Genomic DNA, 144,179 nt, shown 5'->3' with positions numbered 1-144,179 from the left:
TGCTGCTATGAGAGGGGGCCCACACCTTTCCTGCCTCAGAATGCCTACAGTGGCCACCATGGGAGCTCTCCATGGTGTCGACAACCTTTCCTGATTCAGCCTGCTGCCTTCACAATGGACTCTGTAAATACTGAACACTTCGTAAACTTTATAACTCCTCAAAGCAGAAAAGTGGCCAGGCCTCTGCCTGACAAAGCTCCAGCAGCCCAGCTCCTCCCCCACAAGACCTCTGTAACTGCCATCTCCAGCCCCTCAGTAGGACACATCCTAGATTATGAGAATTTGGGATGAAAAGCCTGGAAAAAAACCCAACAATGTCTGAGCAGAAAAACTGACCAATCCCTGGAGCTTCCCACTAAAACTCCCAAAATCCCTGAGCAAGAGAGCTGACCAATCCCTGTATAGGAAAGCCCACCAATCCCTGAGCTCCCCAAACTCAGGACTATTAATCCCACCAATCCACACTCTGGAAATCCCTGCCTTAGAAAGCTCCACCCCCTAAGAAAACCTGTATAAAGGCTGTGTCTGCCCAGTTCCCTGCTGTCTTCTCCCAGGAGCAGAATCTTTCGGGGTATATGCTTAGAAACTGAGTCACTATCCTGTAGGAAGTTTGTTGCCAACTTCTTGAGGAGACGTAGCCTGATTCTCAGCAGCTGTTCTTATAATCCTGGAATGTGTCCTTTCAACACTAATCTAGTGTAGGCTTTGATATTTTTTAAACCTACTTTATTTGTGGTTCCTTAATGCCTCTACCTCCCTTTTCAACCCACTGACCCTAGGTAGGAGAGAAAGATGGTTAGTAGAGACAGGGGATGTAGACCTTTTTTAGACTCAGTTACTTGAAACAATTCCACTCTTCATCGTCAGGATTTCCAGAAGAGCAAAACAGCAGCAACAACTGCAGAACAAATCAGCAACTGCCTTCTTGAAAGTCTCTTCAGTGTTTCTCTATGGGAGCATCCTGAAACAATCTCTCCTCTCTCTCTCTCTCTCTCTCTCTCTCTCTCTCTCTCTCTCTCTCTCTCTCTCTCTCTCTCTCTCTCTCTCTCTCCCCTCTCAGAGTCCACACAAGGGTGTTTTCCATCTGGCAAAGACCACACTGTCTAACCAAGGCAGTTTCCAATTGACAAAAACCATACACCCTCTCCTGAGGCTGTTACCAGCTGTGGATAAGCTAAGGGCAGTTTCACATCCCACACTTAGGATCAAAACAAAAATGTATTTACATAACATAACCAAAACTTCCACTCCATTCTAGGGATTAATACTTTAATTAATTCTCAAGGATAATCCCACCTGAGGGCTATATGCATCATGTGGCAATAAGAATAAATAGGAAACCTCACCCAGTGGGCAGTATATCAGCCCTTCTCTATTGTCTAGCCATAAATGATCCACCCAAGACTTCACCTTCAAGGCCAATGCTGACCACAAGCCATTCTCTTGACCTCTGGTCTATGTTGCTCTAGAAGCCAATGTCCTGTTGTTGATCTTCCTGTGGAGATATAAGCAACCATCCATCCATTGTAGTCAGAACACCATTGACAGAACAGTCTATTCCATCCAACTAGTGGCACCATTCCCTACCTAGACTATGTAAGTAAGAAAGAGAGCTGAGTCCATGGGTTTGTTGGGCTTACTTGCATGAACAAGAGGCTACATACAGGAGCATGGACAAATGAAAGAAAGCTGTACCTCTGAGAAAAACCATCAAAGCAGAGATGATGACTCACAAAAACACACATCCCTGAAACTCCATACATGACTTCCAGGCAGTTCTGATGACAAGAGCATCTTCCTAGCCATTGTTACTGTTTATAGAATCTTACGGAGAAGCTTTGAGAAACTCATAAGTTTCCAGAACTTGTTGAGACTTGTAAGTTGCATCGTATTTCTGAGCCTTAAGTTTCCTCCATCCAGGAAGGAAAGTTTCAGTTTGGAGGAGAGAATTACACAACCCCCTTCAGTCCAAAATGTCTAATCCAGATCCAGTATTAGTGACACAGCACTGAAGACCAAATGGTGATTCCTCAAGCAGATGTTGGGGAAGGGGCTGTGATTCTTAGTGTGAACGGTCACCTTGACAGAGTCTAGAGTCATCTGGTAGATGAGCCTCTGGGCATACCCCTGAGGGTTACCTTAGTCGTATGAACTGAGGTGGGAAGACCGTCATGGGTGGCACCGTTCCATGGCTGGACTATGCAAGCGAGAAAGCGAGCTGGAAAAGCTGTGTGCATCCACACCCCTCTGCGTCCTGGCTATGGATGTGGTGCCACCCATTGCTTCAAGAAACGGCTGCCTTGAGTTAGTTCTCTGCCATGATGAAGTGAACCCTTGAGCCATGAGCCAAAATGAACCGTTTCTCCCTCAAGTTGCTTTTCTTGGGGTACTTTATCTCAGCAACAGAAAAGGAAACTAAGACAACCCCTTCCCACCCACCAGCCCTCGGTGGGAAAGCAGAACAGGTTGACGGTTTGAGGATTCAGAGTGAGAACTAGAGAGGGTCCAACTTGGAAGAGGAAGACTTAGAGTGAGATGAGATGATGAAAGGAAAAAGGAGGAGACACAGCCAGAATGACAGACGCTGTCAGTTGGGAAAGATGAATATGCATCAGAATGTTAGGGGGGGAGGCGCTCCAAACTCCAAGACACTGGGTCTTTATAGGGAGTCAGTTCCCTGAAGTGAGGTATGTGGGAGAAGTCAACACAGCCTTTGTCAGAGCCAAAAAGGAAAAAAAAAAAAACCACATTCAAGCTTGAACTACACACACACACACACACACACACACACACACACACACACACACCTGCACCTCATTCTGACTAAATTGTGTTAGTGACTCTAGGAAAGTTCCAACTCCGGTCACTCTTTGAAATTGAAAATAAAAGGAGTAATATGTTTCTGTCAGGAGAAAAAATATTCAGGAGCATTTCTCACATTAGATATACAAGCGTTTGGGGCATAGATCTTTGCCTTTTGCAGCCCTGAAGAAGCAGGGAAAGGGTGTTGAAATTTAGGAAAGGTTACCCGCATTTATGTGTTATCTCAAAGTGGTAGAAAATGAAAACTCCAAAGTTTCCTCTTCTTTTGGTTTCCAAGGAGACGAGCGGGTTCATATTCCGGGATTCTATTTCTCTCTAAATAAGAGAAGCAGATGCACACTTCCCAGTGCGATGTAAAGAAATGCAGCTTGCCGCTCAGACAAGAAGCTCATGGCTGTGACCAAACACCTCACAGAAGCAATTTAAAGGAGGATTTACTTAGCTCATGGTTTCAGAGAATTACAGAGTAGCAGTAAAGACAGCTTTGTCCGTGGCAATGGGACTGTGTCAGGCAGAGATCTTTCACACCACAGTGGACCAGGAAGTAGAGATGGAGGGAGTAACCAGGGGCCCTGCTCAGATCTTGGTTGCCTATTTCTTTTTTTTTTTTTCTCTTAATCACAGCAGCTTGATCGAGAGCTCAGTGGTTAATGGAGTCACTGCTCTTGCAGCGGATTAGAGCTCAGAATCAGCATCTCACATTAAGTAACTCACAACTCACAACCTCCAGCTTCAGGGGATCTGGCGCCCTCCTCTGGCCTCCAAAGGTACCTGCATCTACCCACACAGACATATACACACACATGCATGTAATTCTTTTCAAGCCTTTTTTTTTTTTTAAGCCACAGGCAGATTTGAGAGATGGTTCATGGGGGAAGTGCATTCCACGAGAGCATAAGGTCCTGAGATCGTGCTCCAGAATACATGCTTAAAAAGGTGAGCGTGGTGGTCTACACTCAGAACCAGCCTCAGCACTAGAAGAAGGTATCAGAGAACCCTCAAAACACCCCGTAAGAACTCACTACCCGCTTTCTGCAGACATCTCCCTTTCGCCCTAGTGCTCCTTTGTTCATTTTCTCTCCCTCACAGCCTGCAGCCTCTTACTCACTGCTGGAGTCCTCACATCTGTACACTGTTTATACAGTAAGAGATTAATAAGTATTAATGGAAATAGCGAATGGGGTCTAAGAGAAATGGGTGAGAATGTCTGGCCGGCAAAACATCTCTCCCCTCAGGGGGGATAAGCGTGCTGTGGAGTCTGGAGAGCTGGCTCAGCTGAAAGAGCAGGTGGAGCTCCTTCACACAGCCCAGCTTTAGTTCTCAGCACCCATATCAGATGACCCATACCTGCCTGCGTCTCCAGCTCCAGGGCCTTTGATGCCCTCTTCTGGCCTCTACGGGTATCTATGCTCACATGTGCATGTGTGCACACAGACACAGAGAGAGAGAGAGAGAGAGAGAGAGAGAGAGAGAGAGAGAGAGAGAGAACAACGAACTAATTATAAGCATATGCCTTTGGCCAGGTATAGTGATGCACACATTTAATCCCAGCACTCGGAAGGTAGAGGCAGGTGGATCTTTGTGAGTTTGAGGCCAGCCTGGTCTACAAAGCAAGTCCAGGACAACCAAGGCTACACAGAGAAACCCTGTCTGGGAAAAAATGCCTTTAATGGAGCACACCTTTAATCTCCTGGCACGTGGGAGGCAGAGACAGATGGATCTCTAAGTTTGGGGCCAGCCTGGTCTACAAAGTGAATTCTAGGCTAAGCTGGGTTACACTGTGATGCCTTGTCTCAAAATAACAACCACAATAGCATGTCAATCATCAAAATACATTACGTTCACTATAGAATTGTCCGAATGAAAACCGTTCTTTTACACAAGTGATATACGTGAATTTAACAGTGGGCAAGAAGTGCGGCTACGCCTCAGCCCCAGGATTACTCACCTTTTTCTCATTACTATGACCAAAAAGAAAAAAGAAACTGACAAAAATACCCTCTGTAATGTTTATGCTTCTTCCTGAAATGGTTCTGCCTTCCAGAGTCTCACAATACATCTTTCACAGGACTCAACCTGTCCAGCATCCCGGCTCTTCTCAGACAATCTCATCACTAAAGGCAGCTGCATCGATTCAACGGCTTTTACGAAACAGAGTTGAAAATAAGAACGTCAGTGTCAGACTGATCCCCACACGTGACACCTGAGGAGTCTCTCTTTCCCAAACGAGCAAGAACGTTGCGGAGTTGAGGCTGTGACTAGTGAGACCCATTGTCCTGCTCAAAGCCGGAGTCTTTGGCGCCTCTGAGAGGACCCACTGTCCACCAGGCAGTGACGCGTGCTCAAAAGTACTAATTACTTTTCTGGACAAGACGCGATTTCAAGAAGAAGGGGTGTTTTGGCTTACAGTTTGAGAGTCCAATCCATCACGGTGGGAAGGCTTGGCAACCACGCAGGAGTCAGCTGGTCACACTGTAGCCATGGTGAGGAGGCACAGAGCAAAGTGAAAACTAGAGACGGGCTATGGAATCTTAAGTCTCCCCCCTTAGTGACCCCCTTTCTCCGGTGAGGGGCCACCTCTCAAGACTCCAAGACTTGCTCAAAACAGCACTACTTGGCTGGAAAGGTGGTTCGGTTCGTAAAGTGTTTGTTCTGCTCTGATGAAGGCCTGAGTTTGAATGCACAGCACCTGTGTAGAAGGCGGGGGGTGATAGCAGCGGTCTGTGATTCCAGCTCTGGGGGATGGGAATGGAGCTGTCAAGAGAGTCCAGCCTGTTAAGTGGCCTACAAATCCTGGAGAGGGCTGGACGGACACAGCTTTCGTGAGTCACCACCCATGCCTGGTGGAGTAAGCTTCACAGCAACACAGCTGCCTCTCAGCCAGCCCTGCTCCTGTAAGTAACCCCTCACACACTTCTGTTAGTAACCCAAATCAAGTCTCACCACAGTGGGCTTTGGTCAGAGGGATACTTTGGCCTTGGGATGCCTATCTCATATGAGTAGGGCGTGTGTGTGTGTGTGTGTGTGTGTGTGTGTGTGTATTCTCTCCCCAGAAAAAGTCTCACAACACATATGCACGTGTACACAGCTGCATTCACCACTTCCACCTGCCAAGGACCAAGTATTCAAACATGAGCCCATGGGTTACATTTTACATTCAAACCAAGCCGCACCATCTCTCTCCTTTTGTTTGTTTGTTGGTTGGTTGGTTGGTTGTTGTTGTTGCCCCTCTGGCTCCTCTTGTCCATTTCAACAGGTTTCTTACAGAAAAATAATGCCGCCTTCCCCTTTGCCCATTCCACAGAAGCAACTAAGGGCTGCTTTGGTTTGCTCGCTGTTATCTCAACTTCCTCTGAGGAAAAGAATTGTTCCATCACCAGGTCTTAGCCACACCAGGGTTCCTACTGAGGCCATAAAACGAAACGTTCAGTTCTCTGAGGTCCGCTGTGAACTTGGCCTGGGGATCACAGTCGTCAATCAAGTTGTCCCTAGGATTTGAGATCAGTGCTCATAAACATTGCACGATAAATACGTTCAATGATTCCGCCACAAAGAAAGAAGGAGAGGTTTGCGGGAACAACGACAGGGAAATGTTCTAGAAGTCAGGTGGCTACAGACGAGGCAGAAGCATGATGTGGCAAACAACGGGGTTGGGGGGGTAGAAAAGAACTTTTTTCACTTGCTTATTTATGGGGTGTGTGTGGGGTGTGTGTGTGTGTGTGTGTGTGTGTGTGTGTGTGTGTGGTCTGTGTGGTCTGTGTGCGTGTGTGCACGCGCGCGCGCATGTGTGTGTGTGTGTGTGTGTGCGCGTGTATGTGTGCGTGTGTATGTGTATGAGCACATACCACCCATGCTTGTGGGTTTGGGAGGCCCAAACTCAGCTCATCAGGCTTAAGGACAAGTGCTCTGACTCACTGAGCCATCTCACCAGCTGTTTCTTTCTCTGCTTTGGAGATAAATGTTCATGCTGGGATAGAAGGCACGCATCTCAATGCCCGGTTTATGCAGCGTTGGGGGAATTGAACCCAGGGATTTGTGCACGCTGGACGAGCACTCTATGAACTGCGCCAACCTCCCCAATTCTAGAATCTGTTTGCTCGCTTCTGGTTGTTACTCCTTTGGTGAGAATTCATCTGGGTTTCAGATCTAGAGTTCTGAGCACCCAAGACAAACCAGTTTCCCTCCCTGTCACTCTTCCTTACCCAGAGCAGGACATGGGAGGCTTCTCCATCCAAGGTGTCCTGAAGAGACTGGAGAGATGGCTCGGTGCTTCAGAGAGCCTCCTGCTCTTGCAGAGGAATATGGAAATCAGTCCCCAGTCCCCAGCACCCACATCAGTGGTGCCACATGTAACCACTCGTAACTGGAGCTCCAGGGGCTCCCACATTCTCTTCTCGCCTCCCCAGCCACTCACACATACGTGCACACACCCCGCCCCCACACACAGACACACATGCTTATTTTAATCAATAAAATAAATCTTTTAAAAATTAAATTAAAATGTTTTCTAGTCTCCTTGACTAATAAATTTGAGGTGAAAGGAATCTACGTTATTACGCTGAGTGATCAGACTTGGGAACAGCATCTCTTTTGGTGTTCCCTTCCTTCGGTCCATTTTTTTTTTTTTTTCAAGGCAAAAGCAAGCACGAGATAAATCTCCCAGCCCTTCTCCCAATGCCCACGTAACAAATCTCACTTAAGGCGGATTTAAAATGCAGTATTGTGGAGCGGTTACCTATTACTTGCGACAGCACGACGCTCTGCCCCACAAGTCTGGTCACCATTATATATAATTTATGGATTCAGCCCAGAGACAAGATACAGAGAAGAGACGAACGCGGACTCCAGCATCTGCGGTAATGAAATCGCTTTCCGGTTTCATGTCCCTTTGAGTTCATGCTCTCCGTTCCATTTCTCCATTTCTTCCCAAATTTGTTACCAAAGTGACGGACGCTCCCATTACAATGTCGTTCCCTCGTCTCTCCCCCTGCCCTCCTCCCCTGCCGTCCAGTAAGTGCTGTGGCCTTTTGCTTGGGCCGTGCACTTATTTTCCAATTACCGTGGGTAAACAGGGATGAGCCCGCAATTGAACGGAAGCTCTCAGCTCTTTGGGTCAGACCTTCTGCAAATTCTCCACAATTGAAACATAAACATCAAAGCTGTCGTCTATGGAAATGACAAGTGTTGGGAGGCGGGGGAGGGAAATAATAATAATCTGTTCCCGCAGAGAGCGACTTCTGCGGAGACACCTTCACCCCAGTGTTTTGGACTTGGCGGTCCAAAACGACACATTTCCAGGTCTATCGGAGCGGCGCTGCCATTTGTTTTCTGGGAGAGCGGCTGCCCATCAAATCTCCATTAGCAGGTTGGAGATGTATTTAGGAAACCGACAGGTAGTATTTAGGGGGTTAATGACCGCTGATTTATGAATACTGAGTGGCATTTCGTCAATTGGAGTCTCGGTGATGGCTGGGGGCTGCAGCCAGCTCTCCTCGCCGTTCAAGCTGGAGCAACCATTCAAAGGCAGTAAAACGGTTCTGATTTATGACCTTCCCCTCCCAGGGTCCACTCGATTTGCTCTCTCAGTGTGTAAATTCCAAAGCTGCAATTCCCCTGCACCACCACCACCACCACCACCACCCCAGGAGAGTCCTTTTAAGTCAGCATTATGCATGCACGGGGAACGGAGGGGAAACTCTCCCATCTCTTATTTCACTCATTAAGTTTGCTCAGCACATCCTGCGATTAAAATTTCATATAGATTTCTTCTTATGATTGACATTTTGGCCTTGATGAAACAAGTTCAGATTTGGCCTCTCTGAAGATTTAGAAGGAAGGGAGGGAGGGAGGTCGGGGGTCTGGACAGTGTTGCCATGGAGGTGAGGGGGGTACTAATATTCTCATTAGCATCTTGAGCAGGCTAAACTGTGAAGGGCTTGCTCTACCTCCTCCCCCAAAATGAAAGACGCTGGGGACCCAGGCCAAGAACAAGATATGAACCCAATCAGCTTTGAACACCATGCTTCTTTAGTTCAACGCTATTGAAGGAAGGCGCTGGCCGGCTCTCAGAGCAGACAGAAGTCCTTTGTGTTTCAGCTACTGACCTGGTAACCCAGAGGAAACAGGTCTTCCCCCCAACACGGCAGAGACATGGCCATTCAGAAATGTCTTCCTTCTAAATGTTGCATAGGAGCTTTGCCAGGCACCCTCGTGATCAGATCCTGGCGTGCGAAGCATTAAAGAAAGGGAGAGCTGGGAGTTGGAGGAGGCTCAGCATGAGGACCTGTGTTAAGCTCCAGGATCAATATAAAAATAAAAGGCCAAGTGTGGTGAAATGTATGCGTATCCCAGTGCTGGGGCAGCAGAGGGAGGGAGGCAGGTCCCTGGGGCTCACTGACTAGACAGCCTAGGCTACATGGCAAGGGCCAGGCCAGTGAGAGACTCTGTCTCAATAAAAGAAAGGGACGATGCACCTAGGAACCATAGCTGAGATTCTTGCCTGACCTCCACACACACATACACATGTGTATGTACTCGTACACACACACACACACACACACACACACACACACACACACACACACTTTCCTACACACAATACTTCATAGGAGCTTCCTATCCAACTGAACCAACAGCTCTGTGAGGGAGAATCAAAAGTTTAAGTTAGCCTCTTTAGCAAACTGCTTTGGCACATACAACTAAGGGCACATTGGGGTCAGCAAGCCTCCATTCAAACCATTTACCCCAAAAGCCATAGTTGGTCTAATGTGCCCAGAAGCATATATTAAGTACTTGGACAGTACTTGACATCCTAGAATTATACACAAGGGCAACCACCTAGCAGACTAATATTACCCAAGGGCACACTGGAGCACACAATAGGGTCAGTTGGTTCATCCTTGAGTAGCACGCTGAATAGCACATAGTGGGTCTAATACATCCCAAATTGCACAGTGAGTGGTTGTCTTACTCTTTCTGAAAACATCCAGTAGCATACAGTAGTTCTAACAGAGATTTAGGATTGAGAGATCCTGGATATATGTTATCTGCTATTTTCCACGGTGTAAAACTTCCAATGAAAATTGGATATGGCCAAGACTAAGTAGGAGGCTCAGCAGTTATGAGTATGCACTGCTTTTACATAGGACACAAGTTCAGATCCCAGCACCCACACTAGATGGTGTACAACCACCTGTAACTCCAGCTCCAATGAGTGTGATGCCCTCTTCTGGCATCCTTAGGCACCTGCACCCACATGCGCACATACCCATCCACAGACACACATACATATAAGCATAATTTAAAATAAAATAAGTCTTTAAAACTAAATATAGCTCAGAGCTATATTCATATATATGCTTCAAATTGCCCAGTAAGATGCTGGAAGTGTGGCTCAGTGGTGGAGCCTCTGACTAGAATCCCCCAGTGAGGGGCTGGGATGTGGCTCAGTGGTAGAGCCCCTGCCTAGAATCCCCCAGTGAGGGGCTAGGGTGTGGCTCAGTGGTAGAGCACCTGCCTAGAATTCCCCAGTGAGGAGCTGGGGGTGTAGCTCAGTGGTAGAACCCCTGCCTAGAATACCCCAGTGAGGGGCTGGGGTGTGTCTCAGTGGTAGAGCACCTGCCTAGACTCCCCCAGTGATGGGCTGGGGGTGTAGCTCAGTGGTAGAGCCCTGGATTCCAACCCAGCACTGCAAAACAATAAAAGGGGAAAAGATAAAGACAATGCTGATGGTTGGGACATGAGGTTTTCCCTGTCTGGATTTCTCTAATGTCTGCCAGATCTTTGGGAAAAGAAAAAGGAATAAAGAAAGACTGCGGGAGTGAGAGGAAGGAGAGGGAAGGTGAAGGGAAGGGAAGGGAAGGGAAGGGAAGGGAAGAGAAGGAAGGAAGGAAGGAAGGAAGGAAGGAAGGAAGGAAGGAAGGAAGGAAGGACATCAACAGAATGTATTCTCAGACTTGTGTGATGTTCCCTGGAGAGCCATGGTCGTCTCTCCTCTCCACTGCAGGCTGGCCTAAAATGGCTCTCCTAACTTCAGAGCCAAGTTGGAGACAAAACGGCATCTGACGTGCCCATTTTCTCCTGATTGGGCCAGGCCCAATCAAAAGCCTCCTTTGGCAAGCATTCCATGCCACAGTTAGCCAATAGGCTTCGGTTACTGGTGGACAACTGTTGTTTATCATGTAGATTCCAAACGGCAGGCGGAACTGCACAGAGGACATGTGCAAATTTTCAACAGACAAAAACCCACTGGGCAGGCAAGCATGTTAAGGCTCTCTAGAACTGCAGGTGGAGACGCACGGTTGCCCGGAGAGTGAGTTCTGTGCCTGGCACAGGAACCCTGAGCAAAGCCAGGCCCAGGCAAGGAAAGGCAATGCATTCTCCTGGGACATCTTGTCTCTGTGTCTGTTGCCTCTCGGGACCTCAGCTCGCCTTCCGCATCACCAAGCGAGAGTGGGCATCGCCCTAGGCTGACGGGTTCGTTTTCACCGTTGACTGGTTAGAAGAGTGGCAAGCACTCAGAGAAAAGTGGAAGTGACATTTACTGGCACACGCATTTCATCTCTCTGAACAGACAGGAGCCCTAAATCTGGGAGCCACTGTCTCTGAAAGGGCCTTGATTTCTCTAGGATTCAGGTAGCCCACTCCTAGTGGTTCCTCCTCCTCCTCCTCTTCCTCCTCCTCTTCAATTTTTGGTCTCCGGTGTCCAGTGATCCTTTGCGTTACAGATACTGGGTTCATGTTTCTGTTCACAGACACAGACTATAGGACCCCCTACCTTGGACACGGGTTTAGAAAAGGTTGTTGGTTGGGTGGGATAAAAGTGCCACCCTCCAGCCTCGTCTTCGTTTTGTGTTGTAACCAGGGAAAGAAACTGCAGGTGAGGGGAAATGATGGAAGAGATGCCAACTACTACTAAAGACAGAAGTGCAGATTTGGGCCCAGGGGTTCTGCTCAAACTATGGCACCAGCCAACGGCAATATGTGTAGTAAACTTCAATCCCCTACCCAGATCTAGCCAATGGACAGGACATTCTCCACAGTTGAGTGGAGAGTGGGGTCTGACTTTCACACGTACTCTGGTGCCCCATATTTGACCACGTCCCCTGGATGGGGAGACCTGGTGGCACCCAGAGGAAGGATAACAGGCTACCAAGAAGAGACTTGATACCCTATGAGCATATACAGGGGGAGGTAATCCCCCTCAGTCACAGTCATAGGGGAGGGGAGTAGGGGAAAATGGGAGGGAGGGAGGAATGGGAGGATACAAGGGATGGGATAACCATTGAGATATAATATGAATGAATTAATAAAATTAAATTAAAAAAAATAAAGACAGAAGTGAAGAACGAGGCTGCTCCCTTTCCTCCTAGGGGCCCAGGGCCTCAACACCAGAGTAGAATAGGGCTGACAAACGTGAGGTGTAACACGCCACTCAGCATCCATAATTCATTTCCCTCCCTTGGTCCTTTAGAAAGGGAACCTTTGCAATGCGCTTGATCCTGGTGATGATGCTAGGAGCATTTGGAGGTAACTGGAACATAAAGCATTGTTGTGAGTCTTTGCCAGGTGGAATACATTAATTCACACTAGACAGGGAGGCGAATGGTAGACTGACAGGTCCTTTCAAGGCTACAGAGAGGAGCCTGACTGGGGACAAACAGGGATGGTAGAAGTAACGGATGGTCTGACAGATGGGCACACAGAAATGCTGGGGTTGGGTAGACTGGGCTCTCTGATGGAGAAACCACAGCATCCCCAGAATCTTAGTGTTTATTATTTGTAGTGTTGAACAGAGAGGTGGGCTATTGCATACAGCTGAAGAAGGAATTGAGGTTATTCCAGGTAAATAAGGAGTCAGGGTCTGTGGTATCCTACTGGATCAAGGAGGCTGGTTTAGCTAATCTCAGAGCAGTAGGAACAGCTCTCTGTAGGGGAGCAGTCTTCAGGCCTTAAATAGAAAGAGGAAGAAGACCCTGCATTCACACTCAGTCCAGGAAGGGTCTGTCATTTCCCTGAGCCTAGCCTGGGGAAGGCATTGCTGTTTCCCTGTCAGCCTGAGGCTTTGAGGCCCTTGGCATGGGCATGCCAGTGTCACCAGCCCACACTGACCCAGAGCTTCCTGTGCTCCCAACAACAGGCCGGAGAAATAATTCCATCCATGTATCTCTTGGTGCACCAGTGGCTTTATTGGGGATACTTACAAGGGCACAGGTAACCTGAGCATCTTCACTACCAAAAAGCCGCATACACCAGCGTGGGTGATTACTGGAAATCCACCGTACTGAAGATCCCTGAACAACATGCAGGCAGCTACACCACTCAAGAGTCTCCCTTCCCCCACCAATTGTTTGTTTCTTGGGTAACTTTGGGGAAGAGCTTAACAAGTTGCATAAGTTTCCTGAGCCTCTGTTCTTGTACATTGCTTGGGAGTTTCAGAAGCTTCCCTCATTCCATGAAAGAATGTTTCAATCCACAGAAACATGGGCATGTTAATTAGGAGAGCCAAAACGGGCTTTAGATTGGTGGACTTCAATACTTCGATACCTGGACCTTGGTAGTCAAATGCGGGAGGAGGAAGTGGCCAAATCAGGGAATGGACCTCGAGGGCCAGCTTTAGGAATGTGATCTAACTTTTAGCAAGGTGGAAGGAATGAGGGAGAAGGCAAGGCCTAGCAGAGCCATGTTGGCCATGCCTGAGCTGGCTAGCATCCCCTCAATGTTCCTCTAACCAAAAAGCGGCACATCATCCACAAGCTAAAGAAACAGAGTAATGCATCTCAGTAAACACCAGCATAGAAAAGGCATGACAGACATGGGATCAGGAGAACATGTCAGTGTGTGTGTGTGTGTGTGTGTGTGTGTGTGTGTGTGTGTGTGTGTGTAACTCACTTATAGAGAGAAGAGACACAGATATAATCCAAGTAGCAGAAGTCAATCATCTAGACCTCACCACTGTCTGGAAATAATAATAAGTAGGGGGCTTGGGAGATGGCTCAGAGGTGAAGAGCATTGGCTGCTCTTCCAAAGGTCCTGAGTTCAATTCCCAGCAACCGCATGGTGGCTCACAACCTTCTATAATGAGATCTGGTGTCCTCTTCTGACCTACATGTAGGCAGAATGCTGCATAAGTAATAAATAAATAAACATTTTAATAATAATAATAATAATAATAATAATAATAGCAAATAGGTCCTGGGATGTACCTACAGCGTTACTATCACAGCCATTTAGCACCCATCAGAGCTACTCATAAACAAACCTCAGTAGTGGTTTTAGTCCTCTGAAGATAGCCATTGCTACTTTATTTGATGAACTTTAGGAACAAGCTTGACCCATCAAGCTCTATGGTACCAAATATGCTATATTCCCTACACAGATGAGATAAAGAGAATAAAATACAATGGTAGGGTAGGAGAGATGGTTCGGGCAGTAAAGAGATTGCTGTGTAAGCCTAAGGACCTTGGATTAGAACCTTGGCACCCAAAAGTCTGGTGCGCTGATGTGTGTCGGTAATCCTAGCACTGGGTAGGTGGAGGCAAGAAAATGTTTGGAGCTTGCTAGCCGGACGGTCTCGCCAAAGTAGTGAGCTCCAGATTCATTGAGAGACTCTGTCTCCTAAAATAAAGTGGATAGAGACAAAGGATGGTAGCCAGCATCAACCTCTACCTTCAAATGCATGTAAACAAATATGCACCCACACACATACATGTGAATACACATGAACACAAATACATCACACACAAGTGTGTGTGTGTGCATGCATGCGTGTGTGCGTGTGTGTGTGTGTGTGTGTGTGTGTGTGTGTGTGTGTGTTTCTCTGAAGTCTGCCTCTGGCCTATGTGTGTGTGTGTGTGTGTGTGTGTGTGTGTGTGTGTGTGTGTGTTTCTCTGAAGTCTGCCCCTGGCCTGAGCTCTTAAAGCATTCTATGAACATTCCCCCAATGCTCTGGATTGTGGGGTACCAAACGCTTTTAAACATTCTAGAATGAAAATGGAGAAGCAGAAAGACAGGCTTTGTGACGGCAGCATCATTTGCTGCGTAAGGGGCAATGACAATGTTAGGATGGACCACATGAGTCATGCCTTGGAGCATAGGCTTGTCTAGCTCAGAGGATGAGGAAGGAAGATTTCAAGCTAAAAGCCTAGCCTGGGCATCTTGGACACGTCCTGCCTTAGAATAAAATAAAAACCAAAGAGGGGCGGAGAGTGTAGCTCAGTGCTAGAGCACTTACCTACAATTCAGTAGAAGAAATCTTATCTAGAATCCCCCAGTGAGGAGCTGGTATGTGGCTCAGTGAGAGAGCTCTTCTCTAGAATTCCCCAGTCAGAGGTTGGGAGAGATTGGGGATGTGGTCCAATGGTAGAGCACCTGCCTAGAATCCCCCAGTAAGGGGCTAGGGTATGGCCCAGTGGTAGAGCACTGCCTAGAATCCCCCAGTGAGGGGCTGGGGTGTGACTCAGTGGTAGAGCACTTGCCTAGAAGCCCCCAGTGAGGGGCTGGGGTGTGACTCAGTGGTAGAGCCCCTGCCTAGAATCCCCCAGTGAGGGGCTGGGGTGTGACTCAGTGGTAGAGCAACTGCCTAGAATCCCCCAGTGAGGGGCTGGGGTGTGGCTCAGTGGTAGAGCAACTGCCTAGAATCCCCCAGTGAGGGGCTGGGTGTGGCTCAGTGGTAGAGCACCTGCCTAGAATCCCCCAGTGAGGGGCTGGGGTGTGGCTCAGTGGTAGAGCAACTGCCTAGAATCCCCCAGTGAGGGGCTGGGGTGTGGTTCAGTGGTAGAGCAACTGCCTAGAATCCCCTAGTGAGGGGCTGGGGTGTGGCTCAGTGGTAGAGCACCTGCCTAGAATCCCCTAGTGAGGGGCTGGGGGTGTGGCTCAGTAGTAGAGCATTTGCCTAGAATCCTCCAGTGAGGGGCTAGGGTGTGACTCAGTGGTAGAGCATCTGCCTAGAATCCTTCAGTGAGGGCTTAGGAGCATAGTTCAACAGTAAAGCACTTGCCTAGTGTGCACAAGGCCCTAGATTCAATTCTCAGAACAGCAGCAAGAACAAAAGAAACCAAAGAAAAGACTCCATCCAATATCTTTCCACTCAAATTCACAGGAGCATTATTCACAAGAGCCAAAAGATGGAAGCAACCCAAGTGCCGCATGGATGAATGAATGAATGCATTTGCAAGAGGTAGGCTACCCGCACACAGGAATGGCATTCACTCATGCAAATGAATGAAATTCTGATGCACTGTGCAACATGGACAAGGCTTGCACGGATGCTCAATGAGACAAGTCAGTCACAAAAGAACTGCCTCCTACTTCTATTTATAGAGCCATCTAGAAAATAAAATCCATACAGATTGAAAGCTGACACTCCCAGGGGCTGAGGGAGAACTGGAAGCCATTGCCAAGTGGATGCCAAGTTTCCGTTTAGGGTGATGAAGAAATTTGGAACTGGGTAACGGTTTTAGTTGTACAACATTATACGTGTATTAAGTATCCGTGGATCATATTTTAAAGTGGCGTGTTTGACAAATGTTATCTATATTTTACCACAATTTTTAAAAGCCAGGGGGGAAATGGATGATCAGGAATTGATGGACGGTGGCTGTTTGTTTCTTTTCTCATTGCTGTGGCAAAATTCACGACACAAAGAGATGGATGCTGGCGCATGGCTCACTTTCCCCTTTTCCAATCTAAGAGCCAGCCTAAGGGATGGTGCTGCCTACAGTGGCAGGTCTTTTCATCTCAGTTTCATCTCTCAGGAGACACCTCAAAGAAGTGTCTGCCTGGACTGGAAAGAAAGCTTAGTAGTAAAGAACACTGGCTGCTCTCCCAGAGATCCTGAGTACCCACTTAGCGGCTCACGATAGCAGTCTCATGGGAGCCAATGCCCTCTTATGGTGTACATACATTCAGATGAAACACCCGTATGCATCAATAAATACATCTTTATTTTGAAGGTGTATCTCCTGTGTGATACTAAGTGCAGCCAAGCTGACAATGGAGACTTACCATCACAGTGCTATTGACAATAATAGACTCCAAGCACTGGGTGGTAAGAATAAATGAACAAAACCAGGCATGATGCCCCATGCCTATAATCCCAGAATTGGAAAAGCTAAAGCAAAGCAAGAGGATAGTGCATTGAAGGGCAGCCTACACAGTATGATCCTGCCTCAAAAAATATATATATAGTTACATGTATGCATTATGCAATATATACATACATATAAAGACCATGTCTCAACATAATATGTAGATATACAGATATAATGAACCTTCCTTCAAAATATAGACTTTCTCCCAAAGGGATGGAGAAATGTCTCAGAGTACTTGCTGCTCTTCCAGAGGACCTGAATTTGGTTCGAGCATCCACACTGAGTGGCTTCTTACCACGTTATCTCTAGCTCCTGGAGATCTGATGCCCTCTTCTAGCCTTCTTAGGTGCCCCACACAATTGCACGTACAGAAAGAGAGAGAGAGAGAGACAGGCAGAGACAGAGACAGAGACAGAGACAAAGACAGAGACAGAGACAGAGACAAGAAGGCCTTCTAGAAGGAGGCAGTAACCGGGTGTGCTGTTAAAGGCACTAATTTATGCAAACAGGAGAAGGTAATCCTGAAGCAAGGAGATCCCAGAACAGTCTTCCCTTCTCTAACTCTTGGTAGAATTCAGTGAGATGCTGTCAGGGTTTTAAAATGTCTCCGGTGAGCCTCCTACCTTGTACGCTTGGTCTCCAGGTTGTAGAGCAGCTTTGATGGCTGTGGAACCCTTAGGAAATGGAGCCTCTCTGGTGGAAGTAGGGTCACCAACAGTCTGAAGGTTATATAGGCTCTGGTTCCAGGAACCCTTTCTGTTCCTCGTCTACCGCCATACAGTGAGTCTTTCTGTATGCTGCACGCCCCCTGCCAGGAATTATATGCTTTCTCTACCGTGTTGGGGCTGGGTAATGAACTCCAGTCCTGTGGGGGGAAAAAAACAGAATCCACTAATACAGACACACACAAACATAAGCTACCCATCCATAAGCATTATTTTAGTGCTCTGACATGAAATTCTTCTCCCTGGCCCTTCCTTCCTTTCTCTCTCCTTTCCTCCCTCCCTCCTTCTCATAGGAAGAACCAGCCCGCCCTATAAAGAGTGACTCTTCCACTCTCACCACCCAGTCAAAATCGGGAAGGCACCACTCTGCGCCTTCTCCCAGAGCCACTCCCTCCTCGCCTGTGCACACTCGCTTCTCTGAGCCGGTAGCGACGTTGATGACTGAATCCCACTGCACTCTTGAGCTTCCCCACCATTCTAAGAATGCAGTTGTTCACTGCTTTGAAACATGCCCCACTTTAGGATCCTAAAGAACACTCTGTGGTCCCCTAATCTTCTGTAATACCCTGTGCACAAGAGGTTTCTGTAAGGGCGTATGTGTGTGCCTGTTTTTGTGGGCATGCAGATGTGTGTGTGTGTGTGTGTGTGTGTGTGTGTGTGTGTGTGTGTGTGTGAATGTGTGCACATGTGCTGGGGAGGCCAGGGCACAACCTCAACCGCCATTCCTCAGGTGCCATCCACTTTGTTTTGTTTGTTTTGAAACAAGTTCTCTCACTGGCCCAGAACTTGCTAAGTAAGCTGTACTGCTTGACCAACAAGCCCCAGGGATCTGCCTCATGGGTTGTTTTTGTTTGTTTGTTTGTTTGTTTGTTTGTTTTGCATAGGCCCTGGGGGTTGAACTCAGTTCCTCACACTTGCAAAGCAAATGCTTTACCGACTGAGCTATCTCACCAGCCCCATAAGAGTCCTGTAATCAAATAATTCAGGGAAATGAGGCGTTGACTCTCACAGTACACCGAAGCTCATTGAAGACACAGAGAAGCCCAGCAATGTTTAACTTTATTTTACCCAGTGTGCTTTGCGAAATTATCTGTCCTGATGCACCTGCTGCCTCTGATTAACACTAGTTAATATCTGCCTACACCTGTGCCCTTGTGCTCCTTGGTTAAGAATATGTGGCCGTAATAGATTCACAAGCAAACCCTTGTCCTCCCCCAGAATGTAGGCTCATGGAGGGCAAAGTCTACATTTGCAATTTCTTTCAGCCCATCCCTCCACAATGCCAAGCACACAGCACCTGACAGTACCTCCTGATGGATCCTGTTGCCTTGACAACCAGCTCAGAGTTGCTATTTCAGGACATTCTCTCCATCCTTGGAGCCCCAGGAAAGCAACGAATGCCATAAGGCATTAGTCTGAGTGTGCAGCCTCTTCCGCAAAGTGGCGTTAATAACGTCCCGAGCCTCTCGTCAACCGGGGCTCCCTGAGACGGGAAGGAGAGAGAGGCTGCTGGTGACAGATCACCAAAAGCCAATCTCCTCCGGAGCAGGATGCTAACAGCAACTGCTCAATTCTCTTTTATTTTTCCAGCTAATTTGGTAGGTGGGAAGTGACACGGAATTGTTTACAGCCTCCCTTCTTAGAGGTAATATGACCCCTCAGGTCTCTGTCACGCTGCCTCTTTTGTCATTGTCAACAGCTCCTCTGTGCTGAAGAGCTCTTTATGGAGATGCCAAAGCCCAAGGGTGTCCTGTCTGAAGGCCTCTAATTATAAGGAGAGCGCCATTTCCACCTGGTCCCGGAAAGAGTGATGAGGGGTGAGGATTCCTCCCTCCTCAACTAAGTACCAACGGCTGCTTCCTATTCCGGTCCCTGAAATGTCTCCTTTTTGGTCCATAGCGAGCCCAGGCGTCCTGCTAGGGATAAAGAGGTGCCTTCAAAACACCAGCTTATGGGTGGGCAGGAGAGGTGGCTCAGCAGTTAAAAGCGTGTACTGCTCTTTCAAGGGACCTGAATTTGTTCCCCCCCGCAACTGCATAGTGGCTCACAGCCACCTAGAACTCCAGATCCATGGAATCCGACGCCCTCTTCTGGACTCTTCGGGCAGCAGCAGGCACACGGGCGTATACCAGCATGGTGATACACATAGTTTTATATAAATAAATAAATGACTGGAGAAAGGCTTGGAGGTTAAGTGTACTTCCTGATGTTCCAGTCCCCAGCTCCCATGTTAGGTATCTCAAAGCTGCTTCTACCTTCAGCCCCTGCTTGTAACTCCAGCTCCAGGCGAACCTAACGCCTCTAGCCACCACAGGCACCTGCACGTGCACACACACACACACACACACACACACACACACACACACACAATTTTAAAATAGCAAAAAATAAATGTTTAAATAAGAAAGATTTTTTAATGAATGCCAATCTACTTTATTGCCTATAAGTAAGAAAGGTATTGAGTGCCAATTTGAGGCAGGCAAGGATAAGAACTAGTTTAGGAAACTGGGACTTTATTTGGCAGGAGCTATGCTCAAACCTTGCATCTGCTAACGCACTCGGCATTCGGTAGCCCCAGACCCTTACCCACACGTGCTATGCAAACATACCTCTTTCGGAGCCATGCACCTGTTGGCAACCTAGGATTGCCCACCCACATCAAGCCATAGTCACACCCCTCTTGAGACAATGTTTCTCTTCGCCTTAGCAACCATCAAACTTAAATAGACTCTGTTTAGTGTTATTCCTCTTCACCAGGTACAGAGGCTGCGGGCCGGCCTCATCCAGCCTAGACTGGTTTGGGGGGGGGTGCATGTCCAGTAAGGCAAACTGTGTCCTCTAAGTGAACATTTAGAGAGAACATCCTATTTGCCATCCTAAGCCTATTCATAATTAGGCATGCCTGTGATTAAAAGCAGATGCATCATGGGAAAATATGTACACGTGCACAGTGAGCAAAGACTTATGTAAGCCAAGCCTGTCAATCAGAGCACAGACTCAGGCCCTAGGGCAGAGCAGGCTCTGGTTATTTTGTTAAACGGCCATGCTGTCAAGTGCTTTCTAAATATTTATGTTTAAATATTTATTTTTAAATATAAACATAAGTATAATATTTATGTTGAAATATAAATATTTATGTTACCCATAGACGTTGGCGGCTCTAGCCTCCATCTGAGCTCCTTTTTCTGCATCGAGCAGCAGTCACCAGAAAACTACATAACTCATCAGAGTGCTGGATGTAAAAGATTGAGTGTCAACCCTAAATGGAAGATCTATATCATCCCCACACACCCCACCCCAGCAAGGCTCAGGGAACATCATGGAAAAACGTGTGCAAAGGAATATAGTAAGAACCGGAGGGTGGGGAGGAGAGCTTGGAATTGCTCTCCGGGACATGACACGGCTATCCCAGTCTTCCGCACGCAGCAACGGTCGTTACCTGTACAGATCAAGTCAGCCAACATGCCGGCATATGTGGGGAGGCGATAAGGCCCCGCCCCTTTCTGAGGAGCTATTGGCAATAGTAGCTTCTGGAGAAGGACCCTTGCGCACCCTCACTCGGGTGTCCCACTAAAATCACTCCGTCTTTGTTTTTAATGTGCACGAGTGTTTTGCTTGTATGTGTACACCACACTCATGCTGTGCCCACAGAGGCCCAAAGAGGGCATCAGATCCCCTGAGACTGGAGTTAGAGATGGATGTGAGCTGCCTTGTGCCTGTGGTTGCCCCCTCTGGAGGGACAACTGGTAGGCTTCCCCCACTGAGCCATCTCCAGTCCTTACTCTACTACATCAGCAGATCTGTCTGAGTCTCTCTCAACTCCTTGGAAACACATAACTCAGGCCCCCAACTTGACCACCCATAACAGGTTGGCTAGAAACGGTGGAAGGGCGGTGCCCGGAAATAGATATACAATGTTAGAGACTGACACCTATCACTGCTTGTACTTACATCCTTACACTGTGATGCCACAAGATGCACATGTTCCTGTTAGCCGCTGCTCAGAAACAGACTCTCCGAGACATGAAGACTTGCTGTGCTTTTAAATATAACTCGTGTCTCTCCGTCAGATGAACCTCATGTCCCAGGGGCTTCCTCAAATTGTAGAAATTGTAAGAAGTGGGGTATAGCCAGGCTGGGCGGTGAACGCCTGTAACCCCAGCACCTGGAAGTCTGAGGAGAAAGATTAAGAGTTCAGGATAGCTTCTCGTTTGAGGATAGCCTGGGCTATATAGGACATTTTCTTCCAGCCTGAGCTACACAGAGAGATTTTATTTTCAGTGTTATCCTCTAACTTCCCCATGTGTGCCATAGCACTAATGAGACCCACACATATAGAGAGAAATTAATTAATTAATTAAACAAGTAAATAAAAAAATTAAAATGTTGTTATTGTTAGATTACAGTCCAGAGAGAGTTTTTATCTAAGCGCCTTAACTCCTTTGCACACGGACCTCTACACAAGGCTGTTTGGGTTTCTTCATAGCCTGTAGGCTCCAGGCATACCAAGTACCTTGTGAGCAAGAAGTGAAAACTGAAATTCTCTAAAGACCTGAGCCCAGACACAGATACAGGAGCCCTTTTACGTTTCCATTGCTCCATCAGTCACTGTACCCTCTTTTTTTTTTTTTTTTTTTTTTTTTTTTTTTGGTTGGTTGATTGGTTGGTTGGTTGAGTTGGGCTGGGTTGGTTTTGCTTTGCTTCGCTTTGCTTTTTGTTTTTCAAGTCAGGGTTTCTCTTGTAGCCCTGGATGTCCTGGACTCTTTTTAGACCAGGCTGGCCTCGAACTCACAGAGATCCACCTGCCTCTGCCTCCTGAGTGCTGGGATAAAAGGCGTGCACCACCATGCCCAGCCTCACTGCACCCCCTTGATACAGGAAGACCTGCCACACTTCCCATCTTTCAGTGAGAAAAACTTCAAAGAATATGAAGTCACCTTTCGTCTATGAATTCCCAACCCGCCAACAAAGGAAGAGAGGGGGTATCATTTATGAAGAACCCACTACAGAGCACGCCCCACGGTCACTCCAAACATGCCATCTATTTCTCACAATGCCTGTAGATGGTTTGGTTTGGTTTTTTTGGGTTTTTTTTTCCCCTCCCTCATCTCAAAATGAAGCTTAGCTCAGAGACGTTAATGAATCCTGTTCTTCCATGCTGCTGCCATTGAATTTTCTGAGACAGAGTCTCTGATGGGGTCCTAAGGTTCACCAAATAAATTAGTCTGGCTGGCTAGCACACCCCCAGGGATCCATCCACCTGCCTCTGCCTCCCTCCCAGCGCCGGCGTCACAAGCTCCTGCTCCTACACTGGCTTTTTATATGGGCCTCGGGGATCCAGCTCAGGTCCTCATGCTTGAGCAAGAAGCTCCTTACCAAGTGAGCCGTTTCCCCGACCATCACTTGTGAATCAAAAGCCAAAAACAAGGAAGTGAAAACAAAACGTTCCCAAGAATATCTATGAGATTGCATTCACAGTTTGAGAGTTAAAGCCATTCTCCTAATCTAGTCTTAAAAAAACAAAAAACAAAAAAAACAAAAAAAAAAAAAACCCAAAACTGTAAACTAAAGTTAAACACGAGGATTCTGTGAATTTTAAGCAAGAAAAAATTGTCAATAAAGACATGAATGAGAAAGATGAAGCATTTGTCCAAGCTAGTTAACTTGATGCAGCCTAGCGTCAACTCGAGAAGGAAGTCCCAGTAGAGGATATCAAATTGGGCGTGGCTTTGGACGTGGCTTTGGGGGTGCAGAGCCTTTATCGTTAACTGATGTAGAAGAGCCCAGCCCACTGTGAGCAGCACCATTCCCTAGGCAGATGGTCCCGAGCTATTGTAAGAAAGAGAGGTGAGCTTGAGCCTGTGAGCAAGCCAGGCAGCAACATTCCTCCACGGTTCCTGCCTCGAGTTCCTGCCCTGACTCCTCTCGCGAATGGACTGCAACCCCTAGTGTGTGTGAGCTGGAAAACCCTTGCCTCTCTTAAGCTGCTTTAGTCACAGTGTTACCACAGCAACAGAAAGAAACTAGAGTAGCAGTTATGGTGCAAATGTGAACATCTGCAATAAATAAAGAGCTCCTGGGAATTAACAAGAAATGATATATGCCACAGTGGAAAACAGAGTCAACAATATATGTCAAGAGCAAAGCCACAGGACTGCTCTGTGTCTGAGAAGATGCTTGCACTGGCTGCTAGTCAGAGAGATGCAAATTGAAACTGCAGACACCACTCACACCTGGCATGAGTTCCTGGTAAGGGAGAGAGTCCAACATGAGGTGTTTCTGCCTTTGGGAAAAGCAAGCTGGTAGCATTGATCACAAAATTAAAACTGGATCTCCTGTGACCCAAATTTCTACTCTACAAAGCAATGGCATAGAAATGAAACTTGCCATCTGTGAACAGCAGTAGTCACCCTGGAGCAAAAAATCTGGACACAGAATAAATAGCTGAATAAGTAGCCAAATACTTAATGGTCCACCCATACCACGGAGAGAATACACAGCCATTAAAAGGAGAAGGCCGGGCGCAGACAGATGGCTCCGTGGGTAAACACCCGGTGACCTGAGTTCCATCCCTGGGATGCACGTGGCAGAAGAAGAAAACCGACTCCTGCAAATTGTCCTCCGACCTCCACAAGCAAGTGTGCATGTACACTCACATGCATGCACGCCCACATGCACACAAAAACAAAGATGTCAGTCTGCCCAGATGGTTGACAATAATGGTGTCTCTCAAGCTTTGTGTCATGATCACCCCCTATACGTACCCTGAGCACATGTATGTAGCATCCCATAGAACCAACGTCACATCCGGAATGCCACAGGCCATTAACAGTTCAGTGAGGTTTCCTTAGCCTCCCTAGAACCAAAAGAATGCTCTCTTTTGAGACGGCTCAGCGGGTAAGGCTTCGGTCAAGCAAGCACGGGGCATGAGAGAATGAGAAACAGAGTTCCCAACCCATGTAAATGCCAAGTGGGCATAGTGACCCATCTATGATCTCAGGATAGGAAGCAGAGAGGCGGGATCCCCGAGAAACTGGATAGTGAGGCTCACCAAAAATGATGAGCTCTAGGTGCAGAGGGTGGAGAGAGAGTGGAGAGAGGTGCATAACGGCATCTGAGATATATATATATATATATATATATATATATATATATATATATATATATATGAATATGAGAGAGGTGGATAAAGGCATCTGATGTTGACCTCAGGTGTCCACATGGACACACTCATACATGCACTCACACACATGCACACCACACAGGAACACATAAACCACTAAATACTCTCTTGAGGCTGGAGAGATGGTTCAGTGGTTAAGAGCACCTGCTGCTCTCCGGGAGGACCTCAGTTCTGTTCCCAGCACCCATGTCAGACATCTCGCAGCAGCCTGTAACTCTAGTGTCCTGAGATCTGACACCCTCTTCTGACCACCAAGGACACCAGCACACATGTGGCATGCACCTGCACAGACACGTGCACATACACATAGAAATAATAAAAAAAAAAAATTAAGGGCATAATGCTCTCTATTGGGCACATTGTGTGAAGGCATGTCTCTGTATAGTCAGTTGTCAATTGCTAAACCGGCAGAGAGCTAAGTTCTAGCCGGATCCCGGTATTGTCGTTTCTATGGCCATCGCTGGTCTTATATTTTGTAAATGTTTGTCTGTCCTCATTTGCCTCATTTGTAATAAAGAGTTGATGACCAAAAGCCAGGCAGGAGGTAGAAGGTGGAAGTTACAGGAGAGACAGAAACAGAGAGGGAGAGAGAGAGACAGAGACAGAGAGAGAGAGAGAGAGAGAGAGAGAGAGAGAGAGAGAGGAGATAGAGACGGAGACAGAGGGAGATGCAGGAGAAAGGAGATGCAGGAGATTCACCAGCAGACACGGAGGCTAATGGACAGTCCAGAGCAGGGCAGAGAGTTAGAGCTAGCCATGTGGCAGGACATAGTGTCAGGACTAGTCAAGTTAAGTTTGGTAGCTGGCTGGGAGACTGCCCTAGCTAAAAGGCCTAAGCTTTAAAAATCTTTTAAGAGCCTCTGTGACATTATTATTTTTAAGATTTATTTATCATTTATACAATATTCTGCCCGAATGCCAGAAGAGGACACCAGATCTCATTATAGGTGGTTGTGAGCCACCATGTGGTTGCTGGGAATTGAACTCAGGACCTTTGGAAGAGGAGACAGTGCTCTTAACCTCTGAGCTATCTCTCCAGCCCCCTGTACCATTATTTATATGACTAGTGTGTCTGAAAGTCCCTCTATAGCGTCCTCTCTCCTTCTTTCCTCCCTTCTCTCTGTCTTTCTCATTCCTTCTTCAGCTCCTTTTCCTTCTCCCTCCTCCTTCGCCTCTTCTTCCTCAATGCAATGAAATAAGCAATTTCCTTCCACCTCGTGCCACGATGCTCTGCCTCATCACAGACCCAACGCAATGGTATCAAACAACCATAGACCAAAATCTCGGAAACCTGGGCCAAAGCACATCTCTCTTCCTTTAAGCAGTATCTTCTCCAGTGTTTTGTCGCAGCAGCTGAAAGCCAACTAGCACAGCCTCTAGCTGGCAAACATCTTATGCATCCTGGAAGGTCTAATTTAAATTTTCACTTCATCTATAAAGAGTTCCCGATTCATCACCTCATCCTCCCCTATGCCTCAGTAGCATTTGGGGCACACCCAACTGTAGAGCTTGCCCATCTGATAGAATTTATTCATTTTCTAATGTTCTATTGTGACCCCCTAAAGGGAGAGACTACACCTGATTTGCCTCTTGTTGTCCTTTGGATACCTGGCGTCTCCCCCAAAAGGCTCACGTGTTAAAGGCTTAGTCCCCAGCTGATGGTTCTGCTGAGAGTGATTGGCTCATAAGGGGTTTTTCCTTCCTCAGCAGATTAATCCATTAATGAGGCCAAAACCTGAAGGCCGTACTGGGAGGGGAAAGAGTATCATAAGGCAGAGCCTCAGTGACGGAAGTAGATCATTTTGAAAAGTATCTTATTCCTGACCACTTCCTGTCTCTCCTTTCTACTTCCTGTCGGCCACGAGGTGAGCAGCTCCCACCACACAACTTTTACCACCATGACGGTTAGCCTCACGTTAGGCTCGAACCAACAGAGCTTGTCAAAGAAGGGCTCTCCTTGACATCATGGTCTGAAATAAATCTATACTTCTACATGTTTTTCCTCAGACGTTTCTCACAGCGACAGAAAGATTTAAAATATTAAAGCTTTTAATATTAGAGCTATTAAGGGTCACCTTTGTGACCTCTGTAATCTAATGCTGAGTGACTCACGAATGGTTACTAAATGAGGGATTTGAATCTGAAACAAACCTAAATGCAGAAAGAGAGCACGCTGGCAGCAGGGAGCTCCTAGGACAATTATTCTTCCGTCTTGCGCAGCTCTTCGGTACTGACAAATTGATTTCATAACGAAGATGTCTTTAATGGGGGCAATATGGCAAAAGGTGATTAACTCGGTAACTGAAATCTAGAACTTTACAAGAATTAATGGCAGAGCCAAGTTGTACTTCTCGGCGAGGGTTGCTGGAATACCAACAGGCAGTAGATCGGCCATTGAAGAGCTGAGGGCGCTGTCCCATAAACAGACAGCATACATGGGGCCATCTCATCTCTGTGGGGTGAGCAGTCTTAACCAGTGTGGAGGTGCCAATCTACACTGGCAGAGGACACTTTCCACTATAAGAAGTGTGTGTGTGTGTGTGTGTGTGTGTGTGTGTGTGTGTGTGTTACATATGGGATGTGCACGCATACCCATTTGTGTAAACCAGAAGCCAAACTTGTGGCATTCCTCGGGTACCGTCCACCTTAGTTATTTTATTTTGAGGCAGGGTCTCTCACTGGCCTGGAACTTGCCAAGATTGAATAGCCAATGAGTCCCGTGAATCCCCCTTCTCCCAGGCCCCAAATATGTGCCACCATATCTGGCTTTTTTTTTTTTTTTTTTAGCCTAGCCTTTAATGGCTGAGTCATCTCTCCAGCCTATACCTTTTTCATTTGGGTTGGGACTGAAACTCAGGTCCTCATGCTTGTACAGCAAGCATTTTGCAAACCAAACTGTCTCCGTGGCCCTATTTTGTGTGTTTGTTTTATGAGCAGAAACTTCCACCGCTATTTGTGCTCATGTGCAGCTCGGGAGGGAAGAGAAAGAGCCTGTCAGTTCCGGTTCCTATCGCTGTGATGAAGCATCATGACCAAAGCAAGTTGGGGAGGAAAGGGTTTATTTGGCTTCTGCTTCCACATCACTGTTCATCACCGAAGGAAGCCAGGACAGGAACTCAAGCAGGCCGGGAACCTGGAGGCAGCAGCTGATGCAGAAGCCATGGAGGGGTGCTGCTCACTGGCTTGCTCAACCTGATTCCTTATAGAACCCAGGACTACCAGCCCAGGGATGACACGACCAACAGTGGGCAGGGGCCCTCCCCCAGCAATAACTAAGACAATGCTCTACCAGCTTGCCTATGGTGGCATTTTCTCAATTAGGATCCCTCCTGTCAGCCGACTCTAGCCTATGTCTAGTTGACATAAAATTAGCCAGCACGGAGCTCCCATCTCTATGTCAATGAGCAAAACGCAAATATCAAAGAGTCAATAATAGTAGAATCTTTGTAAATAGTTATTTTCTTTTCATTTATGTAATTGGCATGTCCGGGGGCGGGGGATATGACACGTGAATGTGGTACCACAGGAGCCAGAGGCAGCAGATGCTCTGGTACTATAGTTACAGGCCGTCATGAACCATCAAACATGGATACTGGGAACTGAACTCAGGTCCCCAGCGAGAAAAGTCTGAGCTCTTAAGTGCTGAACCATCTCTCCAGCCCATAATGGCAGGGTGTTGGAGTCTGGGCATTTGTCCACCTTCTTGGAAGCTCTAGAGTCTCACTTGACTACAGGCTTTTTCTGCGGATCCTTGCTGACTTAAGAGCCTCATGGAGGACACGCCTTCCCTGGGATCCCACAGCTTTTCCTCCTCTGTGCGTGTAAGGAAGCAATTGGTGAGTGGGTGATCAGTGATAACCACACTGCCTGGCAGCAGATGGTATCTATATTTAGAGGCCCTTCAGAGGAAGAATTAATGCCATTAAGAACACATCACGGGCCAAGAAAATGAGCATGGCAAAGCGTTCCAAACCGCTCATAAAACGGAAAAAAAAAAAAAAAAGAAAGAGAAACCTGCATTTGTGCCCTCTGAGGTAGCTATAACTAACCTCAAATTCATACACTAAAATGACAGCCCCCCAGATTTGGGTATATTGAATATACAAAACTCAGGTCATTAAAGAGGTGATTTAGGTAAAATGAGGTCATATGGGTGGGATCCAGGCCAACCTTACTGGTGTCCTTTAGGGAATTATTACACAAATACACATGGAAAAGGGACAGATGGGACACCGGGAGCAGCCAGCCACCTGGAGGCTGGGAGACAGATAAGTGGACAGAGAGCTGACTTCACAAGTGTGAGACCTGGGTTCAATCCTAGGAATTGGCATTAAAGATAAAAGGCTGAGCATGGTGGCATGCTGGGAAACAGAGAGTTGGCTCCCTAGGGCTCCCTGGGGCTCCCTGGCTAGCCAGCATAATCAATTTGGCCAGTTCCAGGCCAGCAAGAACCCTGTCAAAAGAACAAAGTGAATAGCATTCCTGAGTAACAAAAGCTAAGTGTACTCTAGCCTCTACATCACACACACACACACACACACACACACACACACACACACACGCCGCTATATACACATGTGTACCTACATACATAAAATATGCACATATATACACACACAAAAAGAAGACAGCCAACGATAAGCAATGGAGAATGGTCTTCAAGGAAACTAACCAGCCATCATCTTGACATTGGGCCTCCAACCTCCAGAAAAGGTCCATTTCTGTTAGTTTTGTTATAGCAGCAGGAGCAAACTAATACAGCCTACTATAGCAGGAAGCACAGAAATGAACGCTAGTATTCGGCTCTCTTCTTCTTCTTACCCAGTCCAGGACAGCAGCCTATGGGATGGTGCCACTTCACACTTAAGGAAGGTCTTCCCACCTCAGTTAACTCAAGCGAGAAACTCTGATGGGCACGCCCAGAGTTTTGATTCTTAGGGGACTCTAGGTCCTATCAAATTAACAGTGGAGATCAACTGCCGCAGACCTACCACACAGGCATTCACCCATGCACTGGTTCGCTGCACATCTATGAAGCACCTCCACTTTCCAGGAGAGGTAGCAACTTCCTGAAAATGTCACAGCCTAGCAGAGTCTTGCAGAACACAGCAGTGAGAAGACAGTGTTTCCACAGAAAGCAAATCTTCCAACTTCAAAGAATCTTTCCAAAACATTTTTTTTTTAATCTGTGCTCTGCCAATCTGGAAAGGCGGTGCTTCTTTTAATAGCAGAAGGAAGAGGAAATACATCATCCCAGCAGTGGGACTTGTATAGACAAGGGATTAATGATATTTATTCTCTATTATCAATTTAACGGGGTCTAGAACCGCTAGGCAACAGCCTACTAAGACATGCCTGTTAGGAATGATCTAGGTTAGGTCAGTGGCAGTAACGTGTTGGTTGACTGTCACTGTCAACTTGACACAACCTAGAATCACCCAGGAAGAGGATTATCTAGATCTGGTTGGCCCGTGAGCACATCTGCAGGGGGTTGGCTTAACTGTTGGCTGTGGTAGGGAGGCCCACCCTGATTATGGGTAGCACTGTTTCATGGGCTGTACCATGGACCACGTAAGAGTAAAGAAAGCTAGCAGAGCAAAGGAAACAGGCAAACAGGCAGCATGGATACCTCTCTCTCTCTCTCTCTCTCTCTCTCTCTCTCTCTCTCTCTCTCACTCTCTCTCTTTCTCTCTCTCTCTCTCTCTCTCTCCTCTTGCCTGCCTGCAGATATGATGCTTTGAATTCTTGCCTTGACCTGCCTTTAATGAAGAACTGTAACGTTAGGATGAAAGGGGAGGAAAAAAATCAAGGCAAGAACTCAAAGGAGCTATAGTCAAAAGCAGGGAAAAACAAATGCACCCATGCTGCCTGCATGCTCTCAGGCATTACTCATCCTCCATTCTTACACAGCCCAGAACCACCGGCCTATGGAATGGTGCTGCCCACAGTGGGCTCAGTCAGTTAACAGTCAAGACAGTCTCTCAATCTGAAAGATCAGTCAATAAAACTCTTCCAGGTGATTTTAGGTTGTGTCAGGTCGACAGTTAAAACTAACCAGCACAACCTCCATGATGGACTGTATCTCCTGAAACCTTGAGCCAAAATAAACCTCCCCCTGTTGCAGAACATTTGATCACACTGTGAGCCTCAAGATTGTGTTGTTTACTGGGAAGACCTCTGTCTAGTTGTGGTGTGGCTCAGCCTTAGCACACACGTTTAATCCAAGAGCTTTTTGCTTCAATATTGTAAACAGGATTGAAAAAAGTCAACCATAGGTCAAGAGGTGGAACAAGCAACCAGTTAACAGAAGAAAAAACCATAGAGAGTAAGAGGAAGTCAGGAGGATGGATAGAGAGATGCACAGGAAGTAGAAGAGAGGGACACTCAGTTTGAAGGGTTTTTTGAGGCAGCATGGGAAAGGGCCTTCCTTTTGGGACATCAGCTGAGGAGGAAGGTCAAGTGGGTGCTTTCTCTGCCTCTCTTGGACAGCATTCCTTCACCCAGCATCTGGCTCCCAAGTCTTTATTGGTAAAATCCAACATTAGAAATTTTCTTAAAAATCAACATCTCTTTCTAAGGCTGCTTCTGTCAGGTGTTTTGGACATAGTAACATATAAGTTAGTAACATACGCATACATATATACATATGCACATATACATATGAGTACATGTACATATGAACACATATGCACACAGGCATGAGCATGTACACACACACACACATGCATATTCTTGCATTTGCACATACATAAAAACACACAAACACACATCCACGTATAAACAGATGCACATGCCTGCACACAAATACATATACATACACAGCAAACAAATATATGTACATAAAAGCATACACATATAAAGAGACAAAAATATACACATGCACATAAATGCACATAGATGCACAACATACACATACATGTGCATACAAATGCATACACACCCACAATATACACATAGGTCTGCAATATAAACACACGCACATGCTTGCACACAAATCCATATACTTCCACAATACACAAACACAAGTGTGCATGTATAAACACAGATACAGGCACATGCATACAAATGCATATCCACATACCTGTACTCACTCACACAACCTCTATCTTTTCATGGGAAGGCAGGAGGTTGTGTAGTCTATTATTTAGAGCGGATCTGTTGCTTTAAATTGGGGGATTTGGATAAATCACATTTGAAATTGAAAGGCAATGGAAGTAGCTGGGCGCATCCTCTATTTAGGGAAAATAATGCATGTATTTGATTGCTACCATCCCTGTTTAATCCCACTGTGGTTTAAAATAAAAGACCGCAAGCTGGGCAACACTAAAGTTCTCCAATTTCTGAGCCTTTGCTAGGAGGCTGTGAGGCTCATCTGTAGAATTCTTGATTTTCCATTAACATCCAAGCCTTTTCTTTCCCGTCAATGAGTGAAAATCGTGTGCCTGAATAACAGCTGCGTCTCAATCTCTTCCTGCCCATTCATTCAAGAGTCCATTTGGAGAGCAGGCTGGCTAATAAGGTTTAGACTGGAAAGAAATGAAAGGCTGCATTCACAAGACTGGCCAACGCAATGGTTCGTTTGAAAGGTCAACTTACAACCTAGAAAGACTCACCCGAGAAGAGAGCCTTAATTGGGGATCTGCCTAGACCACCACGTTGGCCTCTGTACATGTGGGGGGGGGGCGGTTGTCTTGATTGCTAATTGCTGTAGGCAGACTCAGCCCATTGTAAGTGGCACCATGATTGAGGCAGATGGCCCTAATCTGTATGAGGCAGGAGAAGGCTGGATGAACGCTAGCTAGCAAGAAGCAGCAGGCAGCATGGGTGCGGCCCTTTCTTTCTGCTCATGTCTGTGGATGCAATGTGACTGGCTGCTTGAGTTCCCGCCACAACTTCCCTGAAAAAATGGACTATGACCTAGAAGCCAAGCCAACCCTTTTCTGTTTCTACGTAGCTTTTGGTCAGGGAGTTTTATCACAGCAATAAATATGATATCACAGCCACGGGTATAAAAGAATTCGGGAGAGAGGCCTGTCTGCCTGGAAAGGGGCACAGTGGACAGTCTGGGTGTTCAGGAAAGTGCTAGCTTCAGGGATCCTGGAGCAGCGACTTGCCTCTTAGTAGGAGGGAGAGGCAAGAAGAAAACATTTTCTCTGTCTCTCTTTCTCTGTCTCCCTGTCTCTGTCTCTGTGTGTGTGTGTGTGTGTGAGAGAGAGAGAGAGAGAGAGAGAGAGAGAGAGAGAGAGAGAGAGAGAGAGAGACTTAGAAATCTGCCAGCATGAGTGATGAACGCTGACAGCAAAGTGTTGGGATCCTTGTTGAAACTCTTAGGCGCCACATGACATTGGAGTGAGGAAGCTGCATTTTTTGGAAATCTGCATTCCTTCTTTGTAAATGGGCTGCTAATGGCACTGACACTCTCACACAGTTGTTTTGATAGTTAAAGGAGATGATGCATGTAAAATGTTGGGCACAGAGCCCAGCGTATATAACTGCTCAATAAATCATGGGCAGTGGGCCAGTCAGCTGGCTCAGCGGAAAAAGGTTGCTTGCCACCAAGCTTGAGTATCTGAATTTGACACCCTCCTCCAAAGGCACACATAATAGAAGAAAATGAACAATCCCTCTAAGTTATCCTTTGACTTCCACATGTGCCCTGTGGCACAGACATACACTCAGGTACAGATAAATAAATGCCACTCATGAGGAAGACTGATGTAGATACCCTGCTTTGGTTAACCTTAGAAAGACCAGGGGATGGGGAGATGGCTCAGTGGCTGAGAGCACTTGCTGCTCTTGTAGAGGACCCATTAGAATCCAAGCACCCATGTCAGGAAGCTCACATAACCTTCTGTAATGCCACTTCCAGGGGATCTGAGCCTTCATTTAGCCTCTGAGGGCACCTTTATACATATGGAGCATGTACACATGCACACACACACACACATACACACACACACACACACACACACACACACACACACACACGATTAAAAAAATGAATACATCTAAAAATAATTACAATGAAATAGATTTGGAGAAGCAAATTGTAGTTTCACTCTCATCTCTATTTAAAAGGAGGAGGAGAAAGAACAGGGGGAGGAGGAGGAGGAGGAGGAGGAGGAGAAGTAGGTAGGATACTAGAGGTGGCCATGCTTTTCCTGTTCTAAGTGTTTGAAAATATTTCAAACGAAAAGCGGGCTCGTTGGAGAGGAGGAGGGAGGGCCCCAGTCTCTGGGAAGGGAAGACATCACAGATGGGCCATCAGGAACTTCACAGAGTGTCACATCCATAGGTACCTGCCAGCTCAACCAGGGATGCATCTCCTGTGAGGACCAGATGCTTCTAATTGGCGAGGAATCCCGTAGCTGTTGCCCAAAGGAGAGAACAAATTCTCTGTCACCACATGGTTGGGTTGTATTTTTTTTTTCTTTCTTTCTTTCTTCCAAATGGGATGTGTTAACTCTTTCAAATAGATACAAGATTCAGCCTCTCAAAAACCATGTCCACTATAAGGGGATTCTTAAGAAACAGGTGGGGTGGGGGTGGGCAACAGAGAGAAGGTTGAGTTGGTGTTCTAGTTTCTTTTCTGCTGCTATGATAAAACACAAGCTAATGGTAATTTAGGGGAGGACAGGGTTCATTCAGCTTAAAATTCCAAGTCATACTCCAACTTGAAGCAGCACCTATAAATGAATGTTCATGGGCTTGTGCTTAGATGTATTCCTTACACACCCCAGGACCACATGCCTAGGAAATGGTACCGCCCACAGTGGGCTGGACCCTCCTGCACCAATTAACAATCAAGACAAATCCCAAAAGACACTCACCCAGACCCGCCTGACCTGGTGACTCTAGGCTGTGTTAAGCTGACAGTTAACACTAACTAGGACATCTTATATGCACAAGGATATGAGTTTAGTTTTCTTTAAAGCCACACATGGTGCATGTTTGTAATTCTAGTACTTGAGGGGCAAAGAGGCAGATCCTTGGTGCTTGCTGATTTGTCCTTGGTGAGTTCCAGGTTCATCGAGAGGCACTGTCTCAAAAAAAAAAAAAAAAAACCATGGTGGACAGTGTCTGAGGAACGGCATCCAATATTGGCCTCTGGCCTCCCCAGTCAGATACACACACACATATGCACATTGTGTGAGACTTTTCCCAGGGAGATGTGAATATCCACTCACCCCCAGATACAGATCCCATGACAAACCAAAGTAATGATTCTACCCAAATCCAAATCCAACTTGGTAAACCAATACATTTCTCTGACTTACTAACAGAGGCATGGGTGAGGAGCTACTTACAGGAGCAGAGATGACTCAAAGGCAGATACATTACCAAGAGCCCACCCTAGCATGTCTCACAACTCATGAAATCTGCATCCTTGAAGCTACTTGTGCGATTTCAGTCGCTGTGGTAGAATCTTAGCCCCAAGCAGTTGTTTGCTATTCCACAGCCTTCGGGAGAGGCCCTGTGTGTCTTGTTAGCTTTAGCTTTCTGTGAACTTTGTTTACTTCCTGAGGTTTATGAGCCTTTATCCTCCTTCCAAGAGGGAATGTTTCGATTTGGAGGAAATACAACAACCAAAAAAGAATAACTATAGTAGGGTAGGATGGGAAATGCTTGTTTCATTCTGATTCTTTGCTCAAGAAGCAACCATTGGTCTTATCCCTCCTTGGGGCTCTGAGAAGGGAAAAATCTTTGATAACACTCTCCCACTTAATGTCTTAAGTCATCTTTTCAGCACTGTGATGGAATGCATGAGACAATCACTTTTTTAAAAAGAGAAGAAGAAGAAAGGTTTGATTGGCTCCTGGCTTCAGGTGTTTACCTCTACCATGATATGAAATTCATGGTTAAACAAGGAAGCTTGTGTCTCCTGGGCCCTTCTCAGTCCAAATGAGTTAATAACCAAAAGTTAGCAATCACTTCTGTTTGCTACAGACACCATTACAGGAAACCACTGTAATGACTAAGATAACGCCATGTTGTCCCAACCTTTATTTTGGGTTGGCTTTGATCAACATGGTTGTCAATAACTATTTCACATTAGTCATTTCACCACAACTGGCCAAAATGCCGAGAACAACTTATTTGATGCTGTGTAGCCATAATGAAGACATCTACAACATAATTCTGTTCCGACAGCTCAGGTAGTATTTCAGAAGAAAGACTGCAAGATCCAGAAGACCAGAAAATACATGGGACTGTGCCTTCTAAGAGTCACAGGCAAGCTTCAGCCATGACGCTTCAACAATATGGCTGCTTCAACATGATACGAACAAGGACCACAGCAGTAGACATGTTAGCTTGCAAAGGGTAAATATCACAGGGGCCCGCCCCTAAACAAAGAACTACAGGCAACTAAAAGATGCTGAGAGTAGAAAAAAGGAGTCTTCCTCCAGGAAGGACAACCCCCTCCCCCACCTTTTGTTACTTATTACTAAGTGGACATCTCTGAAATCATATACATACACAGAACAGACTCAGTAGAATGTATGTATGTGTGTATGTATATACACACACACACACACACACACACACACACACACACACACACACAGAAGAGGAGTACAGGAATTTGAGGAAATAAAGGGAATGGAAGTAAATGATGTAATTATATATGATTTTTTTTTTAAGTTTATCCAACATGCATACACATAAGAGAGAAACTTTCACAAATCCTTGAAAAAGAGAAAAGGTGGTTGGGTGGCTCAGTGGCTAAACACTTGCTGAGCATTAAAACTAGAATTCAGATCACCAACATCCAAGTGAATGCTGGGTGGTCATGGCAACTCATCTGTAAGTCCAGCCTCAGAAAGCAGAAACAGGGAATCCCCAGAAGAAGCCAGCCAACAAGACTACACATATCTGCCTTTGATTGGAAGATAAGTCACAGTATCAGCCTTGGACCTACACACACACACACACACAACACACACACACACACACACACACACACACACACACACACACACATGCTTGAAAATGGAAAATCAGAGGATGAAGAGATTTATTTTAGCTCACAGCTATGGAGGTTTCAGTCCATGATCAGTTGGACTCCAATGCTCCTAAAGCCTGTGGCATGGGAGGACATAGCTCTTAAAGGCACACCCCCAGCCCTGGCTGTCCTGGAACTCACTCTGTAGACAAGGCTGGCCTGGAACTCAGAGATCTGACTGTCTCTGCCTCCCAAGTCCTGGGATTAAAGGCATGAACCACCACTGCCTGGCCATACTCCAAATTCTTAAATGTCCTACCACCTCCCAAAACCATCTGTGATGATTAATCTTGTTGACCTGGTTGGATCTGGAAACAGCTAAAAGGCATGCCTCCAGTAGGGTCTGGAAGAAATTTTCCAAGAAGGATTAACTGAGGGGAAAGGCAGACCCTTTCCAAGAGGGGGTGGGAGCTTTTGGAACCCCAAGATAGAAATAGTAAAGCCTTGGAAACCCCCATCTTCCTTTTGTACCATTTGTATATTTCCTTCCAGAGCTCTGTCTCTTTCAAATTTCTACCTGTTTTGAAGACAAGAAGTGGTTTGTTTGTTTGTTTGTTTTGTTTTTAGTATTTTATTTGTTTATTCATTTGTCAGGGCTGGGGCTGGGGTTGAACCCAGGGCCTTGTGCTTGGGAGGTGAGCACTCTCTATCACTGAAAAAAAACTGCTTTTATTTACTCCTCCACTGAATGTCAGAGCCACATGGTAGACCTTTACTTAACAACCAGATCTATGTGACTGAATCCCCATCACATTTCCATTTACCTGGCCTTCAATTCCCACACCTCACAGGAACACCATCTGCTCCTGCCTCCTGAAATTGCCTTCCACCTCTCAAAGCCATCGTGTACGAGGCACATCCATCTCTCCCTACACTTTCTTCTACCTAGACTCATTCCCACAAATGGACAACAGGGAGAAAGCAGAGACTGTCAGGTCCTCAGCCTGTGACTACAGTTCCCTGCCTCTGGGGGCAAATAATACTTTTAGAGAAGATGTCCATACATATTTGTTTATGTATCACTTACAGCTGCTTCTGCACTGCTAGGGCAGCACTGAGCAGGAGCTGCTGGGACCATAGCAACTAAAGGATTCGCTTCAGGGCTCTTTATGGAAAATTGCTGCTAACCCTGTGTTGGAGCAAAAGCACCAACCAGGGATGAGGCAGACCTCAGTGTGAACCCTGCTCAGCCCAGCAGAGTGCATGTGTGGACATTAGTAAGACAGGTGTGTGGATAGGTAGACAAATGATGAGTGCGTGCATACATGTAAGATCGTTATAGATGAGAGATGGCTGGCGATAATAGAGATGATAGATGTTACATAATAGATGAAAAACTGAAATCAGACAGACACTAGATAGGCAGGAGAGAGAGAGAGAGAGAGAGAGAGAGAGAGAGAGAGAGAGAGAGAGAGAGAGAGAGAGAGAGAAAGATATGAGATGATAGGCAAATAGGCAGCAAGTGTCCTTCCTTAACCTTATCACTGAAGGGCCAGTTGTCAATGGTGGATGCATATTGGAAGCAAACAAGTGTGTCTTTTATTAGCTCATATTATTTTATAAGCTCATTATTATACATAATAATGGTTTCGTGTTTTCACATATGTGTGTGCTTTATTTTGGTCATATTCACCACCATCACCTTCTTTTTTCCCCCCTTATCACCGCCCACCCGTCCCTTTCCTTTTCCCAACTGGTCTCCTGTCTATTTTCATGTTCTTTTCTTTTCTGTGGGTGACTCAGTCTGTTTTGTTAAAGGAACAGGGGTGAAGGGTTATTTATAGGTAAAATGGGCGTCTTACCAGGGGCTACATGTCTAAATAAAATGTCTCTCCCTCCCCCAGTGTGGTGGTTTGAATGAAAATGGTCCCAAAGGTTCATAGGGTGTAGCATGATGAGGAGGTGTGGCCTCGCTGGAGTGGGTGTGGCTCTGTTGGAGGAAGTGGGTGACTGGAGGAAAATGAACAAATGTCTATTCACACCAGCAAGAGACCAAATGAGAGATCATTGTTGTAATAAATATGAAAATAGCTAATAATGCAGCCGTGCGTGGTGGCGCATGCCTTTAATCGCAACACTCGGGAGGCAGAGGCAGGTGGATTGCTTTGAGTTTGAGGCCAGCCTGGTCTACAAAGGGAGTCTAGGATGCCAAGGCTAACACGGAGAAACCCTGTCTTGAAAAAAATGTAAATAATGTTTATTATTAAAAGCCTATAATCATTACAGCGGTTTTATTTAACCCGCTATCAAACAATAAAAGACACAGACACTTGATAGATTTTTCTTTTTTTAGATACGCCTTATTTTACCTGGGGCTGGGCTAGCTCGTTACCACCCAGCCCCACATCCCATGCCGTTTGCCTTGCTCACGTCTATCTGGGCTACTTCCCATCCCTCAATAGCCCCATAAATACTTGCACGTGCTTTCCATCTGAACGCGTTCCTCTCCGCGCCAGAGTTCATTCCTCCCGGCCCGTGTGGTTCTTTACCTACCCCATGGCAGATCTCTGTCTTTCTCCTCCACCTATCTCTCTGTCTCCCTCCTTCCCCATGACCCTAAAGGCTTACCCGTCGGGCCCATCGTATAAAGACATTCTCCCAATTCGGACTTCCCTCTTCCCAGATAGGGTTTCTGTCAGGTTGACAAAATCCAGCCATGGGGCTTCTGAGGGAGTATTTTGTTGCTGCTGTTGTGGTAATGGTGGTGGTATCTTGTTTTGTTTTATTTGAGACAAGTACCACTATGTCACCCGAATTGACTCAAATTCACGATCTTCCTGCCTCAGCCTCCTTGGTCCTTGGATTATAGGTGAGAGTTACTATGCTTAGCATGTTTGGTTTTGGTGGTGGTGGTGGTGGTGGTGACGGTGGTGGTTGTAGTGGTAGCGGTGGTATCAGTGATAGTGGTGATGTTGTTAGTGGTGGTGGTGGTGGTGATGCTGGTGATGGTGATAGTGATCATGGTGGTAACAATGATAGTGGTGGTGGTGGTAGTGCTGATGGTGGTGGTGTTTGTGGTGCTGATAGTTGAGGTGGTGGTGGTGGTTGTGGTGATGGTTGTGGTGGTGGTGGTGGTGATGATGATGGTGATGGTGATGGTGGTACTATTGCTGTTTCAATACAGGGTTTCATGTAGACCACACTAACCTGAAACTTGCTATGCAGCCACAAACAACCTTAAACTCCTGATCCTCCTGCCTCTATATTCACAGTGCTAGGGCGACACCCCTGTGGCCTCAAACCTCACCTGCTTCTCTTCTTAATGAGCATGAGCGTCTTCTTACACGTGGAGTGACGTAAGAGCACTTGATAGACACAGTGGGTAATGATCACACTGAAGCGATCCGCTTCTCCACGACGTGAACATCTAAACACTCCCCGTCTCGTTATTTTGAAATCCATAATACATGGTTACGGGCTGCGGGTACCAAAACTGGAGTTGGATGAGAGGAACCGGGTCTAATGCACCAGAGAATGAGTTCACTTTTATTGACTTGGGGTAGAACATAAATCCAGACCTGTGGAAGCAATAAAGTTAGTGAATGACAGGAGGGAATTAGCCCAAGCCTTTCAAAGGGAAGGGAGGGAAGGGAGGGAAGATCCAAGAAGTGACTAGGATCCAAAACAAAGAGCCAGCTCCAAGTTCACGCCTTTCATCCTCAATCTTCCGTGCTTTAATCATTTACCGCCCCGGACACGGTTCTTCCTTGAAGACAAGGTCTCCAAACGAACGTGAGGATAATGAATGAGTAAGACCATTATATTTAATATTCTAATATCATTAATGCAGCCTCAGCCAGAGACCAAAGACTTTCCAAATTCATTACGTCTCGTTCCAACACACACCATGAAATGGGCTTTCTAAATCACAGGGGCACGTCCCAACATCGCCTTTATTAAAATAATTCTATTTTATTTCTTGGCGCTGTGCAGCCTAAGCAAGCGTTCTAAATATTCAAGACATTAGGGGTTGAGAATGCTAGTGCATGTGTGACTAGCAACTGCTGCCTGACATCCAGTTACCCTGAGAACTGGCTTCGAGGGCTTCTTGTGTTGGGGGACTGAGGAGATGGCTCAGCACTTAAGGGCACTCGGCGTTCTTGCAGACGACCTAGGCTCAGGTCTCAGCCTTTACGTGTTGGCTCACAACCATCCACAACTTCAATCTGAGGGGGATCCAAAGTCCTTTTCTGACCTTGGTGGGCACCAGGCACCCACAAGATGCACATACTTACATGCAGGCAAAACACGCATTCACATAAAATAAAATACATCTTTTCAAATTTTTTTTAAAGAATTGTCATGGCTTTGGTCTGCACACTGAATTCCTATGAATTCTGTGTGTGTGTGTGTGTGTGTGTGTGTGTGTGTGTGTGTGTGTGTGTGTGTGTTTCTCTTTGAGGTACATGTGTGTATGTAAGTGTGGGTACATGTGTGGGCTGTGTGTGTTTCTCTTTGCGATGCATGCATGTATGCAAGTATGTGTCCCTGTGGAAACCAGAAGTCAGAGGTCAACCCACCTTTAATTTTTAGACAGGGTCTCCCACTGGGATCTGGGGCTTGCCCATTAGGTGAGGTTTATGAACAATAAATACCCAGGAATTCTGTCTCCATCTCTCCAGTCACAGGATTACAAGTGTGCACCACCAGCCCAGGTGTTTACGTGGATTCGGGGCCTTGAACTCAGGCCCTCAATCTTGCACAGCAAGCGCTTTGCCGACCAAGCATCTCCCCAGCCCTCCAGCCTAGATGTCCTCCTTGATTTGTGTTTTCCCTCTTATCTGGAGATGGAAAAGGGGAAAGCGGTGGATAGATTCCTGCTCATTCTGCACTCTCTGTGTTGGATCCTTATGGTCAACAGCAACATTTAGGGGAAATGTTAACTTGGTTTTTTTTTAATAGAGTCTGCTTGCTTGCGTGACTGATCATCTGCAGACCGCACACTCTCACCCTTCCTTTTGGACTGGAAAGAAATCGAAGAGTGAATGAAGACCATTCTAGCTCCATTCTGTTGCTCTGGCAAAAGGAACTCAGGGGAGGAGAGGGTTTATTTGGCTTAAAATTCCAGCCAATGTCCATCATCGAGGGACATCAGGGCAAGAATTCAAGAAGAACCTGAAGCAGAAATCTTGGAGGAGCGTGCGTGGCTGGCACACGAGCAGGTTTAGGCTCAGCCCAGGACCACTGGCCTAGGGAATGGTGGCACCCACAGTGAGCTGGGACCTCATACATCAATTCTCCACAAACATGCTTACAGGCGAATACAATCTAGGCAATTCCTCAATCTACACTTCCGTTTTGTAAGTGACTCAAGGCTTGCAAAGTTTTCCCGTGTACATTTGCTGTATTCCAGGAAGCTTTCGTGACAGAGGTTTTTCTGGTCCTGGTGTGGTCAGACAGCATCTTCAAGGAGGTGGGGCAGAGAGGCACTTGCTGTAATATCCTCCCTGGTGGAGTGCTGCTGGCTGGCAACACAAGTAGGCTCAGCCTTAGGCAGCTTTCTTCTACAGCCCAGGACCTCACTATTGACTAATTGCCTAGACATACTGTCCTGAGTATTTATCCCACGAGCGTATCATTCTTGACTGCATCATCTAATTCTCAAGCTGCCTTCGATTGGATAGGAAAGCCATTTGACTCGCAAAGCTGATTACAAATTATTTTCTGATTACAGATTTATTTTGTTTGTGGCAAAAACGCTTCCCGCTAATTGCTAAAATAATCTCGGAGGCACTTGCCTCCGAGAACACCTCATTTATTAACCCGCTGTAGTTACCTCCCTCATCCGTGTTTTCATCTCTTTATATTTATTTTAAACACCTATTTACAAGATCATTAATCTTCATCAATATCTCTAGGGCCCTTGAGAAACAACTGGTCTGGGCTTAAAGAAAATAAGGAAGGTTGGGGTGGGGATAGGGGCTGTCAGCAGAGGGAAGATGAGACACACACTGATCTAAAGAGGGAAGGGGAATCGTGGAAGAGACTAGTTTAAATGGAGGAGGGGAGGAGAAGAGTAAAGGAAGAAATGCATCAGACTGGATAACAAACACTAAAGACCTTTGAAGAAGTCAGAGGTCAACACCTCAGGTGCCACCCACCTTTAATTTTTAGACACTGGGATCTGGGGCTTGTCCATTAGATGAGGCTGGTGAACAACAAATACCCAGGAATTCTGTCTCCATCTCTCCAGTCATAGGATTACAAGTGCACACCACCAGCCCAGATTTTTATGTGGATGTGGGGCCTTGAACTCAGGTTCTCAAAGCTTGCAGCAAGCGCTTTGCCAACTGAGCATCTCCCCAGCCTAGATGTCCTCCTTGGGGACCTACTACTATAGAAGTTTCCTAAAGTGTGTGTGTGTGTGTGTGTGTGTGTGTGTGTGTGTGTGTGTGTGTGTGTACATATAAAAAGAGTTTAAGTTGAATTTCCCTATAAAAGGGGTGACAGTGGCTCTACTAGACACCACAGGTGAACATATAAAAAGCCCAGGATTGGGAATGGGTTACTTCTATTGGACTTGTTGGCCAGTGGAGTTGCATAGGTACCCAACTAGGCTATTATTGATGCTATCGGCTATCCTCCAGAATGTTACAGTAAGACCCTATTGATGAGGATGATACTTTATAAATAGGCAAAATAGCTTATAAGTAGGCAAGAATGATGAAGCGACATTAAATATAACCCTGGAAAAACAGGCAATGTTAGAAAAGATGAGACTCAGCATAAACTAAAAGCCAGAAAATGCTATTTTAGTTATATTTTAATACAAGGAACTACTCCATAATCTTTTGTTTTGAAAAACTGAATCATATTTAAAATGTTACTAAGAATATAATTCTCTTTTTAATTGAAAATAGCTTTTTTCCGTACAATATGTTATAACTTCCCTTCTTCCCTGTTCCTCCCAATCTCCCCTCCTGTCTGTATCCAAACCCTTTCTGTCTTTCTTTAGAAAACAAATAGACGTCTAAGGAATAATTATAAAATAAAATAAATAATTAGATAGGGCAAAACAAACAAACAGAAGAAAAAGAGACAAAGGAAAAGCATAAGAAACACATATAGATGCAGAAACACACACACACATACACACACACACACACACACACACACACACACACACACGAAGCCCATGAAAACACAAAAATGGAAGACATAATAGATGCACAAAGGACCTGTAAGGTAGGTAGGTAGGTAGGCAGATGGGTTGAGGGGTCGATGGATGGATGGACAGACAGATGATAGATAGATGGATAGATAGATGAATAGATAGATAGATAGATAGATAGATAGACAGACAGATAGACAGACAGACATATAGATAATAGATAAAATGCCCTGACTCAACATTATGAGACAAAGAACCTCCGAAGATGCTGTTGAGTTCATTTTGTATTGGCATCTATTCCTGAGCATAGGGACTACCCTTAAGAGTTGTTGGTCCTTCCAGTGAGACTCCCTTGGAGAAAACTAATTTTTCATTTGTAAATGGCTATCCGTTGGAGATACCGTCTGGGTTAATGAAAATATATGGGCCACTTCATGAATTTGAGTATCACTCTTGCACAGTGGCCATGTTAATCTTCTTTGTGTTGTTCCAATTTTAGTATTTGAGCTGCCAAAGGAATCTCTAACTGGTACATTTACATCATATCCTCCTCCTCCTCCCAAGGTTCAGGAGTCATTGTCATAGAGGAGGGGACAGAAGGACTGTAAGGACCAGAGGTAGAGAATGACTGCACTGAAGCAGTGTTCTCTAGACACAAGAAGGTGGTTGTTCATATGAACTCACAGTGATTTGGGACAGCATGCACAAGACCCGTGCAAGCCCATGGCCAACAAGAACTCAACATGGAGTGGGCAGATGGGTATAAAGTTCCACCCCTAACTGAGGAGCTATTGGCAATTGATAGCTCCTAGGAGAGGGAGTTTTCCTTAAGGGTGAGACTCTCACTAGATCAGCCACACTCTAGGGGATGATGGCCCCATGTCCAAGAGTATTTGGGCAGCACAAGTTGGACCCAGTGGGTTTTTAAAACAAAGCAAGAGGCCGTGAGGTTAAGTAGGTAAGAAAGTGGAGGTAGATCTGGGAGGAGTTGAAGGAGAGTGTAAATACGATCAAAATACATTGTATGGATTTCTCAAAGAATTAATGAGAAGATTGCTTAAAAGATACGGAATGAGTGTGCTGGCCCACACCTTATTAAATCCCAGCAATCAGGTAGGTGAAGCAGGAAGATTCCAGTTTGGGGCTAACCCTGGCTACACGTGAGATCCTATCTTGAGTGGGGGTGATTCCCAGTTAACAACGGACCCTTCATCTTGCTTACTAAGTCGTTGGTCAGGGAATAATGAAATGTTCTCCTAGTTTGAACTACAATGGGAGATGAAAAAATAATGGAGGTGAATCACTGATGGTCAGTGGAGAAATCCATTCTTTATTTGTCACTGGCCATCAAGAAAATTAATACTGAACATATTGTAAAGGGCAGTGAGACAGTGTTTAGAAAATATCCACTGTTTCAGCAATATTGATACCTGAGTAGTACGGGTGTGTGTGTGTGTGTGTGTGTGTGTGTGTGTGTGTGTGTGTGTGTGTGTGTGTTGTAGTGTCAGATAGATCCCAGGGTATTATGCATGCTGGGCAAGTAATCTTCCACTGAGCCATGCATACCCAAAATCCTTCACTGGGCTGTTCTAAAAAATCTGAGTCACATCCTCAGAACCCCACCTGAAGGATTCTAAGCAGGTTCTCTACCTCTGAACCATACCCCTAGCATCTTATTGGGGGATTCTAGCAAACGCTTTACTGGTAGCACATACCCAGAACTCACGAAATAGAAGCGAAAAGATCCGGAGCTTATCCTTGGCTACCTAGTGAATTGGAAGCCAGCCTAGACTACTGGAGACTCTGTCTCAAGAATATCGGGGGAGGAGGTGGGGGCACTGGAGAGATGGCTCTGTAGTTAAAAAGCATTTGATCTTCTAAAAGACACAAGTTTGGTTCCCAGCATCCACTTTGGGTAGCTAACAACCGCCTAGATCTCCAGATTCAGGGGGTACAACATCCTATTCTGGCTTCTTGGGCACCACAGTCATGCATACACACACAGAGAGAGAAATGGGGGATTTTAAATTTTTAAGAAAATGACAGGACTTTTATCTCACTCCTATCTCTAGCTCTACTTGGCCAAAGTTCACGTCAAATTGACCTTCCTTCATTTTCCATTTGGGATCTAGTTCAAGCTCAGTTCTGTTAGGACTTCCTTCCTGGTGGGCTGCTGTGCTCATCGCAGAGGCCTTTCCTGGATCTGGCAGGGAACTGCCTATAATTACCCTTAATGTACTCCTGGAGCAAAGATACGCACATTAAAAGCCAAAATAGAAGGTTAACTACAAACTGTGTAGTAATGCAATTACCTCCCAATTATCCTTTCCAACACTTAGGGAATGAACAGGAGACATTAAGCCCAATTCTGCAGGAGAGTCTCTGGTTTTTGCCAGTGGAGTGGAGGTTGGGAGGGGAAGAGGGTAGAGCATCAATCAATGAATGCTGGTGGTAATGAACGTGGGGTGATGGTGGTACCTCAGTGCAATTATCCCGACGGGTCTCTAATCACCTTTTTTTCTAGTTTAGGTTTTGTTTTGTTGCTATTGTTTTTCTTTTTTCTTTTTTTTTTTCTTTTTTTTTTTTTTTTAATCAAGGTATCAGTTTGTAACCCAAGCTGTTCTCAGCCTTGTAGCAATCCTCCAGCCACTGCCTCTTCAGTGATAGGATAACAGACGTGAGCCACTCTGCCCTATGACCATTGGGCTTCATTTACAGTCTTCCATCTGTAACCTGGACTGACGTCCAAATGGGTAAAGAGCCTTTGGAACAACCATGGGGCGCTGAGTTCAACACTCAGAACTCACATAAAGCCAGATACAGTAGTGCCCATGTCAGTAATGCCAGCACTCCCGTTTGGAGGTGGGAGGCAGAGGCAAAATCCCCAGAAGTTTATGGACCAGCTATCCTGGCATATGAAACTCGGAGACTGTCTTCTGATCTCCAATATATATCCATGACACATGTACACTTACACCCAAACACACACACACACACACACACACACACACACACAGAGGGGGGGGGAGTTTTTTTTTTTTATTCTTCCAGTGCTAGTCCTATGGCCCAGCAAATAAAGGTGCTCCTCAGAGGGGGAGAGAGCAACTTGGCCAAGTGGTCCTCTGACTTCCACATGCATGTCATGACACGTGTGTGCCCACACACCTATACACACAGAGGCAATTTTAAAAATGTAAAAGAGATTCTTCAGATTGCATTCCACTAAAGGTAGGCTAGGTTAGCAGCTATCACAGATCTGTGTAAGACTCCGCTAAGCACTGATCTATTGCAAAGTTCTGTAAAAATGAGCATTTCCCTAAAAGCCTGTATCAAAAAACTTAGCCAAGACTTCAGAGGCGAGTCTAACATTCGCCAGTCACCTGGGGGCTGGCATGAATCCATTTCCTGTCCACGATGGTGGTGTGAGACTCTCCCAGGGAAGATGCTCGGAAACATCTATTCATCCCAAAGACGGAGGACATGGGCACAACCACAGTAAGGTCTCATCCTAGTCTAGCTGGTCAACCAATGAGTTTATTGAGGTTCCTTACATTAAGACTCTCTTCTCAGGTTGTATCTAGAGTCTAGGTTATGTCAAGTTGGCAGAGTTAACCATCGCACACAGTGAGCACTTAATTGATAGATCTGTCTCCTCGGCTCCTGCAGACATCATTATTGTCTTCTATAATAATATTGGCTGATGTGGATACCAACCAGTGTAAAAAAAAAACAAAAAAACAAAAACCAAGGCATTGCAAAATGCAAATTTTGGGGCATAGAGACATGTCTCAGTGGTTAAGAGCATACAGTGCTATTGCAAAGTTCAGTTCCTGGCACATGTGTGTCATAAACACCTAGACAGCCATCTGTAAGTCCAGCTCCAAGGAACCCAATGTCCTCTATAGGCAACTGCACTCAGGGCCATATACCTACACACACACACACACACACACACACACTTAAAAATATTTAAGAACAAGTTTCTATTGTATTTCATGGTGGAATCTCCTGCCTAGGTCTTGCTCAGGTGTGTCTAAGTGATGCCCAGTACCTCCATACCGGGACCTTGGAGACATGACTCAGTGGATACAATCCCAGCATCCCTTGCTATGTAATACTCAGAAGTGATGGCCATTAAATATGGAACAGGAAAATGGTCAGCCTCGTTAAGGGACAGATTCTACAATTGGAAGAGAAGAAACTCATGATCAGGGCCTGCATAAGGAGCAGCGAGGAGCTTAGTCCAAATAGGTCTCAAGTAACACAAAAGAGTGGGGCAGCCAAGCAACCACATTCCCACTCCAAATGGAAAGACGCCCGGGCTCCACTGACTGCTTCTCCAAATGTCCTGGGAAACTCCAGCTGTTGCTTATAACAAAGCCAGATATGACCCTAACACACACACACACACACACACACACACACACACACACACACACACACACCATTTACAAGGCCAGTTGCCCCATTTTGCTTGGTGTAATTTATCGCTCAGTACGTACCAACACTTACAGTTGTCAGCCCTGCAGACATTTTCCATTTTAATAGTTCACATGAAGTACCACGTTATTGATCCTACACCACTAAATAAAAAACTCGTTTGTCAGGGGAACATGAAGCAGCTTTTAATGGATACAACCAAACACCTGCTACTAGTTACGGAAGAAAAATAACCACCTCACCACAGGGGCATTTGGACATGGCCTTGCTGTGTGACTTTCCCCTGGGGACAAGTGAAGAACTGTCTATCCAAGATAGAACACGCAGACTAAAGGAAATATTCCATCTGAGTTCTACTGGATTAACCAATGAATTCATTGGGGTTACTCACAAGTGCATTTGAGGGGGTCACTCTAAGGATCACGTACTGGAAGGCACCAGTGTCCCCAAAAATAATGGCATCCTAACCGGGGTGATAACCTCACAGAAGCTTATCAAAGGTTCACTCTGACCCTCACCTAAATATTCCAACATACACACCACCCCCGCCCCAAGACCTGAAAAGCAAGAAATGGCTATAATTCCAGGAAGGATCCTGTTACTTCCCAACTCTCGCTTCTACACTGGGGACTATGATTCTGTTTATTTTGTTGCCATGACTACAGAGCCAAGCATTCTGGAGGTCCTCGAAGCAATTTCTTCTCAAGATGGCAAAGGTCATATGATGCACAGAGGTACAAGCCAGACTCCCACAAACCCTGAAATGCTCTGACTTAAGAATTATTGGGCTTCTTGGAAAACAGGAAGTAACTTCTAGAAACATCAGAAGGTTAAGATTCTCACTGAGAATAAAAAGCAGCACTATTGTCCAGGTATCTTAGTTAGGGTTACTATTGCTGTGATGAAACACCATGACCAAAGCAAGCCTGGAAGGGAAGGGTTTATTTGGCTTACATTTCTATATTGTAGTTCATCACTGAAGGAAGTCCCGACAGGAACTCAAGTAGGGCAGGAACCTGGAGGCAGGAACTAAAGCAAAAGCCACGGAGGGGTGCTGCTTACTGGGCTTGTTTCACATGGCTTGCTCATCCTGCTTTCTTATAGAACCCGGAACCACCAGCCTAGGGTTGGAACTACTCACACAAAGGGTTGGGCCCTTCTCCATCAATGACTAATTAATAAAATGCTCTATAGGCTTTACCTATAGCCCAATTTTACGTAGGCACTTTCTTAATTGAGGGAATCTCAGATGACTGTAGCTTGTGTCAAATTCATATAAAACTATCTAGCACACCAGGTATCAGGTATGTGTGAGTCATCTTTATTATCTTACATCCTCCTGCCAATCCTAAAATGTATAGATTGTACTCAAGGAAGCAAAGTGCAAAATCCATAAGCTAATGTAGGCACTTGCTGTTCGTTGAGTTTAGGACTCTGGGCCCTTACCATCCTCTTGATCTCCTATCTCACTCTTCCTAGTAATGTGATACAATATACTCTGACAAAAGCAACTGGAGGGAGAGAGGACTTGTTTTAGCTCATGATTGTGTATTCTGTCTTGGTGGCAGAAGTCAGGGCAGCATGAGCTTGAAGCAGGTACTCATAACACATCCACCATCAGAATAGAGCAAAGGAAACATGTGCTCGGCTTTGCTCTCTCCATCTATACAGTCAAATGTCCTAGTCAGGGGACCTAAGAAATAAAACTCACGGTCTCGTCTGCCTGGAAAACGGCAGAATACTTGGTCTCCATCTTTGGCCCAGATAAAGACAAAGTCAACTGTTCATTTTATTTCAAAATCAGAGCACACCATCAGGGAGAGAGACGTTCTTGGTTGCACAATAAACTGACCTTTAGCCAGACCATCTCGATTCAAAGCATCTATCGTAATCCCCAAAACAATGCACAGATGGCTGACGGCTCACACTGAGTGACTTGGTGACGCAGGAGCGCTATGATGAGTTCTTTGAGGAAATCCTCACTGAGATGGAAGAAATGTAAGGGGAGGCTGAAGAGATGAGCATCTGTGACCACCTGGGGGGAAACATGAATGTCAAGTTTAGACATGAGGAGGATGTGGAAAAGCTGTGGTTGACTTGAATAATCTGTGGTGTAATGGGCAGCCCATCCATGCTGAGCTGTCCCCAGTGATTGACTTCAGGGAAGCCCGCTGCTGCCAATACAAACTGGGAGAGAGCACAAGAGCGGGCTTCTGCAACTTCATGCGTCTGAAAGCCCACCTCAAGAGAGCTGCAACGGGAGCTTCTATGGGCGCCTGGGCAAGAAGCATAGATTCAGGTCCCGATCCCGGGAGTGGCGTTCCAGGTCCTGAGACCGTGGGCATAGGTGGCAGTGGTGGAGGTGGTAGAGGATGAAAGTGTGACAGGAGGCAGTCGAGACACAGGGAACAATCTGGGAGATTCTGAGCCAAGCTGTTTTTTTACTGTGTGTCTGCTAGACAGTGTTGTAGTTGGTTGACAAGCCAGTTCATAATGGGATTTAAAAACAAAAACAAAAACAAAAACAAAAACAAAAACAAAAAAAACAAAGATGGGTTTCTGAATAAAATTTGTAGTGATACAGTAAAAGAAAGAAAAGAAAGAAAGAAAACTCACAAAGGAGAAAAGAATGAGAGGATACAAGGGATGGGATAACCATTGAGATGTAACAAGAATAAATTAATTTAAAAATTTTTTAAAAAAAGAAAACTCACAAGGCTCAAGAAGCTCCTGAAACTTACATCCCCTCCCCAAGGTTGTACAAGCAATATCAATTGGTAATAAAAGGAGAGTCTGTCCCGTGAGAATGCCTGTAAGTTATACAAGGAGCTCCAGGGATGCAAGTTTCATGAGATCTCGCCCATGTTGAGGTGGTCTTTTGCTGATGGCACTACCTTTAAACCATCCATGTTCCTGTAAACAGCCCCTCACCTATACTTCAGTAAGTAATCTTTAATAAACTCACTGTTTGACCTAAGCTAGACTTGGGTGGGATACTTCCTTTGATGTCTTTGGTGACCAATGCCGGGATATTCTTTCTTGACTCAGACCCAAAGCAAAGGAGCCTTAGAGTCGCGGACAGAAATCTCCAAAACCACAAACCAAAATAAATATTTCTCTCTAAGTTGCTCTTTTTGACACAGCAATAAAATGTTAACTGAGACAGTGCCTATGTGGGAAAGTATTGGGAGACCACGGGTTTTTGAAGAATAACCATCCTGGTTGCCTCTCTAGGATCTTGGAAGGAATAACAAACTGCCCCCCCCCCAGGCAATTCAAGGAATAAATAAATGTAACTCACTAGGTAACTATATATTGCTGACTCCAAAGAGGTAGACCAGATGACTAGTTCAGGCTAATGGGTAAGTAGAGGCTGGGATTATTTGAATGAGACATGTGAGTAACCTTGACATACAGCATACATGGTACACAGACAAGCCTTGGCAAAGGAGGAACTCATCTCATTTTATTAAATCATTTGACATGCAGTTAGAGGCTGTAATGTTCCTCTAACTGTGATATCTGCCACTCTACCGATGGCCAAGGTCAATTCAACTGATTGGCTGGCTAAATGAATGTCCTTGTTACCAGAGTTTTAGCATCAAAGCCCGGAGTCTGGTGACCCTAACACCCTGGTCTGTTACTCATTCTCAATAGATCAACTTTCAAGACAAATGAGAAAAAGCAAAGAAAGGAAAATTAGTCATTGTGGCACATTAAGAAGGTCCAAGTGATTCCCCAAGTCCATCTTTGAGGTCATGGCATGAGGCTTAAGTTTAAATAGAGGGTAAGAGGTATGTGTAGCTAAGTAGCCCTGGTCAAGGTGTAGCCTGGTCATCACTGATCCACATATGACAAGCTGTCAGAACTGTGTTGAATCTCTTCCCAAGAGACAAATGCCCTCTCTGACTTCAGATACTCCCTTCTCAAGCTTAATATTCCTGGAGAAAGCCCAAAGCCTTTGTCCATTGTCTCAACAGTCACACAGCTGAAAGGAGAGAAACAAATGACTCCTTAGAATATCTCCGTTCCTGCCAAGATGGTCATAACTTCTCTCTCACCACTACATGCACATCTTTCCCAAAGCTATGTGGTCCATCAAAAAGAACACCCTTCCCCAACAGAAACAACCTTCATCACCTGAGGGTATACAGGCAGCTGTATTATGCCAGACATAACTGCCAACCAGGATTTCAATGTCCTTCTGATAATAATAATAATAATAATATAATTATAATAATAATAACAATAATAAAAAGTAGCCAAGCTTCCCAGATCCACACAGATTCAAATTAAGATTTTTGGTGTATGTGTATGTGTGTGTGTGCATGTGTGTGTGTGTGTGTGTGTGTGTGTGTGTGTGTGTGTGTGTTTCCACAGAAGTGAGAAGAGGGCTGGTCTCTGTAAAAGCAGCAGGCACTTCTAACTACTAGGTTGTCTCTCCAGCTCCATAGCATAATGGGTTTGTTTGGTTTCTTTTTATGATTATGGGTATTTGGCCTGCGTGTACATGTACATATGAGTCCTAAGGGGGGGGGCTCAGAACTCCCTAGGACTGGAATCACAGACAGCTGTGAACCACCACGTGGGTGCTGGAAATTGAATCTGGTCCTCTGGGAAAACGTCCAGTGCTCTTAACCACTGAGCCACCTCTCCAAGCCTCCAGCAAATAAAATTTTAAAACACTATTTGATAAGGTTCATCCTGCCACTAGAGAATGAAGTTCTGCCTCTAGGTGCACGTCTGAGCTCATGACCATGATAAAATGTTCAACCTAAGAGAAATTACTTCAATGCTGAGCACTTAATTACTTAAACACTCTGCGTGCATGCCTGGCAGAGAAATATATATGTTTCATTAGAGCCAATATAGGGCTCCAGTCCTTTTTTCAATCTGGTTGCTACCGACAACCAGCAGAGGCTGTAGAAGATAATCAAGATCCTTGCGTTGGTTCCAGTGCACACTGCTTGAGTGAGGTTATATCCACTGAAACAGACAGCTGCAGGGTCGGAAAGATGACTCTGTGGTCAAGAATGTTTGCTGCAGCCGGGTACAGTGGCACACGCCTGCAATCCCAGCACTCGAGGAGGCAGAGGCAGCCAGATCTCTGTGAGTTCATGGCCAGCCTGGTCTACAAAATGAGTCCAGGACAGCCAAGGATACACAGAGAGACCCTGTCTCGAGAACCAAAAAAAAAAAAAAGGAATGTTTACTGCACAGAGTTTAATTCCCAGCATCCACCCTGGGTGGCAAATAACTGCCTGTAACTCCAGCTTTAAAAGATCTGGTAACACCTTCTTCCGGCCTCTGCAGTCACCTGCTCACCCATGTGCATACACCACACACATGCATATGCATATGAACACACAAATAAAGACAGAATAAATCTTAACAACGAAACCAGAGGCTACAAAATTGCAGCCATTGCTCCTGATGCAGACCTCCACTTCTCGTCTCGGCACTTAAGATTTCACGGTTGCTGAGTACATCTAAGAAAGCGACAAGCTCTAACTTGCAGGTGTTCTTACATTAATAATGATGTAGAGTGCCTACCTGCCCTGTTCTCTTTACACGGAACTGCTGTTGTGACTTGCCGCCGGCTTGGCTGCCTCGGCAAGGTATCCGTGACAGCTCCCTTGTCCACGCAGAGCCAAATCTGCAGAGAATGTCATCCGACTTGACAAACTGACAAGACAGGGCTGTCAATCTCTGAGACTGGTAAGGAGCTGCTGAGACTGACAGGTGCTGGGGGTCACCATGAATCTGACGGCTAATATGCTTAGCTGCTGACAGCTGAGAACGCTTCCCTCAGATGGTTCAAAGCCTGCACATTTATCACCTCAAGTGGCCTTAGAAGCGTGTAAAGTTGACTGACACGTGGGTGTATCTCACCTGGGTGATGGCAGGCCTTGCAAAGGCTTTTGAAGAGCCAATCTCCCACCAATAATAACGTGTCAACACTGTCACCACTAGACATTGCCTCTGGCTCACAGGGGATGCTCCACGGGCTTCCCTGAGTCACAGGCATGCAGCACATGAGACCTGAAGGGATCTCTCAACATGCTTTAACCTGGTTCCAGAAACAAAAAAAAAAAAAAAACAATATCCAAGAGTAGAGACCTTGGGGTCGACAGACACAGTTAATATTAATCTTGAGCAGGGATTTCCTCCCAGTTACGTTATGTCAGTAATAAGCTTGGTCACCCTCGGCCCAAGACATGCATCGGAATCTTGTAGGAGTTTTTAAGGAACATCCATCAATTCTGCTGTCAGCTTTGGTAATACAAGCGTCTTTCTGTATGAGTGGTAATTACTGCAGAAACTCATAACTGGTCAGATCGCTGAGACTAAGTGGCTGTTGAGTAAGTGCACAGTTCTAAATGAGACACGTGAGGGGTCGGGCTCAGTAGTTAAGAACACTTGCTGGTTCTTGCAGAGAACCAGAGTTCAGTTCCCAGAACCCGTATCAGGTAGTTTATAATTTGTAACTCCAGCTACCAGGGAATCTGATGGCCTCTTCTGGCCTCCTCAGGCACTGGCATGCACATGTGCGTGCACACACACACACACACACACACACACACACACACACACACACACACAAAGAAATAACAATAAAATTCTTTGTTGTTGTTGTTGCTGCTGTTGTTTTGTTTTGTCCTGTTTTTGAGACAGGGTTTCTCTGTGTAGCCTTGGCTGTGCTGGACTCGCGTTGTAGACCAGGCTGGCCTCGAACTCACAGCGATCCGCCTGCCTCTGCCTCCCAAGTGCTGGGATTACAGGCGTGCGCCACCACACCTGGCAAAAAAAAATTCTTTTAAATGGGACATCTTTAAAACTTCTTTCAAGGCTCAGGAACACTGCAGTAGATGAAAGGCTGAAGGAATAAGTGTCATAGGAAAAGGAAGGGCGGTGTCAAACATTCTCTGTCCTCTGTATGTAACATGGCCACTGAGCTCTTCCATGCTCAGTCATGAAGACTTCCTGCACGAGACCCACGCCTGATTTGGCCTGCCCCAACTCCATCATGGAAGGATGGAGAGACTCACAAGGTTCCCTTCCCTCCTGAGTGCTGTATGACTTTTTCTGGGGCAGGGATGTCAACAAGTACCTATGCCCTCACAATGGAACACCAGCAACAGAACAATGAAACAGTCCCACCAAAGTCAAACTTGGAAAACCAACGAGTTTACTGAGCTTACACACAGAGGACAGGTGAAAGGCAACAGGGATGACTCAAAGGCAGCTACGTCACCAAAAGACCCACTCAGCGTGGGTTACAACCTGTGAAACCTGCATCCTTGAGCTCACTGGTTTCTAGCAAACTAGGCCACAGTCTCCACTCCCCGGAAATTGGTTACTGCTTGTATAGCTTCCTGAATCTTGTAAGCTTCAGAAACTTCCTGAGACTTATGAATTGGGTTCACATTCTGAATCTTAATGTGTCTCTCCCTGTCAGTATAATCTGGAGAAAATAGCTACATGACACCGAGTATCACCCTTAGGAAGCTGCCTCTGCTAAGGAAGGAGTTTGCCCAAAAGTAAAAACCAGCTTGAGTTTTTTGTTTGCTTTTTTTTTGTGAAGCAAGCTCAGACAGCAGCCAACTGTGCGTTGGCTGAAGTGTCACATCAATGGAAGTACATAAAACTGAAGAGCTACATGATCTCCCTTGCCTTGTTAAAAAGGACACTGGAGCAAGTCAATTTTATTGCAGTAAATCTCATCACGAACAAATGGCTGTCATATATCTACATGATAAATCCAGCAATTAGCAATTTTTTCCTACCATTTATTGGGCCAATGAGAAAGACATAATTCAGAGCTGATCTGTGAGCTGTTGTGCAAGAAGGAAGGACTAGGATCTTTTTCCAAATGGGACAGATTTGCAAAAGAAATTGGGACTTTAGGATTCGATATGCAACTCGGTTGGTGGGGTGCTTACCCAGGGTATGTGAAGCCTGTGCTTTGATCCCCAACACTGCATAAGTGGGGTGTGGTGATACATACCTATAGCCTCAGCACTTGAGAGGCAGAGGCAGTTCAAGGTCATCCTGTCTACAGAAAGAGAGAGGAGAAGAGAGGAGAGAAGAGAAAGAGGAGAGACAAGAGACGAGAGAGAAGAGAGAGAGAGAGAGAGAGAGAGAGAGGGCGCATAAGCCAGAAATCAAGCATGGTAGCACACATCTGTAATCCCAGAATTTGGGAGGCAGAAGTAGGAGGCTTAGAAGTTTAAAGTCAACTTCATTAGGAACATAAAACAGATATATTCCAAGTAGCTTTTTTCAGTGTCCTATAGTTGACTGCTTTCCCAGGAAAACGCGTCTTCTGTGTATCGATGTTCATCAGCCTTGCATGGTTGTGACAAAAGACATCAGGAAACTAACTTAAAAGAGGAGAAAGGTTTAGCTGTGCATATTGTCTCGCACTTATAATTTCTGCATTTGGAATATGAGGCAGGAGGATAGCCGTGAGTTTTGAGACTAACCTGAGCTACATAGAGAGTTTCAAGCAACCATGGACTATACTGAGTAAGACAAGCAAACAAAAGAAGAAAAGAAGCAACAGTGTGGTTTTTCTCATGGTTTCAAGCCACAGTCACTGACTCCATTGTTTCAAGGCAAACATCACAGAGGAAACATGGAGAATAAAGCCGCTTACCTCACTGTGACCAGGAAGCAGAAAGAGAGAGAAGGAAGTGGCGGGGCATCTCACAGTGTACTTCCCCTAACTAGGCTCCAACCTCCAAAAGTTTCCATCTGCCTATTAAGCTATCGATCCCAGGGCTGCAGAGATGACCTCGTTCTTGCTCCTGTTGTGGAAGAGTGTTCAGTTCCCAGCACCCACATCTGGAGGGTCACGACTCCCATATCCAACACCTTCTTCAGGTCTCCAAGGTTACCCACATCCACATATAAATAAAATGTCACACAGAGACACACATATAAATAAAATTAAATCTACACTTTAAAAGCTGAGTCTTACCAGATGTGGGTGCACACCGTTAATCCCAGACCCGGAGCACCAGAGGCAGAAGAATCTCCCTGAGTTTGAGGGCAGCCTGGCCTACATAGCAAGTTCCAGGACAGCCGGGACTACAAAGAGAGAACCTATCTCAAAAACAAACAAATAAACAAAACAAAACTGTTGTGGTTAATTTAAACGGTATGGCCTGATAAATGCTTATTCTTAGGCTATAATTATTACGGCAGTATTTTCTAACCCATTGTCAATCAATAAAATCACAGCCACCTGTCGTATTTCTAGAATAAGCCTTTTGCCTGGGGCATGGCAGATATTAACCATCTAAACTAACCTTACCTCCCAGCCCCATCTCAGGTACCACCCATCCATGATCCCAAATCCTTGCTAATGTTCTTCATCTGGGCCAAATCCTCCATCCATGCTCACCATGTGCTTCTTTCTCCACCTAACCCATAGCAGAGGCCTCCTTCCTTCTTCTCAGATACCTGACTGTTTTCCTTCCCAAGATCCTTCACTCGCCAAGCCCACAAACCTTTGCCACGCCTACCTTCTTTGGGTCCTGCTCAGGTATCAGCCTTTTATTGGTCAAACAGGAAGGAAGGTTATGCAACAATATTTGGGGCACATGAGAACGTAGTATCAGTAACTAGCATCAATAGTTAGCATCTAAATACATCAGACCAATCTTCAACAGGAAACAAAACAAACAAAAACAAAACCACCTGAGTCCGTCAATGGATTAATCACTGAAAGGGTTAGATTCCTCCTGACCCAGGCTCCTAAAGGCGAAACCTGTGGACACTGCTGTACCAGAGACTGTGTCATCATAGCAGTGGTTAATCTTGATTGTCAATGTGAGTAGATCTGGAGATGCATCATGGAGTGTGAGTGTGAAGCCGATGGCCACATTGCATGAGCAGTCAGGAAGCAGAGGGAGATGGAGGCTGGGACACACATCATTTCTTCCTTTTTTTTTTTTTCACTTCATTCAAGCCAACACCCCAATTCGCACCATGGTACTGCCCACACTCAGAATGGTACTTCCTTTCCCAGTTAATGGGCTCTGGAAACTCCCTCACAGGCACGTCTGGGAGTGTGTCTCCTAGGTAATTCCAAACCTAGACAAGTCAACCTCCAGCCTCCATGCATACGCTGACGTTCACATCACCTACATACAAATATGCATACACAGAGAAACAGATATGCACACGTACACCCGGAGGCGAAAGTAAAGCTCCATAAAGCTAGTTTTGAATGCTGAAAGAAGGCATACAGGCACAGGTAACCATCAAAGCTGGCAGAGAGAAGAACAGACGGAATCTGACAATGGTATCAGAGTTACTATCCACATTGGAGACATGAAGAAACAGACATTAAGAGAGGGGAGGAGAGCTGGAGTGGGACGGTGGATTAAGCAAACACAATAAAATTGAGGGAGACAGAGAAGCAGAGAGACGGGAATTTAATGACTGGTGTGAGGGCTGGCAACCCCGATATCTCATCTCTAGGCTAGTAAGACCCCCTAAAGAAGAAGCCAGAGTGAGAGCAGAGAAAGTGAAAATCAATGACTGAGCAAGACACAATTTTCTAGGGCTTAAAAAAAAAAAAAGCACATGAAAAGGATTTGCCAGTTTAAGAAAAGTTATAGAAGAAGACAAACTAGATGGATCTTAGTGACATTTTCCAACACCAAGGCTGGTGTTGTTTAACCATCTAAACAAAGATTAAAGTGAAATCACAGGGGCTGGGGACACAGCTCAGTTGGTAAGTAGTTCGGGTGCAAGCATGAGGACCTGAGTTCAGGCCCCGGAACCCATGTTCAAAGCCTGTCATGGTGCTATAAATTTACAATCCCAGTACTGGAAACAAAACAGGAGGAGGCCTGGGGCTCTCTGGCTAGCCAGCTTAGTCCACTCAGTGAGTTCCAGGTCAGTGAGAAACCCTGCTTCAAACAAACATGGTGGATCAAGCCCATGCTGGCTAGTTTTGTGACAACTTGACACAAGCTAGAGTCATCTGAGGGGGGAAAAAAAAATCAAGAAAATGCCTCCATAAGATCCAGCTGTTAAGCATTTTAATTAGTGATTGATGAAGGAAGGACCAGCCCATTGAAGGTGGTGCCATCCCTACGCTTGTGATCCTGGGATCTATTTAAAAAAATAAAAGAAAAAAGAAAAAAAAGAAAGCAGGTTGAGCAAACCATGAGGAACAAGCCAGTGAGCAGCACCCCTCCATGGCCTCCACATTAGCTCCTGCCTCCAGGTTCCTGCCCTGCTTGAGTTCCTGTCCTGACTTCCTTTGATGATGAGCAGCAGCCATGTGGAAATGTAAGCCAAATAAACCCTTTCCTTCCCAAGTTGCTTTGGTCATGGTGTTTCCTCACAGCAAAATAGTGACCCTGACTAAGACAGAGCCGGAGGAATGACACTTGGGGTTATCTTCTGACCTACTCACATATCCACTCACGAGTACATGCATGAGCGCGAGTTCACACACACACACACACACACACACACACACACACACACACACACACACACCAATACACATACCAAAAAGACTGAAGATCATCAAGCTTATAAAATAAAGCATTGACACTGTTTCCCAGAAACTGCCTAGAGATTTGACATAAACGTAGACTTAGACACATTTAGTAATAAGCCATATGAACAAAAAATATCACAAAAGATTGCTGATATATTCTATTTAAATGCCCATATTAATAAAAAATATATATGCTCCACAATGTTCCCAAAGCTTCACTAACATTACCTACAAAAGTTGAACACAGTCTTAAAACATGGACCAGGGTGAGCATGATAATGCACATCTTTAATGCCCGCACCTTGGGCAGCGGAGGCAAGTGGATCTCTGTGAGTTCAAAGCCAGCCTGGTCTACAGAGTGAGTTCTAGGCCAGTCAAGGGTACATAGTGGGTCCCTGTCTCAAGAAGGAAAAACAAAACAAGCGGACCAGCCAAGTGACTCCGTGAGTAAAGGCACTTGCCCCAAAGCCTGATGACCTGAGTTTGATGCCTCAGTTTCACATGATGAAAAGAAAGAACAACTTCCCTACAAGTTGTCCTTAGCTTCCACATGCGTGCCACAGTATGCACACGCACGCGTATATACACACACACACACACACAAGCATACACAAACACTCATTCACACATATACACTCAAACGTACTCACGCACACTAAGTAAACAAGTAAGTAACTTTTAAAAGACTTAAAACACATGACTTCCTTACACGGGTCTTCTGAATATCGACAGCCCTTATCATACAACGCTAAATAACCGTATTTGTTCATATCACCAGCGATCGCAGCAGAAAAGCTGCTCTGGATTGGGAAGCCATCCAGCCCACGGTGGCAGATCCATTTCTCAAAACTGCATTATTCAGCGAGGCGCCTCCATTTCATCATTGATAACAAGTCCTGCGTGGTATTGTGTTTTAGGCTGACAGGCTCACTTTATTTGCTCCCAAGAAAATGTGTGTTACGTCTTGTCCACCGATTGTGCTTTCAATTAAAACTTTGCTCAAAAAAAAAAAAATGTCTAGTTCAGCTCACAACTTGAACAGCTACACGTTCCACTTCTCAAAGCACCCACTGAAAATCAATGTATTTGATCACTCGGGATGGAAGGGAAATGTATACACATGGGCGTGTGTGTGTGTGTGTGTGTGTGTGTGTGTGTCTGTGTGTGTGTGTACATGTGTGTGTTTACACGCGTAAGTGTGCAAGTAGGAGCCAGCAGGCTTATTCTCAAAGCTTCTTGCTCAAAATTAATATGCAGCATAAAAATATCCTGCCCTCAGGACTGGGGAGATAGCATGGCAGTAAAGTACTTGCTGTGCAACTATGAGGACCTGTTTGACACCCAGGACCCATGTTAAAAACCCCCATGATAACAGTGCATCTCTGTAACCTCAGCACTGAGGAAGTAGAGACAGGAAGGGTCCCTGGGGCTTGCTACCCAGCCAGCCTAGCCTACTTGGAGCCCTCCAGACCAATAAAAGACCCTGTCTCAAAAAACAGAGGTGAAAGGCTGGGGAGATGGCTCAGCCATTGTGAGCATATGCTGTGCTTGCCGCAACAGACCCAGGTTTGGTTCCTAGGACTCACATCAAACGGCTCACAACCGCTTGTTTAACTCCAGCTCCGAGGAATCTGATAACCAATTCTGGCCTCAGCGGACACCTGCACTGCACTTACGTACACAAACCCACATACATGCACACATAACTTAAAATACATAAATAAATAAATAAATAAAATCTTTGAGGAAAGAAAAAAGATGGGACAGTTTATGAGACAGACTTGAGGTTCTCCGCTGGCCCACACACACACACACATGCACTTGTAAGCACACGAACACGCTTACACCCGTGTGTGGGCACACACAAATAGTCCACCCTCACAGCTGACAGCGTGTGATTTGGGGGTGAATCCATCCAAGCCAGACAGAAGCTTAAAGATTTCACCTGACTACACATGAAGCCATCAGATCATTTCAAGGTGTGCTCAGGCTCCTTGGGATGCAGACAGATACCCTATTTGCCTGCACAAAAGCCTTAGAGAGCGATTCATCCCTCGGTTCAACAGGTGGCTTGATCTGTCCATCATGGTGAAGTGGCTGCCCTGCTTGGCAGCACAATGAAGACCTCAGCATCTCTAGAGATGCTGGCATCTGAAAAGAGGAGGCTAAGGGTGGCTCTGTAGGACACTGATTATAAGCTCAGCCCTGGGATGCTCACGTGTGGGCAGCTGCTACCAGGCCTCGCCTCTGTGGGTAAAGGCGCTTGCTGCCAAGTCTGAGGACCTGAGTTCAAGCCCCCAGATCCCACAGGGTGGGAGGAGAGACTGGATTGCCACAAGCTATCCTCTGACACTCGCATGCACATGAGGCATGGTGGCTCGCCTTCAATTCCAGTGATCCAGAGGAAGAAGCAGGCATGTCTCTGTGAGTTCGAGGCCAGCCTGTGGACTGCATAGTGAGTCTCAGACTCCCCAGGACTACATGAGACCATGTCATAAACAAACAAAATAGAAGGAGGAGAAAGAGGGGAGAAGAAGAGGAGGAGGAAGAAGAAGAAGAGAAGAAGGAGGAGGAGGAGGAGGAGGGAAGGAAGGAAGGAAGGAAGAAAAAAAGAAAGAAAGAAAGAAAACAATGACACCTACCATAGTGCCATGAAGGTACAGGAGTTGCCACTTGAAAAAACGAAGGAGACCAGTAAAAAGAGAAATAGAGGGTGGGAGAGATAAATTAAGGGTGAATATGGTCAGTGTATGTTGTATACATACAGCGCATATCCTAGTTTAAAGAAAAAAAAATGAAGTGTGCTAACTTTGACTTAAAACTGCTTCCTCCCTGTGATGGTTGTCAACTTGACTACATCTGGAATCCACTAAAGCCCAGTCGGCTGGGCACACCTGTGAAGGATTTTCTCAATCTGATTATTTGCAGCAGGAAGCCCCGTTCTAAAGCTGGGCCAAAGCTTCTTGTGGCAGCCCACACGAAAGGGCATAGAAGTACGAAACCACTTTGCCTGCTTGCCCTCAGTCTTGCTGGCAAGACCATCCACCCTGCTGCTGAGGCATTCCCTTGCCTGTACTAGAACTAACTTCCTTGGGATGCCAGCATAGACTGATGATCAGCAGCTCAGGAATACTCCAGGCCTCCAGCACCAGATTGGGAGCGTTGGAGACCTCTGGCCTCGTTGAACAACTACTAAATTCCCAGCCATTCTGTAATGGAACAAACACAGTTGACTTACCCCAACCACAGCCTGTAAGCCACTCTAATAAATGCCCTTTAAATATACAGATACTCCACTGCATCAGTTCTGTTTCTACAGAGAGCCGTGACTATTACATATACGTGGGGATGTTTGGCTAGCATAATGGGTACACAGACGGCAACCTTACTCTTGCACTGAGTAACTGAGTCTAGCTGAGCCAGGCGCTTTCCTGAAAACACGCAGGCTACACCCCCTAACGTATCCAGAGTCCCGGGCTCATCACGACCACAGGTTAACACCATAAAGCAGTGGTTCTCAGCCTTCCTAATGCTACAACCCTTTAACACAGTTGCTCATGTCGTGGCGATCCCCAAAACCAAAAAACTATTTCATTGCCACTTCACAACTCTAATTTTGCTCCTGTTATGAATCGTAATGTAAACCTCTGATGTGCAGGATATCTGATATGCAACCCCTGTGGGTGCTGCGGCTCACGGGCTGAAAACCACTACCATGGAGCAAGCGACTGTGGCCCTGCGTGTTAGAGTTTGAAAGCCCAGACATGTCCGTTAGTCACGGTACCAATGTTATAACATATAAGGGATATGCCACACAACAAATCTGATATGAAAGGAGATTTATTGTGGGAAAGTGGGGAGCAAAGGGAGAAAGGGGAGCACCCCAGAGAGACAGAACAAGACAGAAAGTAAGAGAAAGAGCAATAGGAGTATAAGAGAGAGGAAGTGATGGGCCAATGCCTTTTTCCTGCACACACCTATAGGTGGCACATGATGATGTCACAGGTTGCTAGGCAACCTAGAAGCAGGCTATTGGAATAGCCTTGTCGGTCCTAGTGTCCTTTCTATTGTGGTGATCGAATATTCTGCCTGGAAACACAATAGCAGAGGAGAAGGTTTGTTAGGTTTACCCTTCTGGGTTGCCATCCATCACTGAGGGAAATCATGGCAGAAACCTGAAACAGGGACCATTGAGGAGCACTGCTTGCTGGCGCATTCTCTGTCTCGCTCACTCTCAGGCTCAAACTTAGCTAGCTTACTTAGGAACGGTGCCACCCACAGTGGGCTGGACCCTCCTATACCAACTAACAGTTGAGACAATCTCCCCACAGATGTGTCCATGGGCCAATCTGATCTATGCAATTCCTCAACTGAGGTTTTCCTGCCAGGCTGGTAAAGACCTTGGGTGAATCCCTCCCACCTTGGGCCCTGTTCTATGAGGGTTCCATGACAACGTTGACAAAGTGCATGAGCAAGCTGGGGTATAATTGTTCATAATCCTTCTCCCTGGCTCTGCTCATGGGATGTGAAGGATTTCCAGTTTCCTGTGAGATCTGGGGCTGGATCAGGCATGTTGAGGCAAAAGCACCGCCTTGTAGAACCTTTAACACAGGTGTAGATTTTTTCCCTGGAAACTCAAGTTCACAGAGGACCTTGTATCGATCCAGACCCCCTCCAGCCAATTCTTTATACTCCTCAGTCTGAAAAGTCAAACTCATGAGGAAGTAGGCCCTTCCCTTTCCCGTTTGGCTCTGAGGGCTCCATCCGCTGGGAATGGATGTGCCACGCAAAGACAGAAGCTAATGCTGTGTAACGGTTTTTCTACATACCTCATTTATCCCAACAGAGAGCTAATACGGAATTTTAAAAGTTAATATTGTAATATGTATCTCCATTAGCTCGCTGAGGAGAGGTGATGAGCTGGGTATCATTGGTCCTCAAGGACTCTGAGGAAGGTCAGTAGGAACATCCTCAGAGAGCTGGGCTAGTAGGAAGGAAACCAGGCTTGAACTGGAAGAGCTAGAGGGAGCTCTAGCTCTCCCAACAAGGAGAGTCTTGTGTTTTGATATGTTGACAGCACAGACTTTAAAGACCTCCTTACCCTTGTGGGGGGGGGGGGGAAGGGGAAGATTTTTTTTCCCCTCAGCAAATGCTACAACCAGCATTTCTCAACAGTGCATTTTAATACCAGCAACCTTCCAAGCCAGGCAGAGAATGCTGCTGGGGATGCCCATGGGGCTTGGGGACTTCTGGATTCAGTTTTGCTATTGTAATAGGAGGGCGATAGAGAAAGAGGCCAATTAGTTTGCAAGGAGAGTGTTTCTCTCCTCTTTCAGTGGGATGCATATTGTAGGGTTCTCCCTCCTCCCTTACTGAGCTAAGCCTTTTCCGCTTAAAAAGGAAAAAAAAAAAAAAGAACAGGGGGGGAAAAAAAAGCTGGAGCATGCTAACAATAGCCCATAATTACTTTGTAAATGGTTTCCTGCAGTAATTATGCCATTAGTGCAAGAGACTTCCACTTCAAAGGTTTCTCTTTTCTCCGCTCCATGCCATTCCATTGGGCTAACAATGAGACACCTCCCAGGAGCCCGAAAGAAAAGGACCAGAGCTGGAGAAACAGGACTTAGCAATGCTTCTCCTAGCATCTATTGTCAGAACAACCGCTGCTCTTCCCCATGGGAAGGGGGGGTTGCGGGTGGGGGCTGGGGGGCGGGGGAGGGGGGAACAGGGTTAAGGCAGAATTTCCAAAGAGATTAACAGTGGGTTTAGGAAGGGGAGGGGGTATCCGCTTTGAGTCATCTGCCTCTGGGTTCTGGACCGTTGGGAGCATTGTACTTCCTAATCAGGTTGATATGACAAGCTGGGGTCATGTGAAAGTCATCCCCACCCACGGCTAATAGAAGCAAGTGGACCAGTCTCCCGAGCTTCAATCAACCTCCCCTCCCTTTGGCTGTGAGACTATTGAAACAGTGGACCCCACAAACACTGGCATTTCCTTGGGAATCTCTCTTTTTTTTTTTTTTTCAAGACAGGGTCTCTCTGTGTAGCCTTGGCTGTCTTGGACTCACTTTGTAGACCAGGCTGGCCTCGAACTCCTAGCGATCTGCCTGCCTCTGCCTCCCGAGTGCTGGGATTAAAGGCGTGCGCCACCACACCCTGCTTCTTTGGGAATCTCACGCTAACGGGAGAAAAGGGCTGAAGCTGATACCTCAGCAACAGATTCCACACAGTTCTGACACTCACTAAACCAACTTGCCAAAGCGATGATGTGGCCGTGGAAGATGGGCACCAGGACTGATGGTCTGTGCATACCGCTTGCCCTCTGTTTAAAACCTCGATCCCATGCCCAGGACCTGAGGGACTTGGAGCTCACAGGGTCTGTTCATTTGTTCCTTTTCCCACTGTGGCCACAATGACTCCATCTCTGTTCTCTGCTTTTCACATGGTCTTTTTCAGTGATGTCCTGAGGACAAGTGGCCAAGCCTAGCTTGTTAGAGTGGGCAGCACCCAGGCCGACATAACAATCCTGAGAACGTTGTTCATAAACCCTAGCAAACAGGGCAACGGGGTACACGTGATTTTGGGTTGAGAATCTCATCTCTATCACCTTTGACCCTCAGCACTGCCTACAGCTTAACTGTACCCATTTGACAGAGGCCAATACTCAGAACTCTAAACAAGGAAGTCACTGCTCAAAGTCACACCGTGTGTGGGCTGCACTTTTCAAGGTTAATATGCAAGTCTGTTATCCCCAGACTCTCGGTTCTAACACTCTGTGGTTTCAATGCTATAATTCAGTGTGACAAGTTGTGGCCGGAGAGTAGAGACTGAGCCAAACATGGAGGTGAACATATGAAAAAGGCCAGTTTTCGGGGGAAGCCTGGAACCCCTCCCTTATCATCTGACAGAGGAGAGTAGTAGAAGTGGCAGGGGCTATGTACCACAGGAATGGATGCTTTCTAAATTCTTTCAACTGCTCCCTGGCCTGTCCCACCCTTAAGAGTGCCTTTCATTTCTTAATAAACTGTCTGCCTCTTCCTTTTTTTTTTTTTTTTTTCTTTTAAACAGTGTCAAACCAGGCAGTAGTGGCACACGCCTTTAATCCTGGCACTCAGGAGGCAGGGGCAGGTGTATCTCTGCAAGTTTGAGGCCAGCCTGGTCTATAGAGTAAGTTCCAGGACAGCTGGGACTAAATAGAGAGACCCTGTCTCCAAAAAAAAAAAACCAAAAAAACAAAAAAACAAAAAAAAACATGATTCTTTCTCCATCTCCTCTCCTCCTGGCCACTGCTAATACTTACAGCTTAGCTGGACTGCTGTTGCCTTTCAAACTCTAATAAAATTTTCTTCATACTTCCTTCTGAGTCAGTTTTTTAACTCTTTCACTAATGAGACTAAGAACCTCCCCCCCCCCCAAAAAAACCAACTTCATTCTCCTATAGGTAGAAGATTATTGTATAATTCAAATGCTGGTTTCTGTACCCCACCCCCAACCTGGTTGCAAGTCTTGTTCTGAGAATCTCCTGTCTCAATGTTGTCTAGACACTGATCCCCAATTTGTCCCCTGATATGCCAATAAAGCAGCTGACAGCCAATCACTGAGCAGGGGAGAGAATAGGGCTGGACTTCCTGCCTGTCAGGGGAGGAGGAGTTAGAAGAGGAAGGAGGGGATTCAGCCACAGGAGAGATCCAAGAAACATCATAAGAGAAGCTGGAGCAAGGAAAGCTATAAAGTGCAAGTATTTCTGGGGTATACGCCAGGAGGAAAACAGATTAGCTTAGAGGGTTAAGAATAGAGTAATAAATGCTCAGTTATTGTGTTGTGAGGCTTAGTGTTAAACAAATATAAAAGAGTCTCAGTTGTTTGTGTGATAGCTGGGTTAAGAGAGAAACTGAGAAACAAACACAGCTTTATAAAAAATAATAATGATAATAACTTTAATAGTCTCCTGGTAATGAAGCCGAAGATCATTTCCATGACCTTAACATTTCCTGTCTACAAAATGAGCTTATCCCATTGTTGAAATGAACAAATGCGTTGAGACTTAGATAGTATATGTGTCGTGTAACTCCACCAGAGAGCTAAGGAAGTTTTGGCTGTTATCGTTTGAGTTTGTACATCTAAAGTTGAGCCAGAGGCCCTGTGGTGGGGGAAACAAACTGCTCCAAGAAAGCCACATCAATCTAGTGATAAACACCATCTGAAGTGTGGCTCAGTCTTATAGTACCTGCACAGTATCCCCCAGTAAGGGGCTGAAGGAATGGTTAAGTGGATAGTAGATGCGTAGATACCCCCAGTAAGGTGAGTAGCTCAGCAGGGAAGCACCTGCCTAGAATCCTCCCATGAGGGGCTGCTAGCATGGCTCAGTGTCAGAGCACATGCCAAGGGCTGGGGGTGTGAATCAGCAGTTTGGCCACTGCCTAGCACGTGTGAAGCCCTAACACTGGGGAGGGGGGATATGGCCATGGTGAGCCATGCTGCTGATCTCTGCATTAGGGAAGATGAGGCAAGAGGATCCCCATAAATTTGAGGAGAGAGACAGAGATGCATCGTGGTTAATGCGTGTTAATATACACTGTGATATCTGTGTCCACCTCCCCAAAGACTGTCTTCTTGGGGGATCTGGAAAGGCTCTGAAACAGATTTGTGTTCTCTTTCTCTCTCGCTCTCTCTCTCTCTCTCTCTCTCTCTCTCTCTCTCTCTCTCTTTGTGTGTGTGTGTGTGTGTGTGTGTGTGTGTGTGTGTGTGTATGTGAGAGAGAGAGAGAGAAACAGAGACAGAGACAGAGGGAGTTGGTCCATGCATGTTCATGCAGGGGGTGTATGTATGTCAAAGAACAACCACAGACACCAGTCCTCACCTTCTACTTTGTTGGAGACAAATTACTTCTTGCCACTCCCTGCTGGGAATGCTGGGCTAGCCAGCCACTGTGCATCTGGCGATTGGCCTATAGGATGCTAGTGTTACCGAAGTGCCCTACCATGTCCAACTTTTACATGCGTTCTCAGCCTGCAATCTCAGGCGGTCAGGATTTCAGGAAAAGCTCTTTACCTACTGAGCCATCTCCACAGCCCTAGAATATTTGGTTTTAATTAGAAGGTCGTCACCTTCCTGTAAACGGTGCTAAAGAAAACTACTTTATGCTCTAGGGCCGTTCATTATGACATGTTCATTTTTCCCTTTGCAGTCATTTCATTGCCTCCAAGAGGAATCCTATTCAAAGCAGTTTAGCAGATGTTTTACCTGGATAGATGGGGCCACACAGATGCTCACATTGCAGTGATCCATCACGGGTATCAACTTGACACTCTTGGGAAACTGAAACTCAAGTTGAGGAATCACCTCCATCAGAATGGCCTGTGGGCATCTTCTGTGAGACATTTTCTTATTTGCTAATTGACGTAAGAGAGTCCAGCCCACTCAGGATAGTACCATCCCTAGGCAGACAGGTCTGGACTGTATATGAAAGGTAGCTGACCGTATGTCTTGGACCAAGGCAGAAAGCAGCACTCCTCCACGGGCTTGGCTTCAATTCCTGCCTCCAGGTTCATGTGTTGAGTTCCTGCCTTGGCTTCTCACAATGATGGACTGTAAAGGATAAGATAAAATGAAACTTTCCCTAACCAAGCGTTAAGTGTTGCAGCTCTAAGGGGAAAGGTAGACTGGCTGTCGGGAGCCAAGGATTACCACAAAGTCACACCGCACAACAAACCTCACGCAAGAGAGTTATTAGGAAAGACCCAAGCTTCTGTCTCTGCTTGGGACAGAAGCAGCAGGGAGAGCAGGGAGGCAGGCTTATATAGGGTTAGAGCAAGGATCTTATAAATACAGAATGGGTAACTGGCTGAATTGGGGGGGGGGGGGAAGGACTGTTTCCACCAGGCATGGGATAAGAGGAATCCAATGGTTTGGAAGTCTGTTGGAAACTTCATGCCTGGTGCAACAGTGTTGACGCATGGATTCTTAGGGAAGTAGGTTAGTTTTAAAAGGTGAAACTTCAGCATCTTTCTACCCTCTGAAGTTTGTGTTGTGCCCCTACATGATGGCTCTCTCCATACTATAATGCAGCAGGAGGGCTCTCCCCAGATACATACTTCATCGTGGACCTCACAGTCTCCAGATGCTTAGGTCCATGAGCCGAATAAACTCTTCTCAAAGTGGAAGAGAGGAAGGACAAAGCCTCATGCCATATCCCAGGCTGGTCTGGAACTCTCTATGTGGGGGATAGTCTCAAATCCAACAGTTCTCCTGCCTCAGCCTTCTGAGTGCTGGGATTGTAGGCGTGTGACGCTCTACTCGGCTCAAAATAGACCTACAGTTACAAGTTTCCCAGGCTGTGTGTGGTGTTCTGCCATAGCAGCAGGAGGCTAGGACAAGAGACGTCACATATGAACTGTGACCTGGCTCCACATGGGTACAGAAACACTTTGAAATCAAGTTCAGGAGCCATGGGGTCCCGGAAAAAGTCACACCAGCTGTCATTGTCTCCTCCTCCTCCTCCTCCTCCTCCTCCTCCTCCTCCTCAAGTTCAGGTGGCTCCTTCCTTTTCTTTTTAGTGTGTTTTATTTCTTTTTTTAAGATTTATTCATTTATTTATTATGTATCCAGTGTTCTGCTTGCATGGACACCTGCACACCAGAAGAAGGCACCAGATCTCATTATAGATGGTTGCTGGGAACTGAACTCAGGGCCTTTGGAAGAGCAGATGGTGCTTTTAACCTCTGAGCCATCTCTTCTCCCCCGACCCCGCCCGCTGTCTCCTTTTGCACTTGCTCTTGCACACCATGATGACTGCATTCATCCAAAGTCCTTCCGAACGGTCCTAGCTCCACTCAGTCTGTCTCCTACACAGCAGTATCAGTCCTGCAGGCCAACCCAGGGCCATCAAACTGACCTCACTACTCCATCAGAAAGAGAGATGGAGAGACTCCCCCAGCACAAAAGAGGGGTCGCACGCTGTCCTTTGATTGGCTCCCTCCCCTTTAGAACCTGCTCTAAGCCTTGTGATCATCTCTGTCTGTGCTTAAATGGATCCTCCCGCCCCCCTCTGGCTTGCCCAGTCTTCACTATTGATCAATGAGCTGAAGATCTGTTTATCTAATGGGTTAAAGGCAGCAGCATCTGCATACAGACAAACCACAGAACAGCTCACAAGTCAGACATCTGAGGGGTAATTTTTCCCTGCCGTTTAATAAGGCCCATGAGGTACATCTGTTTCAATCACTCTGATCAGAACTAAAAACAACCTTAAACACGCTCTTGATGCAGCGTCTACCTGGCAGGTGTACACGGAGCAATTATATTGTCTCCTGCCTTCCCTGGAAGTGATTAATGAGAATCCACATGACTGGCAGTTGCTAGAAAGTGGGTGGGGAAGGGAGAACTCAGTTGGGAGCCAGCAGATTTCACTGAGCCCAGGGGCTTGGAATGGTGTGTGCAGAGCCCAGCTGGAGCTCCCAGCTGGGAGGCCAATGAGGCAAGAGGCCAGAAGCTTAATTGGGAGCTTATCTGGCCGCGCATGGCCCCTGGAACAAGAGTTGGACACAGAGAATGAATGCCAGTGAGTCAATTCAGCAAAATAATTACCCACAGTGCACACGGGGGGAAGTAGTGTCCCCGTGAGGCTAGGAAGTGTGGTGTGGGAGTCAGGGGCATGCGTTTGAATCTCATCCCTGTCTCTGCCTCTGCCTCTTACTGGCTCTATGAACTTAAGAAATCTGCACAAGCCTCGGTCTTTCTAAACTGTAAAATGGTTACAATGGCCCTCCCAGAAAAAAAAGGGCATAAGGAGTGATTACATGTTTGGAGAGGCTGGGGAATGCAGTACGGTGCTGGAGCACTTGCCCAGAATCCCTCAGTGAGGATCTGGTGGTGTGGTTCAGTAGTAGAACATCTGCCTAGAATCCCCCAGTAAGGGGCTGAGGGTGTGGCTTACCAGCCATGTTCTACTGTAACATGACCATGTTCTGCATGCCTGGGAAGACTCTGAGAGGCCAAGCACCATCTATCTCAATATGCAATTTGCAGAAAGCAATTTCAACTATCACCCCACCAGAATAAAAACGAACCCCTTGTCCACTGTTGAGGGGTCAATAGATGGTGATGAATGAATAAGCAAATACAAAAAAAAAAAAGTGTGTCCGCTCAGATAGAGCTGTTGTATAATGATTTGCCCCAAACTGAAAGATTCCATCCTAGAGGGAGGCTACTTAAGAGATAAACAAAACTCACCAGTCTCAGGAAGTTCCTAAAACTTACAAGATTCACAGGGGCCCTTCCCAATGTTATAGCCACAGTAGCAATTGCTAGAGAAGAGACTAACTGACCAGCTGAGCCGCCTGTATGTTGTGCAGGGAGCTCCAGGGATACAGCTTTTGTCAGTCATCACCCATACCATGGTGGAGTTTGATGATGCAGCTGCCTTGAGTCACTCCTACAGGCATATAAGTAACCCCTCACTTGCATTCCTGTGAGTAATGCCAATAAACTCACTGGTTCACTGAAATAGACCTATATGGAACTGACTTTTCTGGGTGGAGTTAGTCTATCATTGATGCCCTGTCTAGCATTAATAGACATTTGTTCACATCTACCCAGGAAAAGTCACACAACAGGGCCTATTGAAGAAGGGCCAACTCAGTCTGTATGTTAAACCTGCTAAAGAAAAAAAAAGTTGGTGGATGACGCACATTTCTCTGTCACTCAGAAGTTTGTAACACGAATTGCTTTTCCTCTCTCTGCATGTTTTACTGATATCACTTTGCATCATCATTTTAACCAATCTCCTAATAATATTAGTAAGTACATTTTACAAAGAAGAAATCAGAAAGTGAAGACTTTTACACACACATACACACACACACACACACCAACAATCCATAAGGCAAGATGATTATGTGCATAAACAAGTAATTGACTGAACACATACATCACCCAACAAATAGAAGATCGTACAGAGGGAAAAAGACAGCAAGTGCTATCCTAGATGCAATGCTAGGCTCCATCTTGGAAGTTTCCACTGGGCGTCATCTCGGAGCACATGCTGGGTGCCATTTTGGAAGCTGACTCTGAGTACCATCTTGGATGCAGACACTGAGTGCCATTTTGGACAAATATGCTGAGTGCCATCTTGAAAGCTGACTCTGAGTGCCACCGTGGATGAAGAGGCTGGGAGCCATCTTAGAAGTGTACACTGGAGTCATTTTTATAGCAGATACTGAGAGCCTTTTTAGAATCTGATGCTGGGTACCACTGTGGGAGCAGATACTCCCAGACACTGTAACCTTATATAAATCCACATGATTGAAAACTTTGGATTGTCCTCCGCAGATACCATCTAAGAGAATTTTTAAGAATGGAAAATTGATCCCCTCTGGTTTTTAATGTACTCATGCTGAGCAGAGCTCCACAGCTTGGAGAACGAAAAGAGAACTGTCTTATGCAGCCATTAGAAGGAAGCTTTCAATCACAGGGAAAGATGTGTCTTTTCTCAACAGGACATTCAAACGGTCCAAAAAAAAAATGAGGTACAGGCATGCCCTTCTGGCCATCCTCCTCACTCCATGCAAAACTCTGAAAATATCTCCTCCCTCATCTTGTCAAAATCCACCTGCTGCATGACTGGGAAGCTGTCAGTGTGATCTATAACCCCCAGGCAAGCCTGGAATATGAGCTAAATTGCCTGAGTCACTGGGGATGATAGAGTCATTCTGCAGGAAATTGGAAATCAATTCTTGTCATCGCTGTTGAGAACTCCTTTATCAAGCAGTTCACCATGTAAGGCAACGAAGGGAACCAGAAGGCTAATACAGAAACAGCAACCTATTCCACCTAACTTCCTCTCTTCCCCCAGCAACCCAGAAACTAAGACAATTAGATCCGTTAACCAACAAATCAACCAAGACTCAGAGAAGTTAAATAACATGCCCAGGATCACACGGGGGGGGGGGGGGGGGAAGGATGTAGAAGAATCTATGGGATAAACAAAAAGTTGGAAGCAGACACAGTATACCATTGTGCTGGTTAGTGTTCGTCAACTTGATCCACAGTAGGGTAGCCTGGAAAAGAGGAGCCTCGTTAAGGAATTGCCTCCATCTGACCGGTCTGTGGGAATGTTTGTGAGACGTTTTCTTAATAGCTGATTGATGTGGCAGGACCCAGCCTATTGTGAGCAGGTGAGCCTGGGCTGTATAAGAGAGATGGCTGAGCAAGCCAGGGAAAATAAGCCAGTAAGCAGCATTCCTCCATGGTCTCTGCTTCAGTTCCTGCCTCCAGGTTCCTGCTTGAATTTCTGCCCTCAGTGACGGACTGTAACATTAAAGTGTAAACCAAATAAACCCTTCCTTCCCAAGTTGCTTTAGGTCAGTGTCTTATCACAGCAACATAACCAAACTAGAACAGTCATTTTGGAATCAGGTACTTGGGGGCCATTTTGGAATCAAGTAGCAGGCACCACTTTGGAATCGGATACTTGTTGTGGAAGTTTTGGTTTATGCTATGTAAACACGTTTTTGTTTTAATCCCAGGTGTGAGATATGTGGGCTGCTCCAGTTTGTCCTCAGCTGATAGTTGCTTCCTGAGAGGGCATGTGTGATGTTTTTGTCAGCTGTGAACTACCTCATGTGTGGGGGCGTGGTCTCTGTCAGTGCGGATAAAAGCCAGCCCCAAAGAGAGACTGGGGGCTCTGAGAACGAAGGCTGCTGGTGCTTCCCCCCTGCTGCTCCTGGTTTCTATTGATGCGGTGTGAGAAGAAGTCGGAGATATCCTGAAATGAGGACTGGACTTGCCTCAAGGAAGCCAACGACCCTAAACAACACGAAGCGGCTAAGGACAACTATGCCCCCTCTCCCCACTAACCTTCTTTCCATCCTACTTGGTGTTGGGGTGTTGGAAGGGACTGGGATAGAGTAGGGAGAAAGAGATTTAAGGAACCCAAAATAAAAATTGTTGGTTAAAAGTCCGCCAACAGATACTAGGCGCCATTTTGGAATCAGATAACTAGACCCCATCTTGGAATCAGACTCTGGTTGCCAACTACGAAGCAGATGTCAGGCAATATTTTGGAGACATTGGCAACCAAGAAGAATGTGAATGCCTATACAGAAACAGCAATGAGGAAAAAGTCATATACTCATGGGTGTCTGTGTCCCATGTGATTTCAGAGGCTTTTGTCCATGACCACTGACTCTTATTGATTTGGGCCAATAAAAAGACAGAACATGATGTCACAAAGCAGCTTTACCTCATGACAGCCAGGAAGCAAAAAGACGAGGATGGGGGATGGGGGTGGGGAGGGGCCAGGTTCCAATATCACCTCTAAGGACACACCCACAATGAGCTCACTTCCTTCCACTAAGCCCCACCCTTTGTAAAAAAAAAAAATTCATTGCTTTTTCTTTTTAACTTTATTTGCTGTAGAAAGGGGGGCCCTCATGTTCTGTGGTACATAAGTGGGGGTCAGGGGACAGCATGCAGGAGCCCATTCTCTTCTTCCACCACGTGTCCCAAAGATCAAACCCAGGTCTCCTAGCCTTGCAACAAGTACATTTACCCATTCAGCCTGTTACCAGCCCTATGCGCTAACTCTTAAAGGTTACATCCCCTCCAAATAGCGCTATAGGTTAGGCTAATGCCTTTAACACACGGACCCATGCGGGGACCATAGCACTGTGTAAGCTGTATATAGGTGACTTGGCAAAGAGAAGTTCTTCCTGGAGCCTATTATACATCTTCTGCCGGTGCATAGTCGGACAAAACGCCTAACAGTCATCCCGGGTGCCCACATTGCTACTGCGCCTGACAGCATATGGACACTCAGGATCATCCCAGTCAACAGTCCAAGGGGATTGGGTTTACTTTGGGTATCTGATGGATTTTACTGGTGCCGAGTCTGCATTTAAAGACACAACAAGGGCTTAAGAGCAGGGCATTGAGAGATTGCTCAGAGGTGAAAAGTGCATACTGCTCTTACAGAGGACCCAAGTCAAGTTTCCAGAACCCACACTGGGAAGGCAGCGCCCAGCTACCTGCAGTTCCAGCGCCATGGATCCAACAGCCTCTCACAGCCTCATGGGCACCCGCACACACACCCGCACATACATACGGGAGACACACAAATATTTTGTTAAAAAGAGCATAAGAGTTATTGTAGGCCCTCCCTGTACTCAAGCACATACAAGACACACACAGAAAGATCATGAGTTTGAAATTAGCCTAGGCTACGTAAAAAAAAAAATAATAATGATGATGATAATAAATCAAATTAAATGTCTGTCCAAAAAAATCTAGGGAGAGGGAAGACGGCTCAGGGCAAACTACGTGCCACACAATCGTGAAGACTTGAGTTTGGATCTCCAGAACACATATAAAAGGCCCTACTGTGGCTCTTGCCTGCAACCCCAGCACTGTTGGCAGATGGTAGAAACAGGCAGATCTCTGTGAGCTCTTTGGCTGCTTTTGCCTGATTAGCGAGCTTCACGGGCCACAAAAGACACCGCCCCAAAAAGCCAAGTGGGTAGTTACTGAGGAAGCAACTTTAAGTTGGCCTCTACAAGAATGCATGTTTGAGAGCACATGTGCTCACGCATACACGTGCACACACATGCATGTGCACTCACATGCATATACCCCCCATTTGTTGTCTTTTGCTGTGATACACACCATGACCAAAAGCAACGTGGAGGAATAAAAGGAATTCCTTGGCCTTTGATACCAGGTCACCATCCATCATCAAAGGAAGTCAGGATAAGAATGCAGAGGCAGGAACCGTAGAGGTGTGCTGCCCTCCTGCTCCGGCTCACACAGCAGCTCATGCTTAGCTGGCGTTCTCATACAGCCAAGGCCCGTCTACCTAAACATGGGATGGTGCTGCCAACAGTTGGCTGTGTTCTTCCATATCGATCATCAATGAAGATCTAACCATCGGCCAGTCTGGCACAAGCAATTCTTCAACTGGGGCTCCCTCTTCCCAGTAACTCGGGGTTATGTCAAGTTGACAAATACACAACAAAAAATCCTAACTAGCGTTCCTACTAACAGATACCACCCTCGCACGCGCGCACGCGCGCGCACACACACACACACACACACACACATACACACATCAGTCAGTTCAAACCCCAACTCATTTATTTAAAATGTAATCGGTTACATAACATTAAAAAGGACTGAATTTCCCCGAACCTCATTTGTCTGTATTTCCCACAAACACAGAAAGCAGTACACACCACCCTTATCTGAGTAAAGGATAAGGAAGTCTATTTGTGGGAGTCCTCATCAGTACACAATGCGACAAAATGTCAATTGGTTCCAGTTCTGACATAACTCTTTATTCATTAATCAAACGGACTGAGTCCCAAACAAGTGAAATGACTTGCCTCAAACCAGTTCGCTTGAAACATAATGGAATTAATTAATATTTATTTTAGATTTATGAAACACTTTTTTATTCACCCATGATTTATGTTGGAATAAGAATCTGAGAGGCTCTTCTTCATTTTTTTTTTTTTATCCTAAGGGGAGTGCATAGTGTTGGAGCTCACAACATTGGGGGTGGGTGACTTTGGTGAGTCCTTTTTTTACCAGGTCTCATGTCAGTCTTTTGTTTGGGTCTGTGGGGGTGTGCTTGTGGGGTAGAGAGGTTGGCATGCCAGGGCATGTGGGTGACAGCTTTGAAGAGTTAGTTCTTCCCATGGGCTGGAGAGATGGCTCAGCCATTCAAGGCTGGGCTCACAACCAAGAATATAAGAGTTCTTCCCTTCCTGCTTGTTCTGGAGGCAGGATCTCTCTTGTTTCTGCTGCATATTCTAAACTAGCTGGCCCATTAGCTTCAGGGTCTCTGCTTCCATCTCACCAGGAATGCTGGGATTACAAATGCATTCCACTACATCCACCTTTTTTTTTTTTAAACATGAGTTCCAAGGCTCAAACTCAGGGCATCTGCCTTGTACAACTAACAGACGCGTTTACCCGCTGAACCATCTAGCCAGCCGTAGGGCCCCTGATTTGCAGAGACTTCTGTGTGCCCATATGCTGTGAGAATTCTTCCCTGGGGGGAGACACGAACAATGTCCACCCCTTCCTCACAAGGTCCCAATGACTAAACTAAGTAAAATTCCACCAGCATTCACCCGAAGGAACAAGTGGCTTTAGCATGCTTACTTACAGAGCATGGGGCAGGCATGTGGAGGACAGAGGCAGCCATAGTGGAAAGTCTCCTAACATGGATAGCCTCGTCTTCAAACTATATATTTTAGCACTTCCTGAGATGCAAGGCTATATACCATTAGAACAGAATTACATAGAAATGGCTGGAGGATGCCCCTTGGGATCTCAGGTGAAAGTCCAATGACCATGTCTACACACTTCTATAGACTTGGGTATAGATGAACATAGCCTCCTGTACATATAGATATAGGTATAGCCTTCTATAGACACCCCTTTCAACTTTCCTAATGCTATAACCCTTTAAAGCAGTTCCTCACGTTGTGGCGACCCCCCCCCCAACCATAAAGTGATTCTCGTTGCTATTTCAATACTGTAATTTTGCTTCTCTTATGACCCATAATGTAAATATCTGTTCTCTGATGGTCTTAGATGATTCCTGTGAAAGGGGCATTTGACACCGCCACCCTCGGGACACGACCCACCGGTTGAGAGCCACTATCAACAGTCATCGGGTGAGATCTGGTTGGCCCCTTGCAAGCAGGAACAGCTGGCCCATGTTTTGATCAGAGACCCTTGTCCTGTAACTCCAGACCTTACCACTCCAGTGAGCTTTTCTGTAAGAATAATTCTAGAGAGTTCTAAGCACTGCAGGCTCACCCTATCACACGGCGTGCATTTCATGGCCACGGTCACTATAGGAATGTGCGTATGAAAACAAAAGTATCAGATGGCTTTTCATACACGCTGTTAGCCTTTAGATGTGAAATGTACCAAAAGGCTCCTGTACCTGGAGATACTGGTCTCCTGATGGTGGCGCTCTTTTGAGAGGTTGTGGAACCTTGAGAAAGAAGAGCATCACTGGGGGAAGTGGGTCGCTGAGGGCAGGTCCTCAGGTTCCATATCCCAGCCCTACTTCCTGTCTGTCCCCTGCTTCGTAACTAGAGATGCATTGTAAGTGGTCACTGCCAGTCCCTGGTGCCATGACTTCTTCCTCATGATGACCTGTGCCCTCCAACTGTGAGCCTCAACAAACTCTTCCTTTCTTTTTTTTTTTTTTTTTTTAACTTTTATTTTCTGCATATGGGTGTTTTGCCACATGCATGTCTTTGCAACGCTTTCATACCTGGTGCCTATAGGGACCAGAAAAGGGTGTCAGATGCCCTGGAATTAGATTTACAGATAGTTGTAAGCCATGTAAGTGGTGGGAATCAAACCCAGGTCTTCTGGAAGAACAGCAAGTGCTGTTAGACACTGAGGCATCTCTCTGGCCCCTAACCTTTTTTTGTTCTTAAATTGCTTGGTCAGGTATTTTGTCATAGCAACAGAAAATAATTAAGACAATGGGTAACAAGCTTAGTACCTTTCCAAAATATCTCTCCCTCCCGTTCTCCCTTTCTCCCTTTCTCTCTCTCTCTCTCTCCCTCCCCACCCCCCCCCCCGTGTGTGTGTGTGTGTGTGTGTGTGTGTGTGTGTGTGTGTGTGTACATGGCTATGCATATTCCATGGCACACATGTGGAGGGTGGAGGTCAGAGGACAACCTTGGATGTTGGTCCTCACCTTGTTTGAGGCAGGGTCTGCCCCACAAACATGCAGGGAGTCCCTCATCTCTAGCTCCCATCTCCCCCACAGAAGCACTGGGACTGCAGACACGTGCTACTGCTTCTGGCTTTACATGAGTTCTATGTATCAAAACTGCAGTCCTCACGTTTCTATAGCAGAGGCTTTATCCACTGAGCCATCTTCTCAGTCCTGGAGGCTGACCATCTTCAAATCACTCAGACCCAAAGTCAACCCAGCCATGGGCCCCAGGCCCCAGCTCGCTCTCTCTCTGGATGGCTACTCTCCACAGGCCCCAGCTCTCTCTGAATGGCCACTCTCCCTGCTTCCTGCATAATTACCTTCTGTCACTGCCACACACTCTGTAGAGAGCATCGCCAGGCCTCCTCCTCTGAAGTGTAGACATTGCTGGGTTTCCTTTTTTTTTTTTTTTTTTTTTTTAATGAAGATATGTTTTCAATAGCCCCCTTCCTCTGCATGAAAAGGAATCTGGTTGGAGAGTCTGCCCTGCAGATGGCCAGGGTCAAATGCAAAACAGCTTGAGTTCTGCATTTGATGGTCAGCAAGGAAGAAAAACAAAGCTCTCTGAAGGGGCCTGCCTGCCTTCCACGCATTCCTTTGTGCCAAAATTCAAGATGTGTGCAATGCCGCCTTTCAATAATGTTCAGTGGGTTATGCTCCAAAATCTTTGAAGTTTCTCTGATGGCAAAAACGTTTTCTTAAGTTATTGGCCTGTTCTAGGTTTGTTTTTTTTTTTTTTTTAAAGCAAACTATAAGAGCCTTATGATCTTCAGTTTCACTGCTCATAAATATTTGTGCAGTGGCAGCAGCCAGACCCCATCAGGGCTTTGCCCTGTTTGGAAGGAAAGGAAAAAAGAAAAAAAAATCAAAGCAGAGAGCCAGGTGGGCGTTGCAGCCTCCATGGCCCTTTTGTCAAACTGAGGACAAAGCCACTCTTCTGGGGACAGAAAAGCCTGATTCATCAGAGAGCCAAGAAGGCATGGAAAACTTCTTAGTAGATCTCCCCTTCCACACCCCAACCTCTGCCCATGCGCAAAGCGCTGTCCTACATCCAGAGGCGCTGATGATCAACCTCTCAGGCTTTATCTGATCTAGAACCTAATGGGTAGAAGGTACTGGGGTGGGGGGTGGGGAGTGGGGGGGGGAGGGTAGGTATAAGTGTGTGCATGTGAGTGTCAAAAACACAATAACATGTATGCGTCCGTGTGGAGACCAAAGAATGATGTCCTGCTGTCTTACTCACTCTCCACCTCATTTTTTTTTTAGATGGATTTTTCTCACCCAGTCTGAAATTCAACTAGGCTGGCTGGCCTGCAAGCTCTGGGCATGTCCTGTCTCTGTTCTCCTCCCCTCCCCCACGCCACCAAAGTGTGCAACCGTACCTGGCTTTTACCCAGGGAACTCTTTATCAGCTGAGCCATCTCCCCAGCACCCTACCGTGATGTTGTAGCATATAGATATAGATGATACTACGCAACAGATCTGATATAAAGACATTTATTTGGGGGGGAGGGAAGGGGAGAGGAGTTAGGACCTGAGTGGGCCATGGTGGTAGAGATAGAGACAGAGAGACAGCGGGAGAGCAACCGGGAGATAGCCAGGAGAAAGCAGGAGAGGGATGGGGGGGGGGGGGGGGAGAGAAGCAGGGAGGGGGGAGCCTGGGAAGTGACAGAGAGAGTGAGCAGGGATGGCAGACAGGCAGGTTATATCCTGTGCACCTGGTACAGGAGCTGACTGAGGACACTGTTAGGACCCTAAAGGCCCTGAGGGCTGGCCACTTGAATTGCCTGCACATCGACATAACACATGCCCCTTTCCACAATCTTCTGAGCTTTCTATGGCCTGCTGCATCCATTCCAAGTAGCCTGTCTCTCTTGGCTCCATGCTAAATTCACCCAGAGAGTCCCATCTCCTCAGCCCCTGCTCCTTTTCATCTCAGGTAGAGCACCTGCCCAGAATCCCCCAGGGAGGAGCTGGGGTGTGGCTCAGTGGTAGAGCACCTGCCTAGAATCCCCCAGTGAGGGGTTGGGGTGTAGCTCAGTGGTAGAGGACCTGCCTAGAATCCCCCAGTGAGGGGCTGGGGTGTGGCTCAGTGGTAGAGCACCTGCCTAGAATCCCCCAGTGAGGGGCTGGGGTGTGGCTCAGTGGTAGAGCACCTGCCTAGAAACCCCCAGTGAGGGGTTGGGGTGTGGCTCAGTGGTAGAGCGACTGCCTAGACTCCTCCAGTGAGGGGCTGGGGGATGTGGCTCAGTAGTAGAGCGCCTGTCTAGAACCCCCCAGTGAGGGGCTGGGGGTGTGGCTCAGTGGTGGAGCACCTGCCTAGAATCCCCCAGTGAGGGGCTGGGGGTGTGGCTCAGTGGTAGAGCACCTGTCTAGAATCCCCCAGTGAGGGGCTGGGGTGTGGCTCAGTGGTAGAGCACCTGCCTAGAATCCCTCAGTGAGGGGCTGGGGTGTGGCTCAGTGGTAGAGCACCTGCCTAGAATCCCCCAGTGAGGGGCTGGTGGTGTGGCTTCTGCCTAATACATACAAGACCCTAGGCTCCCATCCCCAGCACTAGAATAAAAAAGAAAAAGAAAGTAAGAAAAAGATGCAAAGAGGTGTACAGATAGGTGTATAGATATGCCCTCTTTGGAAAACGCTGTCAGCCTTAATCGAACTGTCTTGAAAGACCCTGTGAGAAGTTGGCCTCTAACGACTGCCACATTGCCTGGGTGACCTGAAGTGATGCCCCCACATAGCCCTGTCTAGCTGGAAGATGGAACAAGCCACTAAATCCCTGTAATTCAAGGGAGGATGTGATGGAGATAAATTGCTAAGGAGGGATAACCACGGATCTGAGGGAATTAAGAGGTGCAGATCTGAACAGATGGATGGAGAGGCGATGTGGGGGAAGGCACTTGGGGTAGCTCTTGATGCTGTAACGGAAGCAGTCGAGAGGGTCAGCACTGGAAAGACATAGAGGCACGCATTTGAAGCTCCTTATTTTGTCTTGGGTTGTGCTAATAAGATAATAGTGCTATGTAGGCCGGCCCTAGTGGCCTGGAACTTGCCATCCCCCTGCCTCCACTTCCCAACAGAGATTACAGGCATGTACCACCATACCCAGGTAGTCCTTTTGTTCGTCCGTATTATTGAGGTTGTCCTCTTTTTTCCCTCTTCATGTGTGTGGGGGGGGGGGGAGTGTGCTCACATGTGTGTGAGTTCACATGCATATGCGTGTGGAGGCCCAAGACTGATAGCCAAACTATTACTCAATCCTCCTTTCACGCTGTTCTTCTTGAAACCTAATCTCTCAGACCCAGGGTTCACCGATGCTTGCCGGTGTTCTCCCTAGCCAGTTTGCTCCCTGGCTCCTCTGTCTCTAAATTCAGAGGCTGAGATTATAGGGAAACTGCAATGACAGGCAGTCTGCCACACCCACCAGTCATTTAGCGGGTCCTTGGGATGCAAACTCTGGTCCTTTGGCTTGAATGACAAGCATTTTAACCACTGAGCCATCTCCACGGCCCTATTTTTCTCATTTGGAAAAGGTTCTTAGTTATCTGTTTATGAAACAGGCTCTCGTGAAGTCCAGGCTGGCCTTGAACCCTGGGAGTAGTGGAGGATAACCTTGAACTTCTGAACCTCCTACTTCCACCTCCCAAGATGTAGGATTGTAGGCGTGTGCCTCCACATCCAGTTTATGCAGTGCTGGAGATGGACACCAGTGCTTCCTACAACCAGCAAACACCGTGCCTACTAAGCAACTCTCTGTGTTATCCTGATCATCCTGGACTCACTTTGTAGACCAGGCTGGCCTCGAACTCACAGTGATCCGATCTGCCTGCCAGTGCCTCCCAAGTGCTGGAGGGTGGAGGGAGCGCTGGTTCCCAGGACTTAAAACCCAGTGATGGAGCACTTGCCTAACACACAGGAGGTCCTAGGTTCAATTCCCAGCCCAAGGAGAACGCCCTCCCCCAAATCTAAGACTCATTTATCTGTCCGATCAATTATGCATTGGTTCAACAACTATTTCTAAGGCATCCGAAACTTACCAGGTATTCCAAAAACCAGCAACAACAACAAAAGAAAAAATATGAACAAGAAACCTTCCTGGCCTTCACTGGTAGTTGAGTCACGATTTAAATTAGTGGCCCAAGGTGGGTACTAAAAGGAGACGCAAGGCAATCTCACACGGTCAGCAAGGGGCTCCCAGCTGCGTTCATCTCTACAAAACCACCCCCAAAGGAGTGGCAGAGTAGGAGGAAAAAAAAAAACAACCCGGGCTAACAGAGCCCTTGGCCCAACCTAAGAAAGGGCCCCCCTGCAGTTTGCTTTCCCTTTCCTCTGGCAGCCCTAGCTCCTCTGGCCAGGCCTCCCGGGGTTAAGAACCCTTTTGCCTCCAGCCCCTGCTTCCTTACCACTCAGGGGTTAATGCTTTTGAATGTTCCCCGCAGGGTTCTGAGTGCAGCTGTTCCTGCCATTTGGACATTTTCTTTCTCCAAAGCCTCAGCTGCCTCTTGGAAACAACCACAGTGCCATCTACTGGTCATAGGTGCGTATTGTACAGGGACGCATTAAAATAATCTGGAGGCTTCTTCCCAGCCAGTAACTGTCGACCTGAGTGTGGCCTCGCTACAGGAGTCGTGGAGAGAGGTGTTGAATACCACGTGGGAATTCTAGGAAGCCCGAAAAGCAATCAGGAACCTAGACTCTCAGAGGGAAAATGTAAAAAGACTACTTGGGGCCTAGGATGTTAGAACTCACTTTCTGTTAATGCTCCAGTGAGTAGACCTCTCTTTAAGTCAAGAGCTGACGGTAAAGATCCGGGCTGGGGTAGGGGTGGAGCTGTGGGCTAGGGGTGGAGCTCTAGGAGGAGACTGGGACTAGCCTCAAGGGGACGACTAGGCTGGGGGCGGAGCTCTGGGTAGAGGTAGACTGGGGGTGGAACTCTAGGCTGGGGGTGGAGTTCTAGGCTAGGGGTGGAGCTCTGCGCTGAGGGTGGAACTTTGGGCTGCGGTGGAGCTTAGTGTTAAGAGCCCTTGACTCTCTCATCTAGAGTCCCACTAGAATGTCCTCCCCTCTGTCTCAGTTTCCTGGTAAGTGAAGGCTTTCGTAGGACATGCCCCTTGGGCTAATATGCAGATATAAGTGAGTATATACAATTTGAGTCTTTCTGCTTCTGGGTTAACAGAATGGCAAAGTAGAAGGATCCAGAGGGTCCTAGAAGCCTACAAGTAGAACATTATGATAGGCAGATTTGGGCCCAGGGGTCCCGCTCAAACTAAGGCACCAGCCAAGGACAATACAGGCGGTAAACCTTAAACCCCTACCCAGATCTAGACAATGGACAGAACACTCTCCACAGTAGAGTGGAGAGTGGGATATTACTTTCTCACATACTCTGGTGCCTCAACTTTGACCATGTCCCCTGGAGGGGGAGACCTGGTGGCACTCAGAGGAAGGACAGCAGGTTACCAAGAAGAGACTTGATACCCTATGAACATTTACAGGGGGAGGTAATCCCCCTCAGGAACAGTCATAGGGGAGGGGAATAAGGGGAAAATGGGAGGGAGGGAAGAATGGGAGGATACAAGGGATGGGATAACCATTGAGATGTAACAAGAATAAATTAATAAAGGAGAAAAAAATGAAAAAAAAAGAGCCCTTGACTCACTTGCCTGTGGGCCTGGGCCCCATTCTAGCACTGCAAAAATTAAAAAATAAAATGAAGCAAGCGGGCAAGAGGACAAGCAATAGGATAGGACAAGAGACGCTAGTGAAATGGTCCTGACAAAGAAAAGTGAGGGCAAGGCCAGATGGCAGCTCTCCAGATGGTGACCTGCTGCCCTGGTGTAGCTCTGCGCTGGCATCCAGAACTGTGACGCCCTGAGCAAAGGGAGCTACTGAGACAGTCTCTGAGATTCTCAGACCCAGGCTACTGCAAGGCTCAACCTTTTATTAAAGAAATGAGGACCACTGCAGAAGGGCAGATTTAGGTTAAGAAGACAAAAAAGGTGTTAAGCTGCAGTAGAGGAGCTAAGTAAGGCCAAGTGCTTGCCAACAGGCATGACGACCGGAGTCCAATTCCCAGAGCACAAGTTAAAATAAAAATAATGATAAATAAATAAAAAGCTAGGCGTAGTCCATGGCCTAATGATTTGCATGCTTGAGAAGTAAAGACTGGTGGGTCTCCTGGGTTTGCTGACCAGCCAGCCAAGCCTAATGGGTGAGTTCCAGACCAATGAGAGACCCTGTCTCAAAAAAAAAAACAAAACAAAAAAAAAAAACAAGGTGAATTCACACCTAAGGAAATGCAGTCAAGATTTGGCCTCTGGCCTCCACGTGCACAGAGGCACACATGTGAACGTATGTATACATGTGTGTACACACACACAATCTGCAGCCACTGGCACCTTAATTCTTGTGTGCCCGTGGGATTACGCCACCCCACCCCACCCCACCCCTATTCAAGCCAGCAAAAGGCACTAGCCAGGAACACACAGGCCTGAAGCTTCTCAGAAAGGGGAGGAAGGGTGCAACAGCTGAAGGAACCAGCTGCCCATAAACGGGCTACAGTTCTGACGGAAAGGCTGCAAGACTTCAGCAGAGACCAGGGTAGCAGGAGAGGAAGCCAGGAAGGTGTTGTTGCATGACTCTTCTAGAAAGAAGTGCAGAGGAAGGCTTACTGACTGGAGCATGGATGACCGAACAATAGCTACATTACCAGACGTAGCCGCAACACCCCAGCATGGCTAAGACCACAGTAGCAGTTCTAGGGGCTGAGAGATTATGGAACTACAACTGGACGGAAGGAATAAATTCTGGGATTCGGGCCCACAGAGACACGACCGTAGTTCACAATAAGCTGCGACGGACTTTATGAAGACCATGAAGATAGACGTTCAAAGGCTCCAGTAATGCAGGAAAGACAAGAAAGTGGGACGTGATGGCACACACCTATAATCCCAGCCCTTGAGAGGCCGAGGCGGGTGCATCGCAAGTTCAAGGCCAGCCTGGATTACACAGCAAGTGTGATGCCAACCTGGGCTATATGATCTCCTGTGTCAGGAAAACAAAAAGCAAAGGGAAGAAAAAAAAAAAAGCGAAACTTTGAGGGTTGGGGGAGAAGGAAGAAGGAAGGAGGGAGAGAGGGAAAGATGGGAGGAAGAGAAGAAAGTGGCAATAAAGGAGGTGGACTAGGTGCATGTCTCAAATCCCAGCTCTTGAGATGCTGAGACGGGACTGTACTGTGAGTTTGAACTAGTCTGAGCTTCACAGGGAAACCTTGTCTCAAACGGGACTGTGGAGAGGGCTCAATGGGTAAAGCACTTGCCATAAAAACATGCTGATTGGAGTTTGTCCACCCCCACCCCCACCAACACCCTTATAAATATCAGGAGGCTGTAGCATCTTACCTGTGGTCTCGGCACAGAGGAGGTGGAACAGAAGATCCCTTGAGCAAACTGGCTAACTAGCCAAATCCATGAGCTTTGGATTCAAGTAGGAAACCCTGCTGGGCCTGGTAGAACATGCCTTTAATCCCAGTACTTTGGGAGACAGAAGCAGGCAGATCTCTGTGAGTTCGAGACCAATCTGGACAGCCAAGGCTCCACAGAGAAACCCTGTCTCGAAAACAAAAAACCAAACAAAATGTGTGTGTGTGTGTGTGTGTGTGTGTGTGTGTGTGTGTGTGTGTTTATGTATGAGAAAAAGCCTAATGTCAACATTTGGCATACATGTGTGCGTGCACACGTGCACACACACAGACATGGGTGGGGAGAGTGAGGAGAGAGACAGAAAGGGGAGAAATCTGTGTGCATGTGTTGAAATAACACACTACATTCAACTAATAAGACCAATCCTTACATGTTAATCAAAGAAAATAAAATAACACAAAATCTTTCCACTTAAGCTACGCCCGTCTGGAAGCCGACTGTCTGCGTATTTTCTTGATTTTTTTCTCCTCTTGATCTCCTCCTCCTCTCCAGGCTACCACTGATAAATCACAGCATTCAGTGCTGTTTTTAATAAATGGAAAGATCACAGCACGATGGCGGCACGGCGGAGCTCAGCATTTGTTTGATGGAGGTAACACTTCCACAACAAGATGCATTTCTGTTCCTGCGGTCATGATTAAAAACAGAAATCGAGCTGCATATTGATGGAATCAAATGATAGCGGATACACTCTGTGAATTCTAAAAACAAAAAGGATAAGCTACGGGTGCAGCTTAATAGTAGAGCCCCTGCCTAGAATCTCCTAGTGAGGGGCTGGGGGTGTGGCTCAGTGGTAGAGCACCTGCCTAGAATCCCCCAGTGAGGGGCTGGGGGTGTGGCTCAGTGGTAGAGCACCTGCCTAGAATCTCCTAGTGAGGGGCTGGGGTGTGACTCAGTAGTAGAGCACCTGCCTAGAATCCCCTAGTGAGGGGCTGGGGTGTGACTCAGTAGTAGAGCACCTGCCTAGAATCCCCCAGTGAGGGGCTGGGGTGTGGCTCAGTGGTAGAGCACCTGCCTAGAATCCCCCAGTGAGGAGCTGGGGTGTGGCTCAGTGGTAGAGCTCTTGCCTAGAATCCCCCAGTGAGGGCCTGGGGTGTGGCTCAGTGGTAGAGCATCTGCCTAGAATCCCCCAGTGAGGGGCTGGGGTGTGGCTCAGTGGTAGTGCACCTGCCTAGAATCCCCCAGTGAGGGGCTGGGGTGTGACTCAGTAGTAGAGCACCTGCCTAGAATCCCACAGTGAGGGCCTGGGGTGTGGCTCAGTGGTAGAGCATCTGCCTAGAATCCCCCAGTGAGGGGCTGGGGTGTGGCTCAGTGGTAGAGCATCTGCCTAGAATCCCCCAGTGAGGGGCTGGGGTGTGGCTCAGTGGTAGAGCACCTGCCTAGAATCCCCCAGTGAGGGGCTGGAGTGTGGCTCAGTGGTAGAGCACCTGCCTAGAATCCCCCAGTGAGGGCCTGGGGTGTGGCTCAGTGGTAGAGCACCTGCCTAGAATCCCCCAGTGAGGGGCTGGAGTGTGGCTCAGTGGTAGAGCTCCTGCCTAGAATCCCCCAGTGAGGGGCTGGGGTGTGGCTCAGTGGTAGAGCATCTGCCTAGAATCCCCCAGTGAGGGGCTGGGGTATGGCTCAGTGGTAGAGTATTTGACCTAATTCAATCTTTAGAGACTTAATCCAGTCCCTTGAGGAAGACCCATTCGTGGGAGCAATACCCTCATCTTATCTCTTCTCAGTGACTTTTCCTTCCAGTTGCTTGCATTAAGGAATTACGTCTTAACATGAGTCTGGGGGTTGGGGAGGGAGGAGGGGGTCAGGCTACCTTGAAATCTACATTCTCAACCTAAAAACAAAACCCAAAAAGCAGAGCATTGCTCTGTAAGCCTGGAATACCAGCGCTCGTGTGACGGAGAAAGGGCACTGAGGATCAAGAATTGACTACATGGCAAGTTTGAGGATGGTGTGGCCTCTCTGACAGGAGCAGACTGATCCTCCCAGAATCTGGACATGTCTGTTGTAGGGTGATCTGCACTTGACTGAGATTAAAGCCACCCTCCTTTCCTCTGCCCCAGCACAGACTGGGCGGCAAGTCTCATTTTGACATCCCATGCATCATTTCAGACAGTGTCTCATGTATCCCAGGCTGGCCTCGAACTCTGTATCAAGCAGAGCATGAATCTGAAATCCCAGTCCTTCTACCTGTTACTCCTGTAAGTAACAGTTGGGATTACAAATGTGTCTGGTGGTGGTGGTACACGCCTTTAATCCCAGCACTCGGAGGCAGAGGCAAGAGGATCTCTCTAAATTCAAGGCCAGCCTGGTTTACAAAGTACATCTAGGATAGCCAAGGCTACACAGAGAAACCCTGTCTCAAAAACAAAACAAAACAAAAAAGCAAGTGCATGCCACCACATCTGTTTTAAGCAGTGTTGGGATGGAACCAAGGCAGGCTTCTACAGACTAAGCCACACCCTCAGCCAATTCCATGCTTTTTCCCCCAAAAATGGCCAGGGGCCCATTGCACAGTCCCAGTTGAAGCTTGTCTGGCCCTCACATCAGAAAGCCATGATCCGGGCCAAGCAAGACATGATGGCTGCATTCTTTGGACACTGGCCAGTGAATAAACAACCCTCAGTCTTGGCTTGGGGCTGGGGAGTCTGTCAAGGGAGGTCCCCAGGGAACTGGATGCTTGGCCATTACACTTCAGGAAAGGCTACACAGACAGGAACGCTGTAGGAGCAGAAAGAGCTGGCCAAAGCATTTTGAGGTGTAATTCAAACACCTTGTTCATTTGGAGTGATCAGTAGTTACTGCAATTGGTATCGGTGGGCTCGTCCTCTTTGCCGTGTGACCTGTAATGACAGCACTGGGGTAACCAAGTCGGCTTAGTCCAGTTGTAAATCACGGGGCAGGGCCAGAGTCCCACAATCCCAGATGCTAACATGTGGCCATATATTTTCCTCCTCAGTTGACAAAAGAACACTAGAGTGTCAGCATAGGGCTGATGATAGCTCAGCGGGTCAAGTGCCTGCCGCACAAGCCCGATGGTCTAAGTTCAGGTCCCCAGAGTCTATGTGGAAGTCAGGCAGAGCGGCACACCCATCTCTAATCCCAGTGTCCTTCCATCTAGATGAGAGGCCCAGACGGGAGAACGTCAGTCTCTTGGGCCAGGTAGCCAAGTACAGGCAGCAGCGAACACCGAAAGATCCTGTTTCAAACAGCTGGGAAGAGGGATGAACACTCAAGGGGAGGCTGTCCTCTGACTCCCACGCACCTACTGACTGGGCCTGTACTCACTTGCACTCACACACGTGACAAGACACATATCGTACACATAAAAGTATTAAAGCGAGAGAGAGAGAGAGAGAGAGAGGATGGAGCAGGAAACTGGACAGGACTATGCTTTTATCTTCAACAGGAACTTGGTCCCAAGCATCCACACCCTTAAACATGTCCAAATCTTTGAACCATCAAGCCATTCAAGTAATGCTCCTTTAAGAATCTTAAGAAAAGTTGGAGCAATAGAAATGGTCCAGCGTGTAAAGATGCTTGCAGTCAAGCCTCAGGACCTGAGTTCGATCCCCAGGACCCATCTGGTGGAAGGAGAAAAACAATTCCTGCAAGTTGTCTCTGGTCTCCAAATGAATGCTGTGGCATGCCCATACACACACACACACACACACACACACACACACACACACACACACACACACACAAATACACACACAAATGAAAAAGAAAAAATCCAAGTGTAATAAAAACAAAAGAAGGAATACTTAAAAGGCAGAGTGGGGAGGGAAACGGAGGGAGAGGAGCATGGGCTGGAACAACACAAAGTTCATTATTTACTTGAGTGGAAATATTCTTATGCAGCCCAGTGCTGTGTAGAAAAATACATGTCATTAAAAAGAGCCGAGAGAGGGCTGGAGAGATGGCTTAGAGGTTAAGAGCACCAACTGCTCTTCCAAAGGACCCCGGTTCAATTCCCAGCAACCACATGGTGGCTCACAACCACCTATAATGTGATCGAATGTCCTCTTCTGGCCTGCAGACAGAGCACTGTATACATAATAAATAAATAAACCTTTAAAAAAAAGAGTTGAGAGAAAGAAGGAGGAAAGGAAAGGAGGAGGAAGAGGCAACCATGAAAACAGAAGCAGAAAACGAAGGAGAAACCAGAGTGGTCAACTTCAGCCTACAATTATGGTAGAGGATCATCATGTCCTGAATACTTGTGGCCCCATTCAGACTCACCCCAATATGCTGATATTAGGAGGTGGAGCTTCTGAGAGGTCATGAGGTCATAAGGGTCAGTCCTCACAAGTGGTGTTAGTGTCCTGGTATGGAGACCCTAGAGAGCTTGCTATTCTGCCATAGGACAGACGTGGCCTCTACCACACACTTTCCCAACCTGCAGAGTGTCAAGTAGACCTGTTTGTTATTTAAGCCAACCAGCGTATAGTCTCTTTGTTATAGTAACCCAAATAGACTCAGGCGGGTAGAGTGGAGGGGTGAGCTATCTAATAAAATGAAGAGGAGAAAGCCAAGTCTCTAGCTTTATTACCCAAGCTTAAAGTGTTACAGCAGAGACCTGCCCCTATTGGCTCCCCCATCTAAGCCCTGAAAGGTCAGGGCCCAGTGTATCTAGGGAAAATACACTTGGCAAATACTCATGCAGAACGTGCTTTCCTTACTCTTGTCAGTGTGGCCAAATAACTAACTTAAGGAAGAAGGAATTATCTGGGAACACAGCTTCAGAGGCTTGAAGAGGTGACTAGGGAGCAGAGAGTTAGACGGGAAACAGCCAAAGAGAATAAAATACCCCTGGGTCTACTCTCCACCCACCCCACCCCCACCCAGTGAGCTACTTCCTCCAGTGAGGATACAACTCCGAACATTCCCACAACCTTCCAAAACAGCGCCACCATCTGGAGACCAGGTGTAAACACATGACCCTGTGGGGGACGTTCCATGTTCAAATCCTTATATTAGGTCAATTGCAGCTGAGCCACTGTCCCTGGAATGGCATTTCCACAGCATTTTCCCCTTCTCCACTTGTGTATCCACCTTAGGAAGTTAGAGACACTGGGTACAAGGGTGTTCATCTCGGCAGGAAACTGATCATCCATTTTGGAAAGATAACAGTGGGCCGGGGAGGCGGTTGTTAGTAAAGCAGCGTTTGTCTTGCAAGTGAGAGGAGCTGAGTTCCACACCCAGAGGCCAGGTGAAAAAAGCCAGGCCTGGGCCAGCCAGATGACTCTGCAGGTAAAGGCTCGTGCTGCATAGGCCCGATGATCTGAGTTCAGTCCCTGGCACCCAAATAAAATGTAGAAGGGTGGGGGCTGGAGAGCTGGCTCAGAGGTTAAGAGCACTGACTGTTTTTCCAAAGGTCATGAGTTCAATTCCCAGCAACCACATGGTGGCTCATGACCATCCATAACAAGATCTGGTGCCCTCTTCTGGTGTGCAGGCAAAATGCTGTATACATAACAAATAAAGAAACCTTTTATTTTTAATGTAGAAGGAGAGAAACAGTTCCACAAAGTTGTCCCCTGACTTCCACACATGGGCTACGGTATACACACACACACACACACACACACACACACACACACACACACACACACGGAAAGAAGGGAAGAGGGGGAGGGAGGTAAAAAGGAAGGAAGAAAGGAAGGAAGGAAGGAAGGAAGGAAGGAAGAAAGGACGGTCCACCAGGCATGGGGCTACACACTTGTTATCCTAGGGTTGGAAAGGCAGAGACGAGCAGATTACTGTGACTCGCTTTTAGCAGCTCAGTAAAATCACAGAGTCCTAGCCCAGCAAAAGACCCTGTTTCCCAAACAAGATAGATGCTACCCAAGAAATGACACCCTAGGTTGCCGTCTGCCCCCACATATACACACATGCATGTGCACGTGCAGACACAGAGAAGAGGAGAGTGGCTTCAGTTACAACAGAGGAAAACTGAGGTCCTAGAGAGTCCAAAGTTAATTGGCCTGGAAACTACCGAATCCTGTTTCCACTTAGTGTCCTGACTTCTGGCCAGGAGGTCTTTCTCCCTCTGCCAAACTGTTCTGTGAAAGACTCGGAAAGCAAATGATTTTGTCCCCAAAGGTTCTGAGCCAATTGAAGCTAAAGGGAGCTGTGGGGGAAAAAATATGTTAGAGACGGGACGGCTGCCCAAGTCCCTTCAGTAAGGTCAGATTTCCTGTAGGCTGCAGAAGAAACGCAGGCATTAGCCCAGAGAAGTGGCTGGCCTGACACAATAGCCTCCCTCAAGCTGGGAGCCTTGCCATAGACAGCACTGGCTGGCGGCACAGAAGCCATGCCTCTGCAAAAGCTAGGGCTGGCGCGTCTTTGAACTGAGGGTAGCTGCTCGGGGGAATAAGGGGTCCTTTGGAATCAGGGTCTTCTTGTAGCATCCACTGGCCTCTCTTGGTTCTGGCAGTTAGGTTGAAGTCCTCTGCCGCTGAGAGGTCTCAGGGATAGAATGCAGCCAGCTGGCGCGCTTCCAAGCACAGCTGAAAACAGTCTACAGGGGCCCATCTGGAGCCAATCAGTCACACTGGAGTGAAAAATAGCAGATGTCAGAGTATGCCAGCCGCCCCGGGAAACCCCAGTCCTGCCACCCTCCACTGTGGCCTCACAAATCACCCCACTTTTCATTGCTCACTCGTGCCAGGTGGCCTCTTGGCTTCTGGCTTCCCCACTGCCCCAGAGACCCAGTTATGGCTGCAAAATAGTTCGCAAGCTGGAAAGGGAGCCTGGAGTCTCTGCTAAAGAGGATCTGGGAGGTTCCCAAGCTCCACATACTCACAGGGACACTTGGGGACATCTGGCGCAACTCAGACTTTTTTTTTTTTTAAGATTTATTGATCTGTATTTTATGTGTATGGATGTTTTTCCTGCACATATGTATATGTACACATGTGTGCCTGGTGTCCATGGAAGTCAAAAGAGGACATTGGACCCTCTGAAGCTGGAGTTACAGGCCACTGTGAGCCACCTCGTGGGTTCCGGGAGTCAAACCCAGGTCCTCTACAAGAGCATCAGATGCTCTTAACCACTTCCCTAACTCTCCAGCCCCAACTCCACTTTTTTTTTCTTAATGGACAAGGAAACCGAGGCCTCGGCAGCGCAGTGACCATGTGCAGTACCACCCCAGCTCTTAGCGAGGTTTGCTTTTCATCCTTAATGTGTTTGATAGCAAAGCGAAGGGCAAGCAGACAGACAGGAGGATGCACGTTTGAACTGGGGCACAGATGCATGAATGGGGGCACGGCAGGGAGGGAAAGGTGATCGGTGGATAAACGGATGCACTGTGTTTCTTTTTACCTATCACCAGGCCAAAGGTATTAGAAAAACCATATTGATCTACCACACCTGGTCACGTCCCTGAGCCCCTGGGGACATAGAATAGGACTCTCACTAGAGCTCACTATGCCTAGGAATCACTTGAGTAAGACCGACTTAGGGAAGAGCTGTCCTTGTCAATCTTCCCTGACTTTGGAGTTTGTTATTCCAGCAACTTAGGGACACTGACACAGGAGGATCACAAGTTCAAGGTTAGCCAAGATGACAAAGTGAGTTCAAAGCCAATCTGGGCAAAGAAGTAAGAGCTGCCTCAAAAAAATAAAATAAAATAAAATAGGAAGGGCATATGGCTCAATGGTAGAACACCTGCCTAGAATCCCCCAGTAAGGGGCTGGGGGTGTGGTTCAGTGGTAGAGCACCTGCCTAGAATCCCCCATGAGGGGCTGGGGTGTGGCTCAGTGGTAGAGCACCTGCCTAGAATCCCCCAGTGAGGGGCTGGGGGATGTGGCTTAGTGGTAGAGCACCTGCCTAGAATCCCCCAGTGAGGGGCTGGGGTGTGGCTCAGTGGTAGAGCACCTGCCTAGAATCCCCCAGTGAGGGGCTGGGGGATGTGGCTTAGCGGTAGAGCACCTGCCTAGAATCCCCCAGTGAGGGGCTGGGGTGTGGCTCAGTGATAGAGCACCTGCCTAGAATCCCCCAGTGAGGGGCTGGCGTGTGGTTCAGTGGTAGAGCACCTGCTTAGAATCCCCCAGTGAGGGGCTGGGGTGTGGCTCAGTGATAGAGCCCCTGCCTAGAATCCTCCAGTGAGGGGCTAGGAGTGTGGCTCAGTGGTAGAGCCCCTGCCTAGAATCCCCCAGTGAGGGGCTGGGGGATGTAGCTTAGTGGTAGAGTGCCTGCCCACAATCTCCTGTTCTTTTGCCTAAGTATCTTAATCACAGTAACAAAAACCATCCAGCACTGTTATATTAGCTTTTCTCTTTGTCACCATGACAAAACACCTGACAGAAACAAAAAAGGAAAGGTTTCTTTTGGCACACAGCTTCAGTCCAACATGGTGGGAAGGGATGGTGGAGACCATGGCAGTGGGAGTGTCTGAGGGAGGCTCCTCACACGTTGTGTGGATCAGAGAACAGGAAGAGGGGCAGAAATGGAGCTTGACTGTAACACTCAAAGGCCCTCCCTAGGTGACCTGCTTTCGCCAGTCAAGCATCTTGCCCCCAAAAGCTCCCATTATCTTCTGATGTAGAGTGGTCCCCCAGCTGGGGACCAAGAGTTTAAGCACATGAGCCCATGGTGGATATTTCACCATCAAGTCAAAACCTGCTACGTATAGGAAAAGAACAACATGGACGGCTTAGAAACATTCCAGATCGTGTGCAGCCACTAGATGCCTTGGATCATCTCCTCAGTGGATAAGCAAGAACTAGGTCTGGAGAGTGTAAGACAGACCTCCTGCCATTTGGAGTTCCCGCTTTCTTTCTGTGGCTGACCAGGAGCACTTAGGGGAGGAAAGGGTCTAATTTATGTTACAATACATCACTGACAGAGGTCAAGGCAGGAATGTGAAGCGGAGACCATGAAGAAATGCTGCTCGTTGGCTTGCTCATAAGCGCTCGATCCAGCAACGGTCTTATACAACCCGAGCCCACCTGCCCAGGGGATGGTGCCTCCCACAGTGGGCTGGGCCCTCCGGTATCAATTAGCAATCAAGACAATCCCCAATATGAAGATGAAGAAACACCTTTTGCTCTCTCGATATCTTTCTTCGCTGGCTTCAGCTCAAAGAATGCACGTGTGCCAGAGCTGGGAGATAACTCGGCTGGTAAAGGGCTTGCTGCTCAAACAGCAGGACCTGAGTTCAAGTCCCAGAACCTACATTAAGATAAAATAAAGCAGCTATGGGAGCTCACCAGTCAGTCATTCTTTCCTACTTAGTGAATTCCAGGCTCTACCTGAATTATCTCAAATAATAAGGTGGGGCCAGTGAGACGGCTCAATGGATAAAAGGCTTGCTACCAAGCCTGGCAACTGAATTTGATCCCCTGGACCCATAGTGATAAATGGAGAGACCTGAGCCCTGAAAGTTGTTCTATGGTTTCCACAAGTATGTGGTGGTGGGCCTACACATATAAACACATGCGTACAATAAATATTAAATGTATTCATACATATTTATAGATGGGACTGGAGAGAGAGATGGTTAAGAACACTTACTGCTCTTGTTAAAGGCCCAAGTACAGTTCCCAGCACCCACACGGTCTGCCTCACAGTGGCCTGTAATCATAGCTCCAGGGGATGGTTTCTTCTGACCTCGGTAAGCACCTGCATTCACATTCTCTCTCTGTCTCTCTGTCTCTCTCTGTCTCTCTGTCTCTCTCTGTCTCTCTGTCTCTCTGTCTCCTGTCTCTCTGTCTCTCTGTCTCTCTCTCTCTCTCTCTCCCTCCCTCCCTTTGTCCCTCCGTCCCTCCCTTCGTCCCCCTCTCTCTCTCCCTCTCCCTCTGTGTGTTTGTGTGTGTCTCTGTCTTTCTGTGTCACACACACTCACATACTTAAAAGTAAAACAAATCTTCTTAAATTATTTTTTTTAAATGTGGAGGGCTCGTGAGAAAAGACATCCAACTTCCACACACCTGTGTACAAGCAACACACACACACATACACCTTGTCCCTTGGACAGACAAAGGCAGTGTTGAAGCAAATATTCTTCCCCTCACACTCACCCCTCAGGGCTGGTCACTAAATTCAACTCACAGCATCCAAGTGTGCCCACCCGGGCCCCATCCTGGCGCTGCTGTGCTCAGAGCCCAGCCTGCCTCATTGACATGCAGCAGTTGTAGCTGCGCCCCTCCCCTCCCGCCCCGCTTCCAGATCACTGAGAACTGGGGCTGATTTGAAAATGTCAGGCTCTCGTTAGCAATTCCGGTGGCCACGGCGGTAATTACGCCTTTTCATGTTCCGGCGTGTTACACCGCATCAAAACTGACACAGAAGCCTGGTTTTATAATATCACGGCCTGGAAATAAATGTCTAGAATGATATGAAAATGTACTAGGAAGAGATTAATAACTGTTCTTCTAGGAAGAAAGATAGCCCTTTTCAACCACTGTATTATATATATATTTTTTTCCCTTCTTTAAAAAAAATAAAAAAAGTCTCTCTGATAGCGACTCTCCTTGAGGGCCATTGAATTATGTTATCATCTCAGGCCCTCATCACCTCTGTCAGCGGCGGGGATGAGCCACCAAAGGCAGCTGAGGGGAAACCCAGAAGCAAGAGAGCCAAGGAACACCAAGCAAAGGCCTCTGAAATGGATGCCTCTGAGCCCAGGCTCCAGCCCCAGGCCAGAGTTCTCCTTCCCAGGGGCAGAGCCTGTGTCTCCTGACTTATGGGCACCTCCGCAAAGCAGGATGGTTGTCCAGGAGTCAAAGAGGCACCAATTTGATGAGAATGATGGTGCACACCTGTCATCCCAGCACTCAGGGGGTGGTAAGGCGGGAGCATTGGGTGCTGCGGGTCAGGCTGGGTCACATATCCAGACCTTGTCTCAAAAAAACTAACAATCAACAAAAGATACATACATATACATACACATATACATATATATACATATATGTGTGTGTACATATATATGGAGAGGGGGGATTTATTAGAATGATTTCTAGGCTGTGGTCCAGCTAATCCAATAATGGCTGGCTGTGAACAGAAAGTCTGAGAATCCAGTAGTTGCTCAGTGCAGGAGGCTTGATGTCTTAGCTGGTCCTCAGTAAATGCTGGAGTACTGAAGCAGTAGGCTTTAGTGCCAATAAATAAACTGACTTGCTAGCAAGGTGAAAGAAAACAGGCAAAGAGCAAAAGTGTCCCTACGTAGGACTCCAGCAGAAGCCATGGCCCAAATCAAAGGTGTGTCTTTCTGACTCAAGATCCTGATTAAAAGCTTGTATCTTCCTACCGTGAAGTTCATGATTAGATATGGATCTACCCGATTCAAATTAAACACACACACACACACACACACACACACACACACACACACACACACACTCACTCACTCATAGGTATGGCCTCCTTTTTTAAATTTTATTTTAGTTAATTCCACACATAGTCAAGCTGACAGACACAATACCCATCACACCCTGAAAGACAACACTCGGCCATACAGGAGAGTTCTCCTCTCTAGTCTCGGCAAGGGCTGTCCATCTGGCGGGTCATGCAGGAGGAAGCTAGGCTAGGGGAGGGAAAAGAAGAGAAAGAATAAAAGGAAAATGAGGAGGGAGAGGAGGAGAGCAGGTGAGGAGGACAGGAAAGGAGGGGAAGGAAGAGGAGAAGAGAAGGAAGTGGAAATGGGGAGCTGTGGGTGGAGGGAAGGAGGGGAAAGAGAGTAGGTGGGGAGGAGGAAGAGGAGAAGAAGAAAATGGGCGTGTGGTGGCTTGACTGAGAACCGACCCCATAGGCTCCAGCATTTGAATACTTGGTCCCGGTTGGTGGGACTGTCTGGAGAAGTGGTACAACCATAAATCACTGCGGACAGGTTTTGAGTGTTGATAGCCTCTCTCTGCTTCCGGTTCATTCTCTCTACTTCCGGTTCATTCTCTCTGCTTCACGCTTGCAGTTAAAGATGTCAAGTCTCACCTTCTTGCTCCTGCCAGTACATCTGCCTGCTGTCAGGCCTCCCTACCAGGATGGACTCTTATTCTTCTAGAACCATAAGCCCAAATAAACGCTTCTTTCTATGAGTTGCTTTTGATCATGTGTTTTATCACAGCAATAAAAAAAAAAAAGTAACAGCACAGTCCCTATCAGAACCCACCTTCCTCAGGAAGCACGAAGCCTGGGTTCATGGGGGAGGAAAAGGCAGGAGGATCAGAAGTTCAAAGTCATCTTTGGCTACATAGCCAGTTCGAGGCTAGCCTAGGCTCAGGGACACCTGTCTCAAAGATGTTGAAAATCCAACCTCTGAAGACCACAGGACTCCCGAAGAGCTTTAGTCTACGCCAGAAGGCTAAAGAGTGTCATGTCAGCAGACGGTAGATGTACTCGCCAGGAAGACATTAAAACAGATAGACAATGCAGCCCTGTGCTTTCCCCTCACCCTTATACATGGGGCTTCCAGAAGTTGCTGCCCAACCAATGCAAGGGAGAATCTTCTCTTCTCAACTAATCCTTCCAGGAAATGCCCTCACAGAGAACTCTGTATCCTCATCCACAGAACACAGACATAGCCCTCCTAAGCGCTCATTAGTGACCGCTTTGTCCCAGACCAAGCCTGGGGCAAAGGGCCAGGAGGAGGATGCTGATAGACTCTTGGCCACATTTGCATTATAGGACTGAGATATATGAGGGCGAGGTGAGAAAGGGGCAGCCATCATCTCTCAAGCAAACAGCAATCTTCAATAGGCAGGAATGGGCAAGAGTAATGAGGCCAGCTCCTGCCAGCTGCTTAAAGGGACTTGAAGGCTTTCGATGTCGTTATATAATGATGACAGAGAAATTAGAACTAATTAAGAGAAAATGAAGCTCAGAGTGGTCTGGTGGGTCCTTTCTAGCTGAGCCTAGAAGTGCCTCCAGCTTTCTTGGAGACTGTGTGAAAGACATCTAAGGCTAAAAATACATTGGAGGGTTTACACTGGGCTCAGGGTTTCAGAGGTCTCAGTCTGGGGTTGGCTGGCTCTGTGACATCAGGGCTAGGGTGAGGTGGACCATCATGACATGACAACGGGAACACATGATGGAGACTGCTCACCTCACAGAGGCTGAGGACAGAGAGGGAGCATATTTACACCAGAGAGTTTCATTCTTCTTCCTCTTTTATTCTACCCGGACCCCTAGCTTGTTAGATGTTTCTGTCCACATTCAAGATTGGCCTTCCAGAGTTCTCCCAGGAATTACCCGGACGTATGCTTTACAAATCTCCTAGGTGTCTCTCTAGCCCAATCAAGTTCACCATCAACATGGGCCACAGACTCTGGGACACCTCTAGGATGAACATTTTGTTTCACCAGTTCACCCTCTATGTCCTTTAGAAATGCAGAATCCAGGAACTGGGGGGGTCTGTCAGTCAATAAAGGGCTTGCTCTGCAAGCAGGACGACCTGAGGTGGGTCACCCACGTAAGAGGTGGGTGTGGCTATGTGCACCTGGAGCCCCAGCACTATGGCAGCCTGGAGACCAAAGGATCGCTGAAGTTCTGTTCTAGCTTGCTTCCCGTTGCTGCGATAAATACTGTGACCAAAAGCAACTTGGGGAGACAGGGGTTTACTTCGGCTTACAAGTTGCACTCCATCATAAAGCCAAGGCAGGAGCTGAAGGAAGAGACCATGGAGGGATGCTTCTTACTGGCTCACTAGCTCTGCCCTACGCTCAGCTACCTTTCTTACATAGCTCAGGCCCACAATGGGTCGGACCCTCATACATCAATAAGAAATCAGGAAAATGGCCCCACAAGCAAGCCATCTGGTAGAGGCAATTCTTCCGTTGAGGTTACCTCTCTCCAGGTGTACCAAGTTGACATCCAAGATGAGCCGTCACAGGCTATGTGAACCTGCCAGCTTAGCGCCAGCTTAGCCCCAGATTCAGGGAGAGACCCTGTCTCAAAGGAATAAAGCAGAGGGCAATCCAGCAAGAGACCCAACATCCTTCTCTGGCCACTGCACACATGAGCGCATGCACCCTTACGTGCATATATGTATACACCCTACACACAGATCAGACATATAGTACATAACACACAAATACATATATGCATATGAATAGGCTGACAAACAGATGGGTAGATAGGTAGGTAGACAGAAAGCAAGTCGGGGAGTGGCTCAGTCAGTAAAGTGTTCACCTTGCAAGCATGAGGACCTGAGTTCAATCTCCAGAACTCACATTAAAAACAAAACAAAAACAAAAGCCAGACACAGTGGCAGGTGCTTATCATCTCAGCACTGGAAAGGTGGAGGCAGGATTCCTGGCGATGTGGGTAGATCAATGGCCGGCCAGCCAGCCCCACCTGGTGAGCCCCAGCTTGAGTGACAGAGCCTGTCTACAAAAACAAACAAGGTAGATATCAACCAAGTAACAACAACCAAGGCTGTCCTGTGGCCTTCATCCACATGCATGCCACACATATGCACTGCATACACACATGTGCCCAAAGACAAAGAGCACACGTGTGTACACACACACACACACACACCAAAAGAACAGAGACCCATAACTCAGTAAATTACAGTGCAAGCAAAAAGCCTGTGCCATCACCTCCCCCTCCCCACTCAACCTAACACGTCTAAAACCTCAGAAAGCAAAATAAAAATCTTTAACCCAATTATGTCAAACCCCACCGGATCCATTTGATCCGGGAAAAAATATCATGGCTGGCAATCACAGAGAATATTAAGGTATTAGCAGCCACGGTTTTAGAATTGCCTTGGAAGGGAGCTGGGAATAATCGCACATCAATTGCTCAAAAAATCAGCAGTAAAAGAAATTTACATTAGTGTATAAATTACCCTCCCAGCAATATAAATTAGGATTTTATACCTCCTAATGACAACAGTACAGGCCCCGGCTGTGCTAGGCAGAGTTCCTGGAGGAGGGAGCCGCCGCCGAGCCCTCCATCCATCAGGCACCTGGGTCCAAGTGCTAAAATGAGACGCAGGAGTGACTTGGATCCAACCCTGCCTGCCTGGAAGGCAGCCCAGCTGGAAGATTCGCCAACTCAGCCAAGCACCACCAGGGAAGGCAGACGACTCTTCAAGGCCCAGCCTGGGTCCTGCAGAGAGCAGAAACAATCTGCTTCCTGTAGTGCTCCCCAGACCGTCTTGGGAGACAAAGGCTCTGGACTCTCCAGAGAAGCTGTTATACTACACGCAGTTTTTTTTGTAACGAACATTCAGAGATCTGGTTTTACTATGTGCTACCGTAACAGAAAAACCTCAGATCAGGGGTTTATGAAGAATGAAGGCTTAAACCAGGTCAGGTAGTGCACAACTGATGAAATCCTAGCGCTCCGGAGGTGGAGTTAGGAGGATCAAGGGTTCAAAGGTCATGCCTGGCTACATAGGCACCTGGAATGCATCAGAAATGATCTCATGCAAGAAGAAAGGAGACTGGGCCAGCAAGATGGCTCAGCAGGGAAAGGGCCTTGCTGCCGAGCCTGACCATGTGAGTTTGATCCCCACAACCCACTCAGTAACAAGAAAGAACACATCCCCACAGGTTGTCCCCCGAACTTCACATGCGCACTGTGCCAAACACAGATACACAACACACACACATATACCACACACACACATACCACACACACACACACCACACACACACACACCACAGACACACCTCAAACACAGACATACATACACATACACACACCACAGATAGACACACACACACACACACACACACACACACACATACACCACAGACACAGACATACACACACACACACACACACTACAGACACACAGACATACACCACAGACACAGACTTATCCACACATATACCACAGACACACACACAGACACACACACACACACACACCACAGACACACACACACACCACAGACACACACAGACACACACACACACACCACAGATACACACACACACCAGACACACACACACCACAGACACAGACATATACCACAGACACAGACATACACCGCAGACATACATCCCACATACACACCACATGAAAAAGGGGGCGGGGAGGGAAAGACAAGAGAATAACTGGAAGAAGTAAGGGAGGGAAGGAGAAAGGGGAGGAAGAGATATAGAGAAAGAGAACGGAGATTTAATTCTCATAGTTGTGGATGCTAGGAAGTCCAGGGTCAAAGGTCATGTCCCATCATCCCATGGCAGAGGGCAGAAGGCCAAGAGATAGGGCAGGGGTCATATTAGCTACCTCGGCCTCCGCTTCCCTGGGATTTTGGTGCTTGACAGAAACAAGGGAAGACAGATTTTCGTCGGTGTGTGGTTTTGCAGAGGTTCGTTCCATCCTGGCAGGGACGACTTGGTGCAGAACGGCTTAGCTGACAGCAGCAGGAGGGTGTGCTGGAAGCTACTCACATCACAGTAGTCTGGGAACAGGAGACAGAAGGCGGGGTATGTGTGTGTGTGTGTGTGTGTGTGTGTGTGTGTGTGTGTGTGTGTGTGTGTGTGGCGGCGGAGGCGGGACCTGCACACAGCTCTTTGGATCCTGCAGCCAGGATCCATTTCTATTAGTTACTGCCGTATCAGGATCTGTATTGTTTACTTTTCTTGTCGCTGTGGCAAAGGACCTGACAGAAGCAACTTACAGGAGAAAGGGTTTATTTGGGCTCACTGTTTCAGAGGGAGCAGTCCAGAGTAGCAGGGAAGGCCCAGCGCCGGCCGCAAAGTCACCACGGCAGTAGGCATTCATAGTACAGCTTGGCTAATATCTTGACAGACCAGAAAGGCCAGTAACTCCAATCCCAATTCCCTCTCCTGTTTTCTTCAGGAATCTGCACATGTTCACACATATACACAGGTACATAATTTAAAAATAAAATAAATCTTTAAAAAGAAAAAAAAAAGACAATGTCTAGACTAGCCCAGATCTTGGCTACATAATCTTCAAGGCCCCAACCCCAGCGACCCTCTATTCTGAGCTAGGCTACTGCCTCTGGACGTGGTGCAACCAGCTGGGACCCAGTGTTCAAACGTGATCCTGTGAGGAATATTCCAGATTTGAACCCTAGCAGAATCTGACATCACAGATTAGATTGGGAACTAACTGCTTACGGATCCCACAGTGGGACGACGGGGAAAGCGAGGTTAGTACACACATTGTGGCTTACAAACTATGCAGGAGCAACCTAGTTCCTGAAGGTTCTAGAACTTGAATGTGTTCATTGCTTTTCCCATTGCTTTGGGGAAACACATGAGGGAAATTTACGAATTTAAGGGAGGAAGGGTTTATCGTGACCCATGGATGGAGGGTACCGTTTACCATCGTAAAGATGGCACAGCTGTTGCTCTTGTGACATCCACATTTAGACCCGTTCGAGTTGACAGTGAAGTTTAGCCATCACACTTAGCTGGAGCTGGTGGCACCCGTAGGACAGAAGACGAAGAACACAGGACATCAGTAACCTAAAGAGCACCCAACACCCTGGAGGTCAAGGTCAGCCCTTCACCTTGATGAATTCCCTGACAGGTTGATTCTCAGATGCCCAATTGACTTGATCAATTAATTAGCATGGGAGTGAGGTCTCCGTGAGAATATTTTATCTGATGACTTTTTTAAAAATCCCCTCAGAATAAAATCTTATGTGTCACTTATCAACAAACCTCCGTGCATTTTGGTGAAATAAACATCTGATTCTGGAAAGGAAAAAAAAAACTTAATTAAAACTGCTGTTGGCGCTCAGCTGATTTACACAATCACTTTCAGCCTTCACCCTGACAATTCCCTGGAGAGACACCAATTATCTCCCAGGGATGTTGGGAAATTCTCAAAATACTCTTCCAAAGAGCATGAATCTTTAATACGTTTTAGCTTTTAAAAACTCAGATCATACAGCACTTTTTCCAGGAAGAAGAAAAAAATAACACTACAAAGTTTGGAGGGAAGTGAAATCAAAGATAGAAGGCTTGCCAACACATCCTGGCAGGCAACAGTTTGTGTTCCCTTTCCATTGCTGTGACAAAATACCTGAGGCAGATCAACTTAGGGGAGGAGACATTTGTTTTCTGGCCATGTCACTGACCCTATGTGAGACAGAACGTCATGTTGGGCACATAGTAGTGGAGCCGACTGTTGGCCCCATGGGAGCCGAGAAGGAGAAGAGGGAAAGAGGAGATAAGGAGGAAGAGTAAGAAAAGACTAAGAACAAAATATACCCTTCAAGGGCCCATCCTCAGAGATCCATGTCTGCCAACCAGGCTTCGCCTCCTGGTAGCCATTAAGCTGTGATTCTGTCAGTGAATAAATCCACTGATGAGGTCAGAGTCCACGGGAGGTCCAACAGCCTGCTTCTGTACACTGCTACGCTGGGGACTTCAACACATAAGATTGTGTGGGATGACATTTCAAATTGGAGTGGTAACAGGGATGGAAGGTTTTCACCCGCAGGGTATCAGGGGATATGTATTATAGCACCACTCAGTGCCAGTCACTGAAGAAAGAAAGAAAGAAAGAAAGAAAGAAAGAAAGAAAGAAAGAAAGAAAGGAAAGAAAAAAGAGGAAAAAATCTCAGACACATTCCTTTTACCCTTGGGCTTGAAGTAAATATACATTGTAAACAGAGGTCAAGAAGTCACGAGAGAGAGAGAGAGAGAGAGAGAGAGAGAGAGAGAGAGAGAGAGAGAGAGAGAGAATGTTTTGTTGTTTTGTTTGTTTGTTTGTTTTTTCCTCCCAAAGGTAAAGCCTGGCTCTCACTGATGCAGTTGGCTTTTTACTAGGGTTCTGGGGAATCAGACTCAGGTCCTTATGCTCAGACGGCACACACTTTACTGACTAAGCTGTCTCGGGTACTCCATCACCCCGGATCTTGTGGGTGACAGAACAGCCTTCTATTGTTCAAGATGAATCGTTTCAAACCCACAGCAGAAGAGCTCCTTCGCAACTTCAGGATTGTGACTCCACAACAGCCAATTTGATTACAGTGCAGAACTATCTACCTAGCTCCAGAGTGGGTAGGGAACTGTGTTTAACCATGCAGCCTACTGTGTAAGGAACCACTCAGGCCTGTATAATAGGACCCAAGATTTTAAAATTCTGCAAGTATAAATTTCAAGGAGCGTCCAAAGCTATTTCCTTAAGATAGGACTGTGACACCCCAGAAGAAGGCAGTAGTGTGCCTGCCCCACACACATCATCCCAGGCACCTTCCAAGCTATCTTCTCCATGACAAATGTAATTATACACAGATTGTGGCTCAGTGGTAGAGCCCCTGCCTAGAATCCCCCAGTGAGGGGTTGGGGTGTGACTCAGTGGTAGAGCACCTGCTTAGAATCCCCCAGAGAGGGGCTGGGGTTGTGACTCAGTGGTAGAGCACCTGCCTAGAATCCCCCAGTGAGGGGCTAGGGTGTGGCTCAGAGTAGAGCACCTGCCTAGAATCCCCCAATGAGGGGCTGGGGTGTGGCTCAGTGGTGGAGCCCCTGCCTAGAGTCCCCCAGTGAGGAGCTGGGGGTGTGGCTCAGTGGTAGAGCCCCTGCCTAGAATCCCCCCCGTGAGGAGCTGGGGGTGTGGCTCAGTGGTGGAGCACCTGCCTAGAATCCCCCAGTGAGGGGCTGGGGTGTGGCTCAGTGGTAGAGCACCTGCCTAGAATCCCCCAGTGAGGGGCTGGGGTGTGGCTCAGTGGTAGAGCACCTGCCTAGAATCCCCCAATGAGGGGCTGGGGTGTGGCTCAGTGGTGGAGCACCTGCCTAGAATCCCCCAATGAGGATCTGGGGGTGTGGCTCAGTGGTGGAACGCCTGCCTAGAATCCCCCAGTGAGGAGCTGGGAGTGTGGCTCAGTGGTGGAGCACCTGCCTAGAATCCTCCAGTGAGGGGCTGGGGTGTGGCTCAGTGGTAGAGCACCTGCCTAGAATCCCCCAGTGAGGGACTGGAGGTGTGGTTCAGTGCTAGAGCACCTGCCTAGAATCCCCCAGTGAGGGGCTGGAGGTGTGGCTCAGTGGTAGAGCACCTGCCTAGAATCCCCCAGTGAGGGGCTGGAGGTGTGGTTCAGTGGTAGAGCACCTGCCTAGAATCCCCCAGTGAGGGGCTGGAGGTGTGGTTCAGTGGTAGAGTACCTGCCTAGAATCTTGGTTCTGGTTTGGGTCAGGAATTTCAGTATGTATCATTTTATTTTCCCTCCAATAATCTTACTCTTCATTTCTTAAGACCATAATAACTGGCAGAGCATAGATTAGGTTTCTTTCTTTTTTTTTTTCAGATTAGGGTTCTTATGTATTTCTGTATGCTGTGTTCCTATGGGCACGTGCATGTGTGCACACATACATGGAAGCCAGAGGGCAGTCTCAGGTATCCTTCCTCACATGCCATCCACATTGTATTTAAGAAAGAATCTCTTCTTTAGCTTGGAGTTTATTAATTATGCCAAGTTTGCTGGCCAGGGAGCCCAGGAGATCCTCCTGACTTTGTCCTTTTTGCTCTGGGATTCTGATACTTCTAACAACCCCCGCCTCTTTTTTAAAAAATGGTTTGTAGAGTTTGAAGTCAGGTCCACAGGCTTGCCTGGCGAGCAGATTACCAACTGGGCTGTTTCCTCAGCTCTCATTTATGGTTCTGAACCCAGGTCTCTCACATCCACTTTGCATCGCATTCTGTCAGCTCCTGTCATGCATTTCCCTTTGTCCCCTGTCGCTTGCTTGGCTGAAAGTGCTTGTCAGGTTCCGTTAAACTCCGGCCCTCTGCTCTGTTGAAACAAGCAGTTGGTGGGAAGACAGCCCTCCTCAGAGGGTCGTAACTGCACACAGCAAGAAGCAAAGTGGGCCCTCAGGAATATGCTCTGTGCGTGGGAACCTTTTTTTTCTTATGGATTCTGCCATTAACACTTAGAGGGAGTTTTACTCTGGAGAGGAATTTGTCAGGGAACAGATCTTTCTTGGAATAGATCTTGCTGAATACTGCCACATTCCTGGGTGGGTGCCTGTCACTCCTTGGGCATTTTTCTTTCCTTGGCTCAGCTTTCCTCTCCTGTCTGGGGCCCTATACTTCTTTTCCATGGAGTTTGCAGATCAAACACAAGATGGCTGACAACTGTATAAGAAAGTGAATCAGAAGTGTCCCTACCTGGGATGACAAATGTCCCCCTTCTCCCTCCCTCCCTCTCTCCCTCCCTCCCTCTCTCTGCTGTGATAAAACACCATGACCAATATCCACTTAGGGGAGAAAAAGGCCTATTTGGCTTATGATTTCCAGTTACTCTCTGTCATTGAGGGGAAGTAGAGGCAGGAACTGAAGCAACTAGTCACATTACGTCCTCAGTCAAGAGCAAGAGAGAAATGAATGTGCTCTTGCTTGCTTAGGACTTAGCTTCCTTTACTCTCTTAAGTTGTTTAGGAGCCCCTGCCTAGGGAATTGTTCTGCTCACAGTGGGCTGAATCAATTAACCTTCTAGACAGTTCCCCAAACACATGACCACAGGCCAACCTCATCTAGATAATTTCTCAATTGAGGCTCCATTCTCGGATGATTCTATGGCAAGTTAACATTTAAAACCAACAAGCACAGGGCATGAGATGACACTGGCCATAGCTGATTCCTTTCAATTCATCTGTATTCCTTATTGGCCTCATCCTTGTGACCACATACTTGACATGACTTAATAGAAGAAGAATTTATTTGATCTTGAAGTTGGAAGGTTTGAGGGGACACAGTCTATCATGGCAGATAAGGTGTAGCAGTTGCCACTAAGAATGTGCGGTCAAACTCTTTATATTCAGTGGTACAAAACCCAGAGAACAGACCGGAAAAGGAGTCCTCAAACTTCCTCCAGTTAAACCCTACTATCTAAAGAATTCATAACCTTCTAAAATAGTAGCAACAGCTAGGGAGCAAGTGTTTACTTTTAAATTTCTTTTTGAAGTAGTGGAGAGTGAACCAAGGCCCTATCCACTCTAGATAGGTACTATATAATGAGCCACACTTCCAGTCCTCGATGAGGATTCTGGGCAGGTGCTCTACCACTGAGCCACACCCCCAGCCCCTCACTGGGGGATTCTAGGCAGGTGCTCTACCACTGAGCCACACCCCCAGCCCTTCACTGGGGGATTCTAGGCAGGTGCTCTACCACTGAGCCACACCCCAGCCCCTCACTGGGGGATTCTAGGCAGGTGCTCTACCACTGAGCCACACCCCCAGCCCTTCACTGGGGGATTCTAGGCAGGGGCTCTACCACTGAGCCACACCCCAGCCCCTCACTGGGGGATTCTAGGCAGGGGCTCTACCACTGAGCCACACCCCAGCCCCTCACTGGGAGATTCTAGGCAGGTGCTCTACCACTGAGCCACACCCCAGCCCCTCACTGGGGGATTCTAGGCAGGTGCTCTACCACTGAGCCACACCCCAGCCCCTCACTGGGGGATTCTAGGCAGGTGCTCTACCACTGAGCCACACCCCAGCCCCTCACTGGGGGATTCTAGGCAGGTGCTCTACCACTGAGCCACACCCCAGCCCCTCACTGGGGGATTCTAGGCAGGAGCTCTACCACTGAGCCACACCCCCAGCCCCTCACTGGGGGATTCTAGGCAGGGGCTCTACCACTGAGCCACACCCCAGCCCCTCACTGGGGGATTCTAGGCAGGTGCTCTACCACTGAGCCACACCCCAGCCCCTCACTGGGGGATTCTAGGCAGGTGCTCTACCACTGAGCCACACCCCAGCCCCTCACTGGGGGATTCTAGGCAGGAGCTCTACCACTGAGCCACACCCCCAGCCCCTCACTGGGGGATTCTAGGCAGGTGCTCTACCACTGAGCCACACCCCAGCCCCTCACTGGGGGATTCTAGGCAGGAGCTCTACCACTGAGCCACACCCCCAGCCCCTCACTGGGGGATTCTAGGCAGGAGCTCTACCACTGAGCCACACCCCAGCCCCTCACTGGGGGATTCTAGGCAGGTGCTCTACCACTGAGCCACACCCCCAGCCCCTCACTGTGGGGTTCTAGGCAGATGCTCTACCACTGAGCCACACCCCCAGCCCCTCACTGAAGAACTCTAGGCAGGTGCTCTACCACTGAGCCACACCCCCAGCCCGTCACTGGGGGATTCTAGGCAGATGCTCTACCACTGAGCCATACTCCCAGCTCCTCCCTGGGTGATTCTAGGCAGATGCTCTATCACTGAGCCATGCCCTCAGCCCCTCACTGGGGGATTCTAGGCAGGTGCTCTACCACTAAGCCATATCCCCAGCCCCTCACCGGGGGACTCTAGGCAGGTGCTCTACCACTGAGCCACACCCCGAGCCCCTTACTGGGGTATTCTAGGCAGGTGCTCTATCATTGAAGCACTCCTCAGCACTTCAGTGTCTAAGCAATCTAAGCAGGTGATGTACCATGGACTCATGCCACCAGACCCTAAATGGGGGATTCGAGGCAGATGCTCTATTGCTGAGCCATACCCCCAAGACACTTACTGGCAGACTCTGTGTAATCACTCTACTGCAGAGCCAGCACTTAATATTAGATGTCCCTATCTCTAGAACTCTGAAAAATACAATTCATATTATTTATGTCTTCCTTCCTCCCTTCATTTTCTTTAGTGGTCCGAGCGTGTTGAATCCAAAGCTTTGTCCATGCTAGGTAAGTACTTTATTACACCCCAAGACCCAATACCAATGAAAATCATGATTCCAATCTGACCCTACATTGCAGCAACAATAAAAACAATTAATATACTTGGATACTGAGTATTTTCTAAGTTCTCTAAATACTTACAACTCTTGATCAGATGAACTAAACATAATTCTGCCATGATATAAACTGAATATAGGCACTAAGTAAAAAAAAAAAAGCATAGCAAGGTTGTGAGAGGGCTCCATGGGCAAACCATTTACTATACAAGTGTGAGGACCAATGTTTGGATCCCCATATCCCCATGAATGCTAGGACAGTATAGTAACCCAACTGTCCTGAACCCAGCTCTTGGGAGGCAAGATGCGATACCCGGAGCAAGCCTGCTTATGTAGACTGGCCAGGTAGACCAGATGCCCATTCAATTAAGAGTCCCACCCTCAATTTAAAAATGCAGAGTAACCTGGGAAGACACCTGATGTCAACCTGAGGCTCACCTACACAAGCACACATAGGCACACGCACCGGGACACATACGTAGGCTCACACAGGCAAACAGACATGTACAAGTCCACATACAGACATACTTCAAGTGTGTGTGTGTGTGTGTGTGTGTGTGTGTGTGTGTGTGTCTGTGTAATAAGCCCATACTCCTCCAGATGATAGAGATAAAAATCCTTAATAAGATAGTAATAAATAGACATTAGTAATATACAAAATCCAGTATAGAGATGGAGGCAGAAGCATCCTGAGTTCTAGAGCACCCTGGCAAGTGAGGGCCAGTGAGGGCTCAGCTTGCTAATGACCTGAGCTCCGTCCCAAATCCACAAGGTGGATGCAGAGTACTAACTCCCACAGGTTGTCCTCTGATGTCTATACATGCACCATGAAATATGTACACAGAGAGAGAGAGAGAGAGAGAGAGAGAGAGAGAGAGAGAGAGAACAAGTAAATGAAAATGTTGTCTTTTAATTAAAACAAAAAGATTAAAAAAAAAAAATCCATGGATGGCCCCAAGGCTGACATCCTGCCTTCTCTCCAAACCGTGTGTGGAGAGGTTGCCTTTCTATCTCAGCTCCCTACAAGAGAAGAGAGATGAAAAGGGGGGTGATCTCTGCACAGCCGACCATTAGGTGAAACCCAGAGAGTCTTGTGGAAGATCAGGAGGAAGGATAGAGGGACCCGGAGGGGACAAGAACTCCACAAGACCTACAGAGTGAACTAAGCTAGGCCCGTGGGGGCTCACAGAGACTGAAGCACCAACCAAAGAGCAGGCATGGACTGAGCCTAGGTCCCTACACATACGTAGATGATGGACAGCTTGGTCTTCTTGAGGCCCCCCCCATCAAGTAGAGTGGGGCTGTCTCTGACATGGACTCAGTTGCCTGCTTTGGCATCACTTTTCCCTAGCTGGGCTGCCTTGTCTGGCCTCAGTGGAAGAGGACATGCGTAGTTCTGATGTGGGTTGCTGGAGGGGGGAGGGGAGCCTCCCCTTTTCTGAGGAGAAGGGGAGGAGAAAGGGGAAGAGGATGGGAGGGGAAACCAAGAGGAGAGGAGGGAGGGGCCTGAGATCGGGATGTAAAGTGAATAAATTAATAAATTTACTAAATAAATAAATAAATAAAAGAGAAAAGCCATTTTAGAAAAAGAAAAGAGCTGGGCAGTGGTAGCACATGCCTTTAATCCCAGCACTCAGGAGGCAGAGACAGGTGGATCTTTGTGAGTTCGAGGCTGGCCCGGTCTACGAAATGAGTCCAGGACAGTCAGGGCTATACAGAGAAACCCTGTCTAGAAAAACCAAAAGAAGAAAAAAGAAAAGAAAAAAAAAGAAGAAGAAAAAGAAAAAGAAAAAGGGCTCTCTGATTCCAGTTCAGTGGCTGAAAAATGCGACATAACTGTTCCTTGTTGCCATGTGTAGCGAGGCAGGTTATTTACTGCTGAACATCACCCAAAGGAACTGACAAGTGGGGGCTTGACACTCAGCTGTGTTCAGCTCCCGACCTTATGCCCCTAGCACAGGGCTGAGTCTGTCTGAGAAGGGGTGCCTTTTTCTAATTCTCTCAGATGAGTGAAAGGATCCCACTTCAAGCAGATGTTAGCCTCCCGTGTTGCTCTGAGTTTTCCACTCCACTGTACTAATATGACCCCGAGGCCCCTCAGAGCGATGCAGTTCTGCCACAAACCACTCTGTGGGCTCCATAGGGTTCTGTTCTGAGCCCTCTTAGCCCGGGGCTACTTTTGAAAGAATTAGAGCCGGCTTTCTTGGAATAAGCCGTCCCTGATCTCCTGCCTCTCCATGCTGAGAGCTCTGGTCAAAGCTGTGAATTTTCATCACACGCGCTTTCTCCTGGCCTTCTCTCCTGTCTTTCATTATTCTTGCGGCGGCAGTGACAGAAAGGCTCCCACTGACAGGAAATAGATGTGTCTGTTGGGCATCCACAGGCAGCTGCTGAGAGTGTCCAATGATGGAGATGTTGTCCTGGATTGGCACCCTCTCAGATCCAAACACCATTCTGCAAGCACTAAGCAGTCTGTGTGGGATGGCTGCATGCACTATAGAGGCTTGGCTTACCAAAAGGAACACTGTGGGAAAGCGCAGGAAGTTGGCCTGGGGAGATGGCTGTCTTGGGAAAGTGTCTTTTGGACAAGCATGGGGTCCTGAGTTCAGTCCCCAGAACTCACATTAAAAAAAAAAAAAGATCAGAGCAATGGCAGACCCCTGTAATCCCAGCCCTGGAGAGGTAGAAACAGGAGGAGCCCTGGGGGCTACTGGAAAGGCAGCCTATCTTACCTCATGAGACCAGTTATTAAAAAACAAACAAACAACTATATCAAGAAAAAGAAAAAAACAGTAGGCACAAGTAAGACAGTTTAGCAGGTAAAGGCAGCAGCATGCCAACCAGAGTTTGGTCCCCAGGACCTACCTGGTTGCAGGAGAAAATGGACCTCTGAAAGTCATCCCCTGACCAACACACACACACACACACCCAAGGCACACACATGCCTAGACACATGCAAAATAAACAAACAATAAAGTAAGAAAAGGTTTTTAAAAACTACAGTGGATGACTCCTGAAGAATAACACCCAAGGCTGTGTGTGGTCTGTCCTCCAAACATATGCAGAGATGTACTTGAATGCATAGAAACATACATGCACTCGCACATACACACACACACACACACACACACACACACACACACACACACACACAAACCACTGATGATGGCTCATCACTAAATCGCAAAGAGCTAGGCACTCCTATCCGGGATTGTCTTGATTGGATCCTTTGAGCTGAGGTGACCCACCTTAAATCTGGATCCTTTGACGCCCCAAAGACCCACGACACACCTGGGCCACACCTCCCAGTGGCAGTTCACATAAAAGGGGTGTGAAAAGGGACACTCTGGTGATTTGCCTGCTTGCTTTCCCTCTTGCTGGCAAGTTCATCTACCCTGCTGCTGCTGAGACGTTCCTTCACCTGAATTAGAACCAGCTTCTTTGAGGTTCCAGCACGTCATTCTCCAGGAATCCTCTGGGACTCCAGCACCAGGACTGGAACCACTGAGTCGGGTCTCAGGGATTGAGCAATTACTGGGCCCTGGGCCTTTCCATCAGGGGACAGCCAATGTTAGCCTAGCGGGATCACAGCCTATAAGCCATTCTAATAAATACCTTCTTAATAAGACATAAATTCATTCTGTGCCTCTGGAGAACTGCTTCAAAGTGGCTCAACCTGAGATCCTTTTCTTGAGCAGAGTCAAGAACCTGGCTTTACCTGAGTGGGGGGGGGGGGTCCTAACAGACTACGGAAACTCCTCAGGGAGCTGGCCACTGGCAGAAAAACCCCAGGAAGAATTGTGGCTAACATTCTGTGCGCAGACCGACACCCCAGGGTTCTACCTACCGTGGGCTGCTTCAGTTTTTCCCTTCTTTTCTTTTATTCTTTCACAATCACTGCCACGTGTCTCTTCCATGCCAGTGTCCATACGCCACGGGGAACCCCAGGGTGGCGGACTGAGTGTGAATGGCCCCGTGTGTTCAGGTATTTGAATTCTTTGTTCCCAGCTGGTGGACTGTTTAGGAAGGATTCAGAGGTGTGGCCTTGTTGGAGGAAGTGTGCCTGTCTCTGAGGGTGGCCTTTGAGGTCCCAAAAGCTCACATCAGGGCCAGCCTACAGCTTACTGTGGGCTCTCCCTCTCTCTCTCCCCTCTCTGTCTCTCTCCTCCCCCCACCTCTCCTCTCTCCTCTCCTCCCCTCTCCTCTCTCCAACACTCCCAGGGGATCTAAGTGCCCTCAAAATACAGAGGATGAAGGACAACTGGCTAGGAAACCTCCAGGGAGTCTCTAAATGTTGGCGCAGCCGCAGCTCGGCCATGATCTTGAACGCTGATTTACCGTCATTGTAATATCTCATCCAGCGAAGGGCGCCCTCATAAAACATCATTGCAGCCCTCCAAAGGGGAGGGGAAGCTTCCCCGTGCTCCAGGCTATGAAACTCCGTCAGTGTGACCCGCAGTCCAAGAGGGGATCCTCAGCAAAAGAGAAGAACATTCTCACACACCCAGCGGGGTCTCAAGGTGAGAACAGCTGCACAGCCATGAATGTGGCGCCGTTTAAACAGACTCGCCTTCACCAGAGAGTGGTGGCTGCTGAGAGTGGCTGCCCGTGACAAGTTCATGTGAGGCAGCAATCAGTTAGCAGTGCCCAGCTACCCAGTACCGTCCCATTTCCCCCTCCTGCCTAATTCCACTTCCGTCTTCTTTGTTTCCACAACTGAGATTGCTCACAAATGATACCAACTAGGACGCTGAGTTGTTTTTCTCTATTGATTAATGAAATTAAAGACGGGGAAAACAGCTCAGAACAAAGTGATGGTGGAGTTTATTGGCAAGAGTTACAGACTTCTTGTGGCTGGAGAGGTGACTCGAGGGTTAAGAGGGTCTTGCAGAGGAACCAAGTTTGGTTCCCCAGCGTCCACATCAGAAGGCTGACAATTGCCTCTAACTCCAGCTCCAGGGTATCCGATGCCACCTGCTGGCCTCTGTGGGTATTGCACCCACCTGTGCATACATACACACACACACACACACACACACACACAATCAGAGTTGCAGACATCTCAGTTAGAGAAGAGACCTCAGGATTGAGAAACCATTGACTCTAAGGGGGGAGGATGTGCGTATTCTAGGTTCAAGTATTCCTTCCTGGTAACCCCAACAGACCTGTCCTCTGTTGGTTCTAAGGGACTCATGTGTTCTTTTTGGCACAAGGATTGGGTCCTCTGCTCCCATCCACAAACATGGAAGCAGTTGCTGCTAGGGTCTCCCCTCCTGGCACACAAGCACAGAAATCATGTCTGACTGGATGGAGTCTCTCACCAATCAGCAGACTCTGAGGGCTTCATAGTGGAAAGGAAACTGGCAACTTTCAGGGAAACAAAAATGTATGGCCCTTTGCCCTCTGAGGAGCTGGCAGCTTTCTAAACCTCTCTGATGGAGAGGTTTTGTGTGTTTGTGCGTGTGTGTGTGTGTGTGTGTGTGTGTGTGTGTGTGTTGTATGTGTGCAGATATGCACACATGGTACACATGTGGAAGTCAGGGGACAAGCTTGGGGTCAGTGTTGGGGTACCTTGTACCTTTTGTCGGAGACAGGCTCTCTGTCATTGGCCTGAAACTTCACCAAGAAAACAAGATAGTTGACTTGCAGGTTTCCAGTGATCTGTCTAGCCCCACCTTCCACTTGCAGATCCATGCCACCACAGCTGGAACACATCTTGGCCCAGGGTTTCAGGAAAGTTTAGTCCAGCATGGCAGGGAAGACATGGCTAGAGTGGGTCAGTCCCTGGTGGTGGGACCTTACAACAATATCTCTTCCCATGACACTAACCAGGAAGTGCATGCCTCTTCCCATGACACTAACCAGGAAGTACATGTCTCCTCCCATGACACTAACCAGGAAGTACATGTCTCCTCCCATGACACTAACCAGGAAGAACATGTCTCCTCCCATGACACTAACCAGGAAGTACATGTCTCCTCCCATGACACTAACCAGGAAGTACATGGCTCCTCCCATGACACTAACCAGGAAACACAGAGACAACAGGACCAGAAGCAGTGATCACACTGATATCTGGCCACCAATGACTCAGCTCTTTCAGCCAGATTCTACAAACTACTGAAAGCTAGAAACCAGAGAGTCAAACATTAGACCCAACGAACCACAGTCCCCAAGGAGAATTATCCAGACGTGGTGTCTGGTGGGGGAGGGGTTGGGGGTGACGGAGTCATGAAGTATCTGATCTCATCAATGAACATATCCATTGACTGCATTGTAGCATAATGGGATCTCAGGGGTGTGGTAGCTAACTCTAATTCTCAACTTGACATGAGCTGGGAAAGGCGTCTCGGCGAGGGACTGTCTGCATCTGGTTGGCCTGTGGGGCACTGTCTGGGTCTGCTGCTGTGATGAAAACACTCTGACAGAAGTAACTTAAAGGAGAAAGAGTTTGTTTTTGGCTCAGACTTCCAGAGAGGTTAGGGAAGACATGGCAGCCGGCAGGGAAGACATATGGCAGAAGCAGCATGCCAGACTGCCACACTGTACCCACCATCAGGACGTGAGGCCAAGCATAAACCCTCCAAGCACACCCCAGTGACGTACTTCTTCCAGCCAGGCTCCACCTCCCAAGGGTTCAGCAACCTTCCCAGACAACGTTATCAGATGCGAGCCAAGTACTCAAATACATAAACAGAATGGGGACATTGCACATTCAAACGATAGCACAGCCATCTAAAAGGGGGCCTCTAGGCTAAAGATAGGCTCATAGGCTCAGCATATGAGAGCGCTCACTGCTCTTCCAGAGGACCCCAGTTCAGTTCCCAGCACTTACAACTACCTGAACCTCCAATTCCAAGGGCTCTAATATTCTCTAGCCTCTGCAGGCCCATACACACACAGTACACACTCACACAGACACACAGGTATATACATAAATAAAAATAAATCTTATTATACACCTGTATATATAAGATTTATTGTATTTATATTTATAACTCTTTTTTTTTTTTTTTTTGGTTTTTCAAGACAGGGTTTCTCTGTGTAGTCTTGGCTGTCCTAGACTCACTTTGTAGTCCAGGCTGGCCTCGAACTCACAGCGATCCGCCTGCCTCTGCCTCCCGAGTGCTGGGATTAATATATTTATAACTCTTAATACATGTGTATATATACATATATTGACACTTATTTTAATATATTATATAGTATTATATAATAGTATATATATTAACCATCACAAGGTACAAGCATCCAGCACTTTGGCTGATAAGCAAGATGCTGATCCTAACGCAGGATCCCAAGCTATCCACATAGCCAGACGGCCAAAGGGAGATGCATTTAATAAGCCTACCCCATCCCAGGCAGCCTGTGACCTCCGATTAACTCCGCATGCTGAGAAGTGACCTTTCACCCAGGAACAGGAAGGAGCCCTGCCTGCCTTCACAAGTTCCTGTTATCCTCACAGCATCCGAGGCACTAAATCACCCAACAATGGCTACAGGTCTAACCAGCTTGTAACTGATTTGTTCACGGATCAAAGTCATCTGACGAGCATCTGTAAGCTGACCCGGGCACGGCATGCACAGCTGTAGGTCTCTGCACTGAGGCTGAACCTAGCCAATGGATTAGCAGTGAGGAAGCGCCTTTGAGGGAGTCCCCCTAGAACCTGCCCACCCCAAGACCACCCAAGCATTGCCCTCACATTTCTCTTGCATCAGGCTTTGCCCTGGGTAACAATGAGACAGGAGTGAGATTTATTAACAGGTGGGGGGGGGGTTGGTTTGTTTTGTTTTGTTTTGTTTTGTTTTGTTTTGTTTTTCCCCTATTTCACTCACCTCACTGTCTGGAACTTCTCCTGCTTAAAGGAATAGAGCAGGAAATCTCTGTAAGAGACCTGATGGGGCCGAATGAGCAGGTCTAAGAGGTTGAGGACAGAAGCCTTACCTTTCTGGAAGTTAAATCCCTCACAGTGAGAGGACCAGTGAGATGGCTCCGTGGGTGAAGGTGTGCTTCTCATCTAAGCCTGGCAATCAGAGTTTAATCCCTAGAACCCACTGAAATGTCCAAGGAGAGACAATTACACAAAGGCACCTTTTGACCTCTGTATGCACACGCTGGCATGTACGTGCCCACATGTACTGTAGTTACCTTTCTCTTTTTCGAGACAAGGTCTCTCTGGGTAGCCCTGGCTGTCCTGGAACTTGCTCTGTAAACCAGGCTGGCTTCGAACTCACAGAGCTCCACCTGCCTCTGCCTCCCAAGTGCTGGGATTAAAGGCGTGCGCCACCGCGCCCGGCCTTAGTTACTTTTCTATTGCTGTGATTAAACACCATGACCAACACAGTTAATTGGGCTAACAGTGTCAAAGGGTTGGAGTCCATGATGGCGGAACAAAGGCACGCCAGCAGGAAGAGCTGAGAGCTCGCGTCTTGATTCATAAATAGGAGGCAGAGAAGGGAACACTAGGGATGGCATAAATCTTACTGGAAACCTCAAAGCTGGCCCCCAGTGGTACCCCCATCCAACAAGGCCACGCCTCCCTATCCTCCCCAGACAGTTCCACCAACTGGAGACCAAGCATCAAAACATATGAGGCCATTCTCACCCAAACAGGCGCATGCGCACATACGCACACACGCGCGCACACACACACACACACACACACACACACACACACACACACACACGAGAGGGAGAGAGAGAGAGGGAGGGAGGGAGAGAGAGAGAGAGAGAGAGAGAGAGAGAGAGAGAGAGAAGGGGGAGGCTGGGAGAGGGGGAATTGCAGAAATGTTCGGTGGTCAAGAACTCTTAATGATCTTGCAGAGGGCCCAAGTTTAGTTCCCAGCACCCGTGTCCGGCAACTGTAAATTGCCTGTAACTCTAGCTCCAGGGAACCTGAGTTTCTGGGCCTCTATTGGTACCTACATACATCTACACACACACACATGCATGTATATATGTATACATTTACATATATATATATGCTCATGCATATACAAAGACACACAAATACACATTTTCAAACCTTAAAAATAAATCTTTAAAATAAAAGAAATGGAGGGAAAAAAAAGGAAGGAAGGAAGGAAAGTAGGTAGGTAGGTAGGTGGGTCTGAGAACCACTGGACATGGTTGGGGCTCATGCCCAAAACTCCAACACTCAGGAAGCTGAGGCCGTTAAGATGACAGCGAGTTCCCAGCCAGCTTGAAACACAGAAGTTGTGGGAAGGAAATGGCATGAAACCAATGGGAGGCAGGGCATTCGGCAAACAGTTAGACCACAAGGGCAGAGCCACAAGTGGGGTAGCCCACTCCTTCTGCTCTCTCCTGACCCATGGATCCCCTCGCCTGGGTCCTTACAGAACCTCAGCCCTGCCTAGCCCATAAGTGAACCCCTGAGCCCCTCAAAGAGAAACATGTTTTCTAGCCATTGAGTATTTGCCAAGGCCCAATCACAGAGCCACAGTAGAGGCCTAGGTGGGCTGAGGATGCGACTCGGTGGGTCTGTTCCCAACAGTATGTGGCGCAGGCATTGTGATGTTGAGCACTCGTCCTCCAACATGACAGGTTCTAGAATCATCTGGGAGATGGGGCTCTGGGCATGCCTGCAGGAGATGATCTCGTTTGCTTGTTTTTCAAGACAGCGTTTCTCTGTGTAGCCCTAGCTATCCTGGAACTCAGTCCGTAAACCAGGCTAGCCCCAAACACAGAGATTTGCCTGCCTCCACTTCCCAAATGCTGGAACTAAAGGTGTTTATGACCACACCCAACTACAGCATATTATCTTGATTGATGTGGGAAGAGCCTTTTTAAATTTACTTTTTTTTTCCTTAGATTTATTTATTTGTTATGTATACAGTGTTCTGCCTGCATGTATGCCTGAATGACAGAAGAGGGCCTCAGATCACATTATAGATGGTTGTGAGCCACTATGTGGTTTCTGGGAATTGAACTCAGGACCTCTGGAAGAGCAGGCGGTACTCTTAACCTCTGAGCCATCTCTCCAGCCCTTACTTTTATTTTTTTAATTATGGGGGCTGATATTATGGGCACATGTGAGTGCAGTACCCACAGAAGCCAGAGGAGGGTGTCAGGTATCCCTGGAACTGGCTACAGGCAGTTAGGTCGGAGTCACATGACAAAGGTGCTGGGAACCAAATTCAGTTCCATTGTGAGATCAGAAAGTGCTTTTAACCCCTGAGCCGTCTCTCCAGCCCCAAGGAACACTTATCTTAATTGTGGGCAGGCCCATTGCCTGGATAAGGCATCTTGAACCATAGAAATGGAGGGCGTGAACAGAGCTCAAGCATCATGCATTCATTGCCATCCTAGGTGTGTGTGCCACGAGGCCAGTGCCTCATGCTCCTGCGGCTGGACTTCCCTGACATGGGGGACAGTACCTTGACCCGTGAGCTAAACAAAATCTTACTTTTTAAAGTTGTTTTTTTGTCACAATGTAGCTCTAGCTGGCCTGAAACTTGCTATGTAGACCAGACTGGCCTGGAACGCTGCTTCTGCCTCTCAAGTACTGGGATTAAAGGAAGTCACCACCACACACAGCCGTATCTCTCTTCTAAGAAAGACTAGATGAGCCAGGCGGTGGTGGCGCACACCTTTAATTCCAGCCCTTGGGAGGCAGAGGCAGGGGGAGCGCTGAGTTCGGGGTCAGCCTGGTCTGCATAATGAGTTTCAGGACAGCCAGGGCTACATAGAGAAACTCTGTCTCATAAAGACGGGGAGGAGGAGATGGAAATACTAGAGGGCTCAAGATGTAACCAGTAGGCGGAGTACTTGCCTAAGAGGCATGAATCCCTAGCCTCCATCCCCAGCAACACACGGACCAGGCATGGTGGTATCACCTATACCCTTAGCGACTGAGAGGTCTAGAGACAGGAGGATGGGTTAGCGTTCACCCTAGCCCTTGGCTGCATAGTGAGGTTGAGGCTATCCTTGGACAAAGAAGAAGGAGAAGGGGGAGACGGAAAGAAAATGGCAGGTAAAAAGGAGGAGACACGGGAAGGGGAGAAGAGGAGGAGGAGAGAGAATGGAGATGGGAGGAGGGAGAAGGGAGAGGGAAAAAAGAAGAGGAGGAGATGAAGGAGAAGACAAATGACAAAAGAAATGAGTAACACTGACATCTGGCCATGTTAATGACACCGCAGTTCCCTGGATAAGCTTGTTTAGAAATCTTGCTTTCTTCTTCCTGGGTATTACTGATTAAACTAAAATGAGCCACATATGAAATCCTGCCACTCCACCATGTCTCAGGGAAGAGAAGACATCCCCAGGATGCCCCCCCTGCCCCACCCCACCCAACCCCACTCCCACTCCCCGCAAGCTCCTGTCCCCCTTCTCAGTGGAAGAGGGATCAATGTCACTGCCAGGGCTCACATGTCATCAGCATTGACAGGTACCACTGAGAGCCCGCTGAGAGGCGGTTATCCCGCTGACGGTGTCAGCTGTTGCTCTGTGTGTCTTCGGTGAGATGTCACATCAGACAGAAGGAGCCAGCGGGGAAGAGCCGCAGAGCAGCGAGGAGGCTGCGATGGAGAATCAGCTCAGGCTGCGTCTACCAGACTCTCGCCTCTTGTTTACAACAGAGGTGACCAAGCACCTTCCTTTTTTTTCATCCTTGACACATAAATCACTGCTCCAATTCTGGCTCCGAGCCACTCTCAGACCTGGGATTACACCAAGTGCCACCACACCTAGATTTTTTTTTTAACATGACCCATAGAGATCAAACGCAGGTCCTCGTGCTCACAAGAGATGTGATAGGCTAGCTTTGTCAACTTGGCACAGCCTGGAATCGCCTAAGACTCTCTACTAGGGACTGGCTACCTGGGTTGGCCTGTGGGGGACTGTCTTGACAGTTCATTGATGTGGGACAATCCAGTACACTATGGGCAGCACCATTCCCTAGGCAGAGGCTCCTGAACTGTCTAAGAGTAGGGAGAACAAAGCTGAGCACTGCCCTTGTCAGACAAACTTAATGAAGAACTGGTTTGTAAGTGTGGTGTCAGGAAAGATGTGCTGTGTGGAAAGTTGGGTGACACCACCCAGCTTTCATAGTGCCAAAGGGGGCTATGCAAGCTTCTGGGGAGAAAAGCCATCAATGGTCTTAGCCAATGCTAGACCCTGCATGCTACAATGTCAACAACCTACCAGACAAGACATGTCCACCAGTGAAATAGCTGGCTTGGCTGTTAGGGGGTGACTAACCGTGTTCTGATTAAATTTGAGGCCTGATCCACGGGAGGGGATTCCATGTCTGGTACTATATAGCCCTGGTCAAAATTCCATGGCTGGAAGAATCATAGAACCTTCTGATTTGTTGCTCTGCTAAGTGCCTTTTAAGTATCTGTGTGTATGCCATACACTGGGGCTGCTCCCAACGTTGCTCTTTATCAATGCTCCTAACCCCATCAAGGCTCAGGGAAGAGGCAGTAGGCAGAGGATGGAGCCAAGTAATACAAAATACAAACTTCTTGGCTTGACATGGCTGTCGAAATCACGGGCTCACAACGGCTACGGTCACCTGCGCAAGTCCTGCACAAGACAGAGCCAGTCAAAATTCTGTCCTAGACAGAAGAGGTGCTTTTCCAGGCCCCACCCCTTCACTGAGGAGCCATTGGCAGTTGACAGTTGGGGAGAAGGGGACATTGTGGAGAATCATTTTTTTTTAATGTAGTTGCTTTTTTCCACTGCTCTGATCCAATACAAAAGCAAATTAAAGAGGAAGGGTTTGTTTTAGCTTATGGTTCCAGGGGCGAGTCCATTGTGGCAACAGGAGTAGAAGATTGGCTAATTACATTTTCATATGCACACAGGCACCATTCTCTATTGGGGGAGGGGGTCCTATGTAAGACAGAAAGGGAGGGGGCATATATTCATTTTTCTCTCAACTCTCTTTCAGATTCCATATTTTTATTACTTGTATTTTGGAAGGAGTCGGATGGGGGGGGGCGGCTCTTGGCACAAGCCAGAGGACCACTTTCAGGAGTCAGTTCTCTCTTTCTACCATGTGGTCCCCCCAGAAAGTGAACCCAGGTCATCCAGCTTGGCAGCAAGCCCCTTTACCCACTGAGCCATCTCGTCCCCCACCACCACCACACACACACACACACTCCAAGCTCATGACTGTAGGTGTGAATGGCTGCTTTGGCTTCTCCACGATGACAGACTATAATCCGGAATCAGAAGCCAAACGAAACCCTTTCTTCCTTAAAGCTACTTTTGTTGGTGTGTTTTATCCCAGCAACAAGAAACGGCACTAAGACACTCTGTCAGTGGATGCGTTACCCAGTACATGGGTAATAAACTTGCGTAGTGGAATATTATCCTACCTTTGAAAGGACGAAATCCTGGCGTGTGCAAAAAAAAAAAAAATAGAGGAATCTTGGGATACACACCATCCTCAGTGAGACCAGCTAGACACAGCAGCCGCGTAGCGCCTGCCTCCATTTATATAAGTCATCCCCCAATTGGCAAATTCGGAGACAGGACGTAGATTAGTGGTTGTCTAGAGGTGAGAGGATAGGGGTTGGGGGAGATTAAAAGGCCACAGCTGAGGGGCGTGGGGTCATTTGTAGGGGGACGGTGGGTCTCTGTTAAAACTACTAGATGCTGTTTGTATCTGTAGGAAGTGCTCCCTCTAGGTCTGTGCTGCTCAACCCTCCTGATGCTGCCTGTCTTTATACACTTCCTCATGTTGTGGTGACCCCCACCCCACCAGAAAACCGTTCTCATAGCTACTTCATAACTGTAATTTTGCTACTGTTGTGAATCATAATGTAAGTCTCTGTTTTCCGATGGTCTTAGGTGACCCCCGTGAAAGGGTCGCTTGACAACCCCCCCCCAGGGGTCATGACCCACAGGTTGAGAACCACTGTTCTATGCTTCTCTGCGTATGAAAGAAACAGGTTTTTCTCATAAGGTAACCTAGAGTTGAAACCGCTACTAATAGCCAAGCGTGACAGTCCACACCTGTCATCCCATCACTCAGAAGGTACAGGCGGGAGGATTAAGAGTTCAAGGTCATTCTCAGGTACATATCAACTTCAAGACCAGAAATTAAGAAAAAAAAAACTGTTGGCTACATGATGACTCAGCAGGTAAAGACCCTGGACACCAAGCAGGATGTCTTGAGTTTTATCCTTGACACCCACACTGTTGGAGAGAACAAGCCCCTCCAAATTGTTTTCTCACCTCCATATGAGGGCTGTGGCACACACACACACACACACACACACACACACACACACACACACGCACGCACACACGCACGCACGCATATACACACATTTGTACAATTAAATGCAATTTTTTAAAAATCAGCTCTTAAGGAAATAATATTTTTCTCATCCTCCAGGAAAATGAAGGACCTGTGAAGACGAGGGCCAGGCATGGTGGTGAACATCTGCAATCCCAGCACTCTGACTGAGGCTGAGACTGGGGGATCCCAAGTTTGAGGCTAGTCTGGGCTACCTAGTTGGATCCTGTCCAAGAAAGAGAGAGGGAGAGAGAGAGAGAGGGAGAGAGAGAGAGAGAGAGAGAGAGAGAGAGAGAGAGAGAGAGAGAGCGCAAGAGAGAGAGAGAGAGCAAGGAGACAGAAAAGGAAAAGAAGGAGGCATGGGGAGGGCACAGGTGAGGAAGGGAGAACTGGGGGTGCGGCCCAGAAGTATAGCACCTGTCTAGAATCCCCCAGTGAGGGGCTGGGGTGTGGCTCCGTGGTAGAGCGCTGACCTGGCATGCATATGGACTGAGATTCCATCCCCAGCAATGAAAAATATAAATAAGTGCAAAATGGACAATTAATCATTTCAAGAAACAAAGGTCAGTTTCTATTGAGTGCTTGTCATTTTTGTACCATCCTGGAGTCATAAGACCTTTTTTTCAGTCCAGCCGGGCACGGTGGCGCACGCCTTTAATCCCAGCACTCAGGAGGCAGAGGCAGGCAGATCGCTGTGAGTTCGAGGCCAGTCTGGTCTACAAAGTGAGTCCAGGACAGCCAAGGCTACACAGAGAAACTCTGTCTCAAAAACAAAACAAAACAAAGAAGAAAGACCTTTTGTCAGTCTGCTTCTGTCGCATCCCTGTGTTATGTCATTCTTCATCTTTCTATTTCACTTTTATTTTCCCTTTATCCTGGGCTATTTCCTGCCCTGCACCCTACCACCCTGTCTGTCTTGGTGTGCTGTTTTAGCATAACTTCTTGAGCTATTTGTGGAATGTGATGAAGAATAAATAAACCAAGGAGCTACTAGTCATAGCTAATAATAAGAGCAAGGCTTCAGGGAGCCCTTTCATAAAGTAACGCATCTAATTGTCACATGTAGCAGACGTTGCATCGACCTGTGATTAAGTCAATTTCACAGATCAAGACACTAGCATATGACGTGGCTCAGCAGTTAAGAGCACTTGCTGCTCTTGCAGAGGACCTGAGTTCAGTTCCCAGCACCCACATCAGACATCTCACTATCACCTATAACTCCAGCTCCAGGGAATCTGACACCTTCTTATGGCCTCTGTGGGTACCTACACACACACACACACACACACACACACACACACACACACGCCTTTTTAAAAAGAAAAAGGAGCTAGTGGAGTGACACTATTGGATATTATAGTCCCTCCCTCCGTGTGTGTGTGTGTGTGTGTGCACGCGCGCGTTTGACACAGGGTCTCACATAACCCAGGCAGGCTTTGAATTTCCCATGCAGGTATCCAAGGCTAGCTTTGAACTCCTGATATTCTTGCCCCCACGTCCCAAGTGCTGAGATCACAGGTGTGAGCCACTGCACCTGGCTTGTGTAGTGCTGGGGCCGGAACCCAGGGCTTCGTGCATGCTAGGCGAGCCTCTGCCACGCCCAGCGCTCCACTGATCTGTGGATGGCTCCACAGAAACTCTTTGCCAGGCTGAGAGTTTACCATGGTAGCACACATCTATTATCTCAGCACTCTGGAAGCTGAGGCAGGAGGGTCATGAATTTGAGCACAGCCTAAGGTACATAGAGACACCCTATCTCAAAAAAAAAGGGGGGGTGGGGGAGGAAGAGGAGGCAAAGGAAGGAAAGTGGAGGATCACTGAGCATGACTGTAATTCTAGCACTCAAGAGGCTAAGACAAGAGTTGCCTCTAGTCTGAAGCTAGCCTGAGCTATGTAGTGAGTTACAGGTCTTCTGGGGCAACAAAGCAGGAAAGGAGGAGGAGGGGCAAGGAAGGAGGAGGAGGGAGGAGGAAGAGGAGGAGGGGGAGGGGGAGGAGGAGGAGGCATCCTGCACTAAGATCTGAGAGCTTGTGGCTGGGATGAGCAGTTCCTAATGAAGGCTGGCTGTGCCCCGTGTCACATTAGCTGGCTGGAAGTGTGTCTGCAACACTCAGACGCTGCAGAATAAACTGCCTGACTGAGTATGCTAACGTTTGCTTTCGCAAGTGGACTGATAGCCAAGTCTGCAGAAAACCGCTTTAGTTGTATCTGATTTCCATATGGACGTGTCTGCACTCAGTGCCATCAAAGAGCTTGTTTCCTGATGTGAGGTGACACTAGCTGCCTCCATATTTCAGTCACCTCCATCCTAAGGACCTTGCCTGTCCCTGTGCCATCTAGGGCCTCCTGGGACAACCTGCAGGGCACATGTCAGGGAAGATGTGGGACCCTGGACTGGGGTGCTTCCGGAAGCAAGACCATCAGGCGCCTACCCAACATGCAGACGCTCCTCAGCCCCTAGGAAAATGTAAAGGGCCTCTGAGTGTCTAGTTTCAAAGGCTGAGCTCCATCTTGCTGACAGGGAAAAACACAAGGCATCCTGGCCTCCAAACTGAGGCCGCCCAGGGCCTGCAGGCAATAGCATCCTCCTGGGGAGCTGGGTTGAGTGTGGGGCGGCCTGGGCTGTCTATACTCTCCCAAGAGACCCACTCAGCTCCATCTCACACATGTCTGGCATGCTGAGAACAGCAGACATCAGGCAACTGCTAGATACTACATGCATACAGAACACATGTTTGCACTCACAGTAGACACTACATTCATACGCTGCTGACATCTACATGTATGCATGCAAACACTGTGTGCCACATGTGTACAGACACACACAAAAGTGCCACGTGCACAAAATACTCACTTGCCACCTGCATACCTGTCATACACAGCATACATGCACAGGCACATGCTATGTACCACATATATGCATAAACACATACTTGTATGCATAATATCTACCATTTGAATACTATATGTATACATATGTGAACACACTATGCACCACATGTATACATGCATAAATAGCAAGAGTCACATACACAAACTGCTAAAATGCCAGCTGCATACCTAACATGCACAACATAAGTACACAGGCATACCATAGGCACCACCTGTATACATTAGCATACGCTTATGTGCACAAACACAATATATACAACAGGCACACACCACCTGCACACTACATGCATACATGATATACATATAGGTACATGCTATGCACCAAGGGTATACATGTGTTCACATCACATGCTGGGTGCTGATACTGCTTACATGCTATAAGCCTGCACACACAGGAATACACAATGTTTGCAGCCTGTGTAGCATATGTACACATGAACACATCATGCACATACAACATTTGTTGCATGTGTATATTTCTTACATGTACATGGTATGCACAGCTATACATATGGACACATAATCTCTACCATGTGTAAATTTGCATTCAAGTCATACACATGCTTCCCACCTTCACACATGTACATGTCAGGTACATGCATTCAGATAAAAAAAGTGTGCCACAAGTACACATGTACTCACAGCACAGACTTGTGCACATGCTGCTCACATCTACATATGTCCATGCACATATACAGCATATGCATGTAGGCACACAGTTTGCACTGCTCACATATATATATAGCACGTGCTAAATGTACAGACTCCTCACATGACACGTGCACATATATATACATACATGCATGCATGCATGCATGCACACACATATCATGTGCACATGCTGCTCCCATCGCATTTGCATGTAGGCACACATATGATATGAATACCCCATAGGCATGCACTGAGCATACACAATGCTCACATGGTTCTTACATTTAACACACTATACATACAGGCAGATGTACAAATGCATGTGCACCATGTGTCACATTCATATATTACTTGTGCCATGCACATGCATATATATGCATGCATGTGATCACTGAATACCACATTTATGCATGAACACATAGCATGTAACATGCATACATAATCCTCAAATGGCACTTGTATGCATGTGCGCACAACATATGAATACACACAGGTACAATTCAAGTTCCCTGGGTATACATGCACACTTGCATGCACGCAAAATGTACACCTCGTGCATATACTTTTCATCTGCCATATGCATGCACACAGGATGTACCTATGTACAGGCACACACAGTGTGCTCCAAATGTACACATGAATCCATAACAAATACCCTGTGCACATACTACGCACAGGACACGTGCGTACATATACATATATAAAGCATGCCCAGTGGCAAACATGAATGCAAAGAGTATGTCACCTGTGTATACTGTTCACATGCTACACACATATGTGTACATGAAAGTATATCATGCACATAAGTCTTCTCCTTGACCTCCTCCCAGGAGCTGACCTATCAGCCCACTAAGGCTCCAGTAAGCAGGTACAAGGTACCAACTGTCTCAACCCAGTCCCCAGTGAAGAGCTACGCTATAAGCGGGGATGAGGGGGATGGGAGGGGGGATGGGATGGGGGAAGGGGAGGGGGGAAGGGAAAGGGTGGGGGGATGGGTCGGGGAAAGGGAGGGGGAGGGGAAAAGGGGAGGGGACAGTGAGTGCACTCAGGGCCTGTGTGCTCAGAGCGAGCCTAAGAGCAGATGCGAAAGACACACTAGAGGCCCAGCTGAGAGCTGTGAGTCAGTCATACCACTGTAAGACCCCACTGACATCCAGGTCCCTTCCAGCTGCTACACACACAGAAGCAGCAGCCCAGCACACAGAAGAGTGGGCTTCATGGACCCCCAGTGTGGGCTGGGATGCTGACATAGAAAAACAGCGAGGGAGCCAGAGCTGGGAGTGTCCTGGGATTCCTGAACTAGGTTGAGTGTGGGGGGCCACAAATGCCCAACGCATGAGCCACCTGGAAGAGGGAAACAATTGTTTTAAATTTAGTTTTATTTATTTATTTTATTGTGGTGCTGATGATCAAACCCAGGGCCTCGAGAATGCTATTCAGGTGCTCTACCACTGAGCCACACCCCAGCCCCTCACTGGGGGATTCTAGGCAGGGGCTCTACCACTGAGCCACACCCCAGCCCCTCACTGGGGGATTCTAGGCAGGGGCTCTACCACTGAGCCATACCCCCAGCCCCTCACTGGGGGATTCTAGGCAGGGGCTCTACCACTGAGCCACACCCCCAGCCCCTCACTGGGGGATTCTAGGCAGGTGCTCTACCACTGAGCCACACCCCAGCCCCTCACTGGGGGATTCTAGGCAGCTGCTCTACCACTGAGCCACACCCCAGCCCCTCCCTGGGGGATTCTAGGCAGCTGCTCTACCACTGAGCCACACCCCAGCCCCTCACTGGGGGATTCTAGGCAGCTGCTCTACCACTGAGCCACACTGTGGGATTCTTGAGCCCCGTATCAGTTCAAGAAAGAGGTGGTTAACACCTGAGGGGGAAGGAGGCATCCCTCTAACCAGTAGGAGCCTGGGGCAAGTGGTCACCCTCCTCTCTTCCCTCTTCTCCATGTCCCTAATGACAACAGATGATGGCGGCAGGAACCACTGGCCCTCCCGCATGCATCTCCATATGAGAAGCAAGGACCTCCATGCCTGCCACCTCATGAGGGCCAGCTCTTTCTCTTCATCCCTTGCTGACTTTGTCCTTGGGGCTGGCCCAAGGAGCCCTGTCCCTCCCACATCCTGCAGCCTCTCTTCCAGTGAGCCCCCGCCCGGATAAGACTCCATTCTCCTCCCATTATCTCTGCAGGCAGAGGACATTGATTGAATCTGTGCTATATGCTAGGACCATGCTGGGTGCAGCCACATGTCTGGATCGATAGCACGCAGCCTCCTACACTCCAGGGGCTCACAGGCGGATTGCAGACTCAACACACGGGAGAAATTTACAAGGGAAGCTCGCTGTACCCAATAAAACTCTTTCTCCTAGGATTTTCTTCTGGAAGATAAAGTCAATTGAAGATGCTCAGCTGGGAAGGGAAGAGGCTAGGAGCTGAGGTCTGCTCAGACCTGTGTCTCATCTTCCTTCCTGCCCAGGCTCCAGATACGCACGGGGCTTAGGACTTAGGGGCTCGCAAAACTGCTATCCCTCCATCCCACTGAGGCTTGCCCTGCCAAGACAACGTGCCCAGTTATAACTGCCTTTTGAGTACTGGGCAACTGGAGAACTTTGAGACCAGGAACTTGGTGTCCTGACCCCATCTATGAAATGGGTTAGAAGATTATCATTGGACCCACCTCTCCCAAGGGGAGGGGAGAGGTGAAATAATAATCAGGTGTGCCGGTGCACGCTTGCAATCTTAGCCCTCAGAAGGCTGAGGCAGGAGGATTTTGAAGTCCAGGCCAACCTGGAGTGAATAGCAAGCAAGGCTTGACTTTTTATTTATGTAATCTTTTGGGGGATTGTTGTTGTTGTTGTTTTGTTGTGGGGTGTTTTTTTTGTTTTTTGTTTTTTGTTTTTTGTTTTTGAGACAGGGTTTCTCTGTTGCACAGAGCCCTGACTGTCCTGGAACTCACTTTGTAGACCAGGCTGGCCTCGAACTCACAGAGATCTGCCTGCCTCTGTCTCCCGAGTGCTGAGATTAAAGGTGTGCGCCACCACACCCAGCTGTAATCTTTATTTTTAAAGGGGTCATTCAATATTTTTAATTTATTTATCTTTATTTTATGTGCACTTGTGTTTTGCCTGCATGTATGTCTGCATGAGGGCATCAGATCCCCTGGAATACAGACAGCTGTGAGCTGCCATGTGCGTCCTCTGGAGGAACAGCCAGTGCGCCTAATACCTGAGCCATCTCTCTCGCCCGTTTATTTAACCTTTATTTTTCATTTTATGTGTGCTGACGTTTTGCCTGCATGTTCGCCCCCAGGACTCGACTTTTAAAAAGAAGGTAAGAGGGGGCCCCCCCGGAAGACAGTCCGGTGGACAGAGCAATGGCCACGCCAACATGAGCACCCACAGAAACGCTGGGTGGGGGTGGAGGCTCCTGAGAACCCTAGCACTCAGGAGGCAGAGAAAGGATTCTCACAGCAAGCTGGCTAGTGAGAGTAATACAACCAGCAAGCGCCGGGTTCCCAAGAGACCCGGGCTCAGTAAATCAAGGAAGACACCCTCAGGTCTCCATGTGTACACGCACACGTGTAAGGGCAGGTGCACCACACACATACAGCAAAGAGAGAGAGGGCTGAGAACCAAGGTCACTCCATCCCCCTCTAAACTCTGTCATTTGGTCTTGCGGGGCTACAGAGGCCAGAGAGGCCCCCTGGCTCTCAAGGTTCATACTCCTTGCTGAGTGTGTGAGTCTCAGGACCCTCTGCAGCCTTGGCACCTTAACACAACCATTGTTCCACCAGCCACCGTGAGGGGAACCTGGATCCTGAGCCAGAACTGTGCATGCTAACGTGGAAGACACTCCCCATCCATCACCCCCACTCCTACCCCGCCAAATCGGGCCCTAAAACAAGAGGTGCAGCTGAACTGATAAGCTAATGCCAACGCCCCAACCCCCCAACCCCTAGTCCCCCACCCTCCAGCCCCCCAACCCCCCATCCCCTCACCCTACCCCCTCACCCCATCCCCACCTCCGACCTCACTCCTGCTCATGGGCTACAGGCTGAGCCTTGACAAGGGTTCTGCTGTCCAGGTGAGCAGGCAACGGAGCCCTCCCCCCCTCTTCCTTCCCCTCCCCCTCCCGTTCTCTTTTCCCTGACCTTCCCTTTCTTTCTCCCCCCTCCCCCTCCCAGGCCACCAGCTGTGTGTTCCAGGGTATTTCCAAGCTGTTGACGCTCTTCAGATTTTTTTCACGGGTTGGGAGCGCCCCCTAGTGGCCATCTCCACTACGTTCCTATAAATGAATGGCTCGCTGTAGCCCAAGCCGTAGTGAGCAACCCTGTGGCAACCAGCTGTCTTCCCAAGGACTTTGAGGAGTCAAGCTCTCAGCCCCTGGTGAGCCCCTGTGGCTATCAGCTGCTGACCATATAACAAAACACCTGAGGTCATTACCATTACTGGAGCTATCAGAGTCAGAGCCTGGGCCCCTGGCAGGCCTAACAAGTTCAGCCACCCATGCTCACTCAATAAGCCAATTCGGGTTCTTGAGAAGGCTCTGCCCGTAAAAGGAGCTTGCAGCCAAGCCTGACGGCGTGAGTTCAATCCCCAAGACACACAAGTTGGAAGCAGAGAACTGACTGCCTCGTGTTATCCTCTGACCTCCACACGTGTGCATACGCATAAAGGCAAGTCAATTAAAGAGGAAATTTAATAACAAAAAAAGCAGAAATGGGAGATTTACTCAATGAGGCCACACTGGGACGAGGAACAAAGACCCCTCACAAGTCCATCCTAACATGAGGTATAGGCCTAAATAGGTGGCTCTACAGTTAAGAGCACTTCCTGCTCTTCCAAAGGACCCGAGTCCATCTCCCCTCACCCATGCCAGGCAGCCTATAGCCACCTCCAGGAGACCTGACGCCCAATTCCAGCTTCAGAGGGCACCTGCACTCACAAGCACACACACACACACACACACACACACACACACACACACACACACACACACACACTTAAAAATAAAAATCTTTTTTTTTTTTTTTTTGAGGAGTCGGTGTGGTCCCATGGATCACTGACCCATCATTTTCTCAGCTCCAGGGGCTGAGAAGTTGTCAGAAAAACAGTAAGAAATCCCTCCCCAGACACAAGCACCCCCCCCTTTGGCTGGCACCCAGCGTGAGACTCCCCGGGGGTTGTGGGGGAGGGGGAGCCTCCATTGTTTCAGTCCTCTGATAGAGAGGAGGATCTCTTTAGAATGTCCCTGCTGTATAGGCCAGGTTATTTGTTTCTCAAGTGAAAGTGTATTTAGGTTCCCAGCTGCAGAGGTTCTGATCCACACCGGGACGGAACTGTTGCTTTTAGGCGGCTGGTGGGGGTGTCAGAGGGCAGTGGGGGAGCACAGGGCAAAATAACACTATTTCCCTCGTAGCCAAGAGGCAAAAGAGAGAGGAAGGGGGTCAACGCTCCTCTTTAGGAGCACAGCCCAGTAATGTAAAGATCCACCACTAGGCCCCATCTAAAGGTTCCCCACCTTCCAGCAGTGGCCCCCTCAGAACCAAAGTCCCCAACACTGCGTCCTCGGGGGTATTTAACATCTATAGCAACCATAGAAGACATACACTCTCCCTCTCTCTCACACACACACATACACACATATAAATATTATATAATTATATGCAGGCATACATGTATACACAAACATACAAACATACACATGAGCGCACACAAAGCCAAAGATATCTCCCTGTCCAGGGGGCACACTAAGGTTTCCGAGGTGGGTGTGTGTGTGTGTGTGTGTGTGTGTGTGTGTGTGTGTTTGCGCTAGGGTTTGAACACGGGGCCTTTTGTGTGCTAAGCAAGCACTCGACCAGCGAGCCACACCCTGGCCCTTCACTTGGAGACCCTAGGCAGGCACTCTACAGCTAAGCCAGTCGTGCCCCAAGCCTTCGCTTCCAGCCCTGAGCCTATGAGAAAGGACCAGATGAGACGCTAGATTCGGTACGCATTTTTACAAGCACTCCTTGAGAACCAGGAGTCAGTAGTGCTCAACTGTACTCCTGGCACCTGGAGACAGGAGGATCAAGAAGTCGAGCCCAGCCTCAACTACCTCACAAGTCAGGGCTCGCTGGGGATGCATAAGGCGTTATCTCAAAAAAAAAAAAATTACATTACATTAAACACCCTTTCAGCCCCTGCCAAGTCCAGACTGTAGTTGGTTCTGGAAACTGAATAATTCAACCACGTGCTCTTGGGGCCGACATTAGAGCCAGGGAGATAAAATATCAAACATCCTGTCCCAGCGGGTCTCAACCTGTGGGTGGAAACCCCCACAGGGACCACACATCAGACATCCTGTATATCAGGTATATACATTACAATTCCTAACATAGCAAAAGTGCAGTTATTAAGTAGCAACGGAATAATTTTATGGCTGGGAGGGGGTCACCACCACACGAGGAACTGTATTCAAGAGTCGCAGCATGAGAAAGGTTGAGAGCCACTGCCCTGTTCCGCCATGGAAGTGATTTTACTGCACTGTAGGCTCTCCTGGGGAAGCCCTGTGTTCCCTGGGACCTACATAGAGGGACCAAGTGATGAATGAAGGAGCAGGAAGAGAAAGGGACAGGAGGGATTCTGACTTCTTAAGGCTGCTGTAATGAACAATCCCCCAAGTCCATGGCTTAAAACAACACAAATCGATCTGGAAGTTCTAAGATGAAGGCATCAGTATTGGGGTGGGGGCTCCTTCTGGGGACTCTAATGAGTCTATTTCCTTGTCTTTTCTGGATCCTAGAAGATGCCTGCAGCCCTTGGCTTGTGGCCTTTTTCACAATCGTCAGGGCTGGCAGGAGAGCATCTCTGTCTCTTCCTCTTGGTCCTCTTCCTCCTCTTCCTCTTCCTCCTCCTCTTCCCCCTTCCTCCCTAGTCTTTCTCACCCCTCCCTCCTCTGCTGGTGGCTTAGGTATGCGTGGCACAGCCTCTAACACAACATGTCACCCTATCTTTCTGATCCCTCTGTCCCCTCCTTTCCTTTGAACCCTCCTACATAACCTGGATAAAATGTCTGCCCCACTGCCCTCAATGTAATCGAATCTACAGAGTCCGGTCCACCATGTAAGCGCCTATCCATGGGCTCTGGGGAGCCACTGAGGAGGTCGTGGGGTACTACATGATGTTTGAGAGCAGAGGTACTTCCTTTTCTCAGAAAAACAACGGGGTTTGTATGTGGAATGCTGTCTGTGCCTCCCTGGAGACTGCGAAGGCCAGCGGAAGGGTCCCACTCGCGGGGTCATATTGCCATTCATTGGCCCACCTTCCCAGCTGCAAGGTGGTGTGCGCATGCACACACACACACACACACACACACACAGAGAGAGAGAGAGAGAGAGAGAGAGAGAGAGAGAGAGAGAGAGAGAGAGAGAGAGAGAGAGACGCGCGCGCGCGCGAGCTGTCCCTGAGTTATTAATAGGGCACCACTGCCACCTAGTGTTAAGAGCGTGGAACAGGCAGAAGTATGAAGGTGGCTGGGAAAAAATCTCTGTGTACGCAGTATAAGCACAGAGAAGTCACCCCAAAATAAGCAATGCTCCTTTTCTTACAAGATGTTGATAAAAATCTGATACTTAGAACTTGAAGTGACTAGCGCTAGAGCCGTGGCTCAGCAGTTAAGATCCCGGATGCTCCTCCAAAGTACCCCAGTTCGAATGTGGGAATCCTTTGCTCCCAGCTTGGTGGCACATGCCTGTGATCCCAGCATGTGCCCAGAGGCAGAGGCAAGCAGATCTCTGAGTTCGAGGCCAACCTGGTCTACAAACTGAGTGCAGGACAGCCAGGGCTACACAGAGAAACCTTGTCTCAAAACAAAAAGGGGGGGCACCATGGAGGGGTTCACACCTGCAAAAAGTGAGATCTAAAGCTGATTAGATGAAATAGACCACTTTCATTAAACAGAACTACAGCAGGACAAACATGGAATTCCAAGAATCTGTCTGAAAGCAGCGAAAGTGGTTTACCTGCCTTTTCTGTTATTCATCTACTGGGGATGTGAAAGACGAATCTTTTCCCTCCTGTTGGTCTAAGGACGCATCACGATGTGCTGCCTTCAGTAGAGGTTTAAATCTATGGAAACACATGACCAAGAGCCTCCAGAACCATAAACCAAGATAAACCTCTTTATTTTGTAAATAGCCTGAGTCAAGTATTTTGCTATAGTCCCAGAAAGCCTAGAGAGCAATGCACTGAACAATTCCATTGGCCAATCAGTGGAGATCTTTGCAACCTACCCTTGAGAGCAGAGTGCACCAAAACATTTACCTGGGGCTTTCTGTTGGGGGAAAAAACAAATGGCCTCTTACACAGCAAAGCTTAAAGTGGGTTTCCTTTTTCTGTCCGTGCTATTTATTTTTAGGATAAAATAAAACTGTGGAGCCAAAGCATTTCTTGAAACAATGGTATGTCGCAAAGCAAACAAGCAGCAAAGTGGGAGGAAGAACCCACGAGATCGCTAGCTATGCCTAAAAAGTCTCACCAACATGACTGCCCAAGGGTGAGCTTAGCAAGGGCACCAGTGGTCATGCCAAACTGGACATAAGAAACCCCCGAAGACTCAACCCTATACAGAGAGCTATAGGCAGCTGAGAAAAGCTGGGACTGGGAAAGGTAGCTTTCTACAGAGAAGCACACACTAATTGGTTCTTAGTCTCAAATGGTCAGCCCTGAAAACATACCTTGTCTTGGAAAAAAAAGAAAAAAGGAAACCCAAAAAGGAAAGAAAGAAAAGAAAAATTATAATCCCCAAAAATTTTTTAAGAATTTTAAAGGGTCAGTAAAGGTAAGTATTTCCTCTGAATTTAAATATTCCCACCCAGAGGGAGATTTTAAATACAAGAAAGCAAACAAATCAAGGTTTAAAAAAAAATTCAAGAGGTAAATGAAACCTACAAGGCTCAGGAAGTACACGAAACTCACAATCTCAACAAGACTCAGCCCACGCCAGGTTATGTAAGTAGTAAAAATGACTGAGGATAAGAGTCTCCCTGAGATGCCTGCAAGTTGTGCAGAAAACTACAGGGTTGGAGCTTTTGTGCTGGGCTTTTTGGTGATGTGCCTGCCTTTGAATCATCCGTTCTCCTGTAAGTCCCCCCTTACCCATAATGTTTCATAAGAAACATTAACAAAAAGAAAAAAAGAAAAAAGAAAAAGAAGGAATGAAAAAGAGAAAGGAAGGAAGGAGTGTTTTGCCGTTAATTTAAAAGTATGGTCTAATAATGTTTCCCTAACCCACTTTCCTAATCAATAAAGAAACAGACACCTGATATATATTAGAATAACCTTATCTCACCCGGGGCATGGCAGGTATTAACCCCCTGAACTACCTTCTGTTTTCTCCCAGCCTCTATCCCATGCCATCTGTTCTAACAATTTCTATCTCCCACCCATAATCCCAGCGTACTTGCTAATGGTGTTCACCTGGGCCACTTCAGAGTTCCTCCTCAGGGCCCACACAGCGCTTTCCTATCCCATGGCGACCCTCCAGTGCCTCCCTCGTCTCCTGTCCCTCATCCTCCGGCCTCGGAACCTCAAACTCAAACCCTCTTTCTTCTGCTAAATCTCAAGCTTCGGCATTTTTTTTTTTATTAACCAATCAACTTTATATCCGATGGAGCAAGGTTTGCACAACACGGACAGTTATACGTAAGAATGTGCTCCTCTGGGCAGGGGCCAGATCTTGGGGGCCATTAATTAGCATTAAAATACACAGCATCGGACCAAACCCCCAATAAAGGAGTAACACATTCATCCACTGGCTAAGCTAAATTTGGATGCAGTCATTTCTTTGGCCCATCATCAGCGACCTATCTGGGATCAGTAGGTGTTTATTCATTCCTCATCAAGAAAAGTTGCACAAGAGCCAACTAGTAGCCGCTGGGCCTTGATGTGCAATTGTCACGCTTGTATGTATGCCCTTGTCTTTGAAGGATTAGTATTCGACAGCGCACCCCCACGTTCCCATAGGCAGGCGTGAGGCTCTGCAGTCCCTGGTACATCGCACGTCCTCACTTCTCTGTGAGCACGTATTTTTTTTTTTTAATACAGTGTTTACTGGCTTTACCTCCTTCAAGTGTGAATTTTTCAAACTATTAAACGCTCTGGAGATTGAGGATGTAGCTCAGTGGGTGGAGCGGCTGCCCAGCATGCATGAGGCCCCAGGACCACATACACCAGGTGTGGGGGTGCATGCTTGTGATCCTAGCGTGCAGGAGGCTCAGGAGCTCAGGGTCATCCTCAGCTACATAAGCGAGTCTGAGGCTACCCTGGGCCACATGAGATCCTTTCTCTGTGTCTTTGTCTGTCTATCTGTCTGTCTGTCTGTCTGTCTGTCTGTCTCTCTCTCTCTCTCTCTCTCTCTCTCTCTCTCTCTCTCTCACACACACACACACACACACACACACACACACACACACACACACACACACACACCAGACTTTGGGGACACTTTTAACAGTACGCAGAGCAAACAGAAGGAATTTTGAAATCAGGACCACTGCACTGGAAAGTCTGGCATACAAGGAGGGAACAAAGCTCCAGATGTCCCCTTTTTTTGGAAGAATTAGTAAGGATGACACAGAACACGAAAACACATCTGTGGTTCAGATGCGGCTCAGATGTGACTTGAACAGTCTGTCATGGGTTTGTGGGCAGACACTTGGTCCCTGGTGTGGTGATGCAAAGGCACTGGCATCAGTAATGGGTGGACCTTACTCTGGTGGCCCTTACTCTTGTTTCCTCAGTCACCGTGGCTTTGATAGTCCAATGCAATCTGTCCCTCCTACACACAGTCCCACCATTATGGCATCTTCCATGTCATCCTCGCTAGGGCCAACACTATGCTATTTAGATTTTGGTCCTCCAAACTGTGGGCTGGGGCAACCTCTTTTCTTCTTTTATGTTTCTTTATTTGTGTGTCTATGTGGGTAAGGGTAGGTGCTGGGGGCAGGGGTGTTAGGGTCAGAGGAGAACTAGTGGGAGTGTGTTCTTTCCTGCTACTGTGAGGGTCACGGGGATCAAACTGAGGTCATCAGCCTTGGCAGCAAGCGTCTTTATCTGCTAAGCCATCTTGCCAGCCCATAACCTCTTTTCTTTATAAACATAAAGGTATTTCATCACAGCGATGCTTACACGTCCACCTAGATATGAAGAAGCGCCCTGTGACATCACAGGCAGGAACTGGCTTGACTGCCATTCTTTCCCATCTCAATGACGGACTGTATGGTGAGCCTCGAGCCAAAATAAATTTCTCCTCCCTTGAGTTGCTCTTTGTTGGGTATTTGGTCATAGCCAAAAAGAAAAGGGAGTTAATGTATCCTAAAATCCAATAATTTGATTCTTGTCACTAAATGCTGGTTTGTACCCATTGTACAACTAATGGCTTTTAAACGCAAGCTCATGCTGTGATTTTTTTTTTTTTAGTACCAGAGACTTTATATTTATTGTCCAAAGCCTGACACGATAAATGAATGGATCTACCCTGTTGACAACGTCAACTGTGACCCGCCATTCTCCTGGAATTTCCTCTTCTGGACAGTTTGAGTCATAGAACAGGGAATTTATTCCAGTTGTAATTTGTAAGAAGGGATAATGAGCTCCCTCACCACTAGCTGGTAGGGTTTGAATAGACAGTGTCCGTCTTGGAGCCGGGGAGGTGGCTCAGTGAATAGATTGGTTGCTATGTGAGCATGGTAACCTGAATTCAAAGCCCGGTGACATATGTACGTAAGCCGGTGCCGGGGACAGACAGGAGACTCCCCCAGGCATGAAGAAATGATGAGATCCGGGTGCAGTAGGAGACGGTGTCTCAAAATAGCAAGGGATGGAGCCAAAGAGATAGCTCAGCAGGTAAAAGCACTTGCCTCACAAGCCTGGTGACCAGCATTTGATCCCCAGAACCCACATACGGGTGTGGTGGTGCCCACCTATAATCGCAGTGCTCCTACAGTGAGAAGGGAAGTGGAGATGGAAGAACTTACCAGAAGCTAGTGAGCCAGCAAGACCGGAGTACACAGTGCAGTAGCAGAAACTGTAGAACGCCCTGCCTGGCATCCTCTGTATGTGCGTGCCTGCGTGCCTGCGTGCCTGCGTGCCTGCGTGCCTGCGTGCCTGCGTGCCTGCGTGCGCATGCCCAGATCTCTGCAGAGGCCAGAAGACGATGTCAAATCTACTGCAGCTGGCATCACAGTAGATTGTGAACCACCTGGCACAGGTACTAGAGCCTACACTCTGACCTTCTGGAAGAGCAGAAAGCTGAGCTATCTCTCCCGCCTCTTTTTTTTTTTTTTTTTTTTCTTGTGACGCCGGGAGGCGGGAGGGGGAGGCGCGGGCGCGGGGAGGGTCTTGGGCTTCTCTGTGTAACAGCCTTGGCTGTCCTGGACTCACTTTGTAGACCAGGCTGGTATCAAACTCACAGGAATCTGCCTGCCTCAGCCTCCCTCAGTGCTGGGATCACAGGCATGTGCCACCAAGCCCCACTGATAAATTATTCTTATAAAAATAAGATGGAGAGCCGGGCGTGGTGGCTCACGCCTATAATCCCAGCACTCGGGAGGCAGAGGCAGGTGGATCGCTGTGAGTTCGAGGCCAGCCTGGTCTACAAAGCGAGTCCAGGACAGCCAATAAGGTAGAGAGCAGGGGGGCGGGGGGAAGAAACGTTCCCCACAGGTTTGTATTGAAAGCCTGGTCCCCAAGTGGTGGCCCTCCTGCAGAAGGTGATGGTGGTGACTCTGGGAAGCAGAGCCTAGTTGGAGGATGTGGGTGACTGGGGTGTGCCTGGAGGCCATGTCTTGTCTTAATCTCCTTCCTATAGCTCCCTGCTTCCCCGCTGTGCTGAGGTGAGCAGTTTTGCCCCACCATGACGACAGTCTTGCGACCGTGATGTCCTTGTTATAGACCTTGAAAGACCTGAGCCAGCTGGCTGTGAACCGAAACACCGGACACTGTGATCCCAGATACACCTTTGCCCCTTTAAGATGGTTTTTTTCCCTCGCCTCAAAATGAGGCCAAGGAGATAGATAGCTTGGCCTTATGTTTGCCTTACGAGCAAGAAGATCTAAGTTCGATTCCCCAGAATCTGCCCTTTAAAAAAAAAAACCAGGCAAGGGGGCTACAGATGGGTCAGAGATGAAGAGCATGAGCTGTTATGGAGGTCCCCAACATCCATGTCCAGTGAGAAGCTGCTACTGACCTTTGGGCAGGTGGAGTGACCTTCATGGAGTGAGTGGTGAAGGAAGTGATTTCCCTGAGTAAATGGTGTTGTGTCTGATTATGTGTGTGTGCGCGCGTGCGCGTGTGTGTTTGTGTGTGTGTGTACATTTGTTCACCTGTGTATGGAGGTCAATTTGGGAAGGAAGGGATGGATGGAGGGAAGGGAGGAAGGGAAGGAAGGAAAGGCAGGTGGAGGGAGGAAAGAAACTGAGGAGGACAGTCCCCAAACACAGTAGCCACCAACAAGCAGCCCCGTGAACGGTTAACTCTGCCTCCAAATGCCTTGGAACCTCTCCAAAACAAATCAGGCCCGAATGCTTAGCATCAGCAGATCTTCACACACCTATCAGGGGCCTCCCCCAGATGTTAGCTGTAGCCTCTAGCCAAGCAACCGGCCACCCGTTCAAGCCCCCGCGGTTGCACCTCATAAAGATTTAATGGGGCCATTCCATCGCAGAGTGATGGAGGCAATTAGCTCCCATCCCGGTTTTATTGTGGAAAGATGTTGCGAGCTTGGTCCAGGAGAGCGATGCCAGGCGCCGGCTCAGGAAACCCGGCCGCCAGGCCTCAGTGGGGTCTGCTCTCAGAGCAGGTGCACGGGCAGATGGGTGGCTCATGGCTAACAGACTGCTCCAAGCTCACCACCCAGGAGGCTGGCACTGAGCCCCGAAGCCTCACTGTCACAGCCAAGGTCCTGGGCATAAACTGGACTCAACCATCCCTCTCTGTGTGTAGGATGGAGCAACGCTGAACTCACCCCAGAGGAATGCACAGTTATAAAAATCTGTCCTGTCAGCCTTCCTGGCTTACTCCTGCCCCCATTATAAACCCATCTCTCCCAGGGTTGCCAATCCCATTTCATGTCAGACATCTGCAGGGCAGCTTCTGTTCGTTAGTGACAGAGGAAGAGGGACAGTGGGAGGCTTGTGACATTAGGAGGCTGACGAGCAGAGCAAGGAAGGACAGGCTGGGTGATGCGCCCTGTCCAGAGTGCTTTGTGTAAAGCCGACGTTTCCTAGGCAACAGTCTCTGGCCTACCCTCTGAATGGGGCCCTCTCCATCCTCCTGCCAGGCTGGCTGGCGGACCCAGCTTGATGTCACCTCCTCCACTGTCATTACTAAGACCGAATTAAGATCTTTGGAGACTCTGAACATTGAATTTGGCGACGCGCTAACCACTGTCCTGAGCTGTCGTTATAAAATTCGTACACGGATGGTATTTTTCCAGAACGACACAAAATTCCCCTTGACTGTGTGTGGGCTTGGAGATATGGTTCAGCAGTTAAGAGCACTTGCTCCAAGTTTGGTTCCTAGCACCCATCAACTCACAAATACCTGTAACTCTAGCTGTAGGGAGTTACAATACCCTCTCCTGGCCTCTGTGGGCACTGCACTCAAGTGCACATGCATACAATTAAAAATAAAGTAAAATTTCCTTTAAAACTTCCAATAATGTTGGGATAAAAATATCTCCCTTTTTGCCAGGCGTGGTGGTGCACGCCTTTAATCCCAGCACTCAGGAGGTAGAGATAGGTGGATCTCTGTGAGTTCGAGGCCAGCCTGGTCTACAAAGTGAGTCCAGGGCTACATAGAGAAACCCTATCTCTATCTATCCCTTTTCAATTCTATCTATCTGTCTGTCTGTCTGTCTGTGTGACTATATGTCTGTCTTCTGAGGGACAACACTTGAGGTTATCCGTTGGCCTCTGCACACATGAATGTACACACAACGGTGTGTGTGTGTGTGTGTGTGTGTGTGTGTGTGATTTCGAGAGATTGGGAGAAGAATAAGAGAGGGTAAATGTAGTGAATATGATCAAAACACATTACATACATGTGTGTGAAATTGTCAAAGCATACATAAATGAAAATATTTTTAAATTTTTGAAAAAAAAAATAGCCTGGTGGTAACACACATTTAATGCCAGCACTTGGAAGCAGAGGTGTACCTGAGGGCAGCTTACTCTAAATAGGAGTTCCAGGCCAGCCAAGGCTAAGCAGTGAGATGTTGCAGTTATTATATCTGTATGGCCTAGGAAGCCAATAACTGATACTGAGGTGTAATTTAAAGCTGCAAGCACAACGCTGGGCAGGATCTAAACTACTACTAATCTACCAGTAAACTAAAATAAACTACTCTAATCCTCATAACCTACTGTATCCTAATCACTTGCCAATCTGATCCTCCTAGGGCAGCATTTCTCCACCAACTGTCCACTCTCCACTGTCAACTCCAGGCTTCTCCTCCTCTCATGGAAGCCCCGCCTTCCACTTCCTGTCCTTCTGCCCAGCTGATTGGCTAAACAGCACTTTATTGCCAACTGCTATACCCACTCAAGGCAGTCCTCCACAATTTAACGCCAACACTTGGAAGCAGAGGTG

The 144,179-nt window shown here is 47.5% G+C and overlaps 2 long non-coding RNA genes across 2 annotated transcripts in view; both read right to left on the bottom strand.

The window, feature by feature from the left end:
• Nucleotides 1–1,442, bottom strand: part of LOC311587130 — a 31,540-nt gene extending 30,098 nt beyond the window's left edge. The window contains exon 1 of the long non-coding RNA XR_014775787.1: nt 1,347–1,442. This is a non-coding gene — a long non-coding RNA (uncharacterized lncRNA). The remainder of the gene's footprint in view (nt 1–1,346) is intronic.
• Nucleotides 1,443–63,827: 62,385 nt separating this feature from the next.
• LOC311587131 lies at nt 63,828–140,600 on the bottom strand. The gene is made up of 3 exons (XR_014775788.1): nt 140,567–140,600; nt 69,147–69,491; nt 63,828–63,992 (listed from the first exon to the last, which is right to left on the bottom strand). It is a non-coding gene; the product is annotated as an uncharacterized lncRNA (long non-coding RNA).
• Nucleotides 140,601–144,179: the final 3,579 nt, after the last annotated feature.

This window comes from Acomys minous (genome assembly GCF_964271855.1).
Source record: "Acomys minous genome assembly, chromosome: 16".
In the NCBI taxonomy this organism is placed as follows: Eukaryota; Metazoa; Chordata; class Mammalia; order Rodentia; family Muridae; genus Acomys; species Acomys minous.
This window is presented reverse-complemented; position numbering and strand designations above follow the sequence as displayed.